We start from the raw sequence: 144179 nt of genomic DNA, 5'->3' as shown, positions 1-144179 counted from the left end.
AGGAACTTTAAGAAGGGAGGAGGAGATTGGGATGACGAAAAGAGTATTTGAGGCCGACTGGACGAGGGATGCAAGAATATGAAAATTGAAGTGTTTTAGTTCAATCTAATTTCTGTTTCCGAACAAAAACTAATTAAAATTAATCAAATTTACATGGAAATCCAAGTATACTATAATTAAGTGAGGTGATGTGTCCAACTCAGCCGCCACATAATGTGGTATAAGATTGTGGTATAATAATGTAGTAAGAATAACATTATTATAATAAGCGGTTATAGTGCTTGTATGTACACGATGCAGTAATACTACTTGTCTCATATTGGTAAATCAACCTTGTTCTAAGTGCTTAATACATTATACCTCCTAGGTTTATATGCCACAAAGGAAAAAAACAAATAAATTAAAACACACACTAAAACACTCCTCAATGATACACACACTAAAAGACTGGGTACACACACACACATACATATATATATATATATATATATATATATATATATATATATATATAGAACTTCTACAGCTTAATTATAACATGCTTCTTCACACACAATACTTAAGGTATCCCAATGATGGGGATGAAAGGAATATAATAGCTTGAAGGTGCCAAACCCCACTCTGGTGGCAGAGGCACATTGATAGTCTTGGATGAGCCGAACTTGTTCATGGCTTTACAGGCTGCATCTTTGATGTTCAAAGGGCATGATGTGGAGAAGCCAAGAGGAGTTGTTGTGGTATAAGAGTTGGAGTCTTGGGTCTTGACAATCTCAGATGCCATGAACTTCCTGGAGGTATAGAGCTGATCTGGTCCTCCAAGAATCCTGGCAAGGCAGTTCTTAGCATCTGGAGATTTAGTGTTGTTGTTTGAGGGGAGCTTTGCTTCAAAAGAGCCGTCATTTTCTGTTATTGCCATTGCCATCTTTTTCACTTTATCACACTTCACCAAAACCTTGATTCCTGAAACATATAACGCATGAAGTAATTAAACAAGAATTTGGTCTACTTTTAAAAAAGGTAATATGGAAATCTGGAAGAACTTAGCCATTTTTATAATAGCCTAAAGGCTATTTAACCCTCCCTTTACCATCTAGAAATAAAACGACTCAACTGCCTAAAACCAGAGTCTGCTAGCTAGTAGCCATCTCTACTGGTAAATGGAAGGTGTTCATTAAGTTCGACTCTCCCGAGTTCGAAACTAATTTATTATGGCTGAGGTTTTGTGTCGCCTAACAGTAATACTCAAACCTCCTCAAGAACCACTCGCCTCCTTGAAATTTTTTCTTTTTTTCTCTTCAAGCCTTCGCCCATGAGCGGTAGGTCTCGGGTTCGAGACTTGGGAGCAGCCTCTCCATAAATTGGGGTAAGGCTAGCCGACATTCACCTCTCCCAGACTCTGCGTAAAGCGGGAGCCTTGTGCACTGGGTACAACCTTTTAAACAATTTCAATTTTTTGCTCAAACTCGCCTCCTCGAAAGAGTACTCTCCCTCAAGTAATGCTTGGACTCCCTTAAGTAGTGTTAATCGAAGTCCCTAGAGTAGTTAAAATTCTAGAATTTTAGAAAATTGGACAAAGAATTCCACATTTTGAATACTAGGGTTTCTTGAACTTAAAAATTAAGTTAGGACTGAAATGAAAAAAAATAAACAAAATATATAGAGTAAAACTAAAACAAATTAACGGAGTAATACTAAAATAATTAACAAATGGAACCTGAGAAATCATAATTTTGATGGCAGTCAAGGCAAGTGACCTTGGCCTTCAGAACTTGGCATGTGGAGAGTTCAACATTTGCAAGAACCAAAGCAAAGAGAAGTGCTGGAAGAATCCAGGAAAGCGCCATTGAAGCAAACTAGTCACTCACTCATTCACTGTCTCACTTACAGAAGCACAGGAATTAATTTGAAGAAAAGATGACTGCATGGAGGCTTATAAATAGAAGAGGAGAAGAAGGCCATATTAAATATATGACCCCACTGAGTGAGATTAGTAGTTGGTTCTGCGTGAAGGGGTTTTAATTTTACTTGTCCAAAGTTTATTGGCATGTGAATTTCTTTTACATCAGAGTTCTGAATTCTGATAAACAGATGCAAAAAGATATATGGAGAATGACGATGGCTAGTACGTACTGATATTTTGGAAGGTGAAGTAATGTAGATATTTAATCTTGACAGAAAGTTTGGTGCATGATGTTGAATGACGAAAGAATTTACAACTTATAATTATATAGTCCCGTTCTTAATTACAATGATGACTTTTAGTATAAAACTCTGATCTTGTTGGGCTAGTAGGTGATTAAATTGGAAACAATATCAGTGTTGGACATTGGCCTTTTTGAAACTTTATCACACAATATCATGGTACATGTACATTATTATTCAAAATATATAATTTTTATTACACGAGATATTACACCTCTAATTAAGATGAATGATAAGGGTTTAAATTCAGGATATAGATAATTTAAGATAAAAAAACATAATTTATCGGGGCAATCTAGCACTTGTGTATTGGTGCAGAATGCCATGGTACCTGTACATTTTCTCTTGCTTCATTTTTCAAATAGTCAAAGACTGCCTCTTCCCTTCTGTTTCAGTATCACCCATAAGTTTATTTGAGCATAATCTCATTTTTTTGGGGGTCAATTATATACGACTTTATTAAAACAATTACAAGGAAATGAAATGTATACAGATATAGAGCTACGATATTTTAGAGCACACTACTTTTCTTTCTACTTCCAAAATAATAGTCAAATTAGAATGCAGTTGTTTTTGTTTTTAGTTTTGTGTTTGATAATTATTTTGTCTGATAGAGAGAAACTCATATATTTCTTCTTTTGTCTAAAGTACAAAAATAAAAAATGAAATAATTATCGAATAGACTTTTAATTGTAAGTCTATCATAAAATAATAGATGGAGATAAAGATGTGGAGTATATTTAAACTCAATTTTTTACTCTTTCGGGAATTAGTTTAAGAAATTTTTTATTTAAATCCATGAAACATCTTTCTACATCTAACTTACTCTTTACACCTATATTATATTTTATTAAACAATCATATATCTTTAAACTAAAATTTATTACCTAAATTATCCTCCAATCCCAATTTAAAATATAAAATTATCTTAACACTCATTTATAAAATGAAATATCAAATTGAATAGTTTATTTTCAAAGAGACTCTAAAGTCAAAAAGTATTCTGGGGCCTTTGTCCACCCCGCACCCCACCCCACCCCACCCCACCCCACCCCCCCTCCTCTCTCTCTCTCTCTCTCTCTCTCATCAACAACACCAATGGTCTAAAATATCCATAATATCCCGATATTTCTATTGAAATTTTCGTGTTTTTGGATTACCGATATTTTTTTGGACTACCGATATTTTCGATATCATCGATATTTTAGACCTTGCTAAGTCACTCATGTATCTTACCATGCAATGTATCACGTGTAAAATATTGTACTAATTCATTATATATAAATTATTATGGTGTGTTTAAATTTATTTCATTAATTACTACATATTTTCTACCCTCACAATGTTTGCCAGCTCGCTATATAATCAACTTAAATCAGCTATATCTATCATGCAATGCATTTCCTTCCAATTTTTTGTGATAAACTAATAGATAATTGACTAAATAAACATCCTGCAAAGTTTCAATAAAAATTTCCAAGTTTTTCTTACAATTTCCGTGGTTTTTATTCAATTTTTATCGATATCGATAATATCCCGATATTTCTATCGAAATTTCCGTATTTTTAGACTACTGATATTTCCGATATCATCGATATTTTATACCTTGCCAATACCATGTAGTCACAGTAATTGTGCATCAGAATTGGAGCTGTTAAATATTTGATGCTTCACGGATGTTCAGTCCACAAACGGAGTTTTCAACAAGTGGGTTGTCTTATGGCGTGAAGAACAAGAAAGCAAGACCGAGATGGCGTCCAAGAGGTCCAACATTACTAATGGCTGTTGGAAGCTGTAATGATGAACTAAAGTGGGTGTTTCAGTTGGGGAGGATCAGCCTTATCTCAACTTTTAAACTCAATATTGAAACAAACACGACATTCATAGAGATATGCTTTCGAAAATTCTATAAACAGCAACAAAGTCGTATTTTTTCTATTTACAGCTGTTGTAGAAAGTTCAAACTAAGCACAAATACTCAACTTCTAAACTTTAAAAAAAAATTCAAATCAAACGAACAATTTTTTTTCATAAATAAGTCATACCTTTGTTGAAGGATTTAAAACTTCAAAGTCACTATCCATCAATTAAAAATTTGTTTTTCTCTATAAAAGCTATTTGGGTTTTAGCCAGATTGAATGTAGGATAAACAAGGAGTCATGGTAGGGTTTGGTTTAATTATAATGTGTGAGTTTATTGATAAATTTTAGTTTTATTATTGATTTCATCTTAAACTTGAAGATAATTATGTATTAGGATAAAAATGACATTAACATTTAAAATTTAAGTTTGATATAGAAAGTGATTACACATATTTAAATAAAATTTCACTTAGAATAGTTTCTAGCAATTCTTTATATTTAATTTTTTTTTTCTTAATACACCCTAGAAGTAGGCATATAAGCTCTGCCGTGTATCCATATTAAACGAGAAATCAAATCAATACAAGTAGCTAAACTGTTTGCTATACCATACAAAGGTATCTCCGACCGAACAGTTAGGCAAGACTACGGCATCTGAGTAAACATTCCGTTTACCAAACAAGATGTCGAGAGTTTCACTAAACCATTCCCCTACAGCCAAAGTATTAGTAGGTGTAGCATCCACCAGTAATGCGTGGAAAAGGGTAAGCTTTCTATGTGGATAGGACATATCAACAGAGGTAGATTGTCTGCCCTCCTGTTTGGGTACCTGTCTCATCCTCTCCTATTTGTGTGGTCATAGTTAAGCCACATTAACATTTTATATTCTTATTGTTTTTTATCTTATTATCTCTATAAAAAATTAATATAAAATGTTGACGTGTCTTAACTGTGACCGTACAAAATAAGAGGGGATGAGAAGGTCATCCAAACAAGAGATCAGACAATCTGCCTCCCATATCAACACCGCTTGTGCGGCCCCTGTCAATTCCGTCTACTTGAATTTTCCGTAGGAGTAGCTAGGATTCACGTACCAATCGAATTTTGACGACCTACCGGATTCCAGTGGCAATCCGATTTTTATTAGTTGAACTATTGGCTGACAGACAGTATCGGACAGTAGGGAGAATCAAATTTTCGACAAGAAAATTAATTTCAGTGCAGAAAGGTAGTTGATTGTTATCAGTATTTATATATCATCTCAACATTGTACCAACCCTACCGGGCGGTTGCATTAGGTCGACGTTCAAAACAGTGCAATTACGTAACAAAGAGGAAAGTAGTTTGTATTTTTATCCTTCATATATCTAAACTGTAATATGTGTCAAAAGAGAGATGGCAAGTAAAAGACATGCAAAATGAGTTAATGTATTAATTCAGAAAATTGTGCAAAGGAATATGGTGAAAATTTAGACTGTTATATGATATTTTTAATATTAAAAAAACATTTATCACAAACGATTTTCTATATTTTGTCAAGTCATCAGTATGGTTATTTATGCTAATCAGTTCCGTCTCTTATTTTAGGATTTGGATCCTCTCCTGAGCTCAAGGAGAGGATCCTCCTGATCAAGGATTGTAGGCCGTTGGATGAAATAATTATTATAACTTTAAAAGGATTTTCTGTTTGTAGTCGTTGAATAAATATCCAACGATCCACAATTCTTGGTCAGGAGGATCCTTTCATTAGGCTCAGGAGAGGATCAAAATCCCTTATTTTATACTCTGACCATTAATGTTGTCCATACCATTCAACTCCGTAAAAAAAACATGTTAGTTAATTGATGTGGCACCCATGTAGAGCCCATGTTCGCTTAGCTAAATTGTATCATGGACTGGATTTGGAGTTCGAGATTTCAGTCCGTAATAGGACGGGATTTGAGTCCATAACACGACCATGGGTTATGAAGCCGATCACCTCCGCCTTCGTTGTCGTCCTCTCTACTTTCTTTGTTTTGGCAACAAATTAAAATGTTCTTCCTTCCTCAACTTGGGCAAACTCACCTATTCGTTTCGCAGGACGGTATCTCACCTCCCCTTTTCTGGTGAATCGGAGATTTGGTTTAATCGGAATGGGTCGCGGGTCGTTGATGGTGGGTCGCGTGTTAAGAGCGGTCTGCGAGGGTTGCGGTTCTCGAGCAGCGGCGTTGCGAGTTGATTGCTTCTTCTAGGTAGGTCGCTAGGGGTTGTTGCGTAGAGAAATACCAGCCTTTGTGCCTCTTTGTTGTTATTATCATTTTATTTTTTATTTTTATATGGTTTCGTTAATTTATTTTTCTGATTAGTTTTATTAGGGAAGTGTTATTGACACTTCAAAAATACATTCTATACTCCTCACAAGTATATTTATATTTGTTCTAATATAAAAAGTTTAGATGTAGAATGAAATTTTTGAAGTACTAATAACAATTTCATTTTATTAAAAATTTTGTCTTATATTTGAAAATATTAACTCCGCCTATGTAATTTTACATTGCCGGTCCCAAGCCCGGATAAAGGAGGAGGGGGAGGGCGTCAGGTAGTCGACAGCCGGCACTCCATGATCACGTCGAATCCTTATGAAAATGAATCCAGAACAAAATCGCGCTAAAGCTAGGGCGTCACCCGTAAGTGGCGCGCTGTGTGACCTGAGCACAGTGATAAGTGAGCAAGGGTCGCTGTATCTCCATCGGCACCCGGATGCAGTGTTAAATGAGCAAGGGGGCCGTAGAAACTTCTTTTCGAACGACTCCACTCAAAGTTGTTTGGGAGCATATGCTCCTATCAACTTTACACGGGACACACAAAAGAAGTACTTTGATCCTATTAGACGGGGGAGGGTGAAGAAGCTAGGACAGAAGGGTAGAGTTCAAGAGAGCAAAATGCGTTTAGGAACGTGGAATATAGGAACCTTAACGGGAAAATCTATGGAAGTAGTGGAAGTTATGGTGAGGAGAAGGATAAATATTATGTGCCTACAAGAAACTAAGTGGGTTGGTAGTAAGGCAAAGGATCTAGAAAACTCAGGGTTTAAACTTTGGTATTCGGGCACAAATAGAACGAGAAACGGTGTTGGCATCATCGTGGACAAGACCTTGACACAAGATGTTGTAGATGTCAAGAGGGTAGGAGATAGAATCATGGCAATCAAGATTGTAATAGGACAAGAACTTATCAATGTGATTAGTGCGTACGCACCTCAAGTAGGGTTGGATACGAGTTCGAAGGAGAAATTTTGGGAAGACCTTGGAGACTTGGTGCAAGGAATTGCTCAGACGGAGAAGTTATTTATAGGAGGAGATCTAAATGGACACGTGGGCAGGGAGACAGGCAACTATGGAGGTTTTCATGGTGGCCATGGTTTTGGGGAGAGAAACGAGGATGGGGAAGCTATCTTGGATTTTGCAATGGCATATGATCTCTTCTTAGCCAACACCTTCTTTAAGAAGAGAGAAGAACATGTGATCACCTACAAGAGTGGGTCGTCAAAAACACAAATAGATTTTCTTCTAATGAGGAAAGGGGATCGTATAACTTGTAAGGATTGCAAAGTTATACCAGGAGAGAGCGTGGCTAATCAACATCGCTTGTTGGTGATGGATGTACATATCAAAAGAGGGAGACAAAAGAACAAGACTTGGAAGTGCCCAAGGACTAGATGGTGGAATCTAAAAGAAGAAAAATAAGCCATTTTCAAAGAGAAGGTAATCACCCAATGTGTGTGGGATAGAGAGGGGGAAGCTAGCCAAATGTGGGATTCCATGGCTAGTTGTATCCGAAAAGTAGCAAAATAGGTATTAGGAGAGTCCAAGGGCTTTGCCCCACACCAAAAGGAATCTTGGTGGTGGAATGAGGAGGTACAAACAAAGGTGAAGGCTAAGAAGGAATGTTGTAAAGCCTTATACAAGGAGAGGACCGATGAAAATGGTGAAAGGTATAGAAAAGCGAAGCAAGAGGCGAAGAAAGCGGTCAGAGAAGCTAAGTTAGCGGCTTACGACGATATCTATAAACGACTAGATACCAAAGAAGGAGAGTTGGATATCTATAAACTAGCTAGAGCAAGGGAAAAGAAGACAATGGACCTAAACCAAGTGAGGTGCATCAAGGATGAGGATGGAAAGGTTCTTGCTACAGAGAACGCGGTTAAAGACAGATGGAGAGGTTATTTTCATAATCTTTTCAATGAAGGACATGAAAGGAGTGCTTCTTTAGGGGAGTTGAGTAACTCAGAAGAGTGTAGAAACTACTCTTTTTATCGTCGAATCCGGAAGGAAGAAGTGGTTGTAGCTTTGAAGAAGATGAAGCATAGAAAAGCAATAGGCCCAGACGATATACCAATCGAAGTGTGGAAAGTTTTGGGAGAGACAGGTATAACATGGCTCGCTGACCTTTTCAATAGGATTTTGAAAACGAAGAAGATGCCAAATGAGTGGCGAACGAGCACTTTGGTGCCTATCTACAAGAATAAGGGCGACGTACAAAATTGCATGAACTATATGGGTATTAAGTTAATGAGTCATACAATGAAGCTCTGGGAGAGAGTCATTGAGCATAGATTGAGGCAAGAGACACGGGTTTCGGACAACCAATTCGGGTTCATGCCAGGGCGCTCAACCATGGAGGCAATCTATCTCTTACGAAGATTGATGGAAAGATATAGAGATGGGAAAAAGGATTTACACATGGTCTTTATAGATTTGGAAAAAGCGTATGATAGGGTCCCAAGAGACATTCTTTGGAGGATCTTAGAGAAGAAAGGAGTACGAGTAGCATATATCCAAGCTATAAAGGATATGTATGAAGGAGCAAAGACTGCCGTAAGAACTCATGAAGGACAAACCGAAAGCTTTCCCATAACTGTAGGATTACATCAAGGCTCATCCTTAAGTCCTTACCTTTTTGCGTTGGTAATGGATGAGTTAACAGGACATATTCAAGATGATATTCCTTGGTGTATGCTTTTCGCAGACGATATAGTGCTGATAGATGAAACTCAGGAAGGGGTAAATGCAAAGCTTAACCTTTGGAGAGAAGTGTTGGAATCTAAAGGTCTTCGCCTAAGCCGATCAAAGACAGAATATATGGAGTGCAAGTTCAGTGCAGATGGAGGCCAAAACGAGTTAGGGGTGAGGATCGGAGATCAAGAAATACCAAAGAGCGACCGTTTTCGTTACCTAGGATCTATCTTGCAAAAGAACGGAGAATTAGATGGAGATCTCAACCATAGAATACAAGCTGGATGGATGAAGTGGAAGAGTGCATCTGGCGTGTTGTGTGACCGCCGTATGCCACTGAAGCTCAAGGGAAAATTTTATAGGACGGCAATAAGGCCGGCGATGCTATATGGCACAGAATGTTGGGCGGTGAAGCATCAACACGTACACAAAATGGGTGTAGCGGAGATGAGGATGCTTCGTTGGATGTGTGGGCACACGAGAAAGGATAAGATTAGGAATGAGGATATCCGGGGTAAAGTAGGAGTAGCCGAAATTGAAGGAAAGATGAGAGAAAATCGGTTACGGTGGTTTGGACATGTGCAAAGAAGGCCTACTGACGCTCCGATTAGAAGATGCGACTATGGGACAGAGGTTCAGGGCCGAAGGGGTAGAGGAAGACCTAGAAAAACTTTGGAAGAGACTCTAAGAAAAGACTTAGAGTACTTGGATCTAACGAAGGACATGACACAGGACCGAGCACAATGGCGTTCTAAGATTCATATAGCCGATCCCACTCAGTGACTTGGATTTTCCAAGTCTCCAACCGAGAAGTTTTCCTCACTCGAAAAATTAAGGGAACACTACCCCAACCTACATGCTCCACTCAGAAAGCTTCAACATACAAGCTTCAACAAAAGAAAATTCAAAGAACTTAGCGAAGAAGGCTTTGGTGTATTTAACACAATACGTTGAAATGAAGGAAAACTTATTTATTGATATTCCCGATAAGCTACAAATATGTACATATACATGAGTCAAAATAAACAAACAAGATGGAGCCTTCACAAAGGTCGCTTAGGAGAAGTCTCAGCAGTCGGTAGAGCCCCAGAAAGAGAAGGCATCGGAGAGGGATCATTCGGAGCCTCAGTACTGGACAGAACCCTAGAAGGAGGAGGCATCAGAGGTTGATCATTTGGAGCTTCATTACGCGGTACAGCCCCAGAAGACGAAGGCAATAAATGCCTTTGGAACAAACCCACAAATCTCTGATGATCAAGTAAAACCTGACCATCAGTTTCCTTCATCTGGTCAAGCTTCCTCTTCATGTTTGTAGCATAGTCATGTGCGAGCCGGTGCAACTGTTTATTCTCATGCTTGAGCCCTCTAATCTCCTGTTTGAGACTTATCACTTCGGCCGCCAATGATTCAACTTGGCGGGTTCGAGCAAATAGGCGTTGGGCCATATTAGACACAGAACCTGCACACTGAACACTGAGAGCCAGTGAATCCTTAACAGCTAACTCATCAGACCGTTTGGAAAGTAGTCTGTTATCTTTGGGAGTGAGAAGGTTCCTGGCCACCACCGCAGCGGTCATATCATTCTTCATCACGGAATCCCCAACGGTAAGAGGACCAGTAGGGGAGACGAAGGATGGGCGCCATATGTTGTCTGGAGAAGGCGGGGCTGCCTCTTCAACAAGGTTCAAGTCAAAACGACGGTCGGAGGGGCCAGACATTTTCAAAGGTATTGAAGAGAGAAGAGGTCGGACAAATCAAGATCTTAGAAGTGCAAGAATGGAGCTTCTACTGGTGGAGATTCAAGTGTGCTTTGGAACTTAATGCCAGCCCCTATAAAAAGCTGCACTCGACGGAGCTTCAGACATCGAAGAGGCGCCTGCTCAGAAATCGAAGAGGCGTTTGCTTTCTCAAAAGCTGGGCTGCTTAGAGACCACGAGGGTTGATCTCATAAATCGAAGAGGTGTTTGCTTTCTCAAAAGTTGGGCTGCTCAAAGACCACGAAAGCCGATCTCAGAAATCGAAGAAGCGCTCGCTTCCTCAAAAGCTGGGCTCCTCAGAGACCACGAGGGCCGATCTCAGAAATCGAAGAGGCACCTACTTTTCCAGCCTTGTCAGCACCTGTCACACGCACACTCAGCTTTGCGGAAATTATGGGTATTCTGTCGAAGACTTCTGGGGAAGTAGAAAACACATGAATCTTACTGTCCAATCACCCACTTCCCACACGCAGCAATAGCTCATGGGTACCACAGATAACTTTGCCAAAGTTCTCTGCCAAAGTTGAGCACGTGAAGCTTGCAGCTCCCACTACATCGCTCTGACCAAGAAGGGTAAAAGAATAGCAAAGAAACAGCACTAACAAAGTTTAGACCCATAAATTTTGAAGGTCTAGCTACCATATTATTACCCACAAGGGTAAAGGAACAGTACCACTGTTGGATAATTGGAAAGTCCCTGTGTGTCAACCTCTGTGCCTCGTGGCAAGGTAGACTAGCAAACATGCCCAACCTTTACTCACATTCGAGAAAACACTCCCAATAAGATTGCTTGCTCCAAAATCGAAGAGGCACCGTCCTTCGAATCTCGAGAGCCAGACTCCCAACATGACTACTTTCTCAAAAATCGAAGAGAGGGTAAAGGAACAGTACCATTGCTGGATAATTGGAAAGTCCCTGTGTGTCAACCTCTGTGCTTCGTGGCAAGGTAGACTAGCAAACATGCCCAACCTTTACTCACATTCGAGAAAACACTCCCAACAAGATTGCTTGCTCCAAAATCGAAGAGGCACCGCCCTCCGAATCTCGAGAGCCAGACTCCCAACATGATTACTTTCTCAAAAATCGAAGAGACACTGCTCCCCGAATCTCGAGAGCCAGACCCCCAGCATGATTGCTTTCTCAAAAATCGAAGAGGCATCGTTCTCCGAATCAATCGAAGAGGCGCTCGCTTTCTCAAAAGCTGGGCTGCTCAGAGACCACGAGGGCCGATCTCAGAAATCGAAGAGGCACCTTCTTTTCTAGCCTTGTCAGCACCTGTCACACGCACACTCAGCTTTGCGGAAATTATGGGCATTCTGTCGAAGACTTCTGGTGAAGTAGAAAGCACATGAATCTTACTGTTCAATCACCCACTTCCCACACGCAACAATAACTCATGGGTACCACAGATAACTTTGTCAAAGTCTCTGCCAAAGTTGAGCACGTGAAGCTTGCAGCTCCCACTACATCGCTCTGACCAAGAAAGGTAAAAGAATAGCAAAGAAACAGCACTAACAAAGTTTAGACACATAAATTTTGAAGGTCTAGCTACCATATTATTACCCACAAGGGTAAAGGAACAGTACCACTGCTGGATAATTGGAAAGTCCCTGTGTGTCAACCTCCGTGCTTCGTGGCAAGGTAGACTAGCAAACATGCCCAACCTTTACTCACATCCGAGAAAACACTCCCAACAAGATTGTTTACTCCAAAATCGAAGAGGCACCGCCTTCCGAATCTCGAGAGCCAGACTCCCAACATGATTACTTTCTCAAAAATCGAAGAGACACTGCTCCCCGAATCTCGAGAGCCAGACCCCCACTATGATTGCTTTCTCAAAAATCGAAGAAGCATCGTTCTCCGAATCTCGAGAGCCAGATACCACATACCACTTTTTCAAAGTGTTTTGACAGAGTTAAAACATGTGAAGCTGGCAGCTCCCACTACCGTGCTATGACCAAGCAGGGTAAAGGAATAGCATTACTACTTGTTGTTAGGGAGACTCCTATATATGTCGACCTCCATCCCCAACGGACAGGCAGACCTGCAAAAATGCTCAACCCTTCCTCATATCTGAGAGGACACTCCCAACGAAGCCTTTCGAAATATTCAGCTTTCTTTCCCCCCGATAATACCTCTGCAAACAAGCTATACTAGAGCAAGAATATCTCATATCATCAGGGTTAAAAGCAAGAGTATCCCATATCATGCTTTTTCCCTGTCTTTTCCTTTGGCCTTGTTTTTACCTGCAAGACAAGGAGAAAGAGAGCAATCAGTCAGCACTTGAAATCAAGCTCCCAGCCAGGAACTGACAGCCTGGAACCCCTTACCTGATTACTTACCTGGCATTGCTCTCGAGTACTCATCTTCAACATCTTATGTTGCCAGGGAAGATACCGCATCTGCTTGAGGAACAGATAGGGTAAGTGCGAAGGATACAAGGAAGCATGTGGAGACAAGCGTAACAGCACACGTGCCGATCCATCCATTACTCTGTCAAAAGCAAAAGTATCCCATATCAGCAGGGTCGAACGTACTCTAGATTTGATGGACTTGTTTTGACCCTCAAATTCTTCAGTCGGCCTTATACTTTGGAGGAAACCAGAAAACCCTCCAGCTCAGTTCAAGAATAAGCCTGTGGAAAGTTACTTCTTCAAAAGCAAAAGTATCCCATATCATCTCTTCTTATTTTTCTTCTCTTTATCCTTCATGCTGCTGCAAGATGGGGAGAAGGTGAACAATCAGCCGGAGCTCTGATTGCTTACCTTGTCTGTCACCTCTTTCAGCAAATCCCCTAGCTCGGCGACTTGGGGGACTCCTACTACATGGTTTGTATCGCGCTTGACCAAGCCTGAAACTACAAGTAAGCTTCAAGTGAAATTGATACATTACCTTGTGCATCTCCACCAGTTAAAGATACCACCCCTGGATGGAGGAAGAGTACTTCCAGAGAAGCTGCCACATCTACCTATGAGACAGATAAGGCAAGTCAAGATGATACCACACTCCGATACTTAGAAGTTTCGTGATTACGAGATCATTCTCCCACAATATTTCCTAATGTCATTTGTACTCTAATGTCATTTGTACTAAATCATTCACTTGTACTCACTAAAGGAGAGCTTGAACCTATGTACTTGTGTAAACCCTTCACAATTAATGAGAACTCTTCTATTCCGTGGACGTAGCCAATCTGGGTGAACCACGTACATCTTGTGTTTGCTTTCCTATCTCTATCCATTTATATACTTATCCACACTAATGACCGGAGCAATTTAGCGAAGATCACAAAAAGCGACCGTTTTCGCTACCTAGGATCTATCTTACAAGAGAACGGAGAATTAGATGGAGATCTCAACCATAGAATACGAGCTGGATGGATGAAGTGTAAGAGTGCATCCAGCATGTTGTGTGACCGTCGTAGGCCACTGAAGCTCAAGGGAAAATTTTATAAGACGGCAATAAGGCCAGAGATGTTGTATGGCACAGAATGTTGGGCGGTGAAACATCAACACGTACACAAAATGGGTGTAGCAGAGATGTGGATGCTTCGTGGGATGTGTGGGCACACGAGAAAGGATAAGATTGAGAATGAGGATATCCGAGGTAAAGTAGGAGTAGCCGAAATTGAAGGAAAGATGAGAGAAAATCGGTTCCGGTGATTTGGACATGTGCAAAGAAGGCCGACTGACGCTCCGGTTCGAAGATGTGACTACGGGACAGAGGTTCAGGGTCGAAGGGGTAGAGGAAGACCTAGGAAAACTTTGGAAGAGACTCTAAGAAAAGGCTTAGAGTACTTGGATCTAACGGAGGACATGACACAAAACCGAGCGCAATGGCGTTCTAGGATTCATATAGCCGACCCCACTTAGTGGGAAAAGGCTTTGTTGTTGTTGTTGTTGTATTTGAAAATATTGAAAGTTTAATTATTATTATTTTTAAATTTTGTCTTAAATTTTGTCTTACAATAATACATGACACACCCCGACCCGGAATGTCCACCTGGACTCTAAATCGAGATGTGCTGGCCGACACCGGAAATGTGACGAAGCTATAAAATATGGTGATGTAGAAAATGTGAATAAATTAAAACCTAAAAGTGACTAAATAAGAGTGTGCATGTGAGCGGGATTAAGCCCATTTCATAAGTGATGTCAGAGTATAAGTAAAGTACAGTAAAATTAGAATAAGAAATATATCATCGGAAGTGATCTTCGATACCAACTTTTGCTAGGAATCCTCGTTGACACAAGAGCTCTACCACTAAAATCTAGAGGGGCAAAAAGTAAGAGTGAGTGGGCATGAAAAATAAAGTTTGTAAAAACCTTTTTAAAAACGTATAACCCATCGGCGTAAAACAAGTATAGTTTCCATATATATATATATATATATATATATATATATATACATACATACATACATACATACATACACACACACACACACACATTACATATAGTATGAAAACACTTACTGTAAGCAGCAATATTTCAGAACTACGATTAATCACAATATTTCACCTATAAAACATATAACAACTGATAAACACAATATCTTACATAAACGAACATATAATATCGGGTGTTCATCGACATATGCTGACACACGAGCTCATGCAGAGATATTCTGACATGAACAGGACTGGGTGTGATAATGATTTACGCTCTAGCACTACAATTATGTGAAGACTGACGTTAAGCACGTCACATACGAGTCCTAATTACCTATAGTAATCTAGGACAGGACTAGCACCTACAATGGATCCAAAGTGAGTGTATCGGTGTGATGTGAACATACATGTGAAGACTGGCCCTGGCTTGGGCGAGTACTAACACCAATGTAGCACACGATGAGCAATTAACATAAGTATGATTATGCAACGATAAATCGATAATTCTAGTCAACATAACACACTTCAATGCCATAAATATAATTAAGGCATCCCATAGTAATACGCATACATGTGCATCCCGTAGGATGTAGAATAATTTAATCAATTCCCTCAATGCACTAATTCTTATCAACGCTAATCCAATCTAGGTGTAACGTAGAAAACTCTTTATTAAATATATAAATGAAAACTAAATAAATATATCATATTTAAAAGCAAAGACTTACTCACAAATCATGTTGTCGGGTCGAACCCGCCTCACGGGCATCGAAGATCCATGCAATGCATTTCACCTAAAAATGAAACCATTCACATAAATATATAACATACTAACGTCAATATGCATTTTCATACAAAGTATGGTTAATAAAGGAACTTTTTTTAAAACAATCAAATTTTGAAAAAAGGAGGGCAGATTCAAATTCGGCAAGTTGAGAAACCTAAGGAGGGACCTCGGGCTCCTCCACGTGCCGCCATAAGGTGGCTGCACGCGCCGACCACCATGCGCACCTCACGCGCCCATGAGTACAACAATACTCATCATCTTCGCAAAAAAGTTGGTTTGTCCAATTTGCAGGGCCAACTTTCAGAGCTCTGATTAAGCTCAATTCTCAATCATTTGTTCTATCTACGGATATGAAGCTTAACATTAGAAGAATGAAACCATACCAATATGAGTTCGAGTCGTGGCTAGAGTTGGCCGTAAAAGTGGTCTGAAATCTGGAGCCAATCGTCATCAAAACATACATGTAACCTATAGATCGACCCAGTACATAAAAAGTAAGAAGGATCGAAGGTATACCAAGCCATACCTTTACTTAGAACGACGAAAAATTCTTGGAGAACTTTGAGTTTAAGTTTTCGGGTTTGGATGGCCAAACAGGATGCTTACATTAGTGTTGTGTTCGTGGTGGGTTAAAGACAAGGAGGATGGTGGTCTGCATTGTTCGCCGTGAAACATGGCATCAACGATCACCATAACTGCTTCTAGGCAGCGAGCACAGAATGGGTAAGGGAGGTAAGGGGTCCAAAGGAGATGTAAGGGAGTTTGATCTTCTCATTTCTGAGTTTTGGGAATGATGACAGGGTAATGGTGTTTAGGTGGTGGTTTAGTAAGGCTCGCCATAGGAGGAGTGGTGATGGTGGTGATTGTTCTAGTTATTATAGACAAGAGAAAGTGACAGAGAGATAAGGAAGAAGGGAAGAAAAAGAGTGAAATGAGGGAGAGTTAGAAAGAGTGCCCAGAAATGGGAGACACAGAAAAGAGGGAGGAATCGGGTGTAGGCCCCCCTCGGCACCCAGGCTAAAGTCATAAAGGATAAAACTGAAGAAAAAAAAATCTTCAGTAAACATGAATTTACTAAAACACCCTTATGTTCTGAGTTTCATAAAATCTTCCCCATAACTCCAAATTTAGTTTTGCTTGCGGCCACGTGCTCGTATCGTTAAGTACTACGAAAATATGTGTGTGTGTGTGTGTTATTGAGTTAAGTCCAAATAATAATTCATTAGGCAAATACTAACGTAGACGGGCCTATTTGTCCACTTGCTTAACTAACCCAACAAATAAGTCATTGGTTTTAAAGTCTGCAGCCTGCAATCCCGACAACTCAATGTTGGCTCAATAAACAAGTAATAAATTCCCACGAGTGCAAAATTATCATTTTGCCTCTCATTAAGAAACATGCATAAATTGTCTGATTTATGCCCATTAACGCTGACGTGTTCGTAAGAACACATACACCTAGATATATATGCAAAGAAGCAAAGAGTGATAAGGACTTGAATGTCCACGAAGGATTTCCACCCGTCATGGGCATTTTTGTAATTTTCTAAGGTTAGAGAATAAAATAATATTAAATTCGGGAAGGGATGTCACAATCTACCCTTTGTATATAAATTTCGTCACACAAGAACTTCCTCGAAGAATGAGTAAGAAAATAAGGAGATCACGCGTCAACATGTCTCCTTACATTTAACGAGAAACCATGTCGAGAAAGCTAAAAAAACACTCAAGAATTTAAAGGTCAAAACAAGTTTATCAAATCTAAAGTACAAGATAACTAGATTAAATGCATATCTCTAATGCATAAACACGTGTAAGTACCAAATCTGATTCTATTATGGCAAGTTGAGTCAACGCGTAACCTTTTCAACTTGATCGGTAGTCTAATACAATCTAATAGGCGAGAACATAATCTTCTCTTAAAAATATTCATAACATCTCGCTACGATAGTAGCGTCAAAGATACACACTCACGTGCAGTAAGGATTCGTTCCATAAAAAGTTTGTTCGAAAATGAAGAAATAATGGCCTCAACCATAACTTTAGTGTCAAAGTGGTTCTCCTGGACAATCTGTCAATCTCAGGAAAGATATAAAGTGTTGTATGGTGGATACGTACTCTAGGTTAACCGGAATGTCTTCCAGTACATGGAGGTGAATATGGAATCATAGTTAGAGTAGATGTTACCCGAAATGCCAGAAAGTATAATAAATTTAGGAATGAGAAACCTTACCAAGTGGTCTAAAATGTAGTCTCTCTGGACGAACAGAAGGTGAGCTAATTTATCGAGTCGGTCGACAACCATCGAAACATCATCATAATCTCCGTGTGTACGAGATCGCTCGTACAAGAAGTCCTTGGTGATATTTCCATTTGAATACGGGAAGTGATTATAACCACTCGAACGATTTCTTTATGCTTTCACTCGTGATAAATCAAGTATTTACTTAACAACTAAGCAATCTCCTTTTTCATTCCAAAACTAAAGTAGAAAGGTAAACTTCGAAATTGGCTAACAAATTTTTTGATGAATAGTAAATAACGTCACATCAGTACTCGTGAGTTTTGCTGAAGGTGGAATAGGACAGGCTAAAGAGTAATCGGTCATTCATGTGTTTTTCTGTTGATGTCAACCATAACTACGTTTTCACAAATGGGATGATACACGATGGTGCAATCGTAGGTATAGAATTGTTTCTTCAATCACCGCTATTTAAAATTTTTGTCCTTTTAAGTGAAGATGTACTTGAGAAGTTTATGAAACCAGTAAAGATTTTAACACATTTCTCCATGAAGAAGTGTCATCAGATTTTCAAGTAAACAAGGTAATCATCGACTCTAGGTTGGGAGTAAGGTAGTTCACTTCATGTGGTCTCAACCAGCAGAAGGTATAAGCGATACCCATTATATCGCAGTAGCACACAACCAAAACATTCAGTGAAACATCACTGTAGGATTTCAAAATTACTGATGTCATCGAAAAATGTAAGACAAAAGTCAAGTGAGACAACACCTCAATTGTCAGAAATTATTCACATTCCACATCTCAAAACTAGACTAACTTTTCTCGGTCAACTTGTGAGGAAAATGCTACAGCTGAAAAATCGTTAATAAACCGCCGATAGTAATCTTCAAAATCAATGATATTTCGTATTTCACAACACTTTATGAGGATTTCAATTTTCTTCAGCTACAACCTTAGTGGAGATGAAAAGAATATAGTTTGCGAAGATCACATCTCCCAAGAAAAGTACCCGATCTAAACAAAGTTAACGAACTTGGTATAAAGTTGATTGTCGGTGTTTAAAATTTTTGATCTGGTTGTTGGAATAGGTAAGAAAGTCGTCGGGAAGGCTATCATGAATCCATCAAAATATGGGCGGAATGCCTAGTCCGTTAGGTTCATGAAAGTCGTTGAAGCATTTGTCAACCCGAATGGCATTATAAAGAATTCATAATGACCATGTCAAGACTTAAACGCATTCTTGGGATCATTATCGTTTCTGATCTTTAGGTGATCGTAACCAGACCTCAGATCAATCCTAAGAAAACTCAGGCTCTACAAAGTTGGGCGGAGAGACCATTAATTTGAAGCATGGGTCAACGGTTTTAATTGTCACTAGATTGAATTACTTGAAATCTAGGTACAGTTCTAAGGTTATGTCTATCGTTTTCATGAATAAGTTTAAGGTTCCCTAAGATAAAGTGTTGGGTTGGATAAGTCCCTAATGAATAAGTTATTTCAATGCTATAGGAGTCGAATGATAAGATTAAAAAAGAATTGGTGTAGTGCTCAAAGTAAATTTTGGAAATGATGTCAAAGATATATGTCCTTGAATCGTACCATACTGTCTGCTTTCTCTACGACACGTATTAATAGTCTACCAGTACAAATAGACCTTCACAACTTTCTCAATATTCATTTCTTATGGTGGAAAATTAACTCATAAATCAGTTTCTAGCATTTGCTTGTGAAAGTGACCATAAGGATGACTAATAGTCGGGAAAATGACCATTTTCAGTCAATGCTTCACCAAAGGGATAGTTATGATGTAGTCAATTTATCCCTTAGTTTACGTGGAAATTCATGATGTCCAACGAAATAGACTAACTAGCATCATCAGATTGGTAAAAAGAATGGTGCATCCACTGTATTCGCACACGATAAGACAAACTTTTCCTCATGGCATTAGGATTCACAAGACGTACCCGACTATGGTACTAGGTGATTGAAATATTTGAATACCTACAAATGATACGATGAATTGAATGGTGCCCTAATTAACCAAAGTCCTAAGGAAAGAGTCCAAAATACGTATTCGTGACTAGGTCGGGAATGTTTTGGTTACCTAGATGGGTGATATGGTTAACACAACTACAGGTTTACTGTCCTCTTACAAGGCTTGAACCTAAATTTCCACGATGTCAATTTCTTCGGCCCAAGTTGCCTATGTGAGTCAGTATATTAGTCATGTCGCTAATTGACACATTAATGATATTTTAATTTTGTTCACCAACCTAAAACTGTGAACCTGCATTCTGGCATTCAGGTATCACTCCAAGATACTGATATGTGTTTGGTATTAGAAATCATACCACCTAAATACTGGTTAATAGTTCTTGGATACCGAAAAGTATCGTTAATAAGTAGCATCACTATAGGCTGACTACAAGTTAGAGCCTATCCCGATGGATAGTTTCGGTTGATTGGTAAGGATCTTGTCCTGTGATTTGGTTCTGCTAAATCTAAGGAAAATTGATTACTACTTCTGGTATTCCTGCTAACTATAAGTATAAACTTCCATGCAAATACATACCGTAGTGAAGGATACTGTATTGTAAGTAAATTTGGGAACTAATGATGGTTGAAGTGTCCTAAGGTCGGGTATAGAAATTTTCTATTAACTTTACTTCGAAATGTGATTTAACAGAATTAGATCTTCTTCCTGAAGATCCAGAATTATAATTAGTACGTTAGAAAGATTAGTGATATCAGGGCCCAAAGATGATTGTCCCCCAGGTATTCTTTCGTTGAGTGCTACCACTTTAGCACCACATTGTCACTCGAAACATTTCTGGAAATTCAACGAAAAGTAGAAATTCGTAAGAATTTTAATAGGTGATATACTAAACGAGCACTGCTAAGGATCAAAACTAGTTATGGTTTCCTATCTCGGACGGGTTGGTAATGATGACTGGATAGTAGTGCAATTGATTGGTAAAAACTCCGTTGGTACACAACTATTGATACATCAGCCCTGCTTCAGGGCTAATAACTCATTTCCAAATCGGGATTTTCCTTGGCAGTAAGGTTCCGCATTTAAAATCTAGAGGCAGTTGCCAAAATGTTCATCTAGAAGATCGATATGTCGTCTAAGTCACCCAAAACTTAGGAAAATCTAGCACGTTTTACGTGCTCGACGAAGTGGCCAGATTCGTCACTAGGTTCAAGTACCAAGAATGCTTATATCACTCTTATGATGAATGCAATATTGCCCAAACTTATGCTTTGATACCAAACTAACACACCCAGACCCAGAATGTCCACCTGGGCTTCGTATCGAGCTGTGCTGGCTGACATTGGGAAGGTGACGAAGCCATAAAATGTGGTGATGTGGAAAATGTGAATAAATTAAAACCTAAAAGTGACTAAATATAAGAGTGTGCATGTGAGCGAGATTGAACAAATTTCACACGTGATGTCAGAATATAAGTAAAGTACAATAAAATTAGTATAAGAATATACCATCGGAAGTGATCTCTGATACCAACTTTTACCAGGAATACTCGTCGACAAAAGAGCTCTGCCACTAAAATCTGGAAAGGGCGAAAAATAAGGGTGAGTGGGTCTGAAAATAAAGTTTTGTAAAAAACCTTTCCAAAAACGTATAACCCTTCGCCGTAAAACAAGTATAGTTTATATATATATATATATATATATATATATATATATATTTCAGAACTACGAATCACAATATTTCACCTATAAAACATATAACAACTGGTAATCACAATATCTCACATAAACGAACATATAATATTAGGTGCACAACGACATATGCTGACACACGAGGTCATGCAAAGATATTCTGACATGAACAAGAGTGGGTGTGATAATGATTTATGCTCTAGTACTACAATACATGTGAATACTGGCGCTAAGTGTGTCACATACAAGTCCTAATTTCCTATAGCAATCTAGGACAGGACTGGCACCTACAATGGATCTAAAGTGAGCGTATCGGTGCGATGTGAACATACAAGTGAAGACTGGCCCTGGCCTGAAGGAAACATTTGTGAAAACAAGTTCATTTGAGCAACATCTATGCATGCTATTAACAATTAAAAGGTGGAATCATGCTTGTATGCACTCAAAAACAAAACTTAACCCATGAAATTCAAAACCTAGTAGTTATGGTGAACCAAGACTCAACTCAAGAACAAAGTGAGTTGAGAAATCTTATACCTTTGTTGATTCCTCTTTGCATAAGCAAAGGCTAATCACCCAAAGAGAGGGCCTTCATTCCTTGCTTCTTAACTCCATGGATTTCTTGAAGAAGGATGGTTGAAAGGATTCTCCAAGTTCCCAAAATAGAGAACCTCTAATTTTTCCACACCAAGGAGAGCAATGATGAGGAGATGAGTGACATAGAGGAAGGAAGATTGCTAGCTATGTTCCTTTAAGGTCGCCGGCCTTTTAGAGAGAAAGGGAGAGTTTGTGTTCTCTCCAAATTCCTCAAAGAAAACCCTAATGATGAAATGGCTATAAAATTGCCTTTATACCATCTCACAATGGAGTGGCAAACTTGCAATTAAGGCAAGTTCCCTACCCTTCTCTATATGGCCAGCCTTAAGGGTTCATTGGGCTTTCAAGCCCTTTGTGTTTTCAACTTGTCATACAACTTGAGTTAATGGGCTTGACATTCAAATCTCATCAGGCCTTGTGGCCCAAAACTAACCCGATGTCTATAACGAACATATTCGTTTGATTAATTAACATATTAATTAATCCTAGCCATAAATAATTAAACCATTTAATTATTCTTACTCATCTCCATTGTTTCTTAATTCTCTACCTTACACAATGTACGATCTATTAGGTTCCTTTTAGCGAGGCAGTGGGTGATTAAAACTCTTCAAATTGATTGTGAATTGAAACATACTTTCAATTCTCCCGTTAGTGTTTATACACGTTTAGGGCTTCCACAAACCATGAGTGACATCTAGCAGTATGTCATGGTTACCCAAGCTAATCAGAAGAGGTGGAGAACCTATTCAGTTTAGGATTACAATGCAATACGGTCTTTCTCTAATACAATACTCTTGACCACATTGTTTGGTTTGATAGTTTATTCATGTCTACTAGCCAATGTGATTCTCTTACTTATATGATTACCTTGAACATGATTTGGAACGACTTTCTAAATCTCATTCATACTCTGGCCAGAGATTCTTAAACATATCATAAAGTATTCTCCCTCAAACGGTTTGAAGGTTAGAGATCCCTTGTTGCGCATTCACTTACCTCCATGGCTAAGTGGCTTAACCCCAACCATGCCGTGGCTTAACCCTAACCATGCCGTGGACACCCTCTGACGAAGTGACTTTAACATAGTAAAAGATCAAGGACCTAACCACAAGACAATTATGATGCCTCAAGTCAAATGACTACTTTGCATTATCCCAACCATAAGTTCTCATGTGACATAAGTGTGGATGCAAATTTCTTGCTCCTTCTTCTTGGACTAAATTGCACCTACAAAACAATTAACACCTTATAGTTAAGGCCAAGAGCCTCACGCGTCCACGATGAATGGGGGGTTTTGGCCGAAGAAACTCCGATGCCAAAGTTAGAATTGAGAGAGAAAAAGTGTTTAGAGAATTTGTGGAATTTTGCAAGAGTGTTGGAATGATTTTTTGGTGAAAATGGGAGCCTATTTATAGGGATAGGCCAATCCCTTTTGGAGAGGGAGTGGCCGGCCACTAGCTAGGGTTTTCTAGGTTAAATTTTGGTTTAATTAGCCAATTAATTGTCTAATTAAACATAAAGGGAATGTTTTGGTGGTTATGAAATTAATTGGCTAATTAAACATAAAGGGAATGTTTTGGTGGTTATGGAATTAATTGGCTAATAAAAGGGAAGAAATGGTGAAAAAAAGTAGAAAAAAGTGATGGATTAGGTTTTGAATGGGGATAGTCGGCCTTTGAGTAGTTTTAGGTTTGAATGAGTGTTTTAATTGATAATTAAGGGATTGATTAGGTAATTAATCCGTTAATTAGTCAATTTTTAGGAAATATGAAAGGAATATATTATTTAGCTAATTGATTAGCTAAATAATGGAATATAAAACATAAAGAATAAATTAGGTTTTGGGAATTACCTTATAGAAAGGATTTGATGAAATAGGTTTTAAATTGTTACCTATTTTGGGCACTTTTGACTTGGTTGAAAGATGATTGCCCACTGCTCGCGAGTAGGAATCCTGGTATGCCTCAAGGGTATTTTTGTCCTCTTTTGTCCAAAAATTCACATGTCGCCTAGTGAATATTTTTGGCTCCACAAATGCCCCCACACCTGTTAGGTTGCTAACAGAAAAGGGCAACAGGTGTAGAGATTCTCTTGCTTTAGGAAACTTTCGAATTGCTTCCTATTTTGGTGATGATTCTCTCTTTTAATAGGAAATTAGATCCTTCTAGGAGAAGGGAAATAAATGCCTCTCAAAGTTTATTTAAGTCCACCTTAAGTGGATTATTAAATCAACTTCTTGAGAGAAACTTATTTCACCCTACAAACGAGAGAAAGCTTAGAGGATATTTGTTCCCCCTCCTCTAGCCATCTTTTACATCTTGCCCGTGCAAAGGATCGTCTTTCATTGCTTGCTTCGTCTTCTCGTTGCTTATAGGTAAGAAAAATTACTTTCCTTGTCTTTTTTATTTTTTTAATACCTCGGGGCTTAAAATTGTCTTGACAATGGTCGAGGAGATTGCGGCACTGTTGCCGTGGGTTGTGAAAGCAGACAAACCATGCCGTGGAGTTTGGCATGGGTGCTATGCTTCCTACGGCTTGGACCATGGGTTGATGCTGCAGTCTGGGCCTCTGTGCCTGGGATGTGAGGAAGGAGAGAGTGTGGGGGCGCCTGCCCCCTGTCAGCTAAACTGGGCTGCAAAGCCCTTGGACCATGGAGAATGATGGGGGAGCCAGCGCGGGCTAGGCTACCTGTTTTGCCACACTTTTTTTTTTTTTTGGGCTCGTGCCCTAGGAAAGAATTGAAGGGCCTTATGCCCTTTTTTGGGTTTTTGCGGCTAGGCTTTAAACTTTTTTTTTTTTTTTTGAAAACAACTCTCTAACAAATCTTCCTTGTACTTTTGTAGAATTTTCAAGCATGTCTTCCTCGAGCCACAAGAATGATGATGGTGTGCCCCCGTTGTATCATCAAGGCGGGTCTTTGAGAAAGGTTGGCTACTTTAAAGCTGCTCACTTCAAGATTAGCTCCGATGATTTGTTTAGAGATTTTCTTGAAGCGTATTGGCATGCCATTCCGTCGGGAGTGCGTATGAGGCGAGTTAAGAATGGTAGCAGCCGGGAACCATGCATTGGAACTCGAAGAGCCATCAAGTTCCATCCTTACTATTTTGTTTTAGGGTTTACTTTCCCTATGCCACATTTCTTCCTAGAAGTGCTTTGCTCCATGAGATGTGCCCCCACCCAATGTTCCCCGAACGTGGTCCGCATGATGGTGGGATTCCATAATCTAAGCCAGTTCTTTGACTTAGATCTAGCCGTCAACGAATTTTGGCACTTTTTTGACATAGGTCACATTGACGGAGTTAGGCAACTACAATCTCGTCATAAGCTTTTTGATAACTCGAGCAAGGGAGATCATGACTGGACCAAAGAGACTTTGGAGATAAGTGAAGAATGGGAGTCTGACTCTTCCCTCGAGCTGCGTGTATCAACAGTCTTCATATCTGGTATGCAAGTTGCTTAATCTTCTCGGCTGCTTTGCTTTAATGCCAAGTTACTCTTCAATTTTATGATTCTTTTCCGTTGTTTTTTGTAGATTCAGAATTCGGCTCAACTCCTAAGGTTTCTCCGAACATGAAGAAAGTGCATGTCGCTATAGGTATCCCTTCCAAAATCGCAAGTGGCGTTGGCTGCTTAGTCCTCTTCGCAGGGAAAAAGTGGGCTACCCCCAAAAGAAGAGATAAAACGGATTAAGGCAGACGCGATGGCTCGTCTTATCACTGTGACAGAGCCTACTATCAATAAAGGTGGGAAAAAGAAACAATCCCTACCTGCTCAAGAGATGCCTGCTGAAAAGAAACCAAAGATTGCTTCCACTGCTCGCGAGCGTTCATCAACTGTTCCTAAGATTGTGATTGACTTGACTTCCTCTAAAGGGGAGAAAGAACGAACTGCTAGATTTGTGCCGATAACGCCTATTGCTTCGAAGGGTTCTAGCTCGATTGCTGAAAAATTGCCCAGCGCAGAAGTTCCTTTGTGCCTCTGGTACTGAAGTTTGTGCCAAAGCGTTCGTCTGGAGCTAAGTCTAGCTCACCTTTGGAGAGACTTGCTACTATGAAGAGTGACAAAGTGTCTATGCCTGTTAAAGTGGTGCCAAAGCCTACTTCTTCTGCTGCTGCAACCAACTCGTCTACTAAGAAGAAGGAAACTGTTCGTTCAGGCAAGCTTGATGAATCCACCAAGGCTGTTTCTGGGGAAGTTGCTGAGATTTGGGTGCTTTTAAAGCCAGATCTACTTGAAGACATGGATATATGTGCCAAGTTTGTTGATGGCGTCAACGAGATTATTGGTCCGAGTCTTTTCGCGAAACACACATCCGAGTATAGAAAGACTGCTCTGCTAGCCATGATGCAGAAAACAACAATTCTGAAAGCCGAGTCTATGCTCCTTGATCGAGAGGATACCAAGGCTGCTAAAAAGATGGCAAGAACAATGGCTGCAAAAGCTTACTCCTCGGTCGAAAAAATCCAGAAATTGGAATCTGAGCTTGCTATTTTGAAGGGATCTAACACTTCTGCCCCCACTTCTCTACAGCTTGAGGCCGCTCGCCAAGAGATCATGGATTTGAAGACTAGGCTTGATGCGATCCAAGTAAAGTATGAAAGTGCAGAGAAGGAAATCGAGTGTTACATACCTCAGATTCAAGATCTTGAGCGTTCCACTTCTGAATTTCACTCCGCTGCTTATGCAAAGGATGAAGAGTTGATTGCTACTTACAACCAAGTGATCCACTTCAAAAAAGTTGTTGACAGGCTTGAGCCTCAGGTGTTGGAACTTCAAAGTGCTTTGAAGACCAAAGACATTATGAATAAGGAAATTGAGAAGTTGCAGCGGGTTCGTGCTTGCCTATTTAAGGAAAATGAGCAGTTGAAGGGTTCGAGGCTGGGTTCGAGGCTTTGCTTACTTAGACTCAAGCCGATTTCTACAAGTTGGTCTATGTAGATCATCTTTATGGGCTGCCGTCTGACTTTGAGTTTTCTGGTAAAGACTTCAAGACCTTCTCTATTTCTCCAGAAAACTTGCTCGCTTTTACTTTTAAGTCTTCTATCGGTGAAGTAGTTGGAGAAGTTAGTGCCCAGGCTGGGGTAGCCGTGGGTAAAGAACCGAAAGATGCCACTGCTGAGAACACCAAGCTGCTGAAGGTGTGGCGACCGAGTAGTCGTGAGATATCCAAGCTATTGAAGAGTAGTATTCTAGGTAGCCTTTATGATTTTCTTTGTTGCTTTTGCTTGAACTCCTTCGGTATTTTCTTGTTGTTTATCAATTTTGTTATAAAATTTAATAAACTTGCTTCCTTTGCTTTTCCCATCTTTGTTTCTTTTTTGTCGATGCCCTAACCTTTAGACCTTATAGACCAGTGGCAGGCGTGTTACTTTTCTATAAGCAGACAGGCTTGCATAGCCTACGCAGCCGTAGGTGTTGGTGTAGAACTTTTACAAAGCTGTTAGCCATAGGGTTGGCAGCTGGATGCCTTGCTTACAAAAGCAGACGAATCCATGTAACCAGTAGGTTGTTAACCTTGGCTTTTTCCAATTTCGTAGGTTGTGTAGCAAGTATCACAATACTTTAAGACTCGGTGTAGGTTGTTCTGTGCTTGGCAAAGGTGAAGCTTTATCGACTACGTAGCATGTCGGCACTGGATAAAGCTTCGTATATGCACGCTAGCTTGTTTAACCTTTCATAAGAATGTGATGTTATATAAGCTTAGTGTGGTTTTACTGCTTGAAGGGCAGGCCATAGGCAATCTTCCGGAAATCCGTAGGCTACCTTAGTGCACTCGGTAGCAGCTTTAGGTTTCCAGGGCAGCCGCCCATTGGGTGTGCTGTTTAATGTGCCCCCTCTGTCTCTAGGGCTTAGTTCCCTGCGGATTAGGCCAATAGACCCATAATCCTTCAACTAGCTAAGCCTTGAAAAAGACCATTGTGGCTATTTCTAGAAATCTCGGCGCAAGCCATCATGCACCTAGTTATAATAGGGCAGCCAGGCTCATCTACGTCTGGATATTCGAAGTGTTGAGTTTATCCTCCCACCTTGGAGAGCATAGTTGGTCCCTCTAGGGGTGCAATTCCTGCAGTAAGTCCCAAACGGGGGTGCGATCTTCTTTTGAAGTGCAGGAAAGATAAGTTGTTGTAGACATGTAATCGAGCTAGTTACAAATTACTTTTGAATTCTTTATTGAAAAATGAACAAAATGAGTGAATAACTTGGCTGCAAAAGACTGTATAACAACTAGATAGTTTTCGACTTACGAGGTGGTGCCCGTTGAGTTGCTTGAGTTTTCGTGTCTTAGTATAGTGAGAAGTCACACATGGTATTTCCTTAAATTCTTGGTGTTCCATTGCTTCTCGATCTCTTTATCATTCATGGTAGTAAGGGTGTAGCTACCCTTACCGCCTACTCTGCTAATCTTGTAAGGACCTTCCCAGATGGGATCCATCTTTTTCGAGCCTTCTCTGCGGGCAGTGATGAAGGCTTTTCTTAGGACTAGATCTCGAGGTTGGAACTGCCGCATCTTGGCCCTTTTATTGTAGCTAGAAAGGAGCTGCTGCTTGTAGTCCTAACCTCGAGATCTAGTCCTAAGTTTATGGCCATCTCTTTAATGTTCTGCTCAATGCTTGGTAGTAGAGTGTTGATGCTTGGCACGATGATGTTGGGAGGAATGATTGCTTCTGAACCAAATGCTAAAGAGAAAGGAGTTTCACCGGTCGCTCTTCTTTTGGTGGTGCAATATGTCCATAAACATCCGGGGAGCTCATCTAGCCATTTTCCCTTTTTGTCGGTGAGGGATTTCTTGAGGCAGTCGAGGATCGTCTTGTTGGATGCTTCGGCTTGCCCATTGCCTTGAGGATATCTTGGCGTGAACATGTGTTGTTTGATGCCATATTTTTAGAAGAACTTCGCCAAATCTTTTCCCACAAATTGCAGGCCGTTATATGTGACGATGGACTGAGGGATGTCAAATCAGCAAATGATGTTCCTCCATATGAAGCGTTCTATATCTGTCTGAGTCGTGGTCGTCATGGGTTCTGCTTCTACCCACTTGGTAAAGTAGTAGGTTGCCACGATCATCATGCATCTACCCCCAGTAACAGGCGGCATAGGCCCTAACAGGTCGATTGCCCATTACATGAATGGCCAAGGACAAATCTACGGGTGTAGCTTACTAGCAGACAGTGCTGGTACCGATTTGTAGCGTTGGTCGCGATTACACTTTTGTACTAAGGAGACTAACTCCTTAGCATCTTGGTGCATGGTAGGCCAGTAGTAACCTGCGTTAAGAGCCTTCTGAGCTAATAATCTGCCTCCAGAGTAGTTCCCACGAACACCTTCATGGATTGAGCTTATAACCTTCAAGTCATCAGGAGGTGCTAGGCAGCAGAGATGTGGTCCGGTGTAAGATCTTCGGACGAGAATGCCATTCCACATATAGTAGCGTGCCGCCTTGATTTGGAGCTTCCTTGACTCCAATCTTTTGGTGGGTAGTGTGCCGTTGACCAAGTAGTCTATAATAGAACTTTGCCAGTTGGAAGTTACACTAACCTGTGACACTTCGGCTATCGGCTTCATCTCTATGCTTGGCTTGTCTAGTTATTCCACCGAAATGGAGCGTTTAAATTGGTGGTCGAAAGCGGAGCCTAAACCAGTTAGTGCATCTGCATAAACGTTGTCTGCTCGTGGAACTTAAGTGAGAGTGTAAGTCTGAAATGCCTCAAGCTGCTGGCGTACTTTCTTTAGGTATTGTGCCATCCTTGGGTGTTTTGCCGTGTATTCCCCAGTAGCCTGGCTGGTGATTAGTTGGGAATCAGAATGAATTGCGAGTTTCTTCATCGCCAAGTCTTTTGCCATTCGAAAGCCTACTAGTACGGCCCCGTACTCTACTTCGTTATTGGATGCTTTAAAGCCTAGAGTGATCGCCTGCTCGAGCATTGAGCTGTCTGGAGTAACAAGGATTACACCTGCTCCCGAGCCTTTATAGTTGGATGCTCCGTTGACATGCAAATTCCAGAAGTCTTTATCGAATGGAACAAGCATGGCTAAGGTGCTCTCGACTGCTTCTGAGGCATCATTGGGCCACTCTGTTGCGTCGCCTAGGCTAGGCGTGAATTCCACTACGAAGTTTGTCAAAGCTTGGGCCTTTATCGCTATGCGAGGTCGGAAAACTAAACCATACTGGCCAAGTTCCAATGCCTATTTCATCACTCGTTGAGAAGTGTCCAGACCATGTAATATTGATCGTAAAGGATATTGAGTCATGACAATAATTGTATAAGCTTGGAAGTATGGTTTAAGCTTCCGAGCCGCAACGACTAACGCTAAAATTAATTTTTCGATCTTCAGATATCTTGTTTCGGCTTCGAGAAAAGCTTTAAAAGTGTAAAATACCGGCAGTTGGGCCCCTAGCTCTTCTCGTATGAGGGTAGAGCTCACTACTAATTCGGAGACTGCCAAATAAATGTATAAATCTTCCGCTGCTTCCGGCTTGGATAGTAAGAGAGGTGATGTGAGATAATTCTTCAAGTCTTGGAAAGCTTTTTCGCATTTTTCATCCCATTTGTCTCTTTGTGCCCTCTTGATAGCTTTGAAAAAAGGCTTGCATCGATCGGTGGATCGTGAGAGGAAGCGGTTGAGGGCAGCTGCTCGTCCGGTCAAGCTTTAGATCTCCTTCAAGGTAGTTGGAGACTTCATCTCTAGGATTGCTTGGATTTGCTTGGGATGTGCTTTAATTCCTCGTTGGGTTATTAAGTACCCTAGGAATCGGCCTGAAGATACTCCAAACATGCATTTGGTAGGGTTGAGCTTCATCTTGTACTTTCTAAGGATATTGAAAGTTTCTGCCAAATTGCAAATAAGATCTGATCGTTGCTTACCCTTTACCATGATATCGTCGACATAGACCTCCATGGTTACCCCAATTTGCTTTTTGAACATCATATTTACTAGCCTTTGGTAAGTGGTTTCCGCGTTTTTTAGGCCAAAGGGCATGACTTTATAGCAGTAGCTGCCCCGTTCTATCATGAACGCGGTTTTCTCCTTGTCAGGCTCATACATGGCTATTTGATTGTAGCCGGAGTATGCGTCTAAGAAGCTGAGCAACTGGTTCCCAGAAGTTGAATCTATTAATAGATCGATCCGGGGGACAGGATAAGGGTCTTTTGGGCATGCTTTGTTAAGGTTAGTGTAGTCTACGCAAACCCTCAATTTGCCCTTCTCTTTCTTCATGACTAGTACGACATTAGCAAGCCATGCCGAGTGTGCTACCTCTTCTATGAACCCGGCCTCCAATAGTTTGTCGATTTCTGCCTCAATGATTGCTACTCGTTTGGGTGGGAAATGTCTTCTCTTTTAGATTACCGGTTTGGCAGTAGGGTCGACGTGCAGCTTGTGGCAGGCCATCTTGGGGTCAATACCGGGCATGTCAGATGGTGACCATGCGAAGATATCATGGTTTTCTCTAAGGAAAATCATGAGTTATTCCTTTTCATCTAGGTTTAGTCGTAAGCCAATTTTAGCCATCTTTTTCTACTTCTGGAGATCAAGAATGATGTCTTCGGTGTCATTTTCAGGTTTCCATCCTATCTTGTCTGCTTAGGCGCCATCTTCTCGATCCACTTGCTATAATTGCTATTTGATAGCCTATTTGTCCTTTTGGACTTCGGTAACCTCTACGGGGGTAAAGGTCTTCTTCTTTGATTCTTTCAACATTTGCACAGTGCACCGTCGGGATGAAACATGGTCAAACTTGATTTCTCTAACTCATTTTACTGGGATGTGGAATCAGATTTTTTGATACTTGACGGAAGTGACAGCATCCAACTTGATCAACCAAGGTCTTCCAAGAATCTTATTGTAAGGAAATGAATCACTTACGATCGTGAACGTTTGCTTTAAGACGACTGGCGTTGTTTTTACATCAAGTATGATGTGGCCGATGGCAGTTGAGATGTGTCTGTTGAATCCGGTAAGTACCTCTGCTTGGTGTATGATTGTGCTTTCCAGGCCCATCTTCTGAATGACTGAGAGTTGAAGTAAGTTGATTGCACTTCCATTGTCAACCATCATCCTATCAATTATAGCATGGGCTAGTTGGACAGATACTACTAGTGCATCATCGTATGGGAAATCGACGCCTTCTGCATCCTGCTCAATGAAGCCAATAATGGGTTCAGGTTGGGTATCAACTGCTTGGACTTGTGAAATTAGTAAAGCCTGCTGGATCTTCTTCTTTTTGGAGTTATTAGTGGCCTCCAAGTGCTCAGATTCGGCGAAAATGCCATTGATTCGAATCATCTTGGTTGGTGGCTCCTCATCTCCGTCTGCATTCCTTTTTTGCTGTGCAGCTGGCTTGTCCAAGTATTTATCGACTTTGCCTTCTTTCATGAGCTTCTCTAGGTAGTTCTTCCAAGTGTAGCAGTCGTCGGTTGTGTGACCAGTACCTCGGTGGAATGCGCAATACTTGGTGTGGTCCAACTTGGAAGTATCTCCTTTTGATTGTTTCGACAACTTGAACCATGGTTCGTTCTTGATGTCACGAAGAATTTGATGAATCGAAATTGAGAACTTAGAATAGCTCTTGGTTGCCGAGCCTTCTTTGGTCGTGGGTCGATCCATACGCTTGGCCTCCTGCTTACCCTTATTGGGCTGCTTCCCACCCTGATCGGATCATATTTATATATATTTTTACTTCAAATTCACTCGTCTTTTCTTAGTTAGTTCCTTATATTTTGAGCTATTTACGTTATTTTTGTGTTTATAGGATTTGTTTATGCAAAGAAAATAAAAATGGCACAAATGAGTTTTAAATAATAAATTCATCGAAAATTGCTTTAGTCGTTCTCATTTTGTCATGGGTTATTGGTAGAATTATGTCACGGATTATAGGTCATGGAAGTTAGGCTAAATTTATTAGGTATGCATTAGAAATTATATGGCATTAGAAATTATATGATATATCTAAAATTGAAGTGTTTTGCAGTTGGTGAGTAAAGAAAAGAAACATAAAGAAGCTGCCTTTGCAGCTGGAACAAATGAAAAAAAAAGGGATCCAAGAGACAGCAAAACGTGAAAGAATAAAATAAGGGAAGCTGCCTTTGGGCAGTGGAAAAATAAGAATTGAAAGAGGAATCCAAGGAGGGCAGCGGGAGATTAGGCAGACAAAGAAAACCTTTGCAGCTGGCGAGAGAAAGAGGAAATGAGAAGACTGCGACAAAGGGAATCCAAAGAAGAAAGCAGGATAAATAGAGGGGAAAGCAAGAAGCACGCGGGGACAGATTGGAAAAGCTGCCTTTGGCAGCTGGCGTGGATGACAGGAAATGGAAAAATAAAAAGAGGGAAAGGGAGACATGTTAAAGGGGGAATTGGAGAAAGGGGCTGCCCTTTGGGCAGCTCGCAGAGACGCAGGAAGGAGGCTGCCTTTGGGCAGCGTGGAAAACCAGAAAAAAAAGAGAGAGGTCAGACGGCAGAGAGCAGCACGGACTGGAGGAATAATTAAATAAAGAGTGGACTGATTGGGAGAGACGTGGGCTTTGCAGAGAGAGAAGAGGAAGCTGCCTTGGGGCAGCGTGAGAAGGACAGGAACAGAAGCAGCTGAGCTGCGTGGAGTTAGGCAGGGGCGTAGACAAACAGAAGCACAGTGAGGGCAGAGAGCAAAGCTTCACTTCCTTTTCTTTCGGTTTAATCTTTCCAAACTCCTATTTTATTTTTGTTTTAATAATGTGTAATTAATTTTATGTTGGTTAGAGGTTAATTCGAAACCATGAATATATTTGTAATATGAATTGATTACCTTCGGTTGTGATTTCATAAGTTGTGATTTCAATTTACTTATCCGTTCGTATAAAAACTGATTTGTGTATGTTGGTTGAGAGTGCACGCTTAATTTACATGCATGAATTTGATGCTAGAATATAAGTGAATTTCACCTAATCGTTATGAATTTATTTTCACAAGTAGTAAAGGTTGCTAGTCACAATCACGTTAAGTAAATTCTTGGCAAGCGTATCATGCTTTTCATAGTTACGAATGCCTCGTCAATGCTTATAGTTTTCACAAAGTTTAATGATCTTTGATTGTATCGCTATTGTGCTTTTCACGTAGGGGACTTTTGAAGAATGTTTTGAATTGTTGTATGCGTTTTCCCGTCCAATTCAATAACTTAAGGAAAACTTGAAGATTAAAAAAGTGCTGTTCACGGTTAATCTGGAGTATTGAGATTCACAATTTATTAAATGAACAACTGGAAATCATTTTGTATGCAAGTATAATATGTGTGGAGAAGAACCCTCTAGCTAGTCTGTCATTTATCATTTTACCTTAATTTTATGTTTTTGTCAATTCTGTAATTTAATTAAGTTTAATTTACTTTTCATCAAAACCAAACACCCATCCATTATTAAATTTTATTATTTAGTTAGTTTTCTTTATTGTTAGTCTTTTAATTTAATTTCCGTCCATTTCAGTCCTAGTGTTTAATTTGATTGTTTTCATTATTTTGAATCATTTTAAGTGTGTTTCGAGTTATTAGAGTTTTTAGCCTAGTTTTGTGTCCTTGAGTCTTATTTAATATTTTTAAATTAATTTAGAATAGATTAGCAATCCCTCCTAATCCCCGGCCTAGAACGATCCCTACTTACATACTTTACTACAATTGATAAAAAGAGGGTTTAATTTGTGTGTTTAGTTATTTTACGCATCACACCCTCCTTCCTTTGAGCAACTGTCGATTCTCTTCGAAGCTGCTCAAGCGCATTTTCTGCTCATCGAGCCTCGTTCCAAAGTGCATGCTTCTCTACCAGGGCAAAAGAATCTGCTAGAGTTAGGTTTTCTTTCATGATCATTTCTTTGAACAGTGGGTGGTCTGCTAGGAGTCTTTTTTGGAAAGTTGCACTTGCTATTAAGTCATTGCATCCGACGATCTTTGCCTTCTCAGCTTTGAATCTTTTTATGTAGTCACGAAGTGACTCATTTAGGTTTTTCTTTACGTTAAACAAGTGATCAGACTTTTTCTTGATCGAGCGGTAAGACGAGTACTCTTTGGTGAAAACCAAGGAAAGATCATCAAAATTCTGGATGGACTGCGATGGCAAGGTATGAAACCAATGTTGTGCCTTGCCTTGTAGAGTGGTGGCGAATATTTTGCATATAAGGGCGTTATTATTTCGATAAAGAACCATCGCACTTCAGTAATGCTTCAAGTGTCTTTCTGGATCCCCGTCTCATTTGAAAGATGTGAAGTGCGGCATGCTAAACTTGCGTGGAGGCTCTGCCTGCTCGATCTCATTCGTGAAAGGTGACCTACTTATGTTGGTCATATCTCACCTTAGTGCTTCATCAACCATTTCGTTACGTCGGAAATCACGCATCCGTTCATTGAAAAACCTTTCTACCTCTTCTTAAATTTGCCTTTGTTAGGGTAATGGAGCCTTCAGCTGCCCCTGGTCTTAACCTGCCGGTTTAGGCTGCTCTTCTACACGCTTAGCTCGTCTATGTCGTGGCTGCGGTGTATGAGATAGATTCCTAGCAAGCGAGGGATTTCTTTGCAGGCTACCGGTTGAACTAGAGCCGGATTGAACGATTGTTTCCTTCCGTTTGTCAGGCTGCCTGTTCCGATGTAATGTAGAGGATACTCCTTGCAGGCCTAACCGCGAATGAATGCTTTGCTTGGAAGGCTGCCCATGTTGATTATCAAAGCATGGCCCCAATCGTGAATGTATACTTGCCCGTGGGCCTAGTTGAGAGTGCACACTCCTCCGCGCGCTAAGATGGGAGTATACGCTATCTCGGGGGCCCAATCGAGAGTGTACACTACCTGAATGCTCGATTTGTGGTTGGTTGAGCGGCTGCTTTCCAGGATGCTACTTGAGAGGTTCCTCGTCTACCCTTGTCCTACTTCGGGATACTTCATCTGGGGCACGTTGGATCTCGGTGCGTTGCAAAAGTTGATTCACCAAGGTTGTTTGTTGTGCAAGGGCGCTTGTCAATTCTATGACTTGTCAGGACAAGTTTTATTCGCCATTTGGATTGGAAGAACTTGGATGGAATGCACCTCTTTGAACAATAGAATGGTGGTTGACTCCGGGTGCGAGATTTGAGTTAGGGAATGTCAAATCTACAGAGAAATTTGGTGAAAACGCCCTAGCCTTGATGATTAGTCTGGATGGTTGAGATAATATCTAGCCGACTTGGGAAGCCATGAGAGTAGGTTGGGCTGCATGAGTAGGCTGGGCTGCAGGAGCAAGCTCGATCACGGGAGCAGGCTGGATTACTAGAGCAAGCTGGGCTACGGAAGCAGGTTGCTCAGTACGTGGTACATGTGAATGCGAGGCTTGGGCTTGGGCCCGTGCAAACTTGGATGGCATGGCTTGGGCCATGGTGGAACCTCGTAGTGGTGGTGCCACTCTGTTTACGACCGTATTTTGCCTCGTGGATCTCTGCAATCCCATTTCTTGAGTATTAGAATTTTCATTTGTGGTATTTTATAAATTTCTAGCCATTATATTTTTCTTATACGTTCTATCAAAGAACCTTTGCAAGTGAAAAATTCTAATAATAAGAACGTATGAAAAATATTCAAATGGACTAGAAAATAGAGAAAAAACCTTTTTGTGCGAGAGTCTTCTAGGAGTATGGATTTCAACTCTCAATGAAAGCACCAATTTGTGGATGCAAATTTCTTCCTCCTTCTTGGACTAAATTGCACCTACAAAACAATTAACACCTTAGAGTTAAGGCCAAAAGCCTCACACGCCCACGATAAATGGAGGGGCTTTGGCCGAAGAAACTCCGAGGCCAAAGTTAGAATTTAGAGAGAAAAAAGTGTTTAGAGAATTTGTGGAATTTTGCAAGAGTGTTGGAATGATTTTTGGGTGAAAATGGGAGTCTATTTATAGGGATAGGCCAATCCCTTTTGGAGAGGGAGTGGCCGGCCACTTGCTAGGGTTTTCTAGGTTAAATTTTGGTTTAATTAGCCAATTAATTGGCTAATTAAACATAAAGGGAATGTTTTGGTGGTTATGGAATTAATTGGCTAATAAAAAGGAAGAAATGGTGAAAAAAGGTAGAAAAAAGTGATGGATTAGGTTTTGAATGGGGATAGCCGGCCTTTGAGTAGTTTTAGGTTTGAATGGGTGTTTTAATTGATAATTAAGGGATTGATTAGGTAATTAATCCGTTAATTAGTCAATTTTTAGGAAATATGAAAGGAATATATTATTTAGCTAATTGATTAGCTAAATAATGGAATATAAAACATATAGAATAAATTAGGTTTTGGGAATTACCTTATAGAAATGATTTGATGAAATAGGCTTTAAATTGTTACCTATTTTGGGCACTTTTGACTTGGTTGAAAGATGATTGTCCACTGCTCGCGCGTAGGAATCCTGGTATGCCTCAAGGGTATTTTTGTCCTTTTATGTCCAAAATCCACGTGTCGCCTAGTGAATATTTTTTGCTCCACAATAAGTATGAGAACTCCTTGTTGATTGCGTTCAGTGGACTCATTCTCTATTGAGCACCTACATGCTTGTCTTGGTGTCAGTCACACCAATAACTCGAGACCAGTCACTCTCCTTAAAAGAAGACATAGCTTGTACTGATCTTAACAAACTGTCAATGCCCAATTGGCAATCCTATAATCAGGAACGTTTAGGATATATATACGAAAGAGAATGGTCTCATGAATCTAACTTCTTTATATCACATTCTCCCAATTACATATTCCTTGGACTTATTGTTTAAGCATATAACATTTGTATGAGACGGCTTAAAACGATAATCTTTACCCTTTATATTAAACTAGATTAGTTTAACATGTGAAATGTCCGTAAAGTATCATCATATGATTGGTTTTAGGGCACATTTCCAACATGGCCCGAGCAAGTACTAAAACCTATGTAACACATGATGAGCAGTTAACATAAGTATGATTATGCAACGATAAATAGATAATTCTACTCAACATAACACTATTCATGGCTGTAAATATAATTAAGGCATCTCATAATAATACGCATACATGTGCATCCCGTAGGATGTAGAATAATTTCATAAATTACGTCAATGCACTAATTCTTATAAACACTAATCCAATCCAAGCGTAACGTAGAAATTTTTTTTATTAAATATATAAATGGAAACTAAATAAATATATAATATTTAAAAGCAAAGATCCACTTAGAAATCATATCTTCTGGTCGAAATAAAACCATTCACATAAATATATAACATACTAACATAAATACGCGTTTTCATACAAAGTACGGTTAATAAAGGAACTATTTTCAAACGATCAAATTTTGAAAAATTGAGCGTGAATTCTGATTCGGCACCTTGAGATACCTAACGAGGGACCTCGAGCTCCTCCACGCACCACCGCACGGAACGCCATAAGATAGCTGCATAGGCAGCCATGCGCTATACACATGCCTCACGCGTCCGCGAGTATAATAGTACTCGTTATCTTTGCGTAAAAGCTGGTTTGTCCAGTTTGCAGGGCCAATTTTCAAAGCTTCAATTGAGCTCAATTCTCAATCATCCTCCACGTTCTACCTATGAAATTGAAGCTTAACATAAGAAGAATAAAACCATACCAATATGAGGTTGAGTCGTGCCCAGAGTTGGTCATAAAAGTGGTTTGAAGGTGGCGTGTTCATTAATCGTAAAATTTGGGGAATCTTTCCCCGAGATGATTATGCATCCAATCATCATCAAAACACACATGTAACCTGTAGAAGTATGGTGATCTGGATAGTTTGCCGTGAAACATGGTGGTGACTGTTCCAGTTATTATAGAGAAAAGAAGGTGATAGATGGATAAGGAAGAGGGGAAGAAAGTTAGAGAGAGATTGCCCAGAAATGGGAGACACGGAAAAGAGGGAGGAATGGAGTATAGGCCCCTTCGGCACCCAGCCCAATGTCACAAAGGATAAAACTGAAGAAAAAAAATCTTCCGTAAACGTGAATTTACCAAAACGCCCTTATGTTCCGAGTTTCATAAAATCTTCCCCATAGCTCCAAATTTATTTCTGCTTGCGACCATGTGCTCATATCGTCAAGTACTACGAGAATAAGTGTGTGTTATTGAGTCAAGCCCAAATAATAATTAATTAGGCACGAGGCTTAATTAATAAAATACTGATGTAGACGAGTCTACTTGACCACTTGTTTAACGAACCCAACGAATAAACCATCGGTATTACACTTTGCAGCCTGCAATACCGACAACTCACTATTGTCTTGATAAACAAGTAATAAATTCTCTAGAGTGCAAAATTATCATTTTGACCCTCATTAGGAAACGTGCATAAATCGTCTGATTTATGCCCGTTCACGCTCAAGTGCTCGTAAGAACACGTACCATGTGCAAAGAAACAAAGAGTGATAAGGACTCGAATGTCCACGAAAGATTTCCACCCGTTCGGGGCATTTTCGTAATTTTCTAAAGTTAGAGAATTAAATAATTTGAAATTCGGGACGGTACGTCAATACATATTACAATATATATACATATACATTATGGCTATTTTATTATATAGGAAGGTTTTTTTAGTAGTTTACAAACTTAAAATCATCAAAACAACTTATTTCTTAACGTGTCGAAACGGATTACCCGCGTGTCACCCTCGTGTAAACCTATTAAGGACCCATTATTAACGGGTTCTTATCATGTGACCCGATAACGACCCGATTAGTTAGCATGTTGACCCGAAACGTGTTCTGTGTCCTTTACATGTCATGTTAAAGGATCGTGTACGAATTACCAAGTCTAGTCTTATCCCATCCAATCCAATACTACAAGTTATATCCATGCCAATCCATGCCACCCCAGCAAAGGTGAAAAAGGCAACCAAGATCACCCCGATGAATTAGGAGTTGATTCAGTTGATTGAAAGTACGTAAAAGCTATTTGTGGATTACAAGATGTGGTCATGTTAATCACAATTGTGATATTAGGGATCATTCCTTGGCTTCGAAAGCTTGGAATGCTTTCCTCTTTGATTGTTCTGGACTCGGTTATACTTGAGGTTTCTCGTTATAATTTTATTTTCTTGGACTCGAATCTTAAGTGGCAAGAGTCTTATATTAATTACATTGTTAGAGCAGTTCTAGTTGTAAGGCCCCTTGGGTAATAGGCAACTCAATCTCCTTAAATGAACAGTAACTGCTTTAGTGAACAGTGACTACCCAAGTGTATCTCCACCCTTAAACTAAATAGCCCAGGTTTTTGGTATTAAAATATTATTATTTAAAAAAAAAATATTATTATTTTTAATTTCCTCGGATATAATTTTTAACCAAAGGTGGAAGAGCATGGTTAGGTATATTAGAAAAAAAAATATAATTATTTTTAAATTCTGTATTTTTAATTTTTAAAATTTATATTATTTTTAATATTTTTAATACTTTAAATTGAGGATGACGTCACGCTGATGTTAGCCTTACATCACATGGGTTAGGCGCTAGGCCCGTAGATTTTTGCCTGACTTCTTGCCTGACTAGGCTGGAGCCACTTGGGAGGTGGCGACGGTGGATTCCATTGCCCATCAACGGGGTAATTAGCTCTCTTCGGAACTGCTCTTATAAGGGAATGTTTACATACAAGGAACAGATTTCTAAGGAATGGATATCATTCCCATTCTCATACATTCTCGTAGGGGAAAAATCAATGTACAAATATTACCTAAGGGGGAGGGAGTTGTTTATTTCGATCCAATCATATATGTTCTAACAGAAACACATGTCAAATGTTCTTTAGAAAGCACTTCCAAGCAATTTTTTTTAGAAAGCACTTTCAGGTAATTTTGTTTAGAAAGCACTTGCAGGTAATTTTTCAAAAAACATTGACACTTTAATAGAGATTTCGACCTTTTTGTAATAAAAACACTTCTAGTAAAAATGTTGCGTAGAAAATTAATCCTAACCATGTCTTAATAGGCCAAGTTGTCAAACGACACGGCCTGAAGATTTATGCATCCAATTGATCAAGTGATATTTGTGTTGGGTTAGGTCTTTTCAATAAATTGGGTTAGACCTAGCAATTTCTTACACAACTCATTAGCACGAAATGTGAACGACACAAAAATGACGATATCAGGTCAACACGATAACTAATCGGATCGTTATCAGATCACACGATAAGAACCCGTTAATAACAGGCCCTTAACATGTTGACACAAGGGTGACACAGCAGGTAACCTGTTTCGATATGTTAAGAAAAAAGTTATTTTGATGATTTTAATTTTTTAAAACTACTAAAAAAATTACTACTTAAAATATAATAGCCATAGTGTTTATGTATGGATTGTATATTAAGTATATATTATTGTATTATTATTCTATATAAATTAAAAAAAATAAGTTTTATTTATTTATTTATTTTTATAGGGTGAATTACCAATTTAGTTTCTGAATTATCACCTGAATGAAAATCATGTCCATAAACTATTTTTCAGAAAAATCAGTCGTTGAATTATAAAAATTTGCCAATTACATCCCTAATATTAGATTCGAAACTACTATAGTCAATTTTCTGTCAATTTAAGTCACATTACTTGCATGTGATACACATTGGAGGATAGATTGGTTGTCACATCCCGGCCCGGGGCGGATCACTTCCCGGGCCCGCTCCACCACCATAGCACGATATTGTCCGCTTTGGGCCCCAACCATGCCCTCACGGTTTTGTTTCTGGGAACTCACGAGCAACTTCCCAGTGGGTCACCCACCCTGGGAATGCTCTAGCCTCCTTCTCGCTTAACTTCGAAGTTCCTACGGAACCCGAAGCCAGTGAGCTCCCAAAAGGCCTCGTGCTAGGTAGGGATGGGAATATACATTTAAGGATCACTTCCCTCGGCGATGTGGGATGTCACAATCCACCCCCCTTAGGGGCCCGACGTCTTCGTCGGCACACTTGCAGTGGTGGAGCGGGCCCGGGATCTGATCCACCCCGGGCCGGGATGTGACATTGGTATGGAGTTAACTTTGGAGGGTAAATTAGACATTAGATTCGCAACCTATATGAAATGTTATAGGGCTTATAGGAAAGAAAATGACAGTATTACAGTCTAAAGTGTGCCAAGTAACTTAAGTTGACAAAAAATTGGATAAAATAGCTTTGAATATAATAGTATGGATGAAATTAGTAATTTTTAATGAATTTAGGGACTTATCAAGGTCCTCATTTTCACTACAGTGATAGTTCAGGGACTGAATCGACACTTAACCCATTTTTATAGTAAACTATAGGCAAAAAGTGAGATTAAAAAGGTTATAAACACATTAAAATAAAAATATCAAGTAATTTAAAAACACGAAACACATTTAAAAAATTATAATACTTAGTTTACAAGTACGAAAAGTGTAAAAAAATATGTAAACGCTCGTGATCGCATTCCCTTTGCTTTGAGGATTGGTACATCGTCATTTGAATTTTTAAAACCATATAAACCCTCATAAATAGTATTATTAAGAGAGTTCAAAATAAATAAATTCATAATCATTAATGTTTAAAATTAATAAAACCATATAAACCCACATGAATAATTTTTTTTTTTATGTTTTAAAGTAATATTTATGTGACAATGTAGTATGCATATATTGATTTAGTATTTTTTTTCTTTTTTTGTTTTGGTCAAATTATGTTTTTCAATTTCATTATTTATTAATTTAAAATATATTTTCTTTAAAGGGTAACAAGTCGGGTCATATTACCTGATAATATTAACAGGTCGATTTCAGTTCGTGTTATATTACTCGTCTACTTTAACGGGTGTTATATGACACGACCTGTTAAAATATCGAATACAACAACAACAAAGCCTTTTCCCACTAAGTGGGGTCGGCTATATGAATCCTAGAACGCCATTGCGCTCGGTTTTGTGTCATGTCCTCCGTTAGATCCAAGTAATCAAGTCTTTTCTTAGGGTCTCTTCCAAAGTTTTCCTAGGTCTTCCTCTACCCCTTCGGCCCTGAACTTCTGTCCCGTAGTCACATTTTCGAACCGGAGCGTCAGTAGGCCTTCTTTGCACATGTCCAAACCACCGGAACCGATTTTCTCTCATATTTCCTTCAATTTTGGCTACTCCTACTTTACCTTGGATATCCTCATTCCCAATCTTATCCTTTCTCGTGTGCCCATACATCCCACGAAGCATCCTCATCTCCGCTACGCCCATTTTGTGTACGTGTTGATGCTTCACCGCCCAACATTCTGTGCCATACAACATCGTTGGCCTTATTGCCGTCCTATAAAATTTTCCCTTGAGCTTCAGTGGCCTACGACGATCACACAACACGCCGGATACACTCTTACACTTCATCCATCCAACTTGTATTCTATGGTTGAGATCTCCATCTAATTCTCCGTTCTCTTGCAAGATAGATCCTAGGTAGCGAAAACGGTCACTTTTTGTGATCTTCGCTAGATTGCTCCGGTCATTAGTGTGGATAAGTATATAAATGGATAGAGATAGGAAAGCAAACACAAGATGTACGTGATTCACCCAGATTGGCTACGTCCACGGAATAGAGGAGTTCTCATTAATTGTGAAGGGTTTACACAAGTACATAGGTTCAAGCTCTCCTTTAGGGAGTACAAGTGAATGATTTAGTACAAAAGACATTAGGAAATATTGTGGGAGAATGATCTCGTAACCACGAAACTTCTAAGTCCCGGAGTGTGGTATCGGCTTGACTTTCCTTATCTGTCTCATAGGTAGATGTGGAATCTTCTCTGGAAGTACTCTTCCTCCATCCAGGGGTGGTATCTGTAACTGGTGGAGATGCACAAGGTAATGTATCAATGTCACTTGAAGCTTACTTGTAGTTTCAGGCTTGGTCAAGCGCGATACAAACCATGTAGTAGGAGTCCCCCAAGTCGCCGAGCTAGGGGATCTGCTGAAAGAGGTAACAGACAAGGTAAGCAATCAGAGCTCCGGCTGATTGTTCACATTCTCCCTATCTTGCAGGCAGCATGAAGGATAAAGAGAAGAAAAATGAGAAGAGATGATATGGGATACTTTTGCTTTTGAAGAAGTAACTTTCCACAGGCTTATTCTTGAACTGGGCTGGAGGGTTTTCTGGTTTCCTCCAAAGTATAAGGCCGACTGAAGAATTTGAGGGTCAAAACAAGTCCATCAAATCTAGAGTACGTTCGACCCTGCTGATATGGGATACTTTTGCTTTTGACAGAGTAGTGGATGTATCGGCACGTGTGCTGTTACGCTTGTCTCCACATGCTTCCTTGTATCCTTCTCACTTGCCCTATCTGTTCCTCAGGCAGATGCGGTATCTTCCTTGGAAGCATAAGATGTTAAAGATGAGTACTCGGGAGCAATGTCAGGGTAAGGGGTTCCAGGCAGTCAGTTCCTGGCTGGAAGCTTGATTCCAAGTGCTGACTGATTGCTCTCTTTCTCCTTGTCTTGCAGGTAAGAACAAGGCCAAAGGAAAAGACAGGGAAAAAGCATGATATGGGATACTCTTGCTTTTAACCCTGATGATATGAGATATTCTTGCTCTAGTATAGCTTGTTTACAGAGGTATTATCGGGGGGAAAGAAAGCTGAATATTTCGAAAGGCTTCGTTGGGAGTGCCCTCTCAGATAAGAGGAAGGGTTGAGCATTTTTGCAGGTCTGCCTGTCCGTTGGGGATGGAGGTCGACATATATAGGAGTCTCCCTAACATCAAGTAATAATGCTATTCCTTTACCCTGCTTGGTCATAGCACGGTAGTGGGAGCTGCCAGCTTCACAAGTTTTAACTCTGTCAGAGCACTTTGAAAAAAATGGTCTGTGGTATCTGGAAAGCTGATGTTGCGTGTGAAGATTACAGACAAGCTTTATCCAAGGAGATCCGGCTCTTGAAGTTGGGAAAGTGGTGCCTCTTCGGTTTTCGAACAAGCAATCCTGTCGGGGATCTGGCTCTCGAGATTCGGAGAACGATGCCTCTTCGATTTTTGAGAAAGCAATCATGCTGGGGGTCTGGCTCTCGAGAATCGGAGAGCGGTGTCTTCGATTTTTGAGAAAGTAATCATGTTGGGAGTTGGGAGTGTTTTCTCGAATATGAGTAAAGGTTGGGCATGTTTGCTAGTCTACCTTGCCACGAAGCACAAAGGTTGACACACAGGGACTTTCCAATTATCCAGCAGTGGTACTGTTCCTTTACCCTCTCTTCGATTTTTGAGAAAGTAATCATGTTAGGAGTCTGGCTCTCGAGATTCGGAGGGCGGTGCCTCTTCGATTTTGGAGCAAGCAATCTTGTTGGGGGTGTTTTCTCGAATGTGAGTAAAGGTTGGGCATGTTTGCTAGTCTACCTTGCCACGAAGCACAGAGGGTGACACACAGGGACTTTCAAATTATCCAGCAGTGGTACTGTTCCTTTACCCTCTCTTCGATTTTTGAGAAAGTAATCATGTTGGGAGTCTGGCTCTCGAGATTCGGAGGGCGATGCCTCTTCGATTTTGGGGCAAGCAATCTTGTTGGGAGTGTTTTCTCGAATGTGAGTAAAGGTTGGGCATGTTTGCTAGTCTACCTTGCCATGAAGCACAGAGGTTGACACACCGGGACTTTCCAATTATCCAGCAGTGGTACTGTTCCTTTACCCTTGTGGGTAATAATATGGTAGCTAGGCCGTCAAAATTTATGTGTCTAAACTTTGTTAGTGTTGTTTCTTTGCTATTCTTTTACCCTTCTTGGTCAGAGCGATGTAGTGAGAGTTGCAAGCTTCACGTGTCTCGACTTTGTCAGAGAACTTTGGCAAAGTTATATGTGGTACCCATGAGCTACTGTTGCGTGTGGGAAGTGGGTGATTGAACAGTACGATTCATGTGCTTTCTACTTCGCCAGAAATCTTCGACAGAATGCCCATAATTTCCGCAAAGTTGAGTGTGCGTGTGACAGGTGCTGACAAGGCTGGAAAAGTAGTCTCAACTTTGTCAGAGGACTTTGGCAAAGTTATATGTGGTACCCATGAGCTACTGTTGCGTGTGGGAAGTGGGTGATTGAACAGTATGATTCATGTGCTTTCTACTTCGCCAGAAATCATCGACAGAATGCCCATAATTTCCGCAAAGCTGAGTGCGTGTGACAGGTGCTGACAAGGCTGGAAAAGTAGGTGCCTCTTCGATTTCTGAGATCGACCCTCGTGGTCTCTGAGCAGCCCAGCTTTTGAGAAAGCAAACCTCTTCGATTTCTGAGATCTGCCCTCGTGGTCTCTGAGCAGTCCAGCTTTTGAGAAAGCAAACCTCTTCGATTTTTGAGATCGGCCCTCGTGGTCTCTGAGCAGCCCAGCTTTTGAGAAAGCAAACCTCTTCGATTTCTGAGATCGGCCTTCGTGGTCTTTGAGCAGCCCAGCTTTTGAGAAAGCAAACGCCTCTTCGATTTCTGAGATCGACCCTCGTGGTCTCTGAGCAGCCCAGCTTTTGAGAAAGCAACGCCTCTTCGATTTCTGAAGCTTCGTCGAGTGCAGATTTTTATAGAGGCTGACATTAAGTTCCAAAGCACACTTGAATATCCACCAGTAGAAGCTCCATTCTTGCACTTCTAAGATCTTGATTTGTCCGACCTCTTCTCTTTTCTACACCTTTGAAAATGTCTGGCCCCTCCGACCGTCGTTTTGACTTGAACCTTGTTGAAGAGGCAGCCCCGCCTTCTCCAGACAACATATGGCGCCCATCCTTCGTCTCCCCTACTGGTCCTCTTACCGTTGGGGATTCCGTGATGAAGAATGATATGACCGCTGCGGTAGTGGCCAGGAACCTTCTCACTCCCAAAGATAACAGACTACTTTCCAAACGGTCTGATGAGTTGGCTGTTAAGGATTCTCTGGCTCTTAGTGTTCAGTGTGCAGGTTCTGTGTCTAATATGGCCCAACGCCTATTTGCTCGAACCCGCCAAGTTGAATCATTGGCGGCTGAAGTGATGAGTCTCAAACAGGAGATTAGAGGGCTCAAGCATGAGAATAAACAGTTGCACCGGCTCGCACATGACTATGCTACAAACATGAAGAGGAAGCTTGACCAGATGAAGGAATCTGATGGTCAGGTTTTACTTGATCATCAGAGATTTGTGGGTTTGTTCCAAAGGCATTTATTGCCTTCGTCTTCTGGGGCTGTACCGCGTAATGAAGCTCCAAATGATCAACCTCTGATGCCTCCTCCTTCTAGGGTTCTGTCCAGTACTGAGGCTCCGAATGATCCCCCTCCGGTGCCTTCTCTTTCTGGGGCTCTACCGACTGCCGAGACTTCTCCTAAGCAACCTTTGTGAAGGCTCCCTCTTGTTTGTTTATTTTGACTCAAGTATATGTACATATTTGTAATTTATCGGGGATATCAATAAATAAGCTTTCCTTCATTTCAACGTATTGTGTTAAATCACCAAAGCCTTCTTCGCTAAGTTCTTTGAATTTTCTTTTGTTGAAGCTTGTATGTTGGAGCTTTGTGAGTGGAGCATGTAGGTTGAGGTAGTGTTCCCTTAATTTCCCGAGCGAGGACAACTTCTCGGTTGGAGACTTGGAAAATCCAAGTCACTGAGTGGGATCGGCTATATGAATCTTAGAACGCCATTGTGTTCTGTCCTGTGTCATGTCCTCTGTTAGATCCAAGTACTCTAAGTCTTTTCTTAGGGTCTCTCTCAAAGTTTTCCTGGGTCTTCCTCTACCCCTTCGGCCCTGAACCTTTGTCCCATAGTCGCATCTTCTAATCGGAGCGTCAGTAGGCCTTCTTTGCACATGTCCAAACCACCGTAACCGATTTTCTCTCATCTTTCCTTCAATTTCGGCTACTCCTACTTTACCCCGGATATCCTCATTCCTAATCTTATCCTTTCTCGTGTGCCCACACATCCAACGAAGCATCATCATCTCCGCTACACCCATTTTGTGTACGTGTTGATGCTTCACCGCCCAACATTCTGTGCCATACAGCATCGCCGGCCTTATTGCCGTCCTATAAAATTTTCCCTTGAGCTTCAGTGGCATACGGCGGTCACACAACACGCCGGATGCACTCTTCCACTTCATCCATCCAGCTTGTATTCTATGGTTGAGATCTCCATCTAATTCTCCGTTCTTTTGCAAGATAGATCCTAGGTAACGAAAACGGTCGCTCTTTGGTATTTCTTGATCTCCGATCCTCACCCCTAACTCGTTTTGGCCTCCATTTGCACTGAACTTGCACTCCATATATTCTGTCTTTGATCGGCTTAGGCGAAGACCTTTAGATTCCAACACTTCTCTCCAAAGGTTAAGCTTTGCATTTACCCCTTCTTGAGTTTCATCTATCAACACTATATCGTCTGCGAAAAGCATACACCAAGGAATATCATCTTGAATATGTCCTGTTAACTCATCCATTACCAACGCAAAAAGGTAAGGACTTAAGGATGAGCCTTGATGTAATCCTACAGTTATGGGAAAGCTTTCGGTTTGTCCTTCATGAGTTCTTACGGCAGTCTTTGCTCCTTCATACATATCCTGTATAGCTTGGATATATGCTACTCGTACTCCTTTCTTCTCTAAAATTCTCCAAAGAATGTCTCTTGGGACCCTATCATACGCTTTTTCCAAATCTATAAAGACCATGTGTAAATCCTTTTTCCCATCTCTATATCTTTCCATCAATCTTCGTAAGAGATAGATTGCCTCCATGGTTGAGCGCCCTGGCATGAACCCGAATTGGTTGTCCGAAACCCGTGTCTCTTGCCTCAATCTATGCTCAATGACTCTCTCCCAGAGCTTCATTGTATGACTCATTAGCTTAATACCCCTATAGTTCATGCAGTTTTGTACATCGCCCTTATTCTTGTAGATAGGCACCAAAGTGCTCGTTCGCCACTCATTTGGCATCTTCTTCGTTTTCAAAATCCTATTGAAAAGGTCAGTGAGCCATGTTATACCCGTCTCTCCCAAAACTTTCCACACTTCGATTGGTATATCGTCTGGGCCTACTGCTTTTCTATGCTTCATCTTCTTCAAAGCTACAACCACTTCTTCCTTCCGGATTCTACGATAAAAAGAGTAGTTTCTACACTCTTCTGAGTTACTCAACTCCCCTAAAGAAGCACTCCTTTCATGTCCTTCATTGAAAAGATTATGAAAATAACCTTTCCATCTGTCTTTAACCGCGTTCTCTGTAGCAAGAACCTTTCCATCCTCATCCTTGATGCACCTCACTTGGTTTAGGTCTCTTGTCTTCTTTTCCCTTGCTCTAGCTAGTTTATAGATATCCAACTCTCCTTCTTTGGTATCTAGTCGTTTATACATATCGTCATAAACCGCTAACTTAGCTTCTCTCACAGCTTTCTTCGCCTCTTGCTTCGCTTTTCTATACCTTTCACCATTTTCATCGGTCCTATCCTTGTATAAGGCTTTACAACATTCCTTCTTAGCCTTCACCTTTGTTTGTACCTCCTCATTCCACCACCAAGATTCCTTTTGGTGTGGGGCAAAGCCCTTGGACTCTCCTAATACCTCTTTTGCTACTTTTCGGATACAACTAGCCATGGAATCCCACATTTGGTTAGCTTCCCCCTCTCTATCCCACACACACTGGGTGGTTATTTTCTCTTTGAAAATGGCTTGTTTTTCTTCTTTTAGATTCCACCATCTAGTCCTTGGGCACTTCCAAGTCTTGTTCTTTTTTCTCACTCTTTTGATATGTACATCCATCACCAACAAGCGATGTTGATTAGCCACGCTCTCTCCTGGTATAACTTTGCAATCCTTACAAGTTATACGATCCCTTTTCCTCATTAGAAGAAAATCTATTTGTGTTTTTGACGACCCACTCTTGTAGGTGATCACATGTTCTTCCCGCTTCTTAAAGAAGGTGTTGGCTAAGAAGAGATCATATGCCATTGCAAAATCCAAGATAGCTTCCCCATCCTCGTTTCTCTCCCCAAAACCATGGCCACCATAAAAACCTCCATAGTTGCCTGTCTCCCTGCCCACGTGTCCATTTAAATCTCCTCCTATAAATAACTTCTCCGTCTGAGCAATTCCTTGCACCAAGTCTCCAAGGTCTTCCCAAAATTTCTCCTTCGAACTCGTATCCAACCCTACTTGAGGTGCGTACGCACTAATCACATTGATAAGTTCTTGTCCTATTACAATCTTGATTGCCATGATTCTATCTCCTACCCTCTTGACATCTACAACATCTTGTGTCAAGGTCTTGTCCACGATGATGCCAACACCGTTTCTCGTTCTATTTGTGCCCGAATACCATAGTTTAAACCCTGAGTTTTCTAGATCCTTTGCCTTACACCCAACCCACTTAGTTTCTTGTAGGCACATAATATTTATCCTTCTCCTCACCATAACTTCTACTACTTCCATAGATTTTCCCGTCAAGGTTCCTATATTCCACGTTCCTAAACGCATTTTGCTCTCTTGAACTCTACCCTTCTGTCCTAGCTTCTTCACCCTTCCCCGTCTAATATGATCAAAGTACTTCTTTTGTGTGTCCCGTGTAAAGTTGATAGGAGCATATGCTCCCAAACAACTTTGAGTGGAGTCGTTCGAAAAGAAGTTTCTATAGCCCCCTTGCTCATTTAACACTGCATCCGGGTGCCGATGGAGATACAGCGACCCTTGCTCACTTATCACTGTGCTCAGGCCACACAGCGCGCCACTTACGGGTGACGCCCTAGCTTTAGCGCGATTTCGTTCTGGATTCATTTTCATAAGGATTCGACGTGATCATGGAGTGCCGGCTGTCGACTACCTGACGCCCTCCCCCTCCTCCTTTATCCGGGCTTGGGACCGGCAATGTAAGATAAACTTACACGGCGGAGTTTGTTAAAATATCGAATATGTCACGAAAATGACACGAACACAAAAAACACGACACAAAAGTCAGGTTTAAATTTGGTGGCCACTATCCCTCCACCTCCATGAACTGGTTATTCAAGATGGAGTAGGATTCTCTCCCTTTTTTTTTTCCCCTCCCCTTCCCTCCCCTTTCCTTCCCTCTTATTTGAACGGTCATGGTTAAGCTACGTCAACATCTTATATTAATTTTTTATAACAAAAAAAAAGACAAAATAATAGAATGTGAGAGGAATGAATGAAAAGAAGAATGACTTGGATTGTCTGCCCTCTTCATTCCATGCCCTTCTCATGCCCTCTTATATTATGTGGTCACGGTTAAGACACGTCAATATTTTATATTATTTTTTTATAGAAATAATAAGACAAAAAGTAATGAGAATATAAAATATTGACGTGGTTTAACCATAATCACAAAAATAAAAGGGTATGGGATAAGGAAGACAGATAATTCATGTCGAAGAAAGGAGATAATCCTAATCCATTAAAGATAGCTAGGTTCCCTTCAGAAGGGACATGCCTAATAAATGGCGAACAGATTTAGGTCATAAAATTAATACTAACTAGGTATTAATAGGCCAATTTGTCAAACCACACATCCAGAAGATCTATGCATCCAACTGATCAAGTGGTACTTGTGTCGGGTAGGTCTTTTCAGAAAATTAGGTGGCGACTTTCCCTCTACCTCCGTGAACTGGTTATTCAAGATGACTACGTTCCCTTCAGACAGGACGTGCCTTAGGACCATGCTTTTCTGCCCTTTCGGTTTTCATACACTCATATTGCTTCTTATTTATACAGTCATGGTTAAGTTACGTCAACATTCTATATCACTACTGCTTTTTGTTTTATTATCTCTTTAAAAAAAAATTTAATATAAAATGTTGACGTGGCTTAACCATAACCGCACAAAATAGGAGGGAATGTGAGTGTATGGAAACTGGGAAGGCAGAGAAGCCGGGTCCCTTGCCTTATAAATGGCTCACGGTTTTAGGTCCTACGTTGTGTTCAAGGCTGGGGTGTATCCATGTTTTTAGGAAAAGGATTCTCGTTGAATCCTTTTTTTGGAGATCTATGAGATTCTGTAATTGTGTTCGTTCATCGTACATTGTACTATTAGTTTTTATTAGGTACTATTTATATTTAATTTTAAATTTTAAAATTCAAATGATTTCTGACCGCACGATATACGATGAACGGACACGATCATAGATCTCTCGGATCCCAAAAAGAAGGATCCGACGATGATCCTTTTGCATGTTTTTAAGTTTTTGGTCCCAACGTATCAATGTTCAAGAGTAATACCAAAATGGATTTAATTTAATCTCTCGTATAAAAATTCACTTTTACCGTTAATTTCCTTGTCAAAAAATGTAATTTTCCTTTTCTCTTTTGTAGTCATTACAACATGGATCCATCTATTTATATTTATATCAGTGAGGAATCAGGGACACACTTTTGACGCATATTCTAACACACGTTTTTGTGAAGCTTACTCTGTAATGTATTTCAATGACATAAAACTGTCTATCTTTTTAAGTCTTCTCTAAAATCATGTCTACCAAAAACCACTAAAATTCAAAATCATATGATTGTTCAATTAAATTTAGTGGTTTTTTTTTGTAGAACCGTATTAATCCAATTTTTCATTACAAATGAATGTCTTATTAATGAACCACAAAAACGTGATACAAAAACGTGTGATCTTAGATCCTAACCTTACACACACGTTTGTGACATATATTTTTTTCATCCATTTTTAGGGCCCCTTCGTAATGTATATCAGCGATCAGAACCATTTATCTTTCATGTCTTACCTCAAATATCAAGTATACTAAAAATTATTGAAAACCATATGACCATTGAATTAAATTTACTAGTTCCTTGTAGAACCATATTCAATGTTCTTCACTACGAATGCATTATTTGTTTTGAATTTGTCTAATTTTTTGCAAGAATGGTCTATGAATAATGTATTAAAATATAGACGGTTCGAATCGTTAAGATCCATTACAAAGTGAGACCCTACAAAATCATTGTCAAAATGTGTGTTAAACACGTGTGTCCTGAGATAGTCAACTAAGCAAGAAACTAATAGAAATAAAATACTAAAGCCATATATACATATATATTTGAGGAACTATGTAATGACTAGAAAATTTCCGAATACCTAAAAGCCTATATGTTAGGTAGGTATAATACGTATCTATATTTTTCTCTTAATTCACATACCGTCGAAGGAGGTGGAGATGCTTAAATCGAAGTAACCTATAAAAGAACAAACAACCATGAGCAAGCCAAAGATCCCAAGGGGTGGGTGTGCCGGTCAAAAGTTCTCCGACGGTCAAATTAGTGATTAATACAACATTCAAGCAGTGGACAAGAGAATAAGTATATAATAATTTTGTTACTAGAGATGAACTCTAGAAGGGTATATTTATACTAGTCGATGATGAGACCTTTTAGGATAGTAGAATTCTTATTAAACTAGGAAAATCCCATAGGATATCCAGGGAGAAATGTTGCATCTTCTTATGAGTGTGAGTACTTGCGACGCACGTCTATCCTTAGATTGTAAAGACTCCAAAATTATAGAAAACCTGTTGATTCCTTGCTGGATTAGATTTCTGTATCTTGTGAACAAGTATGGTCAATCTCAGTGAAGTTGTAGGATTTCGCCCACTGATTCCAAAATAGGATGATGGTGGCGTCAGTGAAGTTGTCGAATCCATGACCCGACTTCTGAGGGATACGTATTCCAATCTGTCCTACTCCGGTCCTAGAAAATCATGGTCCCACAATTGGCCTTAGCTATGTAACTGAAAAGACTTGAACCTCTTGAGGATTGATAGTTACCCAAAGACCATGCCTTTTGGAGTAAGTCGAAATGTGTACAGTTTTAGTTCTTTTGACATGTATCATCTTGGCTTCGAACCTTAATGTTGTGATGTACCGAGTCATTCCGCATTCATTGCCTTGTAAACATAAAGGTCAAGCATTCGTCTACCACCACTAGGATTTAGGCCGCTATGCCTAGACCTTCAAATCATCTGCCCCTATGCCCTAGAATCCACCCCCGATACCTGATCTTTTGAAAGGTATCTTGATTTGTTATGACATGGCCCTCTATAACTTGGCTCTACCAGTCTTCAGGCTTATAACTTGCTTAAAATTATTAAACCAGTGGTATGGGGCTAATCTTGAACTTCAAGAATTTTGTGTACTATACAGTGTGCGAAGAAGTTCTGATGACCATTAATTTTTCCAGCCTATACCCAGTCTCACGTTGTCTTTGTACATGGCAGAACAAAGATTGGTAAAAGGACATTCTTGTCGTGGATGGCGATTGGAAAGGTGATATTTCCAGAGTTCGAGTTAAAAGCGTCCCCATGTCCAATCTTCGCCCAGACAGTGACTTGAAGAGTATCAAGCTTTGTCGACCGCAGTTAATAAAGTGTGCCTTAAAAGTTCTAGCGAAACACCATAGTCAGAAGTGGTGAACTTCTCCTGCTCAATTTACAGAGCGCAAAAAAGGTTCGAGAAACATTGTTCCAAGTCTCCTAACCCTGATTTGGACTGGATTGTCACAAAACAGAAAAGAGTCCACACTCTCAAGATCGCCAATTCCCCAAACCCAGACAAGAAAAAACAAAAGCAATCCAGTGGCGTTGATGCGAATAATATAAGCACACAAAATTTAACCCTCTTTTTGACAATTGTAGTATAGATGTAAGTAGGGTATCGTTCTAGGCCGGGGATTTGGAGGGATTGCTAATCTATTCTAAATTAATTTAAAAATATTAAACAAGACTCAAGGACACAAAACTAGGCTAAAAGCTCTAATAACTCGAAACACACTTAGAATGACTCAAAATAATGAAAACAATCAAATTAGACACTAGGAACTGAAATGGACGGAAATTGAATTAAAAGACTAACAACAATGAAAACTAACTAAATAATATAATTTAATAATGGGGAGGGTTTGGTTTTGACGAGAAGTAAATTAAACTTAAATAAATTACAGAATTGACAAAAGCATGAAATTAAGGTGAAAGGATAGGTGACGGACTAGCTAGAGGGTTCTTCTCCACACATGACACATATGCAACCTAAATTGATTTTCAGTTGTTCTTTCAATAAATTGTAAATCTCAACGCCCCAAATTAACCGTGAATTGCACTAATTAACCCTCAGTTTTTCCACAAGTTATTAGGTTGGATGATTGCATACGACAACCCAAAACATTCCCTACAAGTTCCCTACATGAATTGCATAATAGAGATACAAGCAAGAATCATTAAGTTCTATGAAAAACATAAGCATTGACGAGGCACTCGTTACTATGATTTGCATGAAACTTATGCCAAGAATTTACTTAACGTGATTATGACTAGCAACCTTCACTACTTGTGAATATAAGTTCATAACGATTAGGTGAAACTCCCTTATATTCTAGCGTCAAATTCATGCATGTAAATTAAGTATGCATTCTTAATCGACATACAAAAATAAGTTATCAATCAAGCAGTTAAGCAAATTAAATCACAACTCAGAAATCACAACTGAAGGTAATCAATTCATATTACAAATATATTCATGGCTTTGAATTAACCTCTAGCCAAAATAAATTTAGTTACACATTATTAAAACAGAAATAAAATATAAATTTGGAAAGATTTAACCGAAAGATTGAGTGAAGCCTCTGCTTCTGTGCTACTGCTGCCGTGCTTCCGTCAGCCTCTGTCAATCTCTCTCTGCCTATCTCTCCTCTCCGAGGCTCACGCTGCGCAAGGCAGCTTGCTGATTCTTCTCTCGTTTCTGCTCCTCGTCCGTCTCCCTCACTCAATTTTCTCTCTGTTCTATCTATCCATCTCTCTGCCTTCTGTCCTCCCTTTTCCCTCTATCATTTTTTTATTTTCTGACTTCTATCTTCTAGTCCATTTTGTCTGCCCATTTCTATATCTCCTACTGTGCTATGTTTTGTTTATTCCTCTCTCTGCGCACTGCTTTTCCACACCTACCGCAGGAAGGAAGTGTATTTCTTGAATGCCAGCACGTGCCTTTCACAAAAATCAAAAGAAATGGGATCTTTAAAAAAAAAAGATAATAAAACATGTATAACAAAGTGTTTCTCCCACTTCTTCTTCATATATTTCTTATTTTATTTCTTTTATTCTTTCCTAGCAGTCGAGCTTTCCCACTCCCGTCAGTGTGCACTCCATTCTTCTCTTTTCTGTTTATTATTTAAAACTCATTTCTGCTATTTTTATTTTCTTTGCATAACAGATCATATAAACACAAAAATAACGTAAATAGCTCAAAAGTATAAGGAACTAACTAAGAAAAGACGAGTGAATTCGAAGTAAAAATATATATAAATATGATCCGATCAAATACCCCCACACTTAACTTTTGCTAGTCCTCGAGCAAAACAAAGAGAACATGAAAAAGTAATAACATGAAAAACATTAGTTTCCCCCTATGTGACCCTCATAGAATTTCATTCGAGAAAACAAATCATCAAGAACCATAGCTAGCACCAACAAACTAATCCAAGTTCATCTTCCTTAATCAAATATTAGCAGTAATCTTTGAATCATCCTTGAAGTGTAGTGTGTGAGATAGCCATGCTAATGCAATTTCAAGTTTTTATTTTTAAAATCATCATATGCAAACTAGCGACCTTCTCACGGGATATGCACTCAATCACACATGTGTTTAGTTTTAATGTGTTTCGCTCAAAGAATCAAATGTGAAATTTCTACCATAAGCTTGCATAAAGATCACTTCTCCACAGTCATAATTGCAAAACTTAAATCAAGAGGACTTTTATTGGATGTAATGAGGCTTAGGGATAGGGTTATTGAAACGAAAGAATAGGAAAACACAAATTCCAAGCTACATTGCAAGCAATTCTTTTCTTTAGATTTATAAGAACTCAAGCTCTCCAACAATTCTTCTAATACCTCCAATCACACCCTTAAACTGAAACTTTAAAAACTTTTTATTTTCTTCGTATACAATCTTTCTTTCTTTTTTTTTTTTTTTTTTTTTTTTTTTTAAATACAAACATGAAATATCCCCACACTTATTCTTTTGCCAAACACCTTCAAAGTACTTCACAAACATTTCTCATAAGACAATCTCACATTGCTCACTAGCTTGCTTGGAAAGGGTAAGGAAAAATGTTTCAGGTATAAGGGTAGACATATCTGGTGATAAGAAATAAAAGGCTCAACATACACGGCTCAAATTGGCAATCTAATGATATCATTTTTATTTGGGAAACATGGTTATTTGGGCCATAGTGGTAAACCTAATGCCTCTATCATTTCCAAATTCATGCAATCAATGACAAACATTTCGAAAGATCGTTACGCAAGTTCTAGAGATGTATCTCACATAAGTTCATCACACATGAAAGAATAGGAGTGTATGAAAAATGCACACACTTTCAATCGGCTCAAAAACTCACATAGGATGTATATGGTCACTAAATTCACATATGAAGCTTTTAAGTCATACTTTAGTTTCACATTAACAAGGCTATGTGCATTTGGTTTTTCAAAGATGGTCAAACATGTACAAAACTAACAAGAGAATTAGGAATTTCACAAAACACATGTTAACTAAGTTCTTGATGATCATGGTTCAAATTTGATCCAATTATATCATTGGGTCGGGAAACTAACAAAAATCTAATTCAAAACAATAAGGGAAACAAGACAATATTTTTGGATTTCTAAATTTTTCGATTTTTTTTTTTTTAATTTTTAATTTTTTTTTATTTTTATATATATATATATATATATATATATTTAAAGGAAACAAAACTAATTAAGAAAACAAAAAGCAACAACACGGAAACAAATGAAACTCGTTCGTAGTTGAAGGTACAAAAAATTTCAATTTGGTCATTTTTTTTATACTTCTTTACCCCCAAACTTAAACTGGACATTGTCCCCAATGTCAGAAAACACTATAATGCAAATAAAAATAAAATAAATAAATAATAAAAAAACAAAATAAAGCAATTGGAATGAAAACTTCTCTAGTTTGCAGTAAAACCAAGCGATGACCCCCCCAAGCTAAAATTCTGCAATCAACTTCAAGGGTGGAAATAACCAAAAATTCCTGCAAAGAAAAGAAATAATTCAGTTAAGTAACGCAAGAAAATGTAAAAAAAAAAAAAAAAAAAATTGCAAACGAAAAATTGAAAATCACGATAAAAGACAATGAATAGAACTAATAAGTGATCATTGGTCGTGCTTGTTGACTTTCCACAGCTTTCCTCTTGAACGGGGTGACACTTAGCTTTTTACTTGCAAGTGATGATTTGATGATATTGTACGGCGAAGCTTTGCTCTTTGGTGATGTTGCAGTTCCTTATTTGTTCTCCAAGCAGATGTGGCAGCTTCTCTAGTTCTTCAGCTCGGACTCCTTGTGCTGGGTTGATTGTACGAGCTGCATTCTTCTCTGCTTGTTTCCTCTGCACGGCGGGCAGGCACGAGGTAGAGGTATTGGTCTGTTTCTTTCTTCAATCTTTCCAAGTGCCCACCTCTTGCTTTCTTTCTCCTTGTCCCTAGTTGAGGATGAATCAGCACGTTGTCTCCACATGCTTCGAGGTATCATCTTCACTTCCCTTATACGTAAGAGACGAAGAGGAAACACAAGATGATGAGTACTCGAGAGCAAGTGCTGGCTGGAGAAAGGACAGGGAGAAAGCATGATATGAGATACTCTTGCTTTCAACCTTTATGATATGAAATACTTTTGCTTTGAATGTGTTGTTCGCAGGAGTATCCCAAGGAATGAGGAACACAGAGTAACTTAGGAGGATTCTTTGGGGATGCATTTTCGGAGATGAAGAAGGTTTGAGTGAGGTTACTTTGCAATGAAGTTTAACATTTATAGAATTTTCTTAATGGCTGGTAGAGGTACTGTTCAATTATCCCAGGGTTACCGACACGAGTAAAAGAACAGTGCAACGTGCTTTCCCACTTCACCATAAATTTTCGACCAGCTATTCGTGATTTCGGCAAAGCAGATTCCTCATTGATATCTGGAATCGGCGCTTCGAGCTCTGAGCATCGTCGATTGTAGAGGTAGCATGTGACACGTGCGGATAAATCTGGAAAAGAAGATTTGCCCGTGGGTTGAAGCCCAGCTTTTGAGAAAGCTAGCGTGTCATTGACTGTAGAATTTCCCTCTTCGATTTCTGAATTGGTGCTTCGACAAACTGCCCGAGATTTTCGCAAAGCAATTTGCGTGTGACGAGTGACGACACGTCTGGACAAATTGATCTTTTGAAATCCGGGGTTCAGCTCGTGGTTTCTGAGCAAGCCCAACTTTTAAGAAATGAAACGCCTCTTTTGAGAAAAGAATCCGGCTTTTGAGAAAGGAGCCCCGACTCTTCGATTTGCGAGAGGACGCCTCGGATTTCAAAGGAGCGCCTCTTTGATTTCTTCTTTTTATAGAGGCGTTAATTTTGTTCCACAACACACTTGAGCTCCCTCCTGTAAACACTCCCTTCTTGCACTTGTTTAATCTTGATCTGTCCGACTCTCTTGTTTCTTCACCACCTCTGAAAAATGTCTGGCCCTTCCGATCGTCGTTTTGACTTAAACCTTGGTGAAGAGGCAGCTCCGCCTTCACCAGACAACATATGGCGCCCATCCTTCATATCCCCTACCGGTCCCCTTACCGTGGGGGATTCGGTGATGAAAAATGACATGACCGCTGCAGTGGTGGCCCGGAACCTTGTCACCCTCAGAGATAACAGACTGCTCGCTAGACGATCTGATGAATTGGCGGTTAAGGAGTCTCTGGCTCTTAGCGTGCAGTGTGCCGGTTCCGTGTCCAACATGGCCCAACGCCTATTTGCCCGAACCCGTCACGTTGAATCGTTGGTGGCTGAAATACAGAGTCTCAAAGAGGAGATTAGAGGACTCAAGCATGAAAATAAACAATTGCACAAGCTTGCACACAATTATGCCACAACCATGAAGAGGAAAATTGACCAGATACATGAATCTAATGGTCAGATTTTACTTGATCATCGGAGGTTTGTGGGTTTGTTCCAACAGCATCTGCCTTCGTCTTCTGGAGCGGCATCGCGTAGTGAAGCTCCAACTGATCAACCTCCGATACCTCCTCCTTCCGTGGCCCCGCCGACTGCTGAAGCTCCGCCGACTACTGAAGCACCACCTGACCAATGAATGCTATTAGTTTACACATCATTGTAAAATATTTTTACTTTTATATTTTTATTTTTTTTATTTTTTTATTTTTTATTTTTTATTTTTTATTTTTTATTTTTTATTTTTTATTTTTTATTTTATTTATTTATTTTTTTTTAGGTGTGTTTTGTTTTGTTTTGTTTTTTTTTTTTTTTTTGTTTTAAATGTAAATTAATGTAAAAAGACTTTGGTTAACCTTCCCCCACACTTAAACTAAATAACACAAACTCACAGAAATCAACCAAATAACACAACTAACTAAACAAAACAAAATGAAAGCAGTAAAGATAAGGGTGTAAGAATGCAAATCTGATTGGGTTAGCGATTCCAAAGTCTCCCTTCGTTGAATGCTTGGGTTGCCTCCCAAGAAGCGCTTGATTTAACGTCTTTAGCCGGACGAATCTTTCCTTTAAATTCCCCTCGGCTCCAAAGCATGGAATTTATCTTTTAATGGGAGGTGATACTTGAAATGATTCGGCAATGGTTTAAATTCAAGAGTGGGTGCCTGAATCATCAAAATCAGAAACATGTTAGTATAAATTAAAATTAAAATTGGAGAAGATGGCTTACTTTCTTTTTCCGACACAAACTCAATGACAAACACCACATTTTTAAACATTTCCGGGACTTTGAACTTGGCCAGGTTTACTATGATGGTTGTGGCTTGTCCCGTGTCATCAAACTCAACTGCTTTGGGCTTGATTGTCTCATGCACAACCTCTTGGATGTATTCTTGATATGCTTCAACCACTTCATTCTCTTGAATCTCTTTTCTTGGTGTGCAAGGTTCTTTGAACGTTTCCATACCATCGGGAACTTCTTTTGGTGCACCAAGAATTGGGATATCACTTTGCACCTTTGGAAGAGCTTCCACAATGTCTTTTTCACTCTCTTTGATATTTGGAATCAAAAACCTACAAGGAAAAAGGACATTTGGTGGAATAATGTTAGAATGAAGTGGATTTAGAACTTCCTCACCTGAGTTGGATGACATAGGGATTTGAGGAGCTTGCAGCAAGAATTCTTCTAAACTGCCCAGGTTGTCCTCCTCCTCTTCTGCTTGCAGCAGCAATTCATCCAAGTTCGGGCTGTGTTTGGATAGTTCTGGGACAGCTTCATCCTTCATGTCACCTTCCAAAGTGATAGCATCGTGGATTTCAAAATCTTCCTTCGAATTTTCAACAGTTGAGCTGGAGAGTTCACTTTGCTCTTGAATTTGTACCATGAATTCCATAATCTCTCCCATTTGACTCATCAATTTATCCAACTTCTTGTCTTGATTTTGTTGGTCCTGCGTCAAAGAGGTTAGTACTTGAAGAATTTGATCACTATCCATGGACATACTTGAATTTGATTGGAATTGTTGTGGGGTATGCGGTGGTGGCTGCATAGGCGTTAAATAAAACTCCTCAGATTGCTGCCAATATCCATCTTGTTGAGCCTCCTTGGCTTGATTTTGTGAGCCCTGCACCAAAGAATTTAATTCATTAAGAATTTGATTATAATTTATTGACGAACCTGAGTTTGATTGAGCATATTGCATAGGTTTTGAATAGAAATCCTCCTCTTGCTGCCAATATCCCTCTTGTTGGAATTGTTGAGGTTCCCCCCACATATAATTTGAATGATCTCTCCAAGCTGAATTGTAAGCGTTGGAAAACATGTTGTTGCTTGGTTGATCATAGCTTTGATAACCCCAAGCATCTTCATTGGCAGAAAATTGAGGACTTTGATATCCTTGCCCATAGGGCACATCAAGTGTAGGGACACTTGGCATTGTGGTCCGTTCGGCATTATGAGTCAATTGAGCAGTGAGCTGTGCCAATTGAGCTTGAATGGTCGCAAGTGCCATGTCTTGCTCCATTTGTACCTAAAATCAAAGAAAGAAAAATAAATCAAATATCAAAAGTAAAATACACAAACACCAATATAAACATAAACAAAAACAAAAATAAAGGGATTAGCAAAGTTGCTAATCCCCGGCAACGGCGCCAAAATTTGATGCGAATAATATAAGCACACAAAATTTAACCCTCTTTTTGACAATTGTAGTATAGATGTAAGTAGGGTATCGTTCTAGGCCGGGGATTAGGAGGGATTGCTAATCTATTCTAAATTAATTTAAAAATATTAAACAAGACTCAAGGACACAAAACTAGGCTAAAAGCTCTAATAACTCGAAACACACTTAGAATGACTCAAAATAATGAAAACAATCAAATTAGACACTAGGAACTGAAATGGACGGAAATTGAATTAAAAGACTAACAACAATGAAAACTAACTAAATAATATAATTTAATAATGGGGAGGGTTTGGTTTTGACGAGAAGTAAATTAAACTTAAATAAATTACAGAATTGACAAAAGCATGAAATTAAGGTGAAAGGATAGGTGACGGACTAGCTAGAGGGTTCTTCTCCACACATGACACATATGCAACCTAAATTGATTTTCAGTTGTTCTTTCAATAAATTGTAAATCTCAACGCCCCAAATTAACCGTGAATTGCACTAATTAACCCTCAGTTTTTCCACAAGTTATTAGGTTGGATGATTGCATACGACAACCCAAAACATTCCCTACAAGTTCCCTACATGAATTGCATAATAGAGATACAAGCAAGAATCATTAAGTTCTATGAAAAACATAAGCATTGACGAGGCACTCGTTACTATGATTTGCATGAAACTTATGCCAAGAATTTACTTAACGTGATTGTGACTAGCAACCTTCACTACTTGTGAATATAAGTTCATAACGATTAGGTGAAACTCCCTTATATTCTAGCGTCAAATTCATGCATGTAAATTAAGTATGCATTCTTAATCGACATACAAAAATAAGTTATCAATCAAGCAGTTAAGCAAATTAAATCACAACTCAGAAATCACAACTGAAGGTAATCAATTCATATTACAAATATATTCATGGCTTTGAATTAACCTCTAGCCAAAATAAATTTAGTTACACATTATTAAAACAGAAATAAAATATAAATTTGGAAAGATTTAACCGAAAGATTGAGTGAAGCCTCTGCTTCTGTGCTACTGCTGCCGTGCTTCCGTCAGCCTCTGTCAATCTCTCTCTGCCTATCTCTCCTCTCCGAGGCTCACGCTGCGCAAGGCAGCTTGCTGATTCTTCTCTCGTTTCTGCTCCTCGTCCATCTCCCTCACTCAATTTTCTCTCTGTTCTATCTATCCATCTCTCTGCCTTCTGTCCTCCCTTTTCCCTCTATCATTTTTTTATTTTCTGACTTCTATCTTCTAGTCCATTTTGTCTGCCCATTTCTATATCTCCTACCGTGCTATGTTTTGTTTATTCCTCTCTCTGCGCACTGCTTTTCCACACCTACCGCAGGAAGGAAGTGTATTTCTTGAATGCCAGCACGTGCCTTTCACAAAAATCAAAAGAAATGGGATCTTTAAAAAAAAGATAATAAAACATGTATAACAAAGTGTTTCTCCCACTTCTTCTTCATATATTTCTTATTTTATTTCTTTTATTCTTTCCTAGCAGTCGAGCTTTCCCACTCCCGTCAGTGTGCACTCCATTCTTCTCTTTTCTGTTTATTATTTAAAACTCATTTGTGCTATTTTTATTTTCTTTGCATAACAGATCATATAAACACAAAAATAACGTAAATAGCTCAAAAATATAAGGAACTAACTAAGAAAAGACGAGTGAATTTGAAGTAAAAATATATATAAATATGATCTGATCAGGCGTATCTCTCAAGCCTCTTATAAGGTGGTCCCAAAAGAGAAATCGTTCAAGGGAGGAGGTTTCGATGTTGTACTTAAGGACCTTGAAGTTAAGGAACCAGAAGAAGTTCCTCTAATAAGAAAAATAAATCTTCCAATGCCTGAACGAGTGCAACTCATGAAGTGGTGGACCCGCAACCCCTTGTGGAAAAGCACCATTCTCCTCATTCTCTTTTTATACAACAAACCAATGCAGCATCATCATTCACCTCCTCATTCTCCACCGTAGCAACCAATACAAAAACATCATTATCCTTTTTCTTATCCACAACAACAGTGTGAAGCCTCTCAACCCAAGTCCGAACCTCTTCTGCTACAATAACAAAGTACTCCATTACTAGCTCAAAGTGAAGTTTGGAACCCCGAATCTTCCTTTGCTCCAATTCCTTCTCTTCCCATAATCGAGAGCATACCCAAATCTATGCCATCGTTTATCGAAACTTAAGCTGAATGGGTGACATAACCGCCATTAGTTATCAGACTTTCATTAGATCGTGTTGCTCTTCCCACAAATACGAGTGGATTCCAAAACACGGATCATGCACATGTTCTTCTTTAAGCTGTAATCGCTCCAACGGACTACAAGGAAGCCCGCTCATCCTTTGAAGACTTCCTCACGAGATGCCATGAAAGCCGATACACGGTTATTCTCGTCCTTGCCATTGTTCGCATTTTGAATAATTTGTTATTTATATGCCCCATTGTTTATGTTTGTGATGGCCATACTCATGTTTGGACGGATGCGACCCTTCTAAGTCAGACAATACAGTTTTGTAACCTCGAAGTGGCTTAGCGAAACAAGTCTGAGATCAAGATTCCACTGGAGGAACAAATGATTGCCCAATCAGCGGAGCTATAGAATGCATGCGTGCAGCAGTAGGCTATGTCGAAAGCACAAGAAGTTGAGGCAGAGAAGCTATATGAAGTCTAGATTTAAGTGTTTTGGCTTTCCTTGTTAATATTGTATATATGTACCACATATTCTCTAGTTAGTTTTCATGATATACTGTCATTGAGCCTTATTGCTGTTGGAAACCAATGTTCATGGGGTTGGCTCATTTCTTCTATGTTTGTTCATACATATGCATTTCACGTTTAAATTCCTGTTACATTCTGTCTAATGTTTTTGCCTCGTCAAAATTACTCATATTATCTTGCGAGCTATGCACGCAATTTAAGACAGCCGACATAGGCTAACTGACACATTTTTTACGAGAGTAAGCTTTTCACCCTTGATCTGCTCATATTGATTTTCCCTTTCACAAGTGTCATTTCGTTCTTGTTGGCTAAAAACAGACAAGCCCTTGTGATAAAATATTCCTAGGTTTTCATATGCTATTTGGTTTATCTGGTTTTAGTTTTGCAAACAGAGAGATAGAGTGCATTCAAGCCTTAAGCTTCACCTCTTCCTCATTTCTGGAACCCTAGCTGTTGAACCATTTTTCAAGCAGAATATTGGCATTAACTTTCCTAATCATTGAGAAATAAGTTTGCACTGTTTCATAGTCTACATTTAAGTTTCAAATCTTCATATAGACCTAGGTTGGATTCACATCAGTTTTTCTTCCTTTAATTGTTTAACTGTAGAAACTGACTCGTCATTTTTGAATCCATGTTACATATCATCGTCATCATCATAACATTTTACATAGATCGTGTTTGGTCTCGGTGCCACAAGGAGATAAGCTCAAGGGATGAAGTTGCCTTCTTGTGAAAATTGAAGACTTCTCCAACTACGTGCAACGTAAAGTTGCACAAAGGTAAAAGCTATTTCTTAGATCTAGGATTTGAGCTTGTGGTGCTACTTTGTATTGAATTTTATTTGCACTAGTGGATTGGACTCCGTGGAGTCCCCGATTTTTTAACCCAGTTAAGGGTTTTTCCGGTCAAAATTTCTTTTGTTCTTTCTTACTTAAACTTGTTCACATATCTAGTTTATAATCATATGTTGCACGCATTATATGATTTGTTATTTGATGTGTTTATGCTCAAGTTTATACTGTTTGATTATGATTTAAGAACTATGTTGTTGTTGACTAGGCTAACTTGTTGTAAACTAAGTTCATTTCTTAAAATAAACTTAAAAAGAAGAAAATGAATCAATAGCAATTATACTAATTCAATAAAATAAAACCTTAATCATAATAAGAATGATTGAAATGTAATATTCCCCGGATTAAAGGTGGACAAACTCTCTTTAGCGCAACTTCAAAGGCATGTTAATAACGTGTTGTAGGCCTATTTAATTGAATTATAAAGAGGAGAGACAGGGTGCGGAGACAAGGTAGAGAGAGAGAATTGGTGAATTATGAGGTGTGTATTATCTCACCCCATTGTGCCATTATTTATAGTAGCATGGAAGTAAATTCCTTGCCCATTAGGTATTACAATACAATCAAGAAACTATCTAAAAGATGTTGTAGAATCCCAATAGGTTTTATTAGGATTTACACAATTACATTCCTAACTAAATTAGGTCTGCAATAAATATGTCATGTTTTTAGCTCAAATTTCTCCAAAATTCAAGTTCAAATTTATCAACCTCGATAATGCTAGTCATGATGCCCTAAAATTTTAACCAGCTCGAAGGTTTGTGAAAAAGATTTACAATGGCTAACATAATCATTAGGGTAATCCTATGAAAGCCAACTTTTTAAATCAAATTTTGTAAATCATATGACGTGGTTGTTAATGATTGATTTAATACTTAAGTGTTGACTAACATACTTATTTCCTACTGGTGACATATCATATAATTTGCAAATTTAGTCTACCAACTTGGTCTACTTAATATTACTCTATTTATTATGATTGTAAGACTTGTTTATGATATTTGCATTTATTATGATCATAGCCAATTCCTCGATTGTAAAAGTTAGTGTTGAGAGTGAATCTCACATCGGAGGAAAAGAGACTTTGTATGTTTATAAGTAGTTGAGTTACTCCCTATATTGCCATTGGTTTTATGGTAGAACCCCAACTTTCTTCATGGTATCAGAGCAAGTTTTCCCAATTGTGAAGCTCAATGGCCACATGAGCTCTACGTCATTTGATTTATTGCCACGTGTTAGGCTTGATAATTCATCGCACAAGAAGGAGTATGTTGAGAGTGAATTTCACATCAGGAAAATAATGTACTTACATAAGTTTATAAATAGTTGGATTACTCATTATATTACATCAGGGGCGAATCTACTGAGGGATCTGGGTGATTCCGGGACCACTCAGAAGCCCGAATAAATAGTTATGAGGACATCTGAAGACCACCCAAGTGTGGTGGAAGAGAGGAAGAGCTGCACAATGTTGTTCTGGGTGGGTCTTCTGCAAACTAGGAGTTGAAAGAAGAAGAAGAAGACTGTTTTTTTTTAAACGAGCTAAGTCATTTAAGTAAAATAGTGTATTTTGATGTATGGTTTGAAAACACCCTCCTTAGTCCTATCCCAAGCCATGTTCTTTTTTTTTTTTTTTTTTTTTTGTGAACTAGAAACTCTCATTACCAGGGCAAAGATGCCAAAAGTACAAATGAAAGTCTATTGCGAGGCAAGCAAAATAACAAGGATGAAAACTAAGCAATGTAAAGGGGTGAAAGAGAACCCGACACTGCTACCAAAGCTAAGACATCACCCCTTACACTACCAATACATAAATTTAAGGGGGGCAAGGTAACCCATCATTGTTTAGGACATAAACAAGAGAATAATAAGGGTCGATCGACCCAAGTAAAGTCACACATCTTTAAACATCTTCACGACGCCAGGTGGTCCGCCACCATATTGGCTAATCTTGGGATCCAAGACCAGCGACTGTCTTGAAAGGATTCTCCCAGTTTCTTGCTTTTTACCAGAGCGGGAAAAGCCTCCCAACTGCCATTTGTTAGCGTATCCTTAAGGCATGAAATTGACTCAGACGAATCGGATTCAATGATAACTGAGTTCAGACCCAAAGAAATACCCAACTCGCACCCATGAAGAATGGCCAGTGCCTCAGTCGCTGCAGCGCATGAAACAGAGAGACGGTACCTACGAGCTGCAACGAAGCTACCATGTTGATCCCGTACAACAACCTCAGCAAACTCCGCATGCGAAGCAACCAACCAACGGGCATTAACATTAATTTTGACAAACTGGGGGCCCGGTGGAAACCATTAGGCTGTCGCTGGGGTGACGTGGCTGCTTGACACCAAATTCAAAGTGAGAACACAAAAAGCTTCCATAAACGCACTGGCATTGGTGGAAATGGCCGCAATCACCTGTCTCGGGTTAATCGATTATTGTTTGAAAAGAAAGAAACATCTAGCTTTCCATATATGCCAACATGAAAATGCAACATAAGACAAGAATAGTCCCCGATCACATTTTGAGCCACTATTAAAGTTGATAAGAGCAAGAAGCCAGTTAGCCCAAGTTGTGATTTCACTGTGGTTAATTTTGTAGTTTAAAGCTCCACCAAACCACATCGTCTCCACCCACGGGCACAGCAAAAAAATGTGTTCTATCGATTCCTCATAGGAGTTACAAAGGGGGCATAGTGGTGATGAAGCGGATTTCTACCTGAAGAGGGCCGCCATTGTAGCAAGTGCCTTATAAAGCATCTTCCACATGAAGCAACGTATTTTTAGGGTTTCTAGCTTCCACACAGCTTTCCAAATAGGACCCGGGATGGACGCGGAAGAGGAAGATCCGTAGTTTACCCTCAGGAATGCCCATGAGTGAGCCCAATGATATCCTGACTTAACGGAGTAGATCCTTCTCTTATCAAGTGGCCACACCAATCTATCTCTAAGCATATGGTCTCCAATATAAGTGTCCAGGATTGCATCACACTCCATTGCCGAAATGAAAGGTCTTAAAAAATCAATATCCTACTCCCCCTTTGTCTGGCAAATTAGAGACTTGACCCAAGTATTCCGACTTACCTGGGCAGTGCCACGTGGGAGAGGGTGCCCAATAGGAAGGGAGGGAAGCCATATGTCAATCCACACCTGCACTTCCTTACCATTCATGATCTGCCAGTGCGACCCTTTAAGCAATAAATCTTTTCCGAAGAATAGACTAGACCATGCCCATGATGCACGCCCGCCACGCTTAGCATCAATGAATGAACAATGTGGAAAGTAGCGGGCTTTCAGAACCGTTACCCATAGGGAATTTGGATCTTAGATCAGTTGCCAACATTGCTTGGCCAGCAGGGCATCATTAAAATCCAAAAAACATCTGAACCCAAGCCCCCCATTGCCCTTTGGCAGGCCCATCGTCTCCTTTGAAACCTAATGAATGTATCTTTCATCCGCTTTTTTATCCCACCAAAAGTTGACAATAAGAGCATCCATTCCTTTACATATGGTCCCAAGCCATGTTCTTTGATACAAGTTTTCACCATTTTTTATTAATAAAACAAAAAGGATTCAACTTCAAAAAAAAAGCCAGAACTTTTCCAATTCCAATTCTCTCTCTCCCATTCCCAATCTCCAAACCCCACCCTACCCAACCGAAGACCACCAACACAGCACCAGTCACCTCTCCAGTCTCCACAGACCACGATCAGGTTCATCGCACGGTCCAAACCAGTGACACAACCTACCATTCTGCTGTCCTTTCTCCACCACCACTTAATCCCCTCATTTATAAATTTAAGTGATCGTTTTATTTTAGTCCAAATTAATCACATAGAATATTAAACTCATAATATATAGTTATTGTTAAATTTTTATGATTTTTTATATTGTTTGGATCATGTGTTGGCTAGTTCATTTATATTTTTTTTTAGCTTCATTATTTGATATAGTTTTTTGTTTTGATTAATTAATATGTGTAGAAATTAGAAGTATGGAACGATATTACAAACGAAAATCATATCTCGTTGTTGACAAATTAGTCTTTGTAGCTTGTCATATTGTTTGTACAAAAATTATGAATTAAAAGTTGTAGTCTATTGTTTAATTTTTCAATGTTATATTTAATATTTTTTAAAGCCTTTACATTGGGAGTACCCGATTATAAAATCCTAGAGTCACCACTGTATTACACGGTTTCATAGTGAAATTGCAAATTTATGGGTGACATTTTTGCTCACCACCTTTAAATGGTAGTAATACTCAACACCCTACTTATTATCATTTGATGAATTTAAATTTCAATATGTGTAGTTAATAGACACAAATCTCAAAATTTAAACTCCTTCAATAATTATAATTAAGATGATGAGTATTACAATCACTTGAAAGTTGTGAACAACAATAATCCTATTCTTACAGCTAGAATAGAAAGTGAGAAAGGCTTCCCATGCATTTAGCAGCAAGCAGAATTAAATGCACAACCAATTCGGGGTTGATAAATATTGCTGCAACTTTTTCTTCGTTGTGGCTGACAAATTATTTATTTTGGGCGGGGGGGGAGGTTGAACGTCCTTCTCTAGGCCTCTACGCCACCCATGAATCATACATACTGGATATTATTCTTATTTTAATTCTTGGAATAATGCAACTTGCAAGTGTACATATATATATATGTCCCTCATTGAGTTCTTAGCTAGGGCTACCAACTTGCAACTTGCTGTTGCACATGAATTTTTTCTACAGTGAAAGTGACAGTTTCATGCATGCATACATATGCCATACCCAGTATTTCCTCCACCCACTTATCACAATAACGTCTGGTCACTCCAGTAGGCGTATGAATTGTTTGACAAATGACAAAATAGTGTGTTGAGGGTATGAATTTCACTTGGAAAAAAAAAAAAAAAAACAATTTTATGTGCTTATAGAGTTCTGCTATTCTCCATATTGCTAGAATGATTTACCGACTACTCAACCAATGCTTTTGAATCTTGTGACTGAACGTTCCATATATTCTAGCACATAGAGGTTCCTAGTAATGAAGTAAAGTTGGCACCGAAAATATAGTAAGGCATTGCACGTTAAGTTGTCTCAACATCTCAATTCTAGCTTACCTATCAGAAATTTGCTTTGTCAATGAATCCATGTATTAGGAGAACATCTATATCTCTGATCAGTTGCACAAGCGTAATGGGTTGGTTTGCACATGTTAAGGAAGTAGTTTGCCGATGTTAATCTAAACTAACTATTAATAGAATGCTCTCTGTCGACTAAAAGATGGTAAAAAGACTATTTATGGCTGGTTTTGTATTGCTATGCTTTGAAAAAATACTGCTTCTGTTGTGCTGTTAGAATAAACTCATTTTTGCTGTTTCACGTTTTCAGCTTTTTTTCATCCAAAACTATGAAAATAAGCTGTTTTTAAGTGTTTACCAAACACTTTTTTTAGCTCAGTTTTTTTTATACTCATTTTTTATAAAAACACCTCAGTATCAAGCTAGTACTTAGTCTTTTATTACACAAAATTAAAAAATGTTTATACACATAAAGTGTATAGGCATATGCTCGTTATAATTAATCAAGTGTTTTGCACGTCCTTAATTAAGCTTTCTATCGTGAATGTCGGCGTTCATATACATTACAGATCAGCCGTGAATCTGCGAAGTCCATGAACGATGCAGTACCCAAGGGATAGTTTAATGAGCTCAGCCATGTCCAACCGGCTTGGTAATGGATCGCCTCAACCTAAAAGAACAATACTTAGGTACCTTATGTATTTATTTTTTATTGAGTCCAATTAAAAGATGTTACATATTTTTTGTTTTTAAAGTCTAAAAAAATTAATTAACAGTCTATTATATTTTAAAACAATAAAATATGTGTTAAAATATCATTGAACCAAAATCAAAAAGTGAATATACGTTGTACTTAATAGTGAGTATCTAAGTATTATCCAAATTAAATTTGGACAATAGTTTCCAAAAAAAAAAAAAAATTTGGACAACTATAATTTAGCTGTCGATACTCATAATGACCCAATATTATCATATAGTGTATGCTAATTTAGGATGTGTTGTAAATCAACATGTCATTGGTGATCATCGATTTGAGACCCCACAACTCTCTTTATGCACAAATGATATAGATATCTTCATAGTCACTAGGGGGGTGTATTCAAGTATATTGGAAGGTCCATTGGCTAAAATACCATTTTAACAAACTTCATTCTTACAACAAACTCAACCAATCACAAACTAATAAATGTCACAATCTCATAACACTATAGCTATTAATTTGCACCTTACTGTTAGTTTTGAAACATCCTTATACGTACATAATACAATGGGTTAAGGGAGGCTTATAATGTAATCTTTACTTCCAACTTTCCTTGGTTTTTACTTGTAGCTTTCTTTGCTAGTTATTTAATGATATTGGTAAATTGATGATGATTTTTATTAATAGATAATCATTGTTAAAGTTTGCTTCAGTTTTAATTATAAGTTTTGCTTTCTGGCATGAATATGTTATTTAAAAGAATTTATTTCTTGAAAATATTATCTTAAGGAGGGGTCTCCTTTTTAATTTTCGCATAGGGCCCTAAAAACACTGTCTGAGATGCCGGTGTCTCTCCCTTTTGATCCATCTCCCATCTGCAAGATGGCTGGATCTGAGGCAACAATTTTCACTTTTACAAAAGAGTAAGTAGCTTTTGACACATTGCGAAAACTTCGCATCTGCTCAATATTGGGGTGTGAAATCATTATTTGGAGCTTTGCTTAAGGTTTCTAGTCTCAAATTGTCTAATCCCTTTAATTTTAGATTTTCAGTTAAGAACTAATCGAAGAATCATTATATACCTTGAATAATCAATATTCCTGTCAATTCATGGGGTCAAAATTGAAAAAAAAAAAATTGAACAGAAGTGAGGTTTTCTTACCTTCAGCCTTTAAGATATGTACATATATATATACACACTTACATTTATATACCACATGAATGAATAACTTTCTCACATATTCATATGATAGGGTGGAGATTTTGCAAATAAGATAATGAAGGGTTTTAGGATGTGATTGGTATTAAACTTATCCAGTTTGAGTTCTTGTCATGTTTTGTTTATCTTTTTCCCAGACCACAATTACTGAATGAACTATGACAAACAATGTGTCAGTACAACTTGATGATGACATACCCCTTCAACCCATAACGGGTAATTATTTACAGCAGATAAAGATAAGTACAAAGATACATTGCTCCAATTAAATGAGCCTCTATTTCTCATGGCCTGGTGGCAAGACTAGCCTTGAACTTTTGAATGGTGGCCACATCAGTCTTGAAGGAGATAGCCAAGACATTGTCGCCGATGCCGGTTGTGAACAAGGTGGAGGGGATTGATACAGTTCCTGCATTTGCACTTCCTAAGGCAGAAATTGCAAGAGCTGGTTTTTGTGAATCAGCATTGTACTGGAAGTGCAGAAGCCCCTTTGGAAACACAAACAAATCACCCGCTTTAAGTGTTTGGTTAAAGAGGTTGTTTTTGGTGTCAACGAAACCAACCTCAAGGGTACCATAAGCAAGGAAAAGGAGTTCAGCAGAGCGAGGATGAGTGTGTGGTGGGTTAGTAGTGCCGGATGGGAATTCAATGACGGCATAGGAAACGCTCAGCCCATTGAGAGCAGGGAACTGAGCCATGCTTGCCTTTAGTATCTTGAAGTCTGCGGGAGGGCCTCCTCCGACAACACGAAAGCCAGTGTATGTGAAGAAGTTTCCGTCTACGGTTCCATTTGGGGGCGCTATGAAGTCAGAAATAATGTCTGGATCTCCAGCCATTGCCATTTGAACAATGGCAAATGAAAAGATTAGTAGTGACAAGAATTTGAGGGTATAAGTTCTTGAGGCCATGGTTGGAGTAACAGGTTCTTCCCAAAAACTCGATTAACTTGTTTCGGGTAGTTGGATCAGGTTTTCGGGCTTCTTATACAGTTGGGATTGAGTCAAACATAATGCCAAGAAGATGCAAAGGCTTCTTATTATTGAAGGATGGCCTATCTAACGTTAACTATAGATGGAGGTTACAATGTCCTTGTATCGTTTTAATGTTGTTTTACAGTTGTTAATTTCTTTGATAATTGTCGTCAATAACATACCGAAGAACTGCTTTTAACTTTTGCAGCTTTTCTTATCTTCATCAACATCAGATATTAAACTTATTGGTTGTATATTCCTAGACGTCTTACTGTTGTATATTCCTGGACGTATGTCGGGATCATCTTCGAGTACATTTCATTGCTTTCAATGTCGAAACTAAAGAGACAGGCAAGTAAATTCGAATGGATTATATGTTTCATTGTCCATAACAAATATAAGTGGAAGAATAAACATGAAGGCAAAAGGGATTTAAATTAAATAGTACAAAACAACCCAGCAGTAAATCTGTCTCATCAATTAAAATTTAAAAAACCGCCAAGGTTATTAATTTCCCGGCATGATCTCCTAATCTCTCCTTGTTTTTCAGTAGTAAGGACTCCAACTGCTCCCAACTTAACCATGGCCTGCCCAAATTTCGTGGAGAAGCTATTTGTATCGCTGGCTAAGGTTTTCACCATAGCCTGAGTTATGGGGTCCCCAGCTAGTTCTTGGTCGATTTGAAGAACTCCTCTGTGGGCTTCTATCTCCTTGTAGAAGGAGTTATCAACAATAAATGAACTTTGAGGGTTCTGGTCCAGATTAGTAGCATTGGTGCCTTCTGAGTTTTCAGGGCATATAAGTCTCAGCCTTTCCAATAATGAAGATTCCATGTCGGGGTCAGGTTTTCCGGTGCTTTTGAAATTGTAAAGACGATCTTGGAAGAGGTTACAATGTGCCACCCCAACAGTGTGACCACCTACATCATTACAGCAGCACGCATACATTAACAAACTCAGCAAGCCAGGCATATAACACATCACGATTTTATTTTAACAAAAAAAATTCAAAATTTGAAGAACACGAAATGAGGGAGCTGAAGCATATATATTGTTTTAGAACCAACTTACCCAGAAGATGAACCATGTCACTCGCATTGAGTCCTTTTCTAGCAAATGCTGCAACTGAATCAGACACTGACATTGAGGGATTTGGGAGGTCAACATCTGATGCTTGAGATACGAAGCCATCCCTTCTCCCTGTTTGTACTTCGTATCGCCCTCCTCCGCCCTGAAAGACATAAATCAAAATTTCACGTTGTCAATGTAATTTTAATAGGTTGCCCTACTAACAAAGTTTAAGGCGTGCTTATTTTCAACTTCACCAGAGTGGTGATACGAACAATTGATATCACCCAGTTTACTTAGTTTTCACCATATACAATCACTCACTTTAATCATCTGTCAGTTACAAGCACACTAAGTCTTGTTAAATTACATGATCGAATTTCATTGTGATGAACTAGCCATGATTGTCATTGTCATTATTTACATAATTACATACCATGATATCTAAATGCTATTTAGCATTAATCCATGATTATTGGTGCAATTAACTATGTTATAACAGCTTATAATGATCAAGCTTAGGTACGATAATAAAGTAATTTAGTTTGGATTCCAAATAAATTAAAATCAGAATCAAATTTTATACAGAAGAATATTTTATTTACCCAAAATACAGCTTCTCTGGTAGCAATTGCAATAATATCAGCGCAAGAGACAACTCCTCGGCATTCGCTTTCCACGGCGGTCTTGGCGGCATCAATGACATCATAACCCCGTACACTTAAGTTTGGAGGAGCTGTTTTCTCAGTGGAGCTTCCATCTAGTAGAATGGATGCATCACATCCCTTTTCAAGAAACACAGTAGCATATTAGCCTATGCAGATCTTACTCATATTAGAAACGTGGGCAGTAAATGTGGTCCAAATAACCCAACCCTTTGTCTTACTAAAAATAAACTTACATTGACAAAGCAATCATGAAATTGCATGCGAATGAGGGCAGCAACAATTGTCCGATTTTTGAAAAACTTTTCCTTTACGACACGCGCTACAATTTCTTCAACATCTATAGCCCGGCCACATTTCCCCCGGTAAAATCCTACCTCCAGTGCACTGGAACAGTGGCCTGAGAATGCCCCGAGTACGAGCCCAATTGCTAGTGCCACTGCAGCTGTGCTAGACATTTTCATATTGATCTTAATTGAATTGTGGAAATGCTAATTGATGAACAATATATATGCATGGAATACTATGATTTTAGTACTGTTTCAAGTTGTATGGTTTGCACATCTTCTTGCCTACTAAAACATGCAGTCATGTATGCTGTAACTTGCCGAGTAAACGTGCAGTCATGTAAGAGTACAATGGAGTTTGGAATATACATCTGAAAGAACAGCCAAGAGTTTCCTATGAGAATTAGAAAATGGGAAGGTCAAAGATTGCGTTTTTAGGTATCATTGAAATCTTGGATTAGTTGGTCCTTGATTTAATAAATAATTACAGTGTGGACCTTCACGAACTTTCTCATTTCTTATATTTATTTTCTTCTCTTGATCCGGTGTCACTTGATGACCATGAGACATTTGCGTGTGGATATATATATGTCAATAGGCGCTAATTCGCCCAAAATGTCTATGCTCAACAGCGTTTTGAGTATTTTTTTGACAAAAAAGAAAGATAATTGTTATTAGCACTCCAAAAATCTCATTCTACACTCATCACAAGTGTATTTTTCTTTCTAATTATAGAAAGTTAGGAGTGCTAAATAAGATTTTTGAAATGCTAGTAACAATTCCCAAAAGAAAAACATTGTTTTGAACATTACGCCGATTTATTTCCTAAACTTGTACTTCATTGATTGCTTACCCCTTGAACTTTTAGTTTGACTATTTTCTCCTAAACTCTTATAAATAGCCAATTTCGCTCTACGGTCATGTTACCTTATGTAGGAAGGTTTTTGTATCGAAGGCTTTGATGGGCTTGTGTTATACACAGACGAGCCAAAACATTCATGTTCCCTATTTCTGAGTTACCAAGGACTAGGCCCAAAGCATCTCGAAGGAAAAGTAAGTCCTAGGGAATGCTTTATTGTTCTTCCAGCAACTCCTAGGTGTTTGGTCTGGTGTTATGTTGAGTGCTTCCGACATTGATAAAGTGCTTCCACTGTTGATGAGGTGTTTCTATGGTAGCTGATAATCTTCTTGTGATTGTGGAATTTCTTTCCGCAACCAAAAAAGTTCTTCCATTGGAATGCTTCCCACGCTAGTCGATTTTTTTCCTCACTGATAAAGTGCTTTCCACGATAGATGAATTTTTCTCTCGGTGATTCTGGCAGCTTTGAGGAGTATTTGTTAAACTAACAAACACTGGGAATGACTAAGTAATCACAATAAACTATGACTTGCCCGAATGATGTGTGGTGTGGAAGCTAAAAGCCCACTAGTATGGCGTGAGAGAGAGGGAGATGTTGTATGGTTTTGAAGTAGCTAATCTAGGGTTCTAAATGGTTTGCTAGTAAGCTTATGGTATGAATCAGAGTGAAGAAAAAGGTTTGGAACTCTCGAGTTAGGGTTTCCAGCATGTAGAGATAGTTTTTTTTTCTTTGCTTGGTGCTTTCTTTCCCCTTTCCTTCCCCTTTCCTTCCTCCTTTTTCCAACATACTGGTGCCTTTAATTCTTCCACATATGTTAATCTTCCCTTCTTCTTTCGGTAGCTGCAACTACTGAGCTCCCTTTTGGTGTAACACTGCAAAAGGCTAGGAGCTTCGTGAAGCCTAGGTTGAACACGATGCCCAAGAGTTTCCTCTTTCTTGCATCAAGTACCATAGCACCTTTCCTGCACTAAGTCTCATAGCACGATTCCATCTTTGGCAACGCTCCCCATGCTTTTTCGTCTTGTTTTCCTGTATGAGCTTAGAAAGGAAAGATTCTTTTCTTTACAATAAAAGGCTGCGCGGCTCTAGGTCAAAAAGTGACAGTTTTAGTTTGGTCAGGTTTAGGTTTTTGGGAACGTGATTTAGCTTGGTCAACCTTGGGTTTTTGGTTGGTTCCTGAATATCTTAGCTGGTTTGTAAAGGAAATGGTAAGGATAAAGCAGTTCTCTCTCAAGCCTTCCCATGTGAAGCCAAAATCATGGGTTTTAACTTTTGGTGCTCCCAAGTAGCTCAAACTCTTCCACAATTCTAAATCCACGTAGGCCCAATAAACTTTGTAACCATCCACACCACGACTCACTCGGCAAGCCCGTTACGTGGCTTGGGCTCATTTAAGCGTGTTGCATGCTTGGCACCACTCGAATTATAATATTAATACATTAATATTATAATACGGTTTGGCACGATAAATATGCTTGATTTACATGGGCTTGGCATTATTTTACAAACGTCAAATAAACTATTATTTTATTGGCATGGCATGATCGTAAATTTGTATACTCGTTTTCGCACTTTGCATGGATTTAACTTGGCTTGTGACGCTTTTGCAATAATTGGGCTATGGGACATGATTTTTGGGACCCAATACCTTACTTACATTATTTAAATTTTCATTAAAAATTGCCACGTTTCAAGAAATGTAGAGTATCAATAACATTAAGAAATGATAAACAAAAAATAACAAAGAATGAATGAGAATATAAAGGAATGGGTATGGGATAAACAGCTCCTCTCCATCCCTCCTCATCCTCCTTCTCTTCCTCCTCATCCTCCATGGTAATCCCATTCATTGACTTTTCAGGTATGAAATATCTAAATGCATTTATTTTTTTCATTCCTTGACATGTTAGCAAATTCATTTATTTTTTCATTCCTTGACATGTTAGACTAAACTCAACCCTGGGCTATTTGCCAAATTTTCCCACTTATTCCTCCCCCCCCCCCCCAAACCTAACCCAACCCAAGCCAAATCTTTGGGCTAAAAGCCAAATGCCAAACCAAGGCCAAATACCCCCCCCCCCAAGAAATAGCCCAAAAACGGGTGGGCGCATCGAAGCCCAGCCCACTCTTGGACTGGTGACGCGCGCAACTCGCCCACGCGAGCGTCAGCCTTCAACGCCCGATAGGGTGGGACCCATTGTCAGGGCCGCTGTCGGCCACAATTATGAGCCCAACGACTTTTTTGTTCATCGGACGGCTCACCTTTTTGGATCGTTGGTTGATCCAACGGTCCAGATTCAAATTTTGTTTTTAAAAAAATGTTATTTTAAAATACATTGAATCCAACAGCTGAGATTGAATATAATCAAATCTAATGGTGAAAAAAATGATCTAATGGCCCAAATTTAAATCCAACTGCTAAAATAATAAATAAAAAAATTATTTAACTCAAAATTCACCCAAAAGCTCTATAAATACCTATGTATTTGTTCAAACATCCACACAAAACTCAATTTTCTCCTACAATTCTTCCAATTTTTCTTTCTACCATTTCTTTCCATTTCCAAATTGTTCAACATGGAAAGAGAGCATATTAGAGGTCATAATTGGACCTGTGAGGAAGATGTTGCTTTATGCTTGGCATGAGTTTCTATTAGCGAAGATGGTGCAGTTGGCACGAATCAAAATAAAAAGGTTTTGTGGGATAAAATCATTGAAAAGTTTCATGAAAACTGCAACGGCGACGGGAGGGATGGTGGTGGTGTTTATGATCGGTGGAAGACTATCAACAAAGCATGCACTTTATGGAATGGAATATTGGAGAGAGCTGTGGTTGGCATGGTTAGTGGAAGGAGCGTCGTAGAAATTGTGAGTTTTTTTGTTAATATTTTATTTGTCATGTACATAATATTATTTTGCAACTACTTATTTTTATGTATTTTTTGCATAGGGTGACAAAGCAATTGAAATTTACAAGACAAGAGTAACACCAAAAAATCAAGTTTTTAAGTTACAACATGCTTGGGATGTCTTCAAGGATTGTCCGAGGTGGGGAACAGATGCGAACCAACAATGGGGAAGATTATTTCAACGTGAAGCCGTACCAATAAATGTCGGAGATGAAGGTGTCAATGAAGGTGTCAATGAAATGACCTTCTTTTGCAAGGCCCCCGGGAAGAGATAAGCAAAAGGAAGCAAAGAGAAAAGGGAAGTCCCAAGGTCCGATGAGTGGACACATTGCTACCGGAATTGCAAGATTGAATGAAACCCATAGCGCTCACCAAGAAGAAGCGGCCCAAATGCGTTTGCAAATGAAGGAAGAAGGGGATAAAGAGCAAGATAGGTTTGAAATTAATTTCATGATGGAGGACCTCAACAAATACACTCCAGAGAGGAAGAAGTTCTTATGTTGTAAGCAAAATGAAATTTTGCGAAAGTATGCCAGAAGAAGTATATTTCAAGATGATGAATCATCTCAATCCTATATCCCAAGTCCACCACGAAGTCCACCACTAAGACAAGATGGTGGATATCATTATTTAAGTTTTTGTAGTGTATGAATTATCGATTGTATTGAGTTTATGTGGTTTATTAATTGTCGTTTGTATTAAATTTATGGCTTATTAATTATTGTTTCTATTAATCTAGATGCCTTCAATAATTATTGTACTTATTATTCCATACTTTGATGTAGAATAGATGCCTTCAATAATTCAACCTCCATTCAATAATTTATCCAATGTACTAGACAAAAGACTTTGCACAAGAAGACACTTAAATTTATTACTAGAAATACTAACATAGTACACTTAAAATTATTACATAAAATAACAACATAGCACACTTCAATTTAACACAAGAACACATTAATACACAAACATCATCAACGTTCACCTTCTCGGCGCCATACATGCTCAACCGAATCCTTGCGGAGTATATCATGACCTTGAGGAGCTTGAATTCTATTTAAACGTCTTATATACTCACTCAATGTGACCCTATCCTATTAGGTCTCATATGCGGTTGCAGCGAGATATTCAACATCTCTTGCCATAGCTCTTGCATGTGTTGGTTGGTCATCATCCACATCTTTGTCTGAATCTTCTTCAATTTCGATGTACTCATCTTCCACAATCATGTTGTGCAAAATTATGCACGTCATCATGATTGAATGGAGGTCTTCGGTATGCCAAAGTCGTGCAGGCCCTCTAACAATGGCCCATCGAGCTTGTAGGATCTCGAACGCTCTCTCCACATCCTTCGTGTAAGACTCTTGCCTCTGCAAAAATAATTTCTTCGTTACACTATCGAGATGAGAAAAACTTTTGACAAAGGTAGACCAACTAGGATAAATACCATCAGTTAGGTAGTAACCTAACTCATACCTATTACCATTTACCTTGTATCGAAATTCTGGTGCCCATCCATTGACAACATCATCGAACAAATGAGAAGACCAAAGAACGTTGATATCGTTGTTTGATACAGGAGCGCCGAAGAATGCATGCTAAATCCAAGTGTTGTAAGACGCCACAGCCTCGAGCACGATGGTTTGCTTGTTATGATGGCCCTTGAATTGGCCAGCCTAAGCAGTAGGACAATTCTTCCACTCCCAATGCATACAATCAAGACTTCCTATCATGCCAGGAAAGCCTTTTTTGTCTGCCTTGCGTAGAAGCCTCTTCAAGTTTTCACAATTTGACTTGTGGAGGTATGTGGCTCCATATATGGCTTCAATTGCCTTACAGAAGCACTTTAAGTTCTCAATAACAGCAGTCTCAGCAAGTCAGCAATAATCATCAGTTGAGTCTGCAGAGCACCTGTTAACTAGCATTTGAAATGCAAATGTGAGCTTCTGATGAGGTGATAGACTTTGTCAGCCTACGACATCTATCTTTCTTGCAAAGTAGTGGTCATAATTGACAATTGTGTTCAAGATGCTTTCAAAAAGCTCTTTCCTCATCCTAAACCGCCTTCGAAAATCATGAGCACGAAATCTTGGATGCTCAATGAAATAATCTTTCATCATTCGGTCATGACACTCTTCTCTATCACGCTGCACAAATGAACGCCCCATGACAGAACCACGATAGCTAGATTCAGCATGGTGCTCATATTGCATAAGCGAGTTTGCAAGTTCAGCTTCTGCATTGATCATTTCTGCATCCTCAATGTCAAGGCTAGCTTGGTATTATGCCATCTGCATTGCCCTGCTACGCCTTCTTCTATCACCCATTGATTTTTAGGAAACAAAAACACTTTGAAAGTTGAAAGATTGGTGAATATAGAGGATGATTGAAGGTTTCAGTTTCATGTGTGTAGGTTTATGTTTCACTTGTTTTGTATGTATTTTGTATGTGTTTTGTGTGTGTCGTGTGTTTCACATGTGTTCTTTGTGTGCTTCATCTCAATCATGTGTTTTGTATGTGTTTCGTGTGTGTCATGTGTTTCACTTGTGTTCTGTGTTTGCTTCATCTCTATTATGTGTTTTGTATGTCCTTCACATGTGTATATGCTTCACATGTGTTTTGTATGTGCTTCACATGTATTCTGTGTGTCTTGTATGTTTTATGTATTTTGTGTTTATACATCTCTATCATGATTTTTCATATTCTTTCATAGTGTTTCATGAGTTTCATGTATCGATTTAGTGATTTTTCAATATTTATCGGAATTTAAATATTTTTAGATTAAAATGTTCATAAAATTAATTTACGATAGTCTATATAATTTTAAAAAAAAGTAAATTTAAGAAAAAAAATTAGCCTAAGTTCATTCTTTAATAATTTCGGGCTAAAATTTTAGGCCAGAAGGGTTGGAGCAAAAAACCTATTTCTAGGCTAAAAGCTAAATTTTCCGGACTAAAAAATTTGGCTTTCAGTAAACACATGAATGTGAAGCACACCCATTTTCTTGGTTATTAGTAAACCTAATAATGGGCACGACACCCATTCCTTACAAATCTATTATTTCTAAGTAAACATGCTCTTAATGAGATGCATGTAAACTTTTTTTAATGGTAAATTGGATGAAATGCGGGAAAACTTGAGAATAGGAAGAAATTAGCCCCTTATAATAGTTCAAGAGTAAAATTGTCCAAAATAAAATTTTAGCTGGCAAATCAATAATAAGGTACATGTAGTTAATTATTGGGGAAAATTGATTAGATACTCTAGTTTTTATGCATGATTTGCATCTTTGTTTTAGTTTAGAGTGTTTAATCTTGGGTAACAAAGAAAATCACTGCATGCACTTTACTATTCTTAGATAATCGCATACACATACAATCACTAACAAATTAAACATGTCTTGCAGATTCACATTCGTTTATAAATTCATCTATAGTTATTGGCTGCTATGAGTAATATTACTATTTCAAAACTAGACTAAGACGAAGAAGACGAATTTGAACTCGGAAACACAATTTACCATTTTAAGAGAGATTATATTCATACATCTCAAATTACTTTTTTCAATGACCTTTTTAATTTTTTAATATTTTTCTATCAAGTGTTAGTGGTGTGTCAAAAAATATTTAAAAATAAATAAAAAGTTGTTGGGAAAATAATCTGAGATGTGTGAATATAATCTCTCAATTTTAAACCTGCAAATTTCAGCATATAAACCACTATTCTTGATTTTTTTTTTTTTGGACAACGCTATTTTTATGCTAAGTGAGAAGGGTGAGCTAAGCTTCATATGGTTCAAATTATCTTTGGTAAGACTTGAACATAAGACTTCTCATTTAAAAGTGAAAAAAAATATCATTAAACCGTAGTATGATACCACTATTTTTGAATTAAGAACAAAACCAAATGCTAAATAATTTCTCGTTCAAGAAATGAAATAAGGAATAACAAAGGTAAAAAACCTAATTGACCAAAATAAAAAGGTTGAAAACTTGAAAACCTTTCGTGCGACACCGACTCTAAACGCGATCTCCTACTGCCATCTGTCCACATTGTCTAGGATCCAAAACGATATCAGATTGGAATGTCACTCCAAGTATCCAATTCAAACCCTTAAAAATCCCAACCCTCTCTCGCTCTCTGTCCGAACTCCGAAAAAGAGTGGTAATTTTGCTGGCACTCCATGGGCAAAAAGGTCAAATGGAGCTGGACCTCCGCCGCAATCGGAGCGGCATCGGCTCTAGCCATGACGGCGCTCTTGTCGTCAAAGCCCAAAGATCCAACCTTCCACCTCATCTCAATCAACCTTACCTCCTTCAAGCTCAACCTCCCAGTCCTCGAAGCCGACCTCATCCTCACCGTACATGTCACCAACCCCAACATCACCCCCGTCCACTACTCCTCCACCGCCATGTCCATCTTCTATCACGGCTCCCTTCTCGGCTCTGCCCAAGTCCAGGCCGGCTCTCAGCCCCCCAAATCGTGCCAGCTGCTCCGGCTGCCGGCTCGGCTCGACGGGCTGCAGCTGGCCCAGCACGCTGCTAGCTTTGTTGCCGACGTGGCGAAGCGGGAGATGGTGCTCGACGCCGCTGTGGATATCGCGGGCACGGCGAGGGTTTTGCTGTGGGATCACAAGTTTAAGGTGCACGTGGATAGTCACGTGACGGTTGATCCGGTTTTTCTTGATGTCATTGAACAGGAAAGTAAGTCCGAGATGGAGATTTTTGTTGCTTGATTAGTGGTTGGGATCATGAACTACAGCTCTGTGTTATGCAAAATGCATTTGGTCAATGCAATGAAAAATGTGATTTTATTTTTTTATTTTATTCTAGCAGGGAAGCCAAGAAAAAATTCGACATAAAAGTACAAAATCCGTCCTTCTCCTTGTATAGTTTCCAGCGTGTCAAATCGCAACCAAGCTCGGTCGAGCAAATGTGATGATTGTGCTGGCGTGGTGATGAAATTTGGAATTAAGGGATTTCACTTTATTTACGAAATTGCTTTTTTTTCATTTTTTTGGGCCGAAGGTCTTGATTTGGCACTTTGGTCCTTTATTCGGGCTGTTAGAAAGTGAGACATTTGTGTGAAAATGACTGTAATGCCTATTTTGATTTGAAATCCAAGGGCCAATAGTAAAAGATTGGTGGGCATTATTGTCATTCTGGGTTTGGGAGCGGGTGGGGTTCTGTTGCTGAAATTCAGGGTCGGGTTTGAGATTTGGTGAGGGGAAATCAAAGAGAGAGAGCGAGGTAGGTAGGTGGGTTGCAGAGGCAGAGGGAAAGCGGGAGGGGTAGGGGCGCTAAACAGGAAGAAGTAAGGCTTTGAACAGAAGCACGCAAGGTGTCTTTGTGCTTTATTTCAAAAGAAAACTAATGAAAAGGGCTTGGAAACTTTGAGTTTTAATGATAAGGACAAAATAAAGGGTAAAGTGAATAGTACCAGGATTTACTTTTTAGTGTAAAAATATGATTTTTCGTTAAAATAAACAATACCAGATGCTTTTCGTTAAAATTCCCTTATTTCAATTCGGTGAGAGAGAGAGAAAAAGAGGGATGAGGCGGAATGCGTGTTATTTTCACCGCTTTTTTCCCTCTCCTTCCTCGCCTAATCTCGCAAAAATTCATCATCTTCATCTCCGTTGCTCACATTATCGTAAAATTTTTCAAAACCTCAAACCAATAAAGAGAAATCCCACATTTTATCAAACTTTGAAAATAACCTTAACCTACAACAATGGTGGAATTGCAGAGAGAAATAGAGAACAATTGAAAAGTATTTTTTAATATTTATTTCATATATGACCGTTGCCTCAATCGAAGAGGATATAACAACATTTTGATGCCTTCACCAAGTGCATGAATGCCAGCTCAGCACAACAAAACAAAAGTCTATTAAACCAGCCTTATATTAGACTCTATTACAAAAAGACCCACAAGTTCTCCTAACAATTAACACCCTATTACAATTTTGTCCAATGTCCTACGATTAAGGCAATCTCAGAATTGGGATCATAACAATACTTCCCTCTTCAAGAACCTTATCCACGAGGTTTTTATAGAGAAAAATCTGGAAATTGGGCTTTAAATTCTTCAAAATCTTCCCAAGATGCATCAACAACCTCTTGTCTCATCCAATGAATCAATAGTTGTACTCCAGCCGAGATACCCTTCTTGTAAATCCTTCTGGCCAGAATTTCTTAGGGAATTTTCAAGGATAATCCATCATCAAGGACCTGTGGTAAGGCATCATGCAGCTTAGTGCCAGTTCCCTTCTTCTTCTTGAGGCATCCACATGAAAAACCGGATGAATCTTGCTCTCCATAGGAAGCCTGAGCTTATAAGCCACTTTTCCAATCCTTTCAATCACTTCATAGGGTCCATAATACCTTGGTTGTAGTTTGTGGAAGCTATTTGTTGCCATAGATTGTAACTAATATGGAATTGATTTCAAGAAAACTGAAGCTCCCACTGCAAATTGTCTTTCACTTCGCTTTTTATCAACTTGAACTTTTATTCAGTTTTGAGCCAACTCCAAATTACACTTCAACACAGCTAACACCTTGTCTCTCTCTACAAGACTTTGTTCCATTGCGTTTATGGTAATACTGCCCACTTCATAAGCAACCATGTGTGGTGGGGGATAGCCATACACCAATTTGAAAGGGATGAACCTAGAAGAAGTGTGATATGAAGTATTAAAGCACCATTCAACCCAAGCAAGCCATTTCACCCAAGACCTAGGCTCTCCTCCCACAAAGCATCTCAAATAGGTTTCTAAACACTTATTCATCACCTCAATTTGCCCATCACTATGAGGGTGATAACAAGAGCTCATACATAATTTAGAATTCTACAATTTAAAGAACTCTTTCGAAAATGCACTGATAAAGATGGGGTCCCTATCACTAACAATAGATTGAGGCTTGCCATGCAATTTAAACACATTGTCAATGAAAACCTGTTCAACTCCAACAACAGTGTAGGGATGAGACAAAGCTATAAAGTGTGAGTACTTAGATAACTTATCTACCACAATCATGATCATTGATTTAGCTTTACACAAAGGCAGCCCAACTAAGAAGTCCATACTGATATCAGTCTACATCTTAAGTGGAATAGGCAGTGGGTGCAACAAACCTGGATGAGAGGTTATTTCAAACTTATTTTGCTAATACACATGACAATTAACTATGAATTGTCTGACATCTTTCTTCATCCCATGCTAATAGAACCTTTTCTTCAACCTATAATAGGTTTTCAGTACTCCTTGATGGCAAGCAGCAGGAGTAGAGTGGTGCTCGTCTAACAATATGCTTCTCCACTCAGAGTCCAAACTTAGAACAATTCATTTCTTGTAGCATAAGAATCCATTCGCAAGTGAGAATTTAGCAAGTGTTGAGCTACCAATGCTAATATCAAGACTCTCTTAAACCTTCATTGTCTTTGCTGCAATCTAACTATCATGTTCGTTGTACCTCCTGAGATCATCTAACCATCCACCATAGGGGTATGAAATGGATGCACATTCAGCATAAGCAAAAGGAGGATACTCATGAAGTTGAGAAGTTCCATGGACCCTAGATAATTGATTTGCTACATCATTGTCATGCCCTTATTTGTATTGGATCTCATAATCAAAACCTAAGAGTTAGACACCCATTTATGTTGGAAATATGTCTTAGCCCTTTGGTTGAAGAAGTATTTAAGACTGTTATGGTCTGTTTTAATCACAAAATGTCTACCTTGGAGGCAACTTTTCCATTTCTTAATTGCATAGACAATGACAATCATTTCCCTCTCATAAGTGGATAGAGCTTGATTTCGAGGACTTAATGACTGACTAGTGAAAGCTATAGGCTTCCTTCCTTGTTGTAATACTGCACTAATACCATAACCCGAAGCATCACATTCAATTTCAAAGGGTATAGAAAAATCAGGGAGTGCCAAGACTTGAGAAGAGGCCATGGTAGCCTTAAGTTTTTTAAAAGCTTCAGCAACCACACTATTCCATTCAAAATTGTCTTTTTTGGTAAGATTGTACAAAGGTTGATAAATTCCCCATACCTTGGGATAAACTTCCTGTAATAACCTGTTAATCCAAAAAAACCTCTTAATTGCTGACTTTTTTTGGCACATGCCAGTCTTTGATTGCCTGCAACTTATTTGGGTCAACTTCCAACCTATCTCGAAACACAATATGGCCTAAATACTCAACCCTACTCTGCCCAAATGAACATTTAGACCTCTTAAGGTACAACTTGTGGTGCTGCAATATGCAAATATCATTCTTAGATGTGCTAAATAATCAGACCAACTCTTGCTATAGATCAACAAATCATCAAAGAAGACAAACACAAACTTCCTCAAATAAGGTTTAAAAAGGTCATTCATTAAGTTTTGAAAGGTTGTCGGGGCATTAGTGAGGCCAAAAGGCATGACCAAGAATTCATAATGCCTTTCATGTGTCTTGAAAGTAGTTTTATTCACATCAGCTGGATTCATTAGAATTTGATGGTACCCAGACCTTAAATCTAGTTTGGAGAAGTAATTGGCACCAAACAATTCATCTAGTAAATCATCAATCAAGGGAATATGGTACTTATCCTTAATTGTGAGGGCATTAAGTTCTCTATAATCAATGCACATCCTCCAAGTGCCCTCATTCTTCTTCACCAAAAGCACTAGAAAATAAAAATGGTTATGATTGGGACTAATAAATCTTGCATCCAATATCTCTTGCACAACCTTCTCAATCTCATTTTTTCTGTAAAGGACCATAGTGATAAGGCCTAATGTTCGAGGGTTTGGCATTAGGAGGCAAGGGAATATGGTGATCATATTAGATAAAAAGGTAATTGGGAAGGGACAACAAACAACTCATCAAAGTCACCAAGGAGATATTGTATCTCTTGTAATTAGTGTTGAGTAAGCTCACTAGCCTCAAACTTCCTAGTCTCCATGGAATACAAAAACAATCCTAGATTAGCATTGTAAAGTTCCTTGTCTAAGTGTTGCAGGGTAACTTCTTGAATAGATGGATCCACATGAGGAGTGTGGTACAATTTAAATGTTGCTCATCTTTAGTAAATGCCATGGTAAGTTGCTAGAAGTCACAAAACTGGAATAACTGTGGACAGCCAATGAACACTTAAGACTACATCATAGCCCCCCAATGGTAGTAAGTACAAGTCCACTGTGTAATTATAACCACCCAATGAAAGAGCAGTAGACTTATAGCACCCTGAGCCTTTTACTTGACCCCTATATGCTATCATGACTTCAAAAGAATTTGTGGCATGAGCTTGTTGTACCCAAAGTTTCAGCAACTTGGAATCAATAAAATTGTGAATGCTGCCTAAGTTTAATAGGATTGTAACAGTATGGCCACCAATGTTACCCTCAACTTTCATGGTTCATAAGGTCGGTTTATCAGCTGTGCCATAGAAAGCACAAGAACTAAGTTCCATAGCTTGCAATTCAGGATTAGAGTCGTTAATAACATAGTCTTCAGGAGGTTTTGCATCCAATAAATTCATCATAAGCAATTGCTTAAGACCACATTTATGGCCTCAAACCCATTTATCATAACAAAACCAACATTCTCCACGTTCACATTTCTATTGGGTTTCAGTAGGAGTCAATTTCTTGATTGGCAAGTTACCAGGGCGTGGAACATTGTGGGTAGTAGGTGTTGTAGGAATAGATTTAGCAGCAAGAGGAGCCCTATATGGGGGAGGTTTTAACTCAGCAAGTTTAGTGTCCAATTGCACAGGAATAGCAATGGCCTCATGAACATTTGCAAATTTCAAAATTTTAACATCGAATTTCAATTCACGCTTAAGACCTCATAGGAAACAACTCTCGAGTAAAATATGACCCAAATTGGTAGTTCGATTAGCAAGCCTCCTAAATTCAGAGATATAATCAAGCAATGTATTTGTTTGGCGAAGCTTAAACAATGATTCAGCACTATAGTCAAACTCAAATGGCCTAAACTCCCTGCAAAATGCTCAAGTGAAATCCTCCTAACGAGGAGTAAAGCAAGTATAATCCATCCACCAAAACCATTGCAGAGGCTTCCTATCGAGATGGAAAGAGGTGATGAACACCTTTTGATTCTCCAGTATGTGGTAGAAGGCAAAGAACTGGTCAGCCTTATAAATCCAGGCTAACGGATCGTCGCCTTCGATGAAATATGGAAAATTAACTTGAGGAGTCCACATCGGACAAGGCGATGAACCACCACTAGTCCTATTTGGGCTTTAAGGCAACTAGATTTGATCCCTATCGCCAAGTGGAGAATGATCGGAGTTTTCTAGAGTGGAAGAACTCTCACCCTCACCATAAACGGTGAGTTCATGACGAAATTGCTCGAAATAGATAGGAAGATGATGACCTAGTTGTGTCGAGAGCTGGGAATCCATGGCAGTAACAAAGGTGGCGTTAATGGAGGAGTTCACATGCTCGGCGATAAGAGTAAGAATGGAAGCAAAAGCAATTTCCAATGAAAAAACTCGAGCATCCACGGTGGTGGCGCAAGTAGTAGCGGTTTGGCGAGGCATGCATGGAAAGGAGCCAAGATCGTTGGGTGATACCAATGTTAGTATCCCAAAATCTGGGTTCAACCTTGACCTGCAACAATGGTTGAATTGCAGAGAGAAAAGGAGAACAATTGAAAAGTATTTTTTAATATTAATTGCATATATGACCGTTGCCTCAATCCAAGAGGATTAACAACCTTTTGCGGCCTTCACCAAGTGCGTGCGTGAATGCTAGCTCAGCGTAACAAAACAAAAGTCTATTAAACCAGCCCCATATTAGACTCTATTACAAAAAAAAAAATCCCAAATTCTCCTAACCAAGGTTCTAAAAGATGCTATGCGCTAGTCGGGTGACGAGCTAGGGCCTAGCGCCTAAGCGGCTAAGCAGGGTCTAGGCGGACTAGGCGGATTTAATTAAATCTATTATATTTTGTGTAAATAAGTGTCTATTTATACTTAAAATATATATGATTTCATCATAAAAAAATGGAATGACATATATATTATGAGCCATTGGAACATAATGAAAACATGGAGAACAAGTATATAATGTGTGTTCCTTTAAGTATTCAACAAGTCTCTTACAATTTATTGAAAAAATAAAATGCAAAATAAAAGTTATCTATTTTCTGTCTAAGTGAGTCGCAACCTAGGCGGATGTCTAGGCGGGTCTGAGCGGGCTAAGTGGATGCCTAGGCTGTCTAGGCGAGCATCTTAGTAGGTCTAAGCACCTTTTTTTAATTTTCAAACACCTAGGCATTAATTGGGTCGGTGGCTAACCGCCTAGCACCTAGCACCTAGGCCGGGGCTAGACGGCGCTAGGCGGGAATTTTTAGAATAATGCTCTTAACAATTAACTCCCTATTACAATTGCATCCAATGTCTTGCGATTAAGGCAATATCAGAATTGGGATCATAACACCAACTGTGAACACGGAAAATTCCTGAAACGAAAGAGACAAGAACAACGTGCACAAACAAATGTTTATGTTTGATGATTTTGGGTTACAATCTCTCTCAAATTTTGATCCTCTGATTCAATCTCCGTAAGGTGTTGATTTGTGGATGTTTCGTTGATCCAAAGGCTATCGGGGCTTGATCTTGGGATGAACAATTGGAAGTTTCTTCAAGGGGTCATGGGCTTGATCTTTGAAGGTGGATTTGAGCGGATCTTTAAAGAGCCGTTGGGGCTTGATCTTGAGGATGAGTGTTTCTTCAAGGGCCGTTAAGGTTTGATCTTGAATAACGGTGATGAACAGATCTTCAAGGGCTTTTGGGCTTGATCTTGAAGAACGGTTGGATGTGTGGATTTGTTGATGTTGTTGATCCAAGGGCCGTCGGGGCTTGATCTTGGATGAACGGATGATGAACGATGGTGCTTTCTTCAAGGGTCGTCGGGGCTTGATCTTGAATTGGTGGAAGTTCTTCAAGGGCCTTTGGGGCTTGATCTTGAAGGAGGAATTTCTTCAAGGGTCGTTGGGGCTTGATCTTGAAGGAGGATTTGACGAAGAACGAAGAGGGTTTTCTTGATCCTTCGGGATTTGCTTGAATTTGGGAGGTTGGATGCTTGAAAGCTTTAGAGTTTCAAAGCTTCAAGGATTTTGGATGTGTGGGGAGTATTCTCTTCCATTTTGGGAGTAGAGAAATGTATTTGTGAATTGGTTTATGATACCTTGATGTAGAAGCCTATTTATAGGCTTTGAGAATGAATCACCACCACAAAATATTTTTTTCTTTTCCAAGCACCATTGCCTAATTTCCCACTTAATACAATTTTAAACTTGAAGTGGTAATTTTATGGCCTAATTTTCCACTTAATATCATTTTAAACTTGATATGTGCATGCTTTGTCATTGCCCAAAATGAGAAGAAAACCTTGTTTTGATCTTCAATGGATTGAAATGTGCTTGCCTTGTCATTGCCCAAAATGAGAAGAAAAACTTGTGTAATCCTCCAAGGGTATTTCTTTTTATTTTGTTGAGTCACACACCATGTGTACAATTTGTATGACACGTTACATATGCCATGTATGCCTTGACACGTCAAAATTTTAATGCGTTGGTGAACATTTATTTCACCGCAATTTCGATGTCTACACCAACAAATCGATTTCAAGTGGTAAGCGGCTATGGTCTGGGTCTTCGAATTAAGGCAAGTTGTTTCCGTACGAACGTTGGCACACTGTATCATGCCTTCTTAACAATTCTCTTTGCTCTACCTCCGATGTTCAAACCATTTAAGGTAACCAATTTCATATTTATAACCAAATTTACAATGTAGGGCTTTTGAATTAGGGATTTACAAATTAGGGATTTAGGGATTAATTTTTTATTTAGGGTTTTAATTTTGAGAAATTAGCAGGGTAGGCAAGGTTTTATTGCATCAGGATTTGTGATTTGGTATTGTTGATTTGTGTTTGTTTTGTTATTGTGTTATTGGGTTGCTCTTAATCTTGACGATGAATTTGGTTTTGCAATGATCTGTGGATTCTTGGAATTTTTTAAATTGTTAAGATCACGCTTTTTTGTTCTATTTTCGTATTACAAAATACTGCAAAATTTATGTATTCTTAGAGGTTTTGGGATTCTTTGTGAGTTTTGTCAATTGCTTTCCTGGGTTATGAAATTTTTATTTGTTTTTAATCTTGGACTGATAAATTCAATTTCTGGTGATGGGCTTGCAATTGCATAATGTTATGATCTTCAGTAATTTAGGTTTCAAGCTAATTTTCAAGTACTTCAATTGGTTTTTCCCTTTAAATGTAACCTAAAAGTTGTTTTTTTGGGTTTGTTTTGAGTTGTTGGACTGAATAGAACAAGCAGTGGTGTTTCATTTCCTTTTACTTCCTATTCTGAATTTGATAATGTCTCCATGCATAGCATACAAAAAAGTACGATGTTAATAACTTTTGCACCCCCCCCCCCCCCCCCCAAAAAAATTCTTGATAAGGTCTTCATGCAAACTATACAACAAGAGTATGATATCAATAACTTTCGGCTCCCCACTACCTTTATATTTACAAGGACATAGTAGTCGTACCTCTCTTAATCGTACTTCTAGTGCCGGAACTAAGTTGAAGGAGAAGCTCAGGCGCTCAACTAATTTTCTTAGTCGGTGGGATGTATCTAGCATCGAGTAACTCATTTAGATGTCTCTTCAAATCCTCTAACTCTGGAGTTGACATGCGGTAAGGTGCTTTGGTTGGCTGCCTAGCACCTAGTTCAATTGTCGATGGCATGGTCTACCACCATCCTTGGCGGTAGCTTCTTCAACAACTCCCTCGGCATCACATTGCCAAACTCCTTTAAGAGATGCACAATCTTAGGGACTGGGGAGATGTCCACCACGAGCTTATCCTTCTTCATCGTTGCAAGGAAGATCACCTCACCATTCTTCCACGAGCTTGTAAACTGCATGGCGGACATGAACTTCTCATTTTAGCTTAGTAGATCTCATCAACGGCACCATGCAAGTCATTGTTTTGTCTTGTACAATGCACATAGTATGAGTAATGGGGAATGTTATCCATGAACTCCATGTCCAACATGACGTTGTAGTCATCCATTGTCATCACAATGAAATCCACCTCCCCCTCCAAGTGCCAAGGTGTCGCTTCACTCCACGAGCTACTCCCTTAATCATGATGGCAGACTATTTCATTACTCTCATCTCACCTTCTTTCAAGACTTGTACCCAAGTCTTTTAGCTTCCCCCACGGTCATGAAGTTACGAGATTCCCTGTGTCCACCAACGGATGAGCATCATTCCCATACACCACCGTTTCAACAAAGATTATCCCACTTGATTGTTGGAAATATGCCTTAAAATCAATCAAATCTATAGGGAAAACAAGGATTAGTCCATAATCTGTTCATTGGGCAAGATCGCAATAGACAGATTACCAATGCAATATCATTAGTGAGCCCATGTATAACGATTATATATATGTGTAAGATGTAACTTTGAAATAAGAGTGAAGTGCCGATTTAGTCCTTGAACCATCCCCCTAGTGAAAATTAGGTCACTGAATTATTTTTTCGATAAAATGAGTCCCTAAATTCATTAAAAATTGCTAATTTCATCCCTACTATTATATGCAAAACTATTTTATCCATTTTTTTTGTCAATTTAAGTCACTTGACACACTTTAGAATGTAATATAGTTATTTTCTCACCTATAAGCCCTTAACATTTTCCTTAACATTTTATATAGGTTGTGAATCTAATGTCTAATTTACCCTCCAAAGTTAACTCCTTTCTTTATGAAAAATTATCAATCTACCCCCTAATGTGTATCACATGCAAGTAATGTGACTTAAATTTACGAAAAATTGAATAGGGTAGCTTTGAATATAATATTAAGGATGTAATTGGCAAATTTTTATAATTCATTTTTCTGAAAAAAAAAAATAGTTTAGGGACCTAATTTTCACTCATGTGATAATTTAGGGATTAAATTGACAATTCACCCTTGAGATAATGTTAAAAAGACATTTTTCATGTGTTTATCCTAAACATTGTTCCTGGACGTTGTATTGTTTGAGTGGATATCATATACTCCAATAAGATTGGTACACACTATGTCTACACAATTGTCTAGTCTCAAGTCATTAGCGAGAGTAGCTAAGACAAGTGTGTAGGTGCTTAATAAGGATTAAGTTTACTAAACGTGATCTCCTCGAGATCTTATTTATGTATACTAGATACATACTCATGTCAATAAGAACTCGATTGCTACAATAATGCAAATTAATCCTTGGATATGAGGCATCACACATGTCTTGTGATTAGGTCCTTATTCTTAGATTATGTTAAAGACACTCCGATGTGAGAGGGTATCCATGACATCGTTAGAGTTAAGCTACCTAATCATAAAGGCAGATGAATGTACAACAAAGAATATCTAATCTTCACAATTGAAGGAGAATGCTTATCAACATGATTCAGAAGTCGTTGCCCAAAGCACCATGATTTAGAATGAAGTTCCAAACCTACTGAGTTAAATCATAAGTGATCACTTAAGCACTTGACATAAAATAAGCTAAATAATGTGATCGAGAGCATTGTATTAGAGAATGATTGCATTACATTGTAATTACAACGGAATAGGTTCTCTTGTAATTAGTACATTAATCACCATGATATGCAACTAGGCATCTCTCATGGTCTATGATATCCTCAAAGATGATCATTGTTGTAATCACAAAAAGGTAGATTAAAAGATGAGTTTCAAATCCAGCAAAAGAATTAGAATAATTAATTAGATTAATTAACATGGAAAAATAATTAATTAAACAATTTAATTAACTATTATGATGGTTATATGTCTCAAATTGGCCTCGAAAGAGTTTTGGGAGTTAGATGAGATTTTCACTTCAATGGGAGGGACCCACCACCAAAGATGTAAAATAAATATGTACATTTAGGTTTTTATTTTCATTTCTAGTCAAAATATATCTTTTACATCTCTCTCCACTAAAGGTTTTCCGACCAACCAAAAATGCAAAATACACATTTTAAGCCATTTTGCATCTTCCATCGAAGTTGCCCTCATTGGGAAATTATTAGTAGGGTTGGGTTGGGTTCGAAACGGTTCGGTTTTTTGTCAAAACCGAAACCAAACCGAAATTTCGATTCGATTTAATTTTTTTCAGTTCGGTTTTTTTTCGGTTTTTTGTTCAAAAAAAATTATGTAAATGGAAGGAACTTGCCTAATGCCTATCAACCTCCCAATTCTCATATATCAGCAAATACTGAAAGATATATTCTTTAAGGAAATGTACATCGCCAGGATTCAAAATTCTAAAACTTTAAAATTTGCAAAATCATGAAATAATTCAACAAATTAACTGATCGATGCAGATCGAAACAAAAACAAAGCAAATGGGTTCGTCTAAATGCCATAATCGGACTCCAATATCGCATGCTCACATTCAAATTCAAAGTCAAGTCCACAATAGATCTAGAAAATTCCAAAACATATTCAGAGAAAAATACAAACTTTTCCACCTTAAATTACATAAAATTCAAATGGGTAACCATAAAATTAAAAACCCATAAACTGAAAAATAAATCAAACCAACAAACGGAGATAGGAGATTGACGGCTTTGGTTCAGAGCCACCATGTCGTCTCTTCTTCTCTTGCGGGGGTAAAACTGAAGATGAGGAGAGAGAGAGAGACTGATGAAGCAAAGCTAGAGCCAAGGTAAAACTGAAGATGAGAGAGAGAGAGAGAGAGAGAGAGAGAGAGGAAGCAGCGGAAGGGGAGAGAGAGAGTGTGTGTGTGTGTCTAAGAAAAGGTGAAAAATGAAATGGGAGTAAGCGACGGCTAGGGTTTGTAAACTTAAGAAATTTTATAAAGCATTAAATGTTAGAAACCTATAAATAACGTATTGGTACAATTATAACAACACAAAGCTTACGGTCCATTTGGCTTAAAGCAACAATCCCAGCTTGGAGGTCAGGCGTTCAAAACCTTGACGCCAACATATTTTTAAGGAATTTATATATGGTTTTTTTTTTCGGTTCGGTTTGGCAGTTTCGGTTCGATTTTTTTCGACTTCAGTTCGGTTCGGTTTTCTGTTTTTTTCGGTTTTTGGTTTTTTGAACCCACCCCTAATTATTAGGCAATATTGTACTATCAGTCATGCATGATACTTCCTTTTAAAATTTGACATTTGGACCTATTTAACAAAACTAGATTTATAATTTTAGGAATTAAAATAAATAAAATACTTGAAAAAAAAAAACTTAGTCTGATCCTCTTTCTCTCTTCTTCCTCCGCCGGTCTGGTCCTATTTTATGTATAAACGATTTGGCTCTAGCTCTGTCTGATCCTAACAAAATTCCTCCCAATTGATCCTCATTTGATTTGCTACTTTTACTTTTTTTCACAACAAATTTCAAAATTTCGAAGAATTGTTTGTGTTTTGGCTTGTGATTCGAGGGCTTTGAGGTCAAAACCATGGTCTGAAATGCCGATATTATCGGCAATATTTCGCCGATAATATCGGTTTTGTGAGAGCAATATTTTCACACTTATCAACTGAATTTTCGTCAAAATATCGCTATATTTTAGGCTGGTGCGAATCGGAGAAGAACGCCGGAGCTTCTATAGCTCTGGCCGACTGTAAAAGAGCACCTTAGACTCCAATCTAAGTATCAAAATGAACTACAAGACAAGAGGAATATTTTTATAACTTCCGTTTGCTGTGAAACGGTTGGAGGTGTTCGGAAAGTTCCTCGACACTCACGGCCTCGCCGGAGCTGGTGTGCCTTCCTCCGGGTCGATCTTGTTCTAAAACCTTGTTAAAAAAATGAGATAAAACTTAGTATATCTCAACCACACAACATCCAAGATGAATTGAGGTAACCCGGGGCTTACCTAACTGGAAAAGGATCAAGAGAACTCGTCGAAGAGTTCATGGTTTCCACTGTCCTAGCTGCACTGAGAGAAAGGGAGAGAAAAACGAGGTTTAGATGGTGATGATGATGCCATTGACAGAGTAATACGAAGGGCGTAAAGGGCGCCGATGGGGATGACCGACTTGAGGTAGAGGTTATGAGAGATAGAGACAGCGCTGACGAGGCGGAAGACCCGGACGAGGAGGAAGGCGAGGGAGGAGCAGAAGGCCATGTGGGAGAAGGATCGAGAGACTGAGGTCTCTGTGCGTGTGTGTGGGAGAAGGGAGAAAGGATAAGAGAGAAGGATCCAGAGGCTGAGGCCTCTGTGTGATTGTGTGATCTCTGTGTGCGTGTGTGGTGGCATGTGAGAGTCTCTGACTCTGTGTGTGTGTGTGTGGTGGCTTGTGAAAAAAAAAAAAGTATCCAAATAATTCAACTTTTACAACTTGTACAACTTTTACTACTTTTACAACTTGTACAATTTTTGACAAGACAAAAATAATGGTGGTTTCATCAAGATTCAAAACCGTGTGTCACGCGTGATATTTGTTCACATTCTCAGAGGTGGAGTATCAGATCATCACACATTTTTTGACCCTTCGAAAATTGAAAAACCTTTATTACACCTTTTCGTTTCTTGTTGGGATGGAATCGAGCGACTCAATCTTAATATCCCATTCCCTTCTTGTTAGGATTGAAAAACCTCTATTACACCTTTTCGTTTCTTGTTGGGATTGAAAAACCTCCATTTCCCTACCCTTCATATCCCATTCATGTTGGGATGGAATCGAGCGACTCATGGAAAGAATCCGAGACTCAATCTTCAAATGATTTTGCTTATGGACAACGTCAACCAATCTCGGATCCATATGGTGGCATGTTAACAATTACATGCAAAACTATTTTGGGGATTTATCATTTGATGACTACTCTTCACAATACACTTACTCTACATATAAGTCACTCATGTATCTTACCATGCAATGTATAAAGTATAAAATATTGTACTAATTCATTATATATAAATGATTATGATGTGTTTAAATTTCTTTCATTAATTACTACATATTTTCTACACTTACAATGTTTGCCAGCTCGCTATATAATCAACTTAAATCAGTTAAATCCATCATGCAATGCATTTCCTACCAATTTTTTGTAATAAACTAATAGATAATAGACTAAATAAACATCCTACAAAGTTTCAATAAAAATTTCCAAGTTTTTCTTACAATTTCCATGGTTTTTATTCAATTTTTATCGATATCGATAATATTCCGATATTTCCATCAAAATTTCCGTATTTATGGACAATCGATATTTCCGATATCATCAATATTTTATACCTTGATCAAAACCCAGACGGTGAAGAACGTGTCTGTACCGACGTCAGAGTGTGGTGTTGCATAATTCAGATGGCGAAGGATGTATCTTTAATTTAATATTAGAATGTACATTATAAATTCAGTTTTGTTAAAAAAGTTCACATGTCAAATTTTAAAAGGAAGTATCACGGATGACAGCATAGACCTAATAATTTCTCCTAATCACCCCCTAATTACAATTCTCATTTTCTTGATGTCTTCATTAATACAAAAGTTCAGCATTATCGTGCATTTTTTAATGCCGACCCCAACCGTATTTTATTTCCCTCTCAAGACTTCCCACCAAATCACCAAGTCTCTGTGTCTCTCTCTACACCATCTGAAAACAAAAGGAACCATATTTATTTCAGTTAATGATACTCACGTCCCACATTGCTCATCTCCCCCAATGAGACCCTTTCCCTTTCCTTTCAATCCAATTATCATCCAACTCTCGCTCGCTCCTCTGTAAAACCTTGAACAAGACCAAGCCAAAGAAACAAACTTTGAAAATGCTTTCTTTTGTTTTTTAATCGAGTTAAAGCAAAAGGGTTGCTTTCGTTGCCAGCCATGACTGAGGTCCTCCATTCCCCTTCCCATTTTTCTTCCTCCCCAAGACCCAGCTCCTCTTCCTCTTCCTCTCCTCCTTCCAATTCTTCCTTATCCTGCGCAGCCCCGTCTTCTTTATCCGGCGCACCCCGGCCCACCGAAGACGACGACGATTGCGACTCTGCGGCGACTTGCTGTGAGGCGAAGGACCGTGACAAGCGCAGAAGGGAGCAGCTTTCTCTGTTGGCGTTGCTGGTAACCTTTTTCAGGAAATCTTTGATTCCTTGCAAGAGTGACAGGAGGGAGCTTTGCGCTATGGAGATCGGCTGGCCAACCAATGTGCGACACGTGGCACATGTAACCTTTGATAGGTTCAATGGGTTCTTGGGTTTGCCCGTGGAGTTTGAACCCGAAGTGCCCAGGAGACCTCCCAGTGCAAGGTAACTTTACTTTTTACTTTTCTGGGTGGAATTATGTCAATGTGGGCTTGACCCAATTACTGCGATTGATAAATTATTGGTTTTGGTTGAAGGGTTTTGCTTGCATTTGGTTTTGGTTGATGGGTTTTGCTCGCATTTGGTTTTGGTCGATATTAAAAATATTGTGAATTTCTTGAACTTAACTATTGCATGTTTTATAGTATTGTTTTCTTTTGCTATGGCATTATTGAGATTCTGAGGGTGCACTACAACCGGTTTCTGATTTTGTCTGTTCGGTCGGGTTTGATTAAACCTCGACATTGTGAGGGTACATGCACTGCCTGATTATGTTCTATTGACCTCCTTGATTTTGGTCTAGGTATGACTTGGTCAAAAGTATTGCTTAGTATAATCTTCTCAATGGGTTGATCAAGCTGGTGTCTTTAATCCGGTAAGGGCAATGACATTGACAATTGCGGATTCCATCTCATCCAGCATCATGGCAGGTGAATGAGATTAAACTTTGCAATTGTACAATGTGTAAGGAACCCTTTACAACATTACATGAGCTCAACTATTTGTTTTTAAATTTATTTGTTCCCGACTCAAAGTTAGTGCTTGTTTTCCTTGAAAAGATAACGTGTATCATTCAAGTATTAACATTTCTGCCTTTCTGTTTTTCCCTTGACTTTAAGTTTTTAATATGTAGTACAACTGTTTTTGGAGTATCCACGGAGTCCATGCAGTTGTCATACGACTCTAGAGGTAATAGTGTGCCAACAATTCTCTTGCTTATGCAAGGACGGTTATATGCAGAAGGAGGCCTTCAGGTATTCACTTATTCCCTCCATGCTTTCCAGGTACATATCACGAATTCTGATTTAAGAATTGGTAAAACTATAGTTCTGGTTCATCTGTTGTATTTCCTGTGTGATATGGGGTAGTTCCTGTTCTATATTATTTCCCCTGAAGTTTTCTCAAATTGTTCAATTATACATGTAGGCGGAAGGGATTTTCAGAATTAATGCTGAAAACAGTCAAGAGGAGCATGTAAGGGACCAATTAAATAGGGGAGATGTACCAGAAGGCATTGATATACACTGTCTGGCAGGACTGATCAAGGTAGAGTTATGAATATGATTGATAGTTAATGTATTGCATCATTTTTGGCATATGCTTGTTCGCAAGAAATATGTGAAGGTTAGCTGATCTGAGTGATGAATTAGGATAGTCCAAAAAGGGTTGTACTTAATAGCTTCTTTTGGACTAATTATTTCCTTTTCAAGTTTTCAGAAATTAGGTGCCAAAAAAATCCCAAAAGAAGTTCAATGTATATATGAATTTAATGTGTCTTAAACAACTCTATGTGTTTTAAGACTTCAACAATGAACTTCAAGTGTATGCTTTTGTCAGCTTGTTTTACAAACTCTTAATTCCAGTCTCAATCTTACACTATTTCACACAACCATTGCAGTTATACATCTGAACAAAATGAAACATACAAAGCTAGAGTCTTTTATATTATATAACTAAAGCGAACTCGTTTGCAGAAGATGTGTTTTGTAGATGATCCCTTTACCATTTTTGCCGGAATGGATTTTGAGTACGTCTAAATAATAAGCTTTTTGTGCCCCTCAACTATATGGACTGGCAGCCGCATTGTACATTATTATGTTGCAATGTAGAGCAAGGAGTTCAAAAGCGTCCTATATTATTTAATACAGGTGTCATGTCTATGAAGTTCATCCTAATAAAGGAAAAGTGAAAAGGAAATCCTATTCTACTATGATTTCTAAGTGTTGCATTAGGTTAAAGTCCACCACTGATGCTGCTTTTGTGATCCACCTCCACCCTTGCAACCTTGGTACATGTACCACCACTTTTCGAGTAGCATGGTCACAAAGTTCTTGACTATTCTAGGCCATTGCATTAATTTTGTGCTTAATTTTGTCATGCTATGACTGTTTCTATGTGTACATTAGCCCTTTGATTATCATGGTAGATGTCACCTTTTGCCAAATATGCTCTTAGGAAAGGACCAAGAACGATCAGAAGGAATCCTATAAATACACACATTGCTGTTGAAGAGTAGTGTATGCTCACTTTAGTCTTTTGCTAAGCCAAATCTCTGCCTCTGTGCTTTCTCACATTGGCTTGACTGATCTGATTGTTGGGGTTGTTGGCTGACTTGACTCTACACTGTCCCCCTCAATGATCCCACTTTCCCCCTTGATTTAATGAACGTTCAAGGCATAAAGAATCGCGTGACAAGAACGGAATGGTTGATCTAATTTTGGCATCAACGTGTATAAATTTAAATGTATTTCCCTAGTTAGTTTGTGAAAAGGAAATTTTCAAATTGCCATATTTTACATTGCTTGGAATATAGTTTCTAAATAAATGTCCAGGTAATGAAGGTCCTGCGATAATTACTTAACTATTTTCAGACTTTTAGTAGTACTCAATTAGTGATTCAATTTCAAGGGAGTTGTCTATGGGATTTGATTAAGTGGGAGTTTCAGACTGGCTCTATAAAGTCGGGGACAAACAATGAAGTTAAATGGAAAAACAGGTGAGATTCCACTATGGTTTGGAGATGCCCTTATAGAAGCCCTTAGAAAAACATTTCACTGGGAATTCATTCTCTCTCTGAAATCCTTCTTATTTTTCAGATTGGGTTTATGGAAGATGAAAGGGTTGGATAATTTTTTCTGTGTTCGTTGTTTATGTGCCTCTGTGAATTGTCTTCTACTCAGAACGTGTTTAACTTTATTGTGAATTCTATTTAAAAAGTAAAAACCACAAAGGCTCATGCTAAAAGCACAGTATGAACTTAATTAAGGCGCAACAGTTGACAAATGGGAGCATGATCGTTGTTTTGTCGAGGAACCCTTGAGCCTCCTTTGTTGCGCTTGCTTTAACTCCAGGTATAGTTGGTCAGTTGTCACTATCTTTTATACCTTTCCTCGATATCGAATGGAAGTGCTCAACAATGAACTTCAAGTGTATGCTTTTGTCAGCTTGTTTTACAAACCCCTAATTCCAGTGTCAATCTTACACTATTTCACACAACCATTGCAGTTATACATCTGAACAAAATGAAACATACAAAGCTAGAGTCTTTTATATTATATAACTAAAGCGAACTCCTTTGCAGAAGACGTGTTTTGTAGATGACCCCTTTACCATTTTTGGCAGAATGGATTTTGAGTACGTCTAAATAATCAAATTTTTGTGCCCCTCAACTATATGGATGTTTACACACTGGCAGCCGCATTGTACATTATTATGTTGCAATGTAGAGCAAGGAGTTCAAAAGCGTCCTATATTATTTAATGTGTCGTGTCTATGAAGTTCATCCTAATAAAGGAAAAGTGCAAAAGGAAATCCTATTCTACTATGATTTCTAAGTGTTGCATTAGGTTAAAGTCACCACTGATGCTGCTTTTGTGATCCACCTCCACCCTTGCCACCTTGGTACATGTACCACCACTTTTCGAATAGCATGGTCACAAAGTTCTTGACTATTCTTGGCCATTGCATTAATTTCGTGCTTAATTTTGTCATGCTATGACTGTTTCTATGTGTACATTAGCCCTTTGATTATCATGGTAGTTGGGTTGATGAATCTTGATAGAAAAAAACACCTCTTTTATAGAATGACAATTATAACAGGAAAATTAAGTTTGATGATGTCCTGGTATGTATCGTTTCTGGGTAGTTATTAGGTCCTTTGTAATCTGGTTCAGCTTATCTTCAAGATACAACATCCATATGGTTTGTAATGTGGGCAAACACAGGTGTAGGCTACCATGGGAGTAGGGTAGCCAGCCCTGAAAGCAAGGAGTATTGTCTTCCACAGTGTGGATGTCTCCTTTTGCCAAATATGCTCTTAGGAAAGGACCAAGAACGATCAGAAGGAATCCTATAAATACCACATTGCTGTTGAAGAGTAGTGTATGCTCACTTTAGTCTTTTGCTAAGCCAAATCTCTGCCTCTGTGCTTTCTCACATTGGCTTGACTGATTTGATTGTTGGGGTCGTTGGCTGACTTGACTCTACACTGTCCCCCTCAATGATCCCACTTTCCCCCTTGATTTAATGAATGTTCAAGGCACAAAGAATGGAATGGTTGATCTAATTTTGGCATCAACATGTATAAATTTAAATGTATTTCCGTAGTTAGTTTGTGAAAAGGAAATTTTCAAATTGCCATATTTTACATTGCTTAGAATATAGTTTCTAAATAAATGTCCAGGTAATGAAGGTCCTGCGATAATTACTTAACTATTCTCAGACTTTTAGTAGTACTCAATTAGTGATTCAATTTCAAGGGATATGGGATTTGATTAAGTGGGAGTTTCAGACTGGCTCTATAAAGTCAGGGACAAACAACAACAACAACAACAACAACAACAACAAAGCCTTTTCCCACTAAGTGGGGTCGGCTATATGAATCCTAGAACGCCATTGCGCTCGATTTTGTGTCATGTCCTCCGTTAGATCCAAGTACTCTAAGTCTTTTCTTAGAGTCTCTTCCAAAGTTTTCCTAGGTCTTCCTCTACCCCTTCGGCCCTGAACCTCTGTCCCGTAGTCACATCTTCGAACCGGAGCGTCAGACGGCCTTCTTTGCACATGTCCAAATCACCGGAGCCGATTTTCTCTCATCTTTCCTACAATTTCGGCTACTCCTACTTTACCTCGGATATCCTCATTCCCAATCTTATCCTTTCTCATGTGCCCACACATCCCACGAAGCATCCTCATCTCCGCTACACCCATTTTGTGTACGTGTTGATGCTTCACCACCCAACATTCTGTGCCATACAACATCGCTGGCCTTATTGCCGTCCTATAAAATTTTCCCTTGAGCTTCAGTGGCCTACGACGGTCACACAACACGCCGGATGCACTCTTTCCATCCAGCTCGTATTCTATGGTTGAGATCTCCATCTAATTCTCCGTTCTCTTGCAAGATAGATCCTAGGTAGCGAAAACGGTCGCTTTTTGTGATCTTCGCTAGATTGCTCCGGTCATTAGTGTGGATAAGTATATAAATGGATAGAGATAGGAAAGCAAACACAAGATGTACGTGGTTCACCCAGATTGGCTACGTCCACGGAATAGAAGAGTTCTCATTAATTGTGAAGGGTTTACACAAGTACATAGGTTCAAGCTCTCCTTTAGTGAGTACAAGTGAATGATTTAGTACAAATGACATTAGGAAATATTGTGGGAGAATGATCTCGTAATCATGAAACTTCTAAGTATCGGAGTGTGGTGTCGTCTTGACTTGCCTTATCTGTCTCATAGGTAGATGTGGCATCTTCTCTGGAAGTACTCTTCCTCCATCCAGGGGTGGTATCTTTAACTGGTGGAGATGCACAAGGTAATGTATCAATTTCACTTGAAGCTTACTTGTAGTTTCAGGCTTGGTCAAGCGCGATACAAACCATGTAGTAGGAGTCCCCCAAGTCGCCGAGCTAGGGGGTTTGCTGAAAGAGGTGACAGACAAGGTAAGCAATCAGAGCTCCGACTGATTGTTCACCTTCTCCCCATCTTGCAGCAGCATGAAGGATAAAGAGAAGAAAAATGAGAAGAGATGATATGAGATACTTTTGCTTTTGAAGAAGTAACGTTCCACAGGCTTATTCTTGAACTGAGCTGGAGGGTTTTTTGGTTTCCTCCAGAGTATAAGGCCAACTGAAGAATTTGAGGGTCAAAACAAGTCCATCAAATCTAGAGTACGTTCCACCCTGCTGATATGGGATACTTTTGCTTTTGACAGAGTAATGGATGTATCGGCACGTGTGCTGTTACGCTTGTCTCCACATGCTTCCTTGTATCCTTCGCACTTGCCCTATCTGTTCCTCAAGCAGATGCGGAATCTTCCCTGGAAACATAAGATGTTGAAGATGAGTACTCGAGAGCAATGCCAGGTAAGTAATCAGGTAAGGGGTTCCAGGCAGTCAATTCCTGGCTGGAAGCTTGATTCCAAGTGCTGACTGATTGCTCTCTTTCTCCTTGTCTTGCAGGTAAAAACAAGGCCAAAAGAAAAGACAGGGAAAAAGCATGATATGGGATACTCTTGCTTTTAACCCTGATGATATGAGATATTCTTGCTCTAGTATAGCTTGTTTGCAGAGGTATTATCGGGGGGAAAGAAAGCTGAATATTTCGAAAGGCTTCGTTGGGAGTGCCCTCTCAGATATGATGAAGGGTTGAGCATTTTTGCAAGTCTGCCTATCCGTTGGGGATGGAGGTCGACATATATAGGAGTCTCCCTAACAACAAGTAGTAATGCTATTCCTTTACCCTGCTTGGTCATAGCACAGTAGTGGGAGCTGCCAGTTTCACATGTTTTAACTCTGTCAGAGCACTTTGAAAAAGTGGTCTGTGGTATATGGCTCTCGAGATTCGGAGAACGATGCCTCTTCGATTTTTGAGAAAGCAATCATGCTGGGGGTCTGACTCTCGAGATTCGGAGAGCAGTGTCTCTTCGATTTTTGAGGAAGTAATCATGTTGGGAGTCTGGCTCTCGAGATTCGGAGGGCGGTGCCTCTTTGATTTTGGAGCAAGCAATCTTGTTGGGAGTGTTGTCTCGAATGTGAGTAAAGGTTGGGCATGTTTGCTAGTCTACCTTGCCACGAAGCACAAAGGTTGACACACAGGGACTTTCCAATTATCCAGCAATGGTACTGTTCCTTTACCCTCTCTTCGATTTTGAGAAAGTAGTCATGTTGGGAGTCTGGCTCTTTAGATTCAGAGGACGGTGCCTCTTCGATTTTGGAGCAAGCAATCTTGTTGGGAGTGTTTTCTCGAATGTGAGTAAAGGTTGGGCATGTTTGCTAGTCTACCTTGCCACGAAGCACAGAGGTTGACACACAGGGACTTTCCAATTATCCAGCAGTGGTACTGTTCCTTTACCCTTGTGGGTAATAATATGGTAGCTAGACCTTCAAAATTTATGTGTCTAAACTTTGTTAGTGCTGTTTCTTTGCTATTCTTTTACCTTTCTTGGTCAGAGCGATGTAGTGGGAGCTGCAAGCTTCACGTGCTCAACTTTGGCAGAGAACTTTGGCAAAGTTATCTGTGGTACCCATGAGTTATTGTTGCGTGTGGGAAGTGAGTGATTGAACAGTAAGATTCATGTGCTTTCTACTTCACCAGAAGTCTTCGACAGAATGCCCATAATTTCTGCAAAGCTGAGTGTGTGTGTGACAGGTGCTGACAAGGCTAGAAAAGTAGGTGCCTCTTTGATTTCTGAGATCGGCCCTCGTGGTCTATGAGCAGCCCAGCTTTTGAGAAAGCGAGCGCCTCTTCGATTGATTCGGAGAACGATGCCTCATCGATTTTTGAGAAAGCAATCATGCTGGGGGTCTGGCTCTCGAGATTCGGGGAGCAGTGTCTCTTCGATTTTTGAGAAAGTAATCATGTTGGGAGTCTGGCTCTCGAGATTCGGAGAGCGGTGCCTCTTTGATTTTGGAGCAAGCAATCTTGTTGGGAGTGTTTTCTCGAATGTGAGTAAAGGTTGGGCATGTTTGCTAGTCTACCTTGCCACGAAGCACAGAGGTTGACACACAGGGACTTTCCAATTATCCAGCAATGGTACTGTTCCTTTACCCTCTCTTCGATTTTTAAGAAAATAGTCATGTTGGGAGTCTGGCTCTTTAGATTCGGAGGACGGTGCATCTTCGATTTTGGAGCAAGCAATCTTATTGGGAGTGTTTTCTCGAATGTGAGTAAAGGTTGGGCATGTTTGCTAGTCTACCTTGCCACGAAGCACAGAGGTTGACACACAGGGACTTTCCAATTATCCAGCAGTGGTACTGTTCCTTTACCCTTGTGGGTAATAATATGGTAGCTAGACCTTCAAAATTTATGGGTCTAAACTTTGTTAGTGCTGTTTCTTTGCTATTCTTTTACCCTTCTTGGTCAGAGCGATGTAGTGGGAGCTGCAAGCTTCACGTGCTCAACTTTGGCAGAGAACTTTGGCAAAGTTATCTGTGGTACCCATGAGCTATTGTTGCGTGTGGGAAATGGGTGATTGAACAGTAAGATTCATGTGTTTTCTACTTCCCCAGAAGTCTTTGACAGAATGCCCATAATTTCCGCAAAGCTGAGTGTGCGTGTGACAGGTGCTGACAAGGTTGGAAAAGTAGGTGCCTCTTCGATTTCTGAGATCGGCCCTCGTGGTCTCTGGGGAGCCCAGCTTTTGAGAAAGCGAGCGCCTCTTCGATTTCTGAGATCGGCCTTCGTGGTCTTTGAGCAGCCCAACTTTTGAGAAAGCAAACACCTCTTCGATTTCTGAGATCAACCCTCGTGATCTCTAAGTAGCCCAACTTTTGAGAAAGCAAACGCCTCTTCGATTTCTGAGCAGGCGCCTCTTCGATTTCTGAAGCTCCGTCGAGTGCAGATTTTTATAGGGGCTGGCATTAAGTTCCAAAGCACACTTGAATCTCCACCAGTAGAAGCTTCATTCTTGCACTTCTAAGATCTTGATTTGTCCGACCTCTTCTCTCTTCAACACCTTTGAAAATGTCTGGCCCCTCCGACCGTCGTTTTGACTTGAACCTTGTTGAAGAGGCAGCCCCGCCTTCTCCAGACAACATATGGCGCCCATCCTTCGTCTCCCCTACTGGTCCTCTTACCGTTGGGGATTCCGTGATGAAGAATGATATGACCGCTGCGGTGGTGGCCAGGAACCTTCTCACTCCCAAAGATAACAGACTACTTTCCAAACGGTCTGATGAGTTAGCTGTTAAGGATTCGCTGGCTCTCAGTGTTCAGTGTGCAGGTTCTGTGTCTAATATGGCCCAACGCCTATTTGCTCGAACCCGCCAAGTTGAATCATTGGCGGCTGAAGTGATGAGTCTCAAACAGGAGATTAGAGGGCTCAAGCATGAGAATAAACAGTTGCACCGGCTCGCACATGACTATGCTACAAACATGAAGAGGAAGCTTGACCAGATGAAGGAAACTGATGGTCAGGTTTTACTTGATCATCAGAGATTTGTGGGTTTGTTCCAAAGGCATTTATTGCCTTCGTCTTCTGGGGCTGTACCGCGTAATGAAGCTCCAAATGATCAACCTCTGATGCCTCCTCCTTCTAGGGTTCTGTCCAGTACTGAGGCTCCAAATGATCCCCCTCCGGTGCCTTCTCTTTCTGGGGCTCTACCGACTGCTGAGACTTCTCCTAAGCAACCTTTGTGAAGGCTCCCTCTTGTGTGTTTATTTTGACTCATGTATATGTACATATTTGTAGCTTATCGGGAATATCAATAAATAAGCTTTCCTTCATTTCAACGTATTGTGTTAAATACACCAAAGCCTTCTTCGCTAAGTTCTTTGAATTTTCTTTTGTTGAAGCTTGTATGTTGAAGCTTGTATGTTGAAGCTTTCTGAGTGGAGCATGTAGGTTGGGGTAGTGTTCCCTTAATTTCCCGAGTGAGGAAAACTTCTCGGTTGGAGACTTGGAAAATCCAAGTCACTGAGTGGGATCAGCTATATGAATCTTAGAACGCCATTGTGCTCGATCCTGTGTCATGTCCTTCGTTAGATCCAAGTACTCTAAGTCTTTTCTTAGAGTCTCTTCCAAAGTTTTCCTAGGTCTTCCTCTACCCCTTCGGCCCTGAACCTCTGTCCCATAGTCGCATCTTCTAATCGGAGCGTCAGTAGGCCTTCTTTGCACATGTCCAAACCACCGTAACCGATTTTCTCTCATCTTTCCTTCAATTTCGGCTACTCCTACTTTACCCCGGATATCCTCATTCCTAATCTTATCCTTTCTCGTGTGCCCACACATCCAACGAAGCATCCTCATCTCCGCTACACCCATTTTGTGTACGTGTTGATGTTTCACCGCCCAACATTCTGTGCCATACAGCATCGCCGGCCTTATTGCCGTCCTATAAAATTTTCCCTTGAGCTTCAGTGGCATACGGCGGTCACACAACACGCCGGATGCACTCTTCCACTTCATCCATCCAGCTTGTATTCTATGGTTGAGATCTCCATCTAATTCTCCGTTCTTTTGCAAGATAGATCCTAGGTAACGAAAACGGTCGCTCTTTGGTATTTCTTGATCTCCGATCCTCACCCCTAACTCGTTTTGGCCTCCATTTGCACTGAACTTGCACTCCATATATTCTGTCTTTGATCGGCTTAGGCGAAGACCTTTAAATTCCAACACTTCTCTCCAAAGGTTAAGCTTTGCATTTACCCCTTCCTGAGTTTCATCTATCAACACTATATCGTCTGCGAAAAGCATACACCAAGGAATATCATCTTGAATATGTCCTGTTAACTCATCCATTACCAACGCAAAAAGGTAAGGACTTAAGGATGAGCCTTGATGTAATCCTACAGTTATGGGAAAGCTTTCGGTTTGTCCTTCATGAGTTCTTACGGCAGTCTTTGCTCCTTCATACATATCCTTTATAGCTTGGATATATGCTACTCGTACTCCTTTCTTCTCTAAAATCCTCCAAAGAATGTCTCTTGGGACCCTATCATACGCTTTTTCCAAATCTATAAAGACCATGTGTAAATCCTTTTTCCCATCTCTATATCTTTCCATCAATCTTCGTAAGAGATAGATTGCCTCCATGGTTGAGCGCCCTGGCATGAACCCGAATTGGTTGTCCGAAACCCGTGTCTCTTGCCTCAATCTATGCTCAATGACTCTCTCCCAGAGCTTCATTGTATGACTCATTAGCTTAATACCCCTATAGTTCATGCAATTTTGTACGTCACCCTTATTCTTGTAGATAGGCACCAAAGTGCTCGTTCGCCACTCATTTGGCATCTTCTTCGTTTTCAAAATCCTATTGAAAAGGTCAGTGAGCCATGTTATACCTGTCTCTCCCAAAAGTTTCCACACTTCGATTGGTATATCGTCTGGGCCTATTGCTTTTTTATGTTTCATCTTCTTCAAAGCTACAACCACTTCTTCCTTCCGGATTCGACGATAAAAAGAGTAGTTTCTACACTCTTCTGAGTTACTCAACTCCCCTAAAGAATCACTCATTTCATGTCCTTCATTGAAAAGATTATGAAAATAACCTCTCCATTTGTCTTTAACCGCGTTCTCTGTAGCAAGAACCTTTCCATCCTCATCCTTGATGCACCTCACTTGGTTTAGGTCCCTTGTCTTCTTTTCCCTTGCTCTAGATAGTTTATAGATATCCAACTCTCCTTCTTTGGTATCTAGTCGTTTATACATATCGTCGTAAGCCGCTAACTTAGCTTCTCTGACAGCTTTCTTCGCCTCTTGCTTCGCTTTTCTATACCTTTCACCATTTTCATCGGTCCTCTCCTTGTATAAGGCTTTACAACATTCCTTCTTAGCCTTCACCTTTGTTTGTACCTCCTCATTCCACTACCAAGATTCCTTTTGGTGTGGGGCAAAGCCCTTGGACTCTCCTAATACCTCTTTTGCTACTTTTCGGATACAACTAGCCATGGAATCCCACATTTGGCTAGCTTCCCCCTCTCTATCCCACACACATTGGGTGATTACCTTCTCTTTGAAAATGACTTGTTTTTCTTCTTTTAGATTCCACCATCTAGTCCTTGGGCACTTCCAAGTATTGTTCTTTTGTCTTACTCTTTTGATATGTACATCCATCACCAACAAGCGATGTTGATTAGCCACGCTCTCTCCTGGTATAACTTTGCAATCCTTACAAATTATACGATCCCCTTTCCTCATTAGAAGAAAATCTATTTGTGTTTTTGACGACCCACTCTTGTAGGTGATCACATGTTCTTCTCTCTTCTTAAAGAAGGTGTTGGCTAAGAAGAGATCATATGCCATTGCAAAATCCAAGATAGCTTCCCCATCCTCGTTTCTCTCCCCAAAACCATGGCCACCATGAAAACCTCCATAGTTGCCTGTCTCCCTGCCCACGTGTCCATTTAAATCTCCTCCTATAAATAACTTCTCCGTCTGAGCAATTCCTTGCACTAAGTCTCCAAGATCTTCCCAAAATTTCTCCTTCGAACTCGTATCCAACCCTACTTGAGGTGCGTACGCACTAATCACATTGATAAGTTCTTGTCCTATTACAATCTTGATTGCCATGATTCTATCTCCTATCCTCTTGACATCTACAACATCTTGTACCAAGGTCTTGTCCACGATGATGCCAACACCGTTTCTCGTTCTATTTGTGCCCGAATACCAAAGTTTAAACCCTGAGTTTTCTAGATCCTTTGCCTTACTACCAACCCACTTAGTTTCTTGTAGGCACATAATATTTATCCTTCTCCTCACCATAACTTCCACTACTTCCATAGATTTTCTCGTTAAGGTTCCTATATTCCACGTTCCTAAACGCATTTTGCTCTCTTGAACTCTACCCTTCTGTCCTAGCTTCTTCACCCTCCCCTGTCTAATAGGATCAAAGTACTTCTTTTGTGTGTCCCGGGTAAAGTTGATAGGAGCATATGCTCCCAAACAACTTTGAGTGGAGTCGTTCGAAAAGAAGTTTCTATGGCCCCCTTGCTCATTTAACACTGCATCCGGGTGCCGATGGAGATACAGCGACCCTTGCTCACTTATCACTGTGCTCGGGCCACACAGCGCGCCACTTACGGGTGACGCCCTAGCTTTAGCGCGATTTTGTTCTGGATTCATTTTCATAAGGATTCGACGTGATCATGGAGTGCCGGCTGTCGACTACCTGACGCCCTCCCCCTCCTCCTTTATCCGGGCTTGGGACCGGCCATGTAAGACATAGGCGGAGTTTCAGACTGGCTCTATAAAGTCGGGGACAAACAATAAAGTTAAATGAAAAAACAGGTGAGATTCCACTATGGTTTGGAGATGCCCTTATAGAAGCCCTTAGAAAAACATTTCACTGGGAATTCATTCTCTCTCTGAAATCCTTCTTATTTTTCAGATTGGGTTTATGGAAGATGAAAGGGTTGGATAATTTTTTATGTTTTCGTTGTTTATGTGCCTCTGTGAATTGTCTTCTACTCAGAACGTGTTTAACTTTATTGTGAATTCTATTTGAAAAGTAAAAACCACAAAGGCTCATGCTAAAAGCACAGTATGAACTTAATTAAGGCGCAACAGTTGACAAATGGGAGCATGATCGTTGTTTTGTCGAGGAACCCTTGAGCCTCCTTTGTTGCGCTTGCGTTAACTCCAGGTATAGTTGGTCAGTTGTCACTATCTTTTATACCTTTCCTCGATATCGAATGGAAGTTCTCAACAATGATTTTGAAGTTTATATACTTGCAGCATCACATGCTCATTTTTTGTTCTCAACCAGAACATTAACTTGCAGGAGACAAGTTCCTCTAGCTGGGGTCCAGGGAAAGTGATGAAGAATATAAAAGAATTATTACTATTTTGAGACCGTTTATCATAATTTAGGGGTTTGTTTAGAAGTAAATTAAGGATTCGATTACTGATTTGATTTTGTTAGAGTTTTGAGAAAGGAGTTTGTTCTCAAATTAGGTTATGGTGCAACTTTTGTGGGACAGATTGATTTATGAAATTATGAAATCATATGGGCTCCCTTTTGATCTTTGCTTCCTTTCTTCTGTTTACCTGGTCTCTCTTCTATATCTTCTTCTCTTTATACTTTACTAAGGTCCTTATTTTAGTTTGCGAAGTCAAAACTTCTTGGATTTTCATTCACTTTCAATTTTGTAATCAGTGCATTTTTTATGGCAATCATTACATTTCTTTTACAAGTCAAACTTCATTGTCTAGTTTTCTTCTGGTGCACGTTTTCTAATGCTGCTCTTGAGTTTGGTGGAAATTCTAGGACTATTGAGTTCGCATGACTTGAATGTTATCTTCAATTGTTTTCTCATGGTTGTGACTCCCACGAAGAGGCATCCATGATTTTTGTGAGCAGCCATAAGGAAAAGTGCTTTCTTGCTGTTTACTTCATCCTGCATCATCTTTATTCTTGATACATTCACCTGATGTTTGATTTTATTTTTTAGGCTTGGTTTAGGGAACTCCCAGCCGGGGTTCTGGATTCTCTATCGCCTGAGCAGGTAATGCAATGCCAGTCAGAAGATGACTGTTCCCAGCTTGTGAGGCTTCTACCGCTGACTGAAGTTTCTCTACTGGATTGGGCCATTAACCTTATGGCTGATGTTGTCCAACAGGAACATCTAAACAAGATGAATGCACGCAACATAGCCATGGTTTTTGCACCAAACATGACTCAGGTGTGTACAGTTTCCTGTTTTTTCTGTCTTGCCTGAAGAGTGCGTTTGATATACCAGTACTGTGGCAAGTATAACTAAGGGCTCGTTTGGATGTGCTTTTAAAATGACCAAAAGCACTTTTAGAGAAAATGTTTTTTGGTTCCAAAAGCACTTAAAGTGCTTTCTGCAAGAAGCACTTAAAGTGCTTTCTGCAAGAAGCACCAGTTATGTGCTTCTTCCAGGAATGACTTTAAGTGCTTTTCCAGAATTTACTTGTATTTTTACTAAGGATTGGTTCCAAAAAAAATTTCACCAAAAGTGCTTTCAGTCATTTTAAAAGCATATACAAACGAGCTCTAATATATCTTCCGAAAGATTGCATGTAGGCTTTCTTATAATCAAATTGCTGACTTGAATACATGCTTTCGCTGCACGTATGAGTTCTGTATTCTTTTCATTCTTTACTTTGGTACATGTTTTAAATTTCCAGTTAGTTCTCATCTTCTTTTGTTCTCATCTTCTTTTTGTTTAATGTTGAAGATGTTACTATGTCATATGTTGTAGGCTAGGCTTTGTACTATATGACTGACGTAGGTGTAAACCGTCAGCGGAACGCCTCCCACTGCTCTAGTTTTACATACATAGAAAGTCATTAAATGTTTTCTGACTAAGTTTGTAATCCCTTATAAAAATAGAAGTAAAACATAAAAATACAATGTTGACAGCAATGAGCCACCGAGGATCACAGATTACTGAATGGTTGGAGCGTTGACGGATATTAACTGAGTTTTTTGGATTCAGATGGCAGATCCATTGACAGCATTGATGTATGCAGTCCAAGTGATGAACTTCCTGATAACACTTATTTTGAAGACACTGCGCGAAAGGAAGGATTTTGTTGTAGAGCCTCCTTTGTGCTATGTAGAACCCTCTGATGAGGATGGACACCAGAGCCCTTCACAATCCTTAAAGGAAGGTATTGGCAAACTTAATGAAGGGAAAGAGCAGTCGGTGTTCATGGAAGAACCTCAATCTGGAAGTTCCTCCAACTCTAATCAAGTCAGTGGGTGTTGCCATGATGTGGTGCAAGATGACTCGTTGGTTAATGAAATGGAAGCTGGCAGAGTCAACAACATGACTTCTGAAGTTCAAGCGCACGACTTCTCTAAGAGCGCGCCTGGTCAATCGAGTGATTCAAATATCAAAATGGTGCCTAAAAGACCAAGTGAACAGCAGTCTGTAATACGCGGAACAGGGCCTATTCAGAAGGCTAGGGGAATCAGCACTCTGAGTCGCATAGATTCAACGATGGAGCGGATTGAAGCCTGGCGGTGAAGAAAAACTCGACCCAACAATTGTGGATTTAACTGATTCTATGACATTGTGTGAATATAAAGTTTGGATGATTTGCAAGACCGGGAAGAGTGTGCATTGTTCATGTATGTGTTTTCTGTCTTGCTGGGTGGTGGTTTGCTTAACCTGTTTCGTATTTCATGGATGATTTGTTAGTATTAACCAACATTGTTAATAGGAGTCTCCATTGGCGTGGTTCCTGATGTATGAGTGTGATCAAACATTTCTTTTTATTTTCTCATTTGGTCAGTAAAAATGAATTCTTGAACCATTTTTCTCACTTTCAGAAACTATGCTAGTATCAGTCGCCCACGAGCAGTGCATGGCCGGAGACCCTCTTAACGTTATCTATCATTAAACAATCAATGGGAACTTGATCAGGAGTGATGCACAAATCTACCAGAAAATTTTAGTGAAATTTAAAAACTTTAACATTTGTTTGATAACCATTTCGTATTTAGCTTTTGGTTTTTATTTTTGTGTTATGATAGAGGTGAAGCACGTGAAAAAAATGAGGGTCTAGAAAAGTGGGAGAAGGTTGGTTGGAGGTATGTAGAAGAAAGGTAATAGGAAAGCAAACAAATTGATAACGGAAAACTATATTAAGTTGTTTTTACTTTTTAGATTTTGTTTCCATTCTTTCTTCTTTATTTTCCTCATGTCTCAAGTAAAAATGTGAAAATTAAAAATTAAATTGTCAACAAACGAGTTTTTCGCATACTATTAATTTAAGTTACCATTGTAGTGGTATCTCAAATCAGTATCACAATTTCATGTAAATAAAGATATACACATATACCCCAATAAGTTGGTACAGTGGAAAGCGATTAAGGTCTGGAATCCCCATCCCAAGTTCGAACTCCAATGAATGCATTCTTTGGAGCTATTGACTCTGCTTTGGTGTCCCATTTGATCAAAAGTATGTTGCCGCCTCACATGGTACCAAAGATGTATAAAGAGGGAGATGATTATTTGGTCAATGTATAGTAAGATACTTTTTATATTAAAAAAAAAAGAAAAAAGATATACATATGAAATAACATTATATCATTCTCCTGAAACACCATGGAACATTAACGTGACGTCGAGTATGTAAGTCCTTTCCCATCGTATGCGCAGTGGGACCACAAATCCATGGCCAATAAACACGACGTGGGAAAGAAAATTATACCAAGACGATACAAAATCTATCGGATTATGGAACTCTCCACAAACACTAGCAGTCGGCATCCATCAAATATGAAAGGCTTGTTTATTATATATTAATGTATATTTAGATGAGGCATCAGACTACTGTGTGATGGGAGCCAACCATTGTCTTATAAAACAGGTGGCTACTGTAAATGAACCACTGGAATATTCCTCACCATGCCATTGAAAATTAGAGGAGGAAATGTAGGACGATGGTTGGATGTGGTGCACCCAACTAGGCATTAAGTTCAAAATTGTTAAATTTTGGTATAGATTCAATCTAACTAGATTAACTTATGAAGCCTTCTTTCTATGAACAAAAAGAAAATTGAAACAAACAAATTATCTTAGAATCAAATTCAGACGCATAATATGATCTGAGTTCGAACTATTTACGAAATAGATAAATTAAACATGAGTAACTACATAAAATTAATAATAGTACAAGAAGAGAAAACTAAGGCTGTTTCCATGGGAATTGACCAATTAACCACTCAAATCTTAATAAAAAAAATAAAAATAAAATAAAAAAACTTTTGATTGATGTGAATGGTTGCTTAGTACTAAAATTAACAAGAAATTTAAGAAGACAATTATACAAGAAGGGCTTTGAAAATCAAGTCCAATGTAGCCTCATATTTACCTATCCGTTGATTAATCAAATTGATGTTATTGGTTTGTTTTCCTTTCGTATAGATAATCTATTGTATTTAGACTAATATATCTCTACATACAACTTTTTCATAGTATTCAGTACAAGAGCGAACACATAGTACTCCTAGGAATATGATAGTTTGTCCTAAAAGAATTACAACTCTTACGCACAAGAAGCAAGCCTCAAATTTGGTATGGTATGGTATTTGACCAAAAAAAAAATTGGTTTGGTATTTACTCTAGTTTGCATCAAGTAACTAATTAAAAATATTGAAGGTAGCTAAGAATTGAAAACTGAAGACAAAATTAGAGTAATCAACAGCTAGACAAAATAAGAAAACTAGACCATCATACCTTAGATAAGATCTTTATCTACACAGCACAAAAATAAAAGAAATACTAAAGAGAATGATTAAGCTTGATTTGCTTTGGATATAACAAAATAACAACCCGTCAATATCATGAACGTTGCATACACATCAATACCCTTATAATTTGTTAGGAAGTTTTCTTTTCCTCATGTACGAAATTACAACATTCGTTGAACAGTCTTGTGTGATCAAATTTGATGAAAGCAAATCCTATTCATACATAATTGATGTTTGTGGCATACATTTGAAAGCATATGATTCATCTTGTTTATTTACATCAAAGTTCTGAGATATTTCATTAAAAGAAAATTTCCAACCTTTAAAATGATAAAAATGGTGGATTTAGATTGGAAATTTTAGTGGAAACTATAAATTAACTTTTAGAAATATTAAGAGCTATCTGATACCATTTAGTTGTATTCAATTTTTTTTTGAAAATTGAAAACTCATTTAGTAACCACTTTTTTTTTACCACAGATAAATACTTAGTTTAAAAAAAATAAAAAATAAAAACTGAAAGCAACTTCTTTGAGTTTACAAATTTTAGCTTTCAGTTTTCATTTGTTTGAAAATTGAAAGTAGTTACCAAATAATGTAGTTTTTAGTTTTTAAACAAATGAAAATTGAAAACTAAAATAAATTGGTAATCAAATGTTCCCTAAGCTTCTTATGTGAACAAAATCCTTATGAGATTGTGACACACCCCGACCCGGAATGTACACTAGGACTCCGAATCGAGTTGTACTGGCCGACACCTAAAAGGTGACGAAGCCATAAAGTGTGATGATGATGTGGAAAAATTGTGAATAAATTTAAACCTAAGAGTGCCTAAATACCAGAGTGCACTGGTGAGGGGGAATAAACCCACTTCACACGTGATGTTAGAGCATAAATAAGTACAGAAGAGTGAATTAAGAATCGTACCCTCGAAATAATCTCCAATACTAAGAATCACCACGAATCTTCGACGATAAGAAAGCTCAGCTGATAAAACCTAGAGGGTGAAGACAAGACAAGGGTCAGTGGCCCAGTAAGTAAGATTTTAATAGAAACTATATAAAACATTATAACCCCTCGTTGCAACACCTGTGTACTTTCCAGAAAATCATAATATACCACAACACATCATCTCATCAGTAATATCAAATAATCATGCGATTAATAACTCACACTAGTACGCAAGTCGGAGTCACCTAGGGTGACCTGTACGACTTACCCATATCTCATCACATATATTAGTTCATCATTTATTTTCTCACATATGCTAGTTCATCACATATTTCATCACATATACTAGCTCATCACATATCTTATCACATATGCTAGCTCATAAGTCGGGAGTCACCATTAGTGACATGTACAACTTATCCATATCTCATCAATCAATCTAGCCAGAGTCACATATAGTGACCTATACGACATATTCATATATCATCAATCAATCCCATATTCATATCTCATCAATCAATCTAGCTGGAGTCACATATAGTGACCTATACGGCATATTCATATCTCATCAATCAATCCCATATTCATATCTCATCAATCAATCTAGCTGGAGTCACATATAGTGACCTATACGGCATATTCATATCTCATCAATCAATCTAGCCGGAGTCACATATATATTCTTATCTCATCAATCAATCTAGTCGGAGTCACATATAGTGACCTATACGGCATATCGCCTGCATACGATTCGGAACCACTGTAGTGGTCTGTACGACAGGATTGGGTGTAAATGAATACGCCCAAGTGCTACGATCACGTGAAGAGTCACCTACGAGTCGGAACCACCTATAGTGGTCTGTACGACAGACCTGTGCACCTACCTTGAATTCAAGGTGAGCGTGTGGTGAGAGAGATGAACTTTACGTGAAGGACTGTGCCTTGGCCACGGGCGGAAGCACTAACACCGGGGTGTAATTTTATGAGCTTTAACTGTGTCTAATACAACATGTACGACAATGTCGGAGTTGCCTACTATTGCAACCTGTACGACAGTGTCGAAGTTGCTTAAAATATAAATGTAGTCATACCATAACCCCATCAATTCAACTAATATTGTATACTTACCTAAACTGACCTGAACTTACTTGTGTGTCCTGAGTTCACCTTTGCACTTCGGAGCGTTCACAATAATATGTGCAAGGAATATACAGATGGAAATACCAGTCTGTAAGTCTAAAATTCAACTTATCATAATATTTCCAGATATATAAACATATAAACAAGTGGTCTAGAATGCATAAATTGTAATGCCCCATTCCCAAACTATTTACTTTTGAGAGTAATCATCGATGATAAGCCTAATTAGACACTACCTAAATTAGCTATCAATTAATTCTCTTTCCTTACTTCAATTTCTTGATTATTCACGCAATGATTTATGATCGACATTTAACCACTAAAACATAGGGTCAAATCTTATAATCTTTCCACCAATGTCCCTCAAACTGCTCAATTTCCCAAACTAGACTATTGTCTCGATTATTCATTCTCATTTATTATATGGCTGGATCTAATGTCTTGTTAGACTGCCTACGTACCCTAAGTGGGGATCAAGTCATTCGTAGTTCACACAATGCCTCAAGGTATTCATAATAATTACAAGTGCGTAATATGCATAAATCAACTTAATAACGTTTGTGGAATTATCAATCATATGTATGTATATATATATATATATATACACACACACAATAGGAAGAGAAAGATCCACTCACCTGGAATCCGTGCTACAACTTCCTAGCACAACCATCGAGGCGTCTCGAGCGATCGGCGCCTGCGGCCAATTATCAACCACATCTCATAATTCTTATAAAAAAAACATGTAATATATGTAAAACCATCCCTAAAGACGTTTTAGAGTGATTTAAGCCCAAATGGCCACAAGTTGATCGTCAGTCATCGACGATAGGGTCCACAACCCTACATAATTCAATCCGGAAGATCCGCTCCTCAAATTTCTGATCAGTAACTTCTAAGGATCCACATTATGCTTCTAAAACATCATCCCAAAATTTCATTATGATCCAACGGTCGGATCTCTGCCAATTGCCCAAAACCAAGTGGCGGTTAACATTTTATTTTATGCACTTACAAATCCAATTCGAGAAGATCCGTATGTCAGATTCCCGATTCGTAAGTTCCTATGGTTCTCAAATATTACGCACTATAACATATTAAATTTTGGTGACGATCCAACGGTAGGATTATCGATTCACATTTTATCAAGTAACGTATCATAATGAATTTAGGTCCAAACGATCAATCTACATTATACGAATATCTCAAAGAGTAGAGCAAACTTTATACCTATGGCCAAGGCCAATTTGGCTGGAAAGAGCTCCAATTTTGCTCAAACCCGTCGGAAACCCTAGGTCTTGGGTGTGATCGATTCGTCCTCTGCTCAACTCCTCCGCTCCAACCAACAATTGGGCATTGTTTCTAGGCTCAAGGGAAGTGTATGGGTAGTGGTAATTGGAAGAAATTGCTTCAGAAATGGTAGATTTGGAGCAAAGATCTCACGGCACCCGTGTGGGTGTTCTTCGCGAAATCACAATGAAACTTGTTGATTTTGGGTCAAATTGGATGCTGGGATATCTTAAGGGTGTTTGAGGGTGATGGGAGGTTGAAGAAAACCGGAAATTTGGGTGGAAACCCGTCGGGAAAACAACCCTATAAAACCGGGTCTTTGCACGGGTTAAAAGAACCCGACTGCTCCCCTCCTTTTCCTTCTCCCTCTTTTCCCTCTTCTGGTTGGTCGTCCTCTCCTTCTCTCTTCTCCTAATTCGCCATCTCTTTCTTCTTCCAGATTGGGCAGCTTTGCCTATTCTCGTCTGCCCTCTGTTCTTCCTCCTCAACTCTCTTATTTTCTTTTCCCATATTCTAACAACACTCATAAAAAAATACTTATATATAAGTAAAAATATTAACTGAAACCAAAATACTTTTCGGGTCTATAGTTCCGTAAAACTTTAAACGTAACTCCAAATCCTCTTCTGTTTGCGCCTATGAGCCTGTATTGTTGAGTACTTCAAGAATACGCTAAAAGAATTATGTACGTCTCACTATACGTTGGTCAATGAAAGTCCAAAACCCTTCACTTCTAGGGCATTTTCGTAAAATCACGCTTTTAAATTTTATAAAATAATAAAATTTGGGACAGGTTGTCACATATTGTATTCTTTTTTCATATTGGCGATACTGAAGGATGTGGAAATTGAAACACAAGAACTCATGTGCAATTATAACTTTGGTCGTTTAGCGCAAGTGGTTGAGAGTCTCAACCACTTGCGCTAAACAACCATTGCGAAAGAAATGGATTTCAAGTCTAAGGAGAATGTTATTTCAAATTTCATTTTTAACATAAATCTAGAGTTTTCTTTGTTTTTGTTTATTTTTTTTCGATTTCTGATTCGATCATTAAAATGAATAATATCACTAATCATCCATTAATATACAAATATCCAATAACAAATCAAGAATAACCATCATGGGGTGGCCCAATAATTGGGATGAATTCCAGGCCCATATTCCATACAGCACGTCCTAAATTCGATTTCAAGTGCTAGTGAATCACACAATGGTGGCCAGGACAAGGTTGAAATGCCTCTGTAAGTTTTTCCAGCTCCCAAAAAGATGAACCGCTGTGGCTAAGCCACTAGTTGGTCCCCTTTTTCTTTCTTTAAAAAAAAAAAAAAAAAACGAAACAAATCAAGAACAATTCCTAATTCCATTGTGTATAGTGTTTATACCAAGTCACTTTCGTTTCTGATATCACAAGCCCGTAGTGGGGAGGCATCGACAAGAAATGTAGAGATGATATAAAGACTGAAGAACTATACATGCTGAAAGGCTATTGGTTCAAATCCTCTAGCAAATCACATCACCACCTATATCATAATATCACAATTATATCAAATGGAGAGTCTCGATCTTAAGAGTCATCAAGATGACATTTGTTGCGAAATATGATTTGATTATCAAAACCGTTTAATTTTCAGATTTATATTTTAAATATTATTGCTTCAAACTCAGAAACCATATTTCCATTATCTTTTGAACATTTCGATTGGTCTTATTTATTGTGTTTGTCAATGTATTTTGATATTTTTAAATAAAATTATTAGAATAGTCTGTCTTTGAAATAGGGACTTTGACAATTGATGGTTTGAATTGTTAGAAGTAGGCATGGCAAACGGGTCGTGTCTGTCATGTTCGTGTCGTTTTCGTGTAATATCTGTTATCTTATCAGATCGTGTCGTGTCACACCTGTTATCTTAATGAGTCCTTAACAGGTCGGGTCACTTTACCCAACAGGTAAAGTGACCCGACCCATTATGACCCGTTAAGAAAAATATATATTTTTTTCTTAAATTTGCATATACCACACATTGGCACATAAATATTACTTCAAAATATTAAAATACATTTGTCGTTTAAGTACTATATCTACACTCGAAAATAAGAGCCTAATAAAAAAATAATACATACACTACTAATCTATTACAAATATTAAATGTGCAAGGATATGCAAAATGAAAGAGTTTTTGTTTTCAAGGTTGTGAAGTCATTCTCAAAAGTTTAAATCTTGCCAATGGAACTCAAAGCTTGCGTGTTATTCCTTTTACAAAATCCTCAATTTACATCAATCATCATGAGGAAATTGTATTGGAACTTTGGCCTTCATGAGTTATGTTGATGATGTTTTTAGTAAGATTTTCCACGTCAGAACTCTCTTCCGCATAAACTAAGTATAGAAAAACCAAACATTAAAAATCATTCCAATTATGAGAAGTTTACCAAAATAATTATGAACAGAAATAAAACAATAGTACTATACCATATAAAAATATATTACCTCATTTTCCAAACGGCCAATCTCGTGTGCACAACAAAGCTTGAACTGTTTCTGGTAACAATGAAATACGATACTGATCTAGTACTCTACCCCCAATACTAAATGCAGATTCTAATGCAACAGTTGAAATGTGAATTGTTAACACATCTCGTGCTAACTGAGAAAGTATTGGATAATGAAAACGCTCCATTTGCCACCAAGAAAGAACATATATGTCTACTTTTCTATCTATTCTTTTATCCTCCAAATACTTATGCAATTCATTTTTTTGAATCAAACTTGAACCATCGTAATTATTATCAAAATCCTACGTCATAAAAAATCATGCATCATGTCAATTTCAAATATAATATCAACACTTTTTATAGTACTAATACTACAATCTACAAATATATAAAGTAAATAAAAACAAAATTAGATTACCTCAAAGAGAACATCTATAGATTCTGTTTGATGATTAGGCACTGAATTCACTAGAGTATTTGAATTATCAAGATGCAGAAGTTTTTCCAAGTACACACCAAAAAGATCATTCAATTTGTCATTAACCTTTGTAAATTCGACCGAATTCACACCATGAAGTTTTGTGTAAGCCGAATCCACAAAATGCAATTTATAACGAGGGTCTAAGATGATTGCAATTGCCAAAATCAAACTGTACTCTGACCAATACTTCTTAAACTTCATGTACATGCAAGTCCCCATCTTTTTCATGAAACTTTCAGAGTCATCCATGGCTGCCTTAATTTGAAGTTGGATTACAAACACCGTAGGGAAGAACAAATTTGATGTGGGGTACTTTGTCCCAGAGAATAAGCACATAACCTCATAAAAGTACCCCAAAAACTTGGGAATTTTCATTATTTTATCCCACTCTTCAGAAAGACAACTAGTAAAATTGGAATCACTCAACGCTAAATGAATCAAAGCATATCGATAGAAAATTGCACTATCTAGCATAATATAGGTTGAGTTCCATCTTGTCTCAAACCTCTCCTACTATCCAATATCCCTACTTGGCTAACACATTCATAAAACTTTAGTTTCCTAGCCTCAAAGTCCTTTATATACTTGATGCATTCACGAATTTTTATCACCGAAGAATCAATTTCTTTAAGTCCATCTTGAACTATCAAATTCAAGATATGAGCACAACAACGCACATGAAAGAAGTCACCATTCATCACGAGAAGACTTCTAAGATTCAATTGATTCTTTAAAATGCTAACAAAAGAAATATTTGAAGAAGCATTATCCAAAGTAATAGAAAATAACTTCTTCTCAATCCCCCACTTAGTCACCAATGCATTAATTTTCTCAGATAATGCAGCACCAGGATGAGGAGGAGACATGTGACAAAAAATTAAAATTCTCTTATGCAATTTCCAATCTTTGTCTACAAAGTGAGCAGTAAGAGCAAGATACCCATCAGTGCATTGCGAGGTCCATAAGTCTGATGTCAAACAAATTCTACCTTCAACTGAGCCTAACAAATTATGAAGCCTTTGTTTTTCATTTTTGAACATCCTCAACACACAGGTTTTAATTGTAATTCTAAATGGTAGCTTAATATCAGGAGATATATATGCAAACAAAACCCTAATTCCCTCATATTCATAAAAACTAAAAGGAAGATTATGCTTGATGATGGCCTCTACCAATAAGCCACGGAATACCACAAGATCAAAGTTTTGGGAACATAATTCAGACACCGACAATAATCCACCAGTCTGTCCAGGGCATGTTTTCAAATGTCTATTTATATTACCCATCCCATGATGACTATCATCTATTACCAGTTTCTTACAATCTTTACATTGAGTACGACTTTTACCATCTTCAAAAATAGTAGTCAATTTGTTGAAAGTTTTCCAAACAAGAGACATGAATGTTCGCTTACCTTATTTGATCACTCTAGCCTTTTTCTTTGTCGGACTTGTATTTGTATCTTTTGTATTTTCACTTCCATGATCAGGTTGTATTCCCATTGTCACTTCCACTGACCCTCCATCACTAAGGTTCATAAAATCTTGCTCTACAACACCCATTGCTTCAAGAAAGAAAAACAAAACTATAAAATCATACTCATACCAATTTCATACCATATCCATTTCAATTTCACATATATAATTGCACTCAACCAGTAAGCAAACTTCCCATATCCATATCAATTGCACTGGCAAACGCCAAACAGTAAGCATCTTCATATATAAGAGTTTTTATCATTTACAGCCAAAATTTACTCTTCAAATTCATAAATATCATTTTTTTGTAAAACAATTCAAATATAGCCAAAATTTGCCTTATTTGGGTAACCCTCTGTTTAAGACCTCATGTGCAGAATCATGAGAGCATACAATCACAATTTCCATCAAAATGAATAGTTGAAGAATACTATTTTAAAATATGCATAAACTGTATAAAAAAAAACATAATTTTTCTGAAAAAATACCAATTAATTAGCAGACAAGAATATTCGAAAGTTGTAGTTTTGTGAAATTTTCATCATCGTCTTGATTGTAGGCTTGTATATTAAGAAATTAAATTGATAAAGAACATAAAGAAAATCTCTATTCAAAATCCAGAGTCCTTATTCAAAATCTCAAAAGCCCTAATTCAGAGTCCCTATTCAAAATCCCTAATTCAGAAACATGAATTTCAGAAATTTCGAATTCCAAAGGCCCTAATTCAGAGTCCCTATTCAAAATCCCTAATTCAGAAACCTGAATTTCAGAAATTCCTAATTCCAAAAGCCCTAATTTAGAAACCCTAATTTCAGAAATTCCTAATTCCAAAAGCCCTAATTCAGAAACCCTTGAGTTTATTGCAGGAATTTCTTACCTTGTGCAGTAAGGAGAAGTGCGGACTGAGACCGAGATTTGGGTGGTACTGGTATGGACAGTGGGTGAACTAGTGAAGTTGCGATTTAGGTGAGGAGTGAGGACTGACAGAGTGACTGAGTGAAGGTGACAGTCTGGGTGAGGTCGAGGATGACGATGAGTGTGAGCCAATGAGGTCACTGATCTGAGACTGAAGTGAGGCCCGTGAGGAGGGTGAGGCACCTCGTGAGGTCGAAGTCAATCGAGAGAGACAGAGAGAATGATTTGAGTCTCTGAAGTCTGAGTTAATGAAAGAGAAGAGGAATAGTGGACGGCTAAGATTAAATCTCAACTGATCCAATGGTCATCAATTTTTTAAATTTAATATAATATATATATATATATATATAATTATATTATATAATTATTATAGTTTTTAGGGGTATAAAATTGTTAAATTAATATATATAATTATTATGGGAATTGTTATTAGCACTCCAAAAATCTTATTCTACACTCCAAACTTTCTATATTGGGAAAGAAAAATACACTTGTGAGGAGTGTAGAATGAGATTTTTGGAGTGACAATAAAACTTCCTATTATTATAGTTTATTCATACTTTTATTAAGTATAACATAAGATTTTCTAGTATCCACTAGTGTAAATATTTTAAATTGAAGATCGAATTTATTCATTGTATTCATATAAGGTCAAGGAGTGTAGCTGTAAAAAATCATCAAAATCGGAGTTAAAATAACCGTTAAATCGTGATTTTTCATTTTATAATCGTTGAAAAGTTTTGTCCTGTTACTTGATCTCTGAACGTTTGTTTTTGCAATTTTTGGCGTATGCGATCTCGAAGTATATACAAACATGTTTGACGGTTGGATCATTGAAAGTAGTTTCGTAGAATGCGTATCTCATCAAAACAATATATTCACTAACACTTAATAGTTTATTCATACTTTCATTAAGTATAACATAAGATTTTGTGGTATCCACTAGTGTAAATATTTTAAGTTGAAGATCGAATTCAATCATTGTATTTATATAGGGTCAAGGAGTGCAGCTGTAAAAAATAATCAAAATCGGAGTTAAAATAACCGTTAAATCGTGATTTTTTGTTTATAACCGTCGAAAGGTTTTGTCTCATTACTTGATCTCTGAATGTTTTTTTTTTACAATTTTTGGCATATGCAATCTCGAAGCATATACAAACAAGTTTGACGGTTGGATCGTTAAAATTAGTTTCGTAAGATGCGTATCCCATCAAAATGATAGATTCGCTAACACTTAAGAGTTTATTTATACTTTCATTAAGTATAACATAAGATTTTGTGATATACACTGTTGTAAGTATTTTAAATTGAAGATCAAATTCATTCATTGTATTCATATAGGATTAAGGAGTGTAGCTATAAAAAATAATCAAAATTGGAGTTAAAATAACCGTTAAATCGTGATTTTTCATTTTCTAACCATCAAAAAGTTTTGTTCGGTTACTTGATCTCTGAATGTTTGTTTTTTGTGATTTTTTGCTGATGCAATCTCGAAGCATATACAAACAAGTTTGACGGTTGGATCGTTGAAATTAGTTTCGTATAATTTGTATCCCATCAAGTTCAATGGTGTATATATATATCGTTGATAATTTGTATCCCATCAAGTTCAATGGTGTGTGTGTGTATATATATATATATTATGTTGATTTAAATCTATTTATTTTGTACGTATAATTGACCGGTACATGGAGTAGTACATCACGTGTCATTATAAAAATAGTGGGATATGTGTGATAAAAAGTAAATAACTTAAAAAATAAAAATTTTCACCACTTCCATTAAAACACATGGTGTAATTTGTGTTCCCGTTACAATGAAAATTTTCTCAAGAAAAAAAAGGAGAGAGAGAGGTAAATGACGTACACGTGTTAGGAACACAGCTGTCAGATCTTATCCTATCAATAACAATTAACAAGTGCACACTTGAGAATGAGAGAACCACGGTGGAAAAACCCACCCTACTACTAGTAGCAAGCAAAATACCACTAGGTCCCATCTTTCCCTCTCTTTTTTGTTTCATTTTCTTATAATTTTCATTTTTCCCTCCATTTTTCTTCAAATGGTGGAACGGTGGATGCATATTAATTAATAATTATTATAGTTTTTAGGGGTATAAAATTTAATTTAAAATTTAATATACATATATATATATATATATATAAAATTATTATAGTTAATATTTTGGGGGTATAATTATTATAATAATTATAGTTAATTTAATATATATTTATTATAGTTTTTAGGGGTATAAAATTGTTAAATTAATATATATAATTATTATAGTATTTTTTTAGGGTTATAAAATTATTAAATTAATATTCTGCTTGTCGTGTATCGTGTTACCCACGTGTATACCCGAACCAACCCATTATCTTAACAGGTGCTTATCGGGTTACCCGATTCGTTATCGTGTCGACCCGAACACCTGTTAATTTCGTGTCGTGTCGTGTCGGGTTATCGGGTCGTGTCAGGAATTGTTAGGCCTAGTTAGAAGGATATGGGGTTGAGCTTACTTGTGGTTCCTTTTGATCAAAGGAATTGTTGATAAAAACATGTAGCGGATTTGGATTTTTTTAAAAGGAAAACTAATGAAAAGAGCTTGAAAACTTTGAGTTTTAACGATAAGGACAAAATAAAGGATAAAGTGAATAGCACCAGAATTGACTTTTTAGTGTAAAAATGTGATTTTTTGTTAAAATGAACAGTATCGAGAGCTTTTCATTGAAGTTCCCTTTTTTAAAACTAATTTGAACTATTAGAAAGGAGATTCAAATTTTAATGCACTTAACAAACAATGCTAATTCACATTTAGGTACATGTTCATAAAAATTACATAATAAAGCACAATTTCCCATGATCAACTATTCTAGCTAATTAGGAAAAATAATTTATCTGCTGAGAAAATAGACTTATACGTGTTCAAATTATCAGAGTAAGGCAAGTGAGGCGTTACACTAAATAGACATAAAATATGATCACATTTCAACTATAATTGCTTGTGGAAAAATTATTGCGTAGTACTGTATAAGCTGAAATATAGATGCTAGAAAAGCGGAAGTTTGCTGTATAAGCTAAAACGTAGCTAGGCCTTGTGAAATGTAACAATACCAAGTAGTTGAAGAAATGAAATAACAATAAAAGCCCCAAATAAACGAACTAAAATTCTTCGTAGAAAGTCAGCAAGAGCATATGCCATATGCCTGCCCTATCTACAAGCTTCAAAAAACCCTAACAAAAAAAGGGTACAACAATAACCACCAAATTTAGGTGTAGAAGAACCAACTCGTACCACCAATCTTTATTAATTGCAACAGCACCCTTTGATTTTTTCAACTCACACCACACGTCTGATCCCGTGCCTCTTTCTCTCCACCATCAAAATCTCATCCTTCTATTTCTTTCTGGAAAGTTGTAGTACCCTTTTTATTTCTTTCTTTCTTTCGTCCCAAGCATCATCTTGTAGAGAGAGAGAGAGTAGGAGTACTCCAGTTGAGAACAAATCTAGGCCATGGCTGCCTGTGGAAGCCTCCAACACATCTTTGAAACCCCATTACCCGATACCCCGACAACACTTCTTGAATCCTTCTCCTCCTCATGGAACCAAATCCAGCCTCTCAAATCATCCAACATCGACAATAATCCATCGTCGACCCTCACTGAGATGTTTGGGGAGCTTCATTTCAAAGAGAATAACAATGTTAGTTCTCCAATATTTTCATCACCTTCCATGTCGACCTCCTCCTCCTCCTCATTGACGTTGTCCGACGTAGGATTTGACCCCAAAACCAAGAATGAGAAAATTGAGGAGGAGATGAAGAAGATGAACGGCCAGAAGAGCCCCTCAAAAGAGTCCTTTTCGAGCAATTACAATATGTCTCAGTCTCACAAAAGCAGTGATAGCTTTTCATCAATGAATTCGGAGAGCTTGCAGCTGTGCACGGAGGGACTTGGATTCGAAAGCTCGGACGAGATTGAGGAGTTGTTCAAGGAAAGTCCTCCTAGTGATCATGGATATCGTGAGGATGAAGAAAATATTATTGTCCAAGAGGAGAAGATTAGTTTTACAAAGCAATATTTTCCAATATCAGAAATTAGTTATCATACAAATAATAATTGTTCTGGTGGTAAATTAGGGTTTAGGAGGTCAAGGAGTACTAGTGTTGGGGGATTCCCTCCGCCGATATCTTGCATAAGCAAGAATGGGAAGCCTTGGGTTTGTTTCAAGTCTTACAGGCATGATGGCAGATTTGTCCTCAAAGAAATCAGAATTCCCACACAAGAGTTCTTGCATGCTTACAGGGAAGATGGACGCCTCAAACTGCACTTCGTCATGTCCGACGACGAAATTCTAGGTGAGGAAGACGATGATGTTGATGATGATCTATCATACCACGTCGAAGAAGAAGAGGAAGAAGAACAAGAAGAAGAAAATGAAGATGAAGAACAAGAACAAGAAGATCATCTACATGAAGATGGTGCTCGTGATTCAATAAATAATGAAGGAAATGATGAGGCAAAGACAAATAACTATGAGGTACAACCATGAGGTTGTTTGTTTTAGGTAGGAAATTAAGTTTCAGTGTTGAATTTGTAGCATGGGATGCCAGTAAGGCTTAATTTCAACTTCTGTGATTAATTCCTCCCAATAGGGTTAAGGAATTGCAAATAATGTTAGATAAAAGAAAGGAAACAAAAATGGATAGATATTGCTTTGCCTTAGCCTTTGCCAATGTCTGATAATTCATGACCTCTCTCTGTTTCATCTCTTAGTAGTATTTTAGATTCTTCTTTTTTTCCTTATACCAAGCCCATTTTGATTAAACATATATATAAGAAAAAAAGAATAACCTAAATTACTACTACAAGACCAATCCCTATTCCATTAATAATTACCCCACGCCGAGAATAATTGTACCGAATCTTTTGAGCCGAAAATCGATAGAAATAAGTTGAGCGCCATCAGTAAGTTGAGAGAAATAACTTTGTCAAAATTTCAAGTTCATTTCTCTCATCCAAACATAGTGTTAGTGTTTGATGTGGAGTAATGGAGTAAAGATATTGAGTCATTCCTTCCCTATTTTTTGTCATCTCAGTCAAGACAACCAGAGGACTCTTGCCACCATAATAAGTGTTTGGGTGGATATTTAATATTGGGCTCAAGACAAGTGAAGGCCCATGCATGTGTAAATCAGAAAGGAATTGGGTTGAGGATGTAGTAGCCCAAGATGAATTTAAAACCATTTTCTGCCAACTAATAGGCAGCAAGCCTATGTGAGGTGACAAGCGGTAGAGGACAACTCACTTTCAGGGAAAAAGTACTTTTCCATGGTATCGGTAGGTAATGAACCAAAGCAGATGATGACTCACCATGCACTGGAAGCCATCACCAAAAGGGAAGGCTTGGACAATCGGGCTAGGAAAGTCTATAAAAGTAAGGAAGGGCACAAGCATAAAGTCTCTCTCAACCAATCAATCAAGCAACTATCAGTACACTCAAACCAGAAGAAAAACTTTAGTTTGTTCATCCCTTGTCCTTTTCAAGTCTCATGTCCACTATAAAAAGCTTTCTTTTGTTTGATTTTAGAAGTTTTACTACCCTTCCCTTTTTTGTAGTATCGAATCCATTTAGTAAACCTTGTTTATATTTCATTTTCCAAAGATCTCAGTCACTGTAAAATACAAGGAGAGGTGTCCGCAAGAAGATAAACCTTGCCCGCCAAGGTTGTAATCTTGCCCGAATCTCCTTTATCTGTACTTACATAAAGTAGATTTGTAGTTTTTGTTTCTTCCTTTGAACTTCATGTCATTTCTAATTATTTTTGCTCAACTTTTAGTCACAATTAATCTTGTCAACTAATTATTTTGGTTACCTTGCTGTCAATCTAAAATAATAACTAAGAAATCAACTTGATTAATCTCAACTTCCTTTATATACGAACATGTGATGCTACAAATGAAAGTCCTTGATCAAAAGGCGAAGAAAAGATACTTAACCTATCTGTGAACAATCATGATATTACAAGAAGTTAAAGTGACTTGTAGCTCAAGAAATTGATTAATTGAACAATCAAGTAAACAATCTGTTAGACAAAAAAAAAATAGTGGCACACTCGAATCTCTATTAATCCTGATTATGAGCCTTAAGGCCTAAGAAAGGCCCCACAAAGGCACATCTCAAACTAATTCCAAATTTATGTTGCAAGGAACTAAACATTAAACTTTGCCTGATGAGAAAGGCCAGGGGAGTTATGCAAGGGACAGTTCTAGCTTAAACATAATTTTGGCCCACTCGGTGGGACCATAACTTGTAGTATTGCATGCCAAGACAAAGGAAGGATCGAACGTTCAAGTGGAATGTGGAATTCAAGTAGCCTCTTTGCCCTACAAAGACAAACATGACAGATCAGTTGGGAGATTTTTCTTCTTCACTCAGTACCAGGATTATAGACAGCCAAACTTCTTCTGAAAAATCTGGAGGAAATGTAAGCAATGAAAACTTGCAAGCTACCATGATCTTTAACAGGGACATTATAGAGAAAGTTAGAGTTAGAGTACTCCTCACCAAGGGAATGAACTGTGTTTAAAGGTGGAGAAATGACCAACCCTCCCTCAGTTTCCCTTACTAGAGAGGAAAATAGATAAAGGAAAAAAGAAAAAACATGTAGGAACCAACAACCAAGGAGAAGTTAGAGACAAGCCATAAAAGTTAGGCTTGCCAGATCTCTTGCCACCACCACTTGAGGTCAAAAAGCTAGGAGTGCTAGATGTGATGAAATTTGGTACGCTTGACCCAGGTGAGGGCCCTAGTACCAGAAGCTTGCCCATTGATGGAGGGAAACCCCGCCCTATCAACCACCACCATTAGTTAATAAAGGGGGAGAATAGGCTAATTGGAGGTAGCCTGACGTAATGAAAGAACTTTTATCGGGCATAGATCATGGCCTAAAGTGGGGGAATTCTTCCTCCCCAAAGAATATTATGGCCAATCAGCAACTTGGGAATGAACTAGCAGAACTAAGAGGGATGGTGATGCAAAATGCTCAGCCTTAAGCCTGCCTGATGTTCAGAATCATATACTAAAAGCCTTACCCAACATACGTGGATGAACATAATCCTTTTCCTCTTAATTTCAAGATGCTTGTTTTTCCAACTTTTAGTAGGGAAGATTGCCATGTGTCCTCCAGATATCATATTTTCAAATTTTCAAACTTTCAAACTATTGTGTGGCTTTTGAAGACAACCCCAACTGCAAGTTAAAGTTATTTGGAAACTCTCTGGTGGGGCTGGCTTCTCAGTGATATTCTTTATTGCCCCTAATTCCATTGTTAATTGGGGGCAAATGGAAATGGCTTTTCACGAACAATTCTATACAGTAGAGCCAAAGATGACCATTAACGACTTGGTAGAGGTAAAACAGTATGAACATGAGCCTACAAAGGATTTTATGATGAGATTCAGAAGGATCAAGATGAGGTGCCAGTTTCCTATCAATCATGCTCAACTTATAGCCATTGCACATAAGGCTTTAATGTTGCTCTTGAGAAAGAAGTTCTACGATGTACAATTTAATGAACTCCAAGAGTTGGTGATTGCAGCTACCAAGTATGAGAAATTGTTGATAGAAGAACAACAAGTAAAGCACTCATCCAAGACTCCTCCATTCTACAAAAATAAAGCACCAATACATCAGTTAAAGTTTAAAAGCTTGGAAACAGGAGATAATGAAGACAACTTAAGATAAAGAATAGATTTGTGTGTGACCGAGATGAATACTCCTTTCAAGCCTTTGATAGTGAAATCTCTAGTTCAACCAATTAAGGATCAAAAGATTGTGATGAGTAATGGAGAGTTTGTTCCTATTAAGCCTCCAAAATATCAAGCATATTCCTTTGATTTAACCAAGGCTGCTGAGGAACTAGTAAGAGCCTGAGTTATCTTGCCCGATAATACCAAGAATATGCCCAAATTTGAGGAACTAAGAGGGAAGAAGTATTGCAAGATTCATACTTTCAATCACTCCATCACCAATTGTGTGCAGTTTAGAGATTGGATTCAAGACTTAATTGTCAAGGGGAAGTTGTTACTAGAAAAACCCTAGGCTAACATGATGATTGATGCAGATCATTTCCCCGAAGTCCCAATTAATATGATAAACCTTAATTGGGTGGAGAAAGTGAAAGGAAAAGCTATTAAAAGGTTGCTTGATAGGCCTAAGGCAACGGTAATCAGGGGAGTAATGTTATGTAGTAAGTGCCAATGTGAATGTGAGTTAGAGGTACCAGCACTAGGTGCCATCATTGACCAAGAGTTAGCTAAAAAAAAGGAGAAAGAAGAACAAAAAGCCCGCAGGGCTAACCTTTGGGCGTCTGACTTAAAGAAGGAAACCTCAAAGAATGTATTTCATAAATTGGGAAGAGATTCAAAACTTAAGAATTTTTCTAAAGTGTTTAGGAACTTTGAATTCTCTTAAGAGGTAGAAGATAAGGATGGAAGGCTAACATGATAAAGGGATGTTAAAGTACCCTGTTCAACCAGTCACGGTAACACAAGATCAAGAAGGACAGAAAGGAATATGAGCCCGATGCCACCAGTCACAAAGGTAAATTCAACTCGACTGGGTCGAAAATGGTATGTGGTAGGAAATGATGGAAGACCTATGAGAGAAATGGGGGCATCTATGATAAAAAGGGTGTAAAGACAACACAAAGCACATATGAATTCATTACAAATCCATACTCTGTCAGAAGGTTCTGGGAATGTCAAGATTGAAAAGTTTATCATGGGAAGTGATAGGCATCCAAGCTAGAGAAGTAAAAGGGGGATAGAGAAAGCTAGAAAGCTAATAACAAGACGGGGGGAGTAGGATAACATGTTCCTCAAACTCCTCACCTTGGAAAGTACAAGATATTAAGAAGAATGCAGGAAAGCACGGTGATGGTGCCCACCCCAGGGTGGAACCTAATGCCAATTTGTTTTGGGACTATGCCTCCTAAAAGGATTGCACCCTCATTCTTACAAGGGGGCATTCCTTTTGGGAACCCAGAGCAACTGCTTGATTTTAACATAAATCCAGTAGGAGAAGGAGATGAAGCACCATAACTAATGTTGAATGAAGAAGCACAAGCTTGGATGGATCAGTTCATGTGCCAGATTGGGGAGAAGAAAGAAGGGGCATCTGGATCTAACAACTTTTATGTTAAAATGACCTATGTGTTATCCTCCATGTTTTGATCTTGATCAACCAATTGTGATGCAAGAAGATTATTTATCACAGGAACTAATAATGGCCCTTGTAAACCTTGAAAGAACCAGCAAAGAAGAATCAAGAGTAGTAGTCTTGCCCGATCCCATAGGAAAAATGCCCGAGAGGATATACATTGATGAAATTATGTTCAGAAAGCCAAGTATGACCTTGGCAAACCATTTGAAACCTATCTATGTGATAGCTCATTTGGAAGGAGTAATTTCAAAAGAATATTGATAGATGGAGAGGTAACAATTAATGTGCTACCACTTAAGTAGATGAGAAACTTGCTAGAAGTGAAGAAGATCTTATTCCAACGGATCTCACAGTGTCTAATTTTTCTGGGGCCATTACTAAGACACATGTTATACTGCCTTTGGAGATGGGATCTGAGGTCCAAGAAGATCATGATGGCATTCTTTGTGGTGGATAACAATTCCATTTATGGGGCTTTATTGGGAAAAGATTGGATACACCAAAGTTTGTCCATACCATCAACCCTACATCAACAAGTTACTGTCTACCATGAACTAACTACTGTCGGGCAAGGGTTCTGGGAAATAGTGGAGGCCAACTTTTACAACCCAAATGTTGGAATTTTACAATTTTCAAGAGCTGATCAGAACGGCCACCCTACCAAGGTGACGACCCAGAAGGTCTTGGAATAAGGTTTGTTACTCACTAAGGAGGAATGGGATAAACCTCACACATTATCCCGGCCACCACCACCAATGTTGACAGACCAGAAGAAAAAGGACCAAGTGGTAGCAATCAGGTCCTTAATCAAAAGATTGCTAGAGTATGGGAATGAAAGAAAGGAAATTAAGCAATGCTCAGCCAGAGAAATAGCAGAGTGGGAGGATGTAAGTTCTGGCACAAAGGATAGTCAGGAAGGAAAGTTTTTTTAAGAATGTATAAGAGCTGTTGTACACATGGTAGAATGTATATATGACCTAGATTGGCCCGATGATGTGCCTAAAGCCCCAAGGGCAATGGAGTTTTTATCTACAAAGCCCGACAAGCCAGCACCGGAACTCCAAGACCCCTTAGAAACCATTAATTTGGGGAATGAGGAGGATCCAAGACCAATGCAATTTAGTGGCATGCTAGAACCTGCTAATCGGGCCAAAATAGTTGATCTTTTGCATGAGTTCAAAGATTGTTTTGCATGGCATTATACAGAGATGCTAGGATTAGACTCTGAGTTGGTAGAACACATAATGCCTATAAAAGAAGGGTACAAGCCGGTGAAACAAGCCCCAAGAAGGATGTCAAAAGAGATAGAAGGGAAGGTTAAAGAAGAAATTGAGAAACTTATGAAAGCAAGCTTTATTAGACCTACAAAGTATGTAGAATGGTTGCCAAACATTGTACCTGTATTAAAAGTATTAACTAATGACATTCGATGTTGCGTAGATTATAGAAACATTAATGAAACAATGCCTAAAGACGAATACCTTATGCCCATGGCTGACTTATCCATTGATGTTGCAAAACACGAAGTGTTATCTTTCATGGATGGAAATGCTAGATATAATCAGATAAAAATGGCTAAAAATGGCATACATAAGACGACATTCAGGTGTCCTGGACACGTAGAAGCTTATGAATATGTTGTGATGCCCTTTGGATTGAACAATGCTGGTGTTACATATCAGAAGGCAATGAATGCTATCTTTCAAGACCTCATCGGGCATAGCATGAAGGTATACATTGATGACATTTTGGTGAAGTCTACAACTGAGGAGCAATACTTAGAGGATCTCAGACAAGCTTTACTAAGAATGAGAACCCACAAATTGAAAATGAATCCTAGAAAATATGCCTTTGGAGTCAGATTGAGCAACTTTTTGGGGCTCTTGGTTCATCAAAAAGGTGTGGAAGTAGACAAGAATAAAGCTAAAGCCATAATAGAGTCACATGCACATACCAACAAAGTACAATTGCAAAAATTGCTAGGAAAGATTAATTTCTTAAAGAGATTCATTGTTAACCTAGCAAGTAAGATTCAACCCCTGTCTCGCTTGCTAAGGTTAAAGAATCAAGACAAGTTTGAGTAGGGCCCTCAACATCAAGAAGTCTTTGATAAAGTGAAAGCTTACCTAGCATCTCTTCCAGTGCTTATGCTTCCCCAAATGGGGGAAAACCTTTAAAGCTCTACATCTTAGCATCTGAGAAGTCCATAAGAGAGTTTATTGGCTCAAAATAATGAAGGAGGGAAAGAACAAGCAATGTATTATCTCAGTAGAATACTTACTGAGGTAGAAACAAGATCAACCCTGTTGAAAAGCTATGTTTGACTTTGTATTTCACTGCTAGCAAGTTGAGACATTACATACTGCCTTGTCACACTCATAAAATTGATAAGAATGATGTGATCAAATACATGTTGTCCAAACCTATGTTGACTAGGAGAATTGGGAAGTGGATTATGGTATTATCAGAGTTCAGTTTCTAATATGTGCCTCAAAGAGCTGTGAAGGGACAAACAATTGTAGACTTTTTGACAGAACACCAAGAACCAGAAAATGAGTTTATCAATATTCCTGGTACTTTGGAAATTACGAGTGTATGGTTTCCACCAAGAGAACGCAGCTTAGGCAAAGAGGCTTAGGTCTAGCAAGAGATTAAAAGGGTATCCAGTCTTTGGATCACTCCATGGAAGTTATATTTTGATGGATCATGCACACAATGGGTTGCAGGCGCAGGGGTAGTCATTGTCAATCCATAAAGGGCTCACCATTGTTATTCATTTCTCTTGAATTATGATGGTATCACCAATAATATAGCAGAATACAAAGCATTAATCATTGGTTTAGAGATTATGATATAATTAAAGGCAAATGAACTAGAGTTCTTTGGAGACTCAGAGTTAGTGATTAATCAATTGAATGGAGAATACAAGTGTAGACATATCACAATGGCAGGATATTATGTGGTTATCACTCAATTGTTGTAGACATATCATAATGGCAGGATATTATATAGCTGTCACTCAATTGTTGGCATATTGGGGAAGTGAAGTCACAAATAATCATACTCCCAGGGAGTTGAATTTGGTTGTAAATGAGATGCCACAACTAGCTTCTTGATGCGTGAAAAATAAGTTAACACACAAAATTAAACCCTCTTTTTATCAAATGTAGTAAAGTATGTAAGTAGGGATCGTTCTAGGCCGGGGATTAGGAGGGATTGCTAAACACTTGAAAACTGACTTAAAAACATAAAAACAAAATTTAAAACACTAAACTAGACTCAAAGAATGCAAAACTATACTTTAAAATACTTAAACAAACATAAAACTCAAAACAGCAACCTAATGACTCAAAACTGCCTAAAAACCACTTTCTGGGCAGTTTTGAGAACCTAACAAGAACTTGGACGAAGTTGGATGAAAACTTGAATCAAAACACTTAGAAACACAAATCAAAACACTTTCTAACTAATCTAAGACTTCAAAATAAAGGGGGATTTGTTTTGGACGAAAATTGAAAACAAAACAGAAACTTTAAAACAAAACAGATTGTAAAACGTTTTTGGATGAAAAGGATGGATAAAAGGCTAGTTAGGAGGTTCTTCTCCACACATGACACACTTGCAAAAAAAATGATTTTCAGTTGTTCTTTCAATAAATTATGAAACTCAACACCCCAAGTTAATTAGATACGCTTAAATTAACCTTCAAGTTCTCCTTAAGTTAATGAATTGGATGGAAAATCGCATACAATAATTCAAAGCATTCCTCAAAGGTTCCTTACGTGATGAGCACAATAAAGATACAATCAAGAATCATGAAGCACAATGAGAACTATAAGTGTTGACGAGGCATTCGTTACTATGATGAGCATGAAACTAGTGCCAAGAATTCATTCAACGCGATCGTTTTCAAGCGACCTTCACTACTTGTGATTATAAGATTGTAACTATTAGGTGAAACTCCCTTATAATCTAGCATCATATTCATGCATGAAAACTAAGCGTGCACTCTCAATCAACATACACAAATAAGTTATCAATCAAGTAGATGAACGAATTGAATCCGCAACTTATGAAATAACAACTGAATGTAATCAAATCATATTGCAAGCATGTACATGGTTTCGAATCACCCCCTAACTAAGAGGGGTTTAGTTCCTCATACTCACAAAGCAAAGATACATAAAATTAGACATTAAAATCAAAGGAAAGAAAACACCTAAAATGCTCCAACTTGGTAGCAAGTGCATCCAAGATTCCTCCTTTCCCTTGCTTGCGGCATGAAGCTTGTGGACAGATTTTTGGTTGGATTTATGGTGTAGAATGGATGGGGAATTTTGTGGAAGGGTTTAGGGTGAGAGTGGAAGAGTGTTTGATGGTTGGGGAGTGGTAGAGAACTAGGCAAAGAGGGTGGAAGAAGGTGGAGTGGCTGTTATGTTTTCTAGGCACTAGAATGGTGTTTTTGGGGTGTTTTGCTTCCTAGGGTGTGTATGGACGAATTTCTGTGATAAAATGATGAATATGGGGGATTGTCCTTTGGCCAAGGGGTGTAAACATGTATTTATAGGCCCCAAAAACCTTAGAAAATCAGGTTAGGTTAAGGATGAAATGCATGGCAATTTGTGTGTGTAGTGTGCAATGGTCCAAGGGTGAAAATGAAGTGATGATGCAAAGTGTGAAGGGTAAAATGGAGTGGTCTTGTAGCTAGGGGGCATGAATGATTGTGTACATTGCATAGAGATGGAAAGGGAGGTGAAAATGTGTCAATAAATGGGTCAAAGGTGCAGCAACATGTGGTACACAAGGCATGGGATTCCAAATTTGAATGATGGAGCATCAATTGGTGCATGTAATGGATGTAAATGTTGTCTAAAATCTAATGAGTGAAGGGAACAAGAGGTATCAAGCAATTGAGTGTAATAATTAAATGAATTGAAGCATGAAATTAGAAATTATGTAGGGGACAAGAGTGATCAAGCATGGCATGGAATCCAAAGGGAATTCTATGTGGTTTGCATGGCAAGGAATGCAAGTTGGGGTGACAGATTTTTGGGCTGTTTTCTTCATCTTTTGGACCATAATTCTTCATATTCTTGGCCTCTTTAGTTCTCAAATTCGTCCATCCACTTGGCCCATGCATTTGTTATCCATTCCAAGCCCGAAACATGCTCCAAAGGCCTCCAAAATGCATCTTCTTGCATACTTTGTACTTAGAGTCTGAAAACACACGAAAATGACTTTAAACATTAAAATAACTAAGGAAACACGACATAAATGCACAAGAACAAGCCAACTAAGTCGCATAAATATGCTCCTATCACTTCTTGAGCACAGGACCAGGGAAAAACACCTAAGATAAAAGTGAAAATACAAACAATGAGGCTTCCTTCCATCTTTGAGAGAAAATTCAACTTGGATGTAATGACAAGAGAGCCCGAGATAAGAGATTGGAGGTCTTATATTCTTTAGTACCTAAAAGATCATTCTCTCTTTACATGCAAAAAGACCCGACAACAGGCAACTAAGTTTGTTTTATGGAAAAGATTTTGTTGAGAAAACCCCCATATGGGCTTCAGCTGAAATGTTTGGGTCTGGAAGAGTCAATGAAAATGGTTGAGGTACATGAGGGAATTTGTGGAGCTCACCAAGCAGGAACAAAGATGAGATAGTTGCTAAGAAGATATGGTTACTTCTGGCCCGATATGGAGAAAGACTGCAAGGCTTATGTTAGAGGATGTGAAGAATGCCAGAGGCATGGTCATTTGCAACACACTCCATCCGTACCTCTAAACCCGATTGTAAAGCCATGGCCTTTGAGAGGGTGGGCTGTGGACTTCATTGGGTAAATATATCCAGCTTCCAGCAAAGGTAACACCTTTATAATTGTGGCAACTGATTACTTTACCAAATGGATGGAAGCTTCAGCAATAAAGACTATCAATTCAACCACTGTCAAGAGGTTTATTGAGACCAAGATACTACATAGGTACGGTGGGCCCGAAGTCATTTTCATAGATAAAGGACCATTATTTGTTTCCAAAGAAATAAAGGAGTTTGCAAAAAAATTCAAGATAAAGATGATCCAGTTATTACCCCCAGTCTAATGGTCAAGCAAAAGCCATCAAGAAAATTTTGATTAATATCATCAAGAGAATGGTAGTAGACAACCCAAAAAAATGGCATGAAAAGTTGGGAGATACTTTTTAGGCTTACAGAACTTAAAAAATGGTAGGAACTAGAACTATTCCTTATCTATTAATATTTGGACAAGATGCAGTGCTTCTTATGGAAATCAATGTGAGCTCCATGAGAATACAAAACCAATTTGATCTACACAGTGATGAGTTCGTGCAAGCCATGTGTCAAGGGAAAGAAGATTTGGATGTCGTCCGCATTGAGGCTTTGAACAAGGTTCAAGAAGGAAAAAGAGTTGTTGCCTGAGCCTATAATAAAAAGGTAAAATTGAAGTTTTTTGAAGAATGAGAGTTGGTATGGAAAGTAGTTCTACCATTAGGAGCTCAAGTTAGAAAATTTGAGAAATGGAGTCCTACTTGGGAAGGCCCCTTTATAATTATCAAAGTATTAGATAAGGGGGCATATTACTTGGTAGATATTGAAGGAAGTTCTCAGAAACACCAAATCAATGCTAAATTCTTAAAAAAGTATCACCCAACTCTGTGGGATGCAAAAGACTGTTACATTGATGAAATTAGGTACTTAAGGTTGTTTTCTGGAATCTTTTATATATTCAAAGAAGTTACTTTTGGAAATTGTAAATAAGCAAATAAGGTAGTGAGACAAGGAAAAATCTTTTTATTCAGCAATCATGAGAATACATAATTCCTAAAGATTACAAGTTTACATCCTTAGCCAGAGTAGCTATCCTAGAATGATAAGTCTACATTATGGTAAAAATATGACTTGGTTATTCTAAAGCTACATTGTTATTGGTTAGCTGAGCTTCTGGTTCTTCTACCTCCTGGTTCACATTCTTCACCTCCTAAATCTTTTTATATAGTTTGTTGGAGAAGGTCATTTACTCAGCCTTCAAAGCAGAAAGTTATTCCTCTAGCTTCTGAATCTCTGCGGCCACCACCATGATCATATCCTCCATGGTTGACCCTTATTCCATAAGTTGTTGCAGATTGGTGGAAGTCCGAGTGTGATTCTCCTTGTAGCACTTCACCCTATTAGCTTGCCTCTCAACCCTGAGGTGCTGATCTTTCAAAGCCCTTAAGTTCTCGAAAAATGAGATAAAAGACTCATAATGCACCTTTGTCATTTGCTAGAACTGGTACAACTCAGTTAAAGCCTTATCCGCATCTTAAAGTGCCTTAAAACTAAAAAAGGTCCATCTGCATCTATTCTTGGAAGATCCTGCGCTGCTCTTGAATATGGTGAGGCTCAGAAGGGTGCCTTGGAAACCTCATTTTAGTCTTAATTTGACCGAACTCCCTAACTAACTTGGGCAATGAAGTTATGGCTGGGAGAGAAGCCAATAGAGAGGGCACGACGCCGACACCACCTAAAGCAGCGGCAGTAGTGGCGATATCTGCAGTGGCAGCACTGGAGGAGGAAGAAGATCGAGTAGCGGCCACCTTCCTAGGCCTAGGGATAGGAATCCCTGAAGCTCTAATAGCCTGAGGGAGTCGATGAGGGATTACTCAGCTCACAACGGGTTGAGAAGGCTTGTTTGAACCCTCACCAGAGGCCTATCAGATGCAAAAGGAATAAATTAAGAGGCTAACTTTAAGCTAAAATGAGAAAAAAGACAAGTTATCAAGTTAAGTATACCTTAGCTGAGTCTTGAGCCATGGTTGGAAGGATTTCAGATGTAGTTGCTTTGAGGGGAAATGGTTAGTTTACTAGAAATAGAGATGATGAGGCTCTAGGACTAGTCACCTCTGAGACAATTGGTATCTCAAGAACCATTGGTTCCTTGGCAGCTAGTGTAGAAGACTTGGCAACTTCTGGAAGAGGTGAAGACTGGCAGAGACAAAGTTTAAAGCATCAGTTCCAAATAATAATAAAAATGGGGATCTTATAATGAAAAACACCTAATAGAAGAAAATTACAGGGGTATTATCATCTTCTACAAAATGAAATAACTCTCCAGTTGCAAGGTTGAATTGAGAAGTGGGAATCACCGTTATGGCTAGAGGAACTTGAGAATGAGATAAAGTAGGGCTTGTTGAGTTACAGGTGCTGAAGTGCTTGTCTTTATCTAAAAAGAGCAAAGTCAAGTCAGAGATTGGATCTT

The 144179-nt window shown here is 38.7% G+C and overlaps 8 protein-coding genes across 11 annotated transcripts; 2 read left to right on the top strand and 6 right to left on the bottom strand.

Annotated features, from left to right (window-relative positions):
* Positions 1 to 234: 234 nt before the first annotated feature.
* Positions 235 to 1917, bottom strand: LOC103405117 (uncharacterized). The gene is made up of 2 exons (XM_029099919.2): positions 1715 to 1917; positions 235 to 960 (listed from the first exon to the last, which is right to left on the bottom strand). The coding sequence occupies exons 1-2, from the start codon at positions 1842 to 1844 to the stop codon at positions 560 to 562; spliced, it is 531 nt and encodes a 176-aa protein (XP_028955752.1). The 5' UTR covers positions 1845 to 1917; the 3' UTR covers positions 235 to 559.
* A 27747-nt stretch (positions 1918 to 29664) lies between these two features.
* LOC139194688 (uncharacterized) lies at positions 29665 to 30084 on the bottom strand. Its single transcript, XM_070819588.1, has one exon. The coding sequence runs from the start codon at positions 30082 to 30084 to the stop codon at positions 29665 to 29667; it is 420 nt and encodes a 139-aa protein (XP_070675689.1).
* Positions 30085 to 32292: 2208 nt separating this feature from the next.
* LOC114824181 (uncharacterized) lies at positions 32293 to 64675 on the bottom strand. The gene is made up of 2 exons (XM_070819587.1): positions 64529 to 64675; positions 32293 to 33168 (listed from the first exon to the last, which is right to left on the bottom strand). The coding sequence occupies exons 1-2, from the start codon at positions 64673 to 64675 to the stop codon at positions 32293 to 32295; spliced, it is 1023 nt and encodes a 340-aa protein (XP_070675688.1).
* Positions 64676 to 73312: 8637 nt separating this feature from the next.
* Positions 73313 to 74240, bottom strand: LOC103418906 (putative germin-like protein 9-2). The gene has a single exon (XM_008357013.4). It carries the CDS (start codon positions 74074 to 74076, stop codon positions 73453 to 73455), a length of 624 nt encoding a protein of 207 aa, XP_008355235.3. The 5' UTR covers positions 74077 to 74240; the 3' UTR covers positions 73313 to 73452.
* A 255-nt stretch (positions 74241 to 74495) lies between these two features.
* LOC103418907 (peroxidase 60) lies at positions 74496 to 76363 on the bottom strand. Its single transcript, XM_008357015.4, has 4 exons — positions 76108 to 76363; positions 75812 to 75991; positions 75210 to 75369; positions 74496 to 75058 (listed from the first exon to the last, which is right to left on the bottom strand). Exons 1-4 carry the CDS (start codon positions 76333 to 76335, stop codon positions 74616 to 74618), a joined length of 1011 nt encoding a protein of 336 aa, XP_008355237.1. The 5' UTR covers positions 76336 to 76363; the 3' UTR covers positions 74496 to 74615.
* Positions 76364 to 81024: 4661 nt separating this feature from the next.
* Positions 81025 to 82176, bottom strand: LOC139194687 (uncharacterized). Its single transcript, XM_070819586.1, has 3 exons — positions 81904 to 82176; positions 81418 to 81525; positions 81025 to 81297 (listed from the first exon to the last, which is right to left on the bottom strand). Exons 1-3 carry the CDS (start codon positions 82174 to 82176, stop codon positions 81025 to 81027), a joined length of 654 nt encoding a protein of 217 aa, XP_070675687.1.
* A 1630-nt stretch (positions 82177 to 83806) lies between these two features.
* LOC103424525 (uncharacterized) lies at positions 83807 to 84924 on the top strand. Its single transcript, XM_008362609.4, has one exon. It carries the CDS (start codon positions 84111 to 84113, stop codon positions 84660 to 84662), a length of 552 nt encoding a protein of 183 aa, XP_008360831.1. The 5' UTR covers positions 83807 to 84110; the 3' UTR covers positions 84663 to 84924.
* Positions 84925 to 99521: 14597 nt separating this feature from the next.
* LOC103418908 (rho GTPase-activating protein 1) lies at positions 99522 to 116006 on the top strand. 4 transcript variants are annotated; one of them, XM_070819033.1, is made up of 6 exons: positions 99524 to 100225; positions 100914 to 101034; positions 101207 to 101326; positions 114173 to 114226; positions 114341 to 114403; positions 115184 to 116006. In XM_070819033.1, the coding sequence occupies exons 1-6, from the start codon at positions 99807 to 99809 to the stop codon at positions 115715 to 115717; spliced, it is 1311 nt and encodes a 436-aa protein (XP_070675134.1). In that variant the 5' UTR covers positions 99524 to 99806; the 3' UTR covers positions 115718 to 116006. The 4 variants fall into 4 exon arrangements, with proteins under 4 accessions (XP_028955749.1, XP_070675134.1, XP_028955748.1 ...); XM_029099918.2 differs by having other exon boundaries at positions 99647 to 100225; positions 100914 to 101064; XM_029099916.2 differs by having other exon boundaries at positions 99522 to 100225; positions 114173 to 114403.
* Positions 116007 to 144179: the final 28173 nt, after the last annotated feature.

Source organism: Malus domestica, chromosome 03, assembly GCF_042453785.1.
Source record: "Malus domestica chromosome 03, GDT2T_hap1".
NCBI classification, from domain to species: domain Eukaryota; kingdom Viridiplantae; phylum Streptophyta; class Magnoliopsida; order Rosales; family Rosaceae; genus Malus; species Malus domestica.
This window is presented reverse-complemented; position numbering and strand designations above follow the sequence as displayed.

What these genes read in the sequence shown, in the direction of transcription:
- LOC103405117 (XM_029099919.2), bottom strand. Translation starts at nt 1,844, where the DNA reads ATGGCGCTTTCCTGGATTCTTCCAGCACTTCTCTTTGCTTTGGTTCTT. An exon ending in TCAAAATTATGATTTCTCAG is followed by an intron (nt 961 to 1,714) that starts GTTCCATTTGTT and finishes TATATGTTTCAG; the next exon opens with GAATCAAGGTTTTGGTGAAG.
- LOC139194688 (XM_070819588.1), bottom strand. Translation starts at nt 30,084, where the DNA reads ATGAAGCCGATAGCCGAAGTGTCACAGGTTAGTGTAACTTCCAACTGG.
- LOC114824181 (XM_070819587.1), bottom strand. Translation starts at nt 64,675, where the DNA reads ATGGAGTACTTTGTTATTGTAGCAGAAGAGGTTCGGACTTGGGTTGAG. An exon ending in TGAATGATGATGCTGCATTG is followed by an intron (nt 33,169 to 64,528) that starts GTTTGTTGTATA and finishes TGATCCGATCAG; the next exon opens with GGTGGGAAGCAGCCCAATAA.
- LOC103418906 (XM_008357013.4), bottom strand. Translation starts at nt 74,076, where the DNA reads ATGGCCTCAAGAACTTATACCCTCAAATTCTTGTCACTACTAATCTTT.
- LOC103418907 (XM_008357015.4), bottom strand. Translation starts at nt 76,335, where the DNA reads ATGAAAATGTCTAGCACAGCTGCAGTGGCACTAGCAATTGGGCTCGTA. An exon ending in TTCATGATTGCTTTGTCAAT is followed by an intron (nt 75,992 to 76,107) that starts GTAAGTTTATTT and finishes TTTCTTGAAAAG; the next exon opens with GGATGTGATGCATCCATTCT. An exon ending in TGACATGGTTCATCTTCTGG is followed by an intron (nt 75,059 to 75,209) that starts GTAAGTTGGTTC and finishes GTAATGATGTAG; the next exon opens with GTGGTCACACTGTTGGGGTG.
- LOC139194687 (XM_070819586.1), bottom strand. Translation starts at nt 82,176, where the DNA reads ATGATCAATGCAGAAGCTGAACTTGCAAACTCGCTTATGCAATATGAG. An exon ending in TTGCAAGAAAGATAGATGTC is followed by an intron (nt 81,526 to 81,903) that starts GTAGGCTGACAA and finishes ACTTGGATTTAG; the next exon opens with CATGCATTCTTCGGCGCTCC. An exon ending in CACCAGAATTTCGATACAAG is followed by an intron (nt 81,298 to 81,417) that starts GTAAATGGTAAT and finishes TTATTTTTGCAG; the next exon opens with AGGCAAGAGTCTTACACGAA.
- LOC103424525 (XM_008362609.4), top strand. Translation starts at nt 84,111, where the DNA reads ATGGGCAAAAAGGTCAAATGGAGCTGGACCTCCGCCGCAATCGGAGCG.
- LOC103418908 (XM_029099915.2), top strand. Translation starts at nt 99,807, where the DNA reads ATGACTGAGGTCCTCCATTCCCCTTCCCATTTTTCTTCCTCCCCAAGA. An exon ending in ATTCCCTCCATGCTTTCCAG is followed by an intron (nt 101,065 to 101,206) that starts GTACATATCACG and finishes TTATACATGTAG; the next exon opens with GCGGAAGGGATTTTCAGAAT. An exon ending in TTGCACCAAACATGACTCAG is followed by an intron (nt 114,404 to 115,183) that starts GTGTGTACAGTT and finishes TTTTGGATTCAG; the next exon opens with ATGGCAGATCCATTGACAGC.